Source organism: Chamaea fasciata, unplaced genomic scaffold, assembly GCF_029207755.1.
Source record: "Chamaea fasciata isolate MVZ Bird 193981 ecotype frontalis unplaced genomic scaffold, bChaFas1.0.hap1 SCAF_6, whole genome shotgun sequence".
In the NCBI taxonomy this organism is placed as follows: domain Eukaryota; kingdom Metazoa; phylum Chordata; class Aves; order Passeriformes; family Sylviidae; genus Chamaea; species Chamaea fasciata.
In genome coordinates this window covers 22,035,127-22,154,376 of record NW_027094091.1, presented here as the reverse complement: position 1 = coordinate 22,154,376, position 119,250 = coordinate 22,035,127, and the positions used below count along the sequence as shown (strand labels likewise).

General features: G+C 38.6%; 3 protein-coding genes across 8 annotated transcripts; 1 reads left to right on the top strand and 2 right to left on the bottom strand.

Moving 5' to 3' along the window:
- Nucleotides 1-1,951: 1,951 nt before the first annotated feature.
- Nucleotides 1,952-20,823, bottom strand: PGM2 (phosphoglucomutase 2). Its single transcript, XM_066185599.1, has 14 exons — nt 20,698-20,823; nt 16,159-16,326; nt 15,205-15,311; nt 14,766-14,850; nt 13,482-13,565; nt 12,733-12,926; nt 11,408-11,597; nt 10,644-10,741; nt 8,017-8,197; nt 7,805-7,898; nt 6,582-6,711; nt 3,889-4,078; nt 3,134-3,267; nt 1,952-2,354 (listed from the first exon to the last, which is right to left on the bottom strand). The coding sequence occupies exons 1-14, from the start codon at nt 20,767-20,769 to the stop codon at nt 2,252-2,254; spliced, it is 1,830 nt and encodes a 609-aa protein (XP_066041696.1). The 5' UTR covers nt 20,770-20,823; the 3' UTR covers nt 1,952-2,251.
- Nucleotides 20,824-44,114: 23,291 nt separating this feature from the next.
- Nucleotides 44,115-65,971, top strand: RELL1 (RELT like 1). 2 transcript variants are annotated; one of them, XR_010721421.1, is made up of 8 exons: nt 44,115-44,252; nt 54,621-54,860; nt 56,621-56,692; nt 57,965-58,022; nt 60,653-60,892; nt 61,550-61,736; nt 65,070-65,339; nt 65,889-65,971. XR_010721421.1 is itself a non-coding variant. In XM_066185597.1 (7 exons), exons 1-6 carry the CDS (start codon nt 44,165-44,167, stop codon nt 61,728-61,730), a joined length of 879 nt encoding a protein of 292 aa, XP_066041694.1. In that variant the 5' UTR covers nt 44,115-44,164; the 3' UTR covers nt 61,731-61,736; nt 65,070-65,971. The 2 variants fall into 2 exon arrangements, 1 of the variants encoding a protein (XP_066041694.1); XM_066185597.1 differs by having other exon boundaries at nt 65,070-65,971.
- Nucleotides 65,972-75,761: 9,790 nt separating this feature from the next.
- Nucleotides 75,762-118,115, bottom strand: CUNH4orf19 (chromosome unknown C4orf19 homolog). 5 transcript variants are annotated; one of them, XM_066185595.1, is made up of 7 exons: nt 117,242-117,370; nt 105,235-105,354; nt 97,765-97,814; nt 95,331-95,417; nt 92,568-92,622; nt 79,235-79,282; nt 75,762-78,176 (listed from the first exon to the last, which is right to left on the bottom strand). In XM_066185595.1, exons 6-7 carry the CDS (start codon nt 79,264-79,266, stop codon nt 77,234-77,236), a joined length of 975 nt encoding a protein of 324 aa, XP_066041692.1. In that variant the 5' UTR covers nt 79,267-79,282; nt 92,568-92,622; nt 95,331-95,417; nt 97,765-97,814; nt 105,235-105,354; nt 117,242-117,370; the 3' UTR covers nt 75,762-77,233. The 5 variants fall into 5 exon arrangements, with proteins under 5 accessions (XP_066041692.1, XP_066041693.1, XP_066041690.1 ...); XM_066185596.1 differs by lacking the exons at nt 105,235-105,354; nt 117,242-117,370 and adding an exon at nt 117,825-118,115; XM_066185593.1 differs by lacking the exon at nt 105,235-105,354.
- Between the last annotated feature and the right edge of the window lie 1,135 nt (nt 118,116-119,250).

Sequence of the window (119,250 nt, the reverse complement as noted above, 5' to 3'; positions counted from 1 at the left end):
TACACGAGTGCATTGCAGGTCTCACTTCCAGACTTTTAATATTAGCAAAATCCAAATCCAGGTTCGGCATATAAAGGCACATGTAAAATATGCCTCTCTAGTCTATGGAGATGTTAAGATAAATACATAAAAAACTTCTGGACCTGTAATCCTGTCTTCAGGCCTTGCCCATGAATTCAGTAAAGCATCCTTTATCATATTCTGTACCAAAAGAAATGCAACCCCTCCCAATAAAAATGAAAGTAAAAGGAATGATGGAATGGTTTTGGTCTGAAGGTCCCCTTTAAAAATCACCTAGTTCAACTTCCCTGCGTGAAGCAGGGACACCTTCCACAAGATCAGATTGCTCAAAGCTGCATCCAACCTGGCCTTGAACACTTTCAGGCATCCAACAGCTTTGCTGAGCAACTTGTTCCCATGTCTCACTCCCCTCAGTATAAAAAAATCTTTCCTTGTATCCAATTAAATCTATCCTCTTTCACTTCAAAATGGTTTCCCCTTGTCCTGTCACTACAGTCCCTGGTAAAAAGTGTGTTTTTTATAAGATCTTTATATACTGAAAGATCTCATAGCCTCTTCTACAGGTTGAGCAACCCCAGCTCTCTCAGATTTTTTTCCCAACACAGGTATTCTAACCCTCTGTTTTCATGACCTTCCTCTGGACCTACTCTAACAGGTTCATGTTGTTCTTATGCTGGGATGCAGTACTCCACGTGGGGTTTCACAAGGGCAGAGTGCAGGGAGAAAATCACCTCCCCTGTCAAAGCCCAAGGCTGCAGGCTTGTATGGACCCACTAAGCTTCTCCAGCCCTGAGTATAGCTCATCAATGCCCAGACTGAAGGCACTACCCCAGCCTGCCTCCTGGAGAACCATTCCACTGTCTGTGCCTTCAAGCAAGGAGGAAGCCAGTAAGAAGCAGATGGTGGGATAGTGCTTTTTATCCTGCCACTGTCCCCTCTTACACTAAGGCTCAGGCATGAAAACTCCTCTCCAGAAAAGGGACATTCACATGGAGGCTTGAAGGTATTCAACCCTTCTGATGGGGCATAATTCACTTAATTAGGCTAACTTGAGAGGCGGCTGTCCTGTCTTAGAAGGTGTCATAAACCACCAAAGATCCCTGAAGCATCCCCAGACTCATTTCTGAGGCCTCTCACCACAGGACTGCACATGATCTGCAGTGGTACATCAGACTGTGTAAAACTTCCTCTCCTTCCACTCCTCCCAGGGCTGCCTTCCTGTACCCAGCTGCACAACTGCTGCAATTTTCAAGTTGCACTGAAAATAACAAGCACAGAGGACTTGAATTCTGGGAGGACAGTCAAGCTTAGAAGTTTTGCATTTATAAGAAATATGTAGCTATGGTTGTGACTATTACTGCTGATATCCAAAGCAAGTACTGAAAATGCAGAAAAGCCCCATATTAAAATCAGCTGGCAACCTCCAAAAAACCCTCTCAGCCTTTGCAAGCACAGACAAGAACATGCAGTGAAATGGAAACTTCTGCTGTAAATTAGACATGCAGAGTTATGCAACAAGTCATGGCAGCAAACAGTGTGAGAGGCTCCAAAACTGAGATATACATTGAACTAATTATGCTTAGTTCAGTGAGGCAACAAAAAGGTGCTGTACGTAGATATACTATCTTCATGGGTTCATGTTATTCAAAGACAGTTTAGTACACTTTGTATCTCTAGCCTGGAATATGATATATAGTCCCACAGCAAATTTGCTGTGAGTTTCTCGTGTATTATTTCTTAGGGCTAAAATCCTTAAGAAAGATCACTACTTCTGAATCATCTGTCCCAAGTTTGTCAAAGTCTCACCACAGGCTTTAAATACTCCCTGTTAACAGAAGAACTTGCTTTGCAAATCTAAACCTAGACAAAGTTGCATAGTGTTATCAGATTATATCCACACAAAAGAAATAGGTCACCACAAAACAGGCTGTTTCAGATACCAGAATATTACTTATATTTAATTAAAACAAGTTTTGATTGAAATACATTTGCAGTCAACTTTTAGTTCATAAAGCTTTTAGTTCAACTGATTGGGGTTTTTTGGTCCATTGAGGGTAAAGGTAGTTTCCTTCCAAAATAAGATAGTGGAGCCCAGAGTACCCACAACAACTCTTAAAAGCAGAAGTCTTTATAGTCAGAGTTCTCAGATGTTTGGTCCAAAAAACCTTAACTTCTTAAATAATGCACTTCTAATGCTGCAAAAGCCAATCAAGGAAGTAATTTTGCTATTTTACTCAGTCTTTCTTTGAAGCTTATTTTTTTCTGGTTGAAAGAAGTGTTTTTCAAGAGCGTTGACCAATTCATCTAGCTCCTTCTTCAGCTGTTCAACATCACTGGAAAACAAAAATCACACAAACACAGAACAGTGAAACAATGGAAAAGCTAAAATGTGTATTTTTAGTATGAGGAATTTTAAAATCTGTTGCATTGCTTTAGACAAGCATTTTCTATTAATGCTAAAATAAAATCTATTTGATTTCTTATGGCAATGCACTGATGCTCACTTTCAACTGATAAGCATGAAGACTATGAAGAAACATAACCCCACAATATAATCTGAAGTAGAATGGCCAATCTGAGTTCAGATCTTCTATTACTAAACATAAGTGATCAGAAGTGTAATTTTTATACTTGTAACAGTATTCTTAGATGACTTTTCATCTGTGAAAAAGTTTATTTCATTATATAAGTTAATAATAATTTATCTTCAAGACTGTATGATTTCCAAGGCTACCAGTTAAGGATATAACTACTAAACATAAAAGGGTTTGAAATACATTAGAACACTTTATATTTGATTAAATAATTTTAAAGCAACTAAGTATGTTAAAAAGGGGTGAAAATATTTGCATTTATTTAAGGCGGAATATTTTTCCTGATATTGTTTTCACTGAATGCAAAACTGAGTTCAAAGAAATTTCAGTGACAAGAACGTGTCAATGAATTTTGCAGAGTTGAAGCTTTATACAAATACATTCACTAAAATTACTTTAGTAATATAATTTGACTGTGGAGAGCTCTTATTTCACTAAAACAATACCAAAACGCCACACAGACTCTATTACACCAAAGGTACTGCTGCAAGTGACCATACAGCTGTAAGTGACAATACCTGTTTCCAGGGGGTGCACAAAGTTCAGAATAGTACTTGATCTTTGGTTCTGTCCCACTGGTTCTCATTGTGGCCACTCCTCCATTAGCAAAAGTGAATGTTATCATTTGGCTGCTTTTACTAGTAGGAAGTATCTAGAAATATTAAGAATATTTGGTTTTAAACTTGAAAAGAGACTATATATAAACCCATGACTTGATGTTAGATAATATGATAAAAGCATCAGCTAAAATTATAATTTAGTTGTTTTCTTCAACACTGTGGTCTTGAGACCACAAGGACAGCCTTGCCCTCAGCCTGGAATCTGGCAGAACTGCATCACTGCCAGGTTGCTCATGTAAAATCTAGACAATTCTTTCTAAAGAATTTTTTTTTGTTAATAAAAGTTGAGCTGTCATGGCATTTCCCAGGAGGAAAGGAAATGTAAACTGTGGAAAAATATAGAATCCAAAGCCACATCTTAATAGACAGTTGAACTGGCACTCACAAGAAAACAATGCAGATTGCTATAGCAAGGCAGCAAGATCCTCCTACTGCCCTTTACAAGCTTGGAGAGAAAAATATGCCACAAAACCTAACAAAAAACCCAACACCTCCTTGGCTTCACTTCTTCTCAGCAAGGCAAAACAACTATCACCAATCTAACTTATTTTATGACTCAGTATGTAAAGATGTTTACTGCTTCTCCACAGAATGTTTCATATATGTGTATATACATCACACATGATTTACATGTAATTTAGAAAGATACTTACAGCCTTTTGATCTGGCTGGCTGCTGTCATACCCAGTAGTTAGATCCCTTATTCCAGAAACTTTAAATCTACCACAGGATTTTGGATATGTGTTTTTTCCATCAAAATTTCTAAGGTTGTCAAAAAGCTGTTGAATAACTTTAGGATCATGGCAGATGAAATACGAAGCTTTGGTAATATGGAAGCCGTATCTGTGAAGACACAATATTAGTGAATCCAGGAAGCAATGTTCTAAGAGTTATACACCAGACACGTTACACAACCTTCCAAAAAGCAACACTGTGTACTCCTGCCCACCCAACTGAAGCATCAGTTCATACCTTTACAATTTTAAAACGGTCTGAACAGCCTAATTATCCCATTTTACATACTTTAAAGAAATTTCTGTGCAGATGCCTTTTATTTTTAATGATGAAAACTGAGAAAATTTACAGCAAAACCAGAAGAAAAAAGATACCATTATTGCCTTGAAGAGCTCTAACCACCATAGGAAGAGAAGAGATTATATCTAGTAGCTTCTTTGAGTGGATTCCAGCTGACCTTTTCTAAGTAAAACAAATTCTAGACTGCTTTTTCCAATCACAATTCATTAAAGCGTTTCTACTCTCCCATTAAAGTGTTTTTACTAAACCAATCTGTTCTGAATGTTGTCTCTCTACCTCACCTGTTTGCCAGGTAATGTGATATATCAAAGACAAATGACCCAGTAACACTGACTTTTCAAAATAGCACTTTGTTGAAAAACATACAAGCCTGGACCGGTTGTTCAAAGGAGCTCTTGCTACAGATAAATACTTGATAAATATCCTTGACTGCAGTGAAAATCTGAGGGGCTGAATCTTCATTAGTACTAGGATGTGCACGCTAGAAATTTGAATGCCTTCTTAGATAGGGTCATGTTTATACCTAAAAGGACATCTTGAAGGTTAATAGTGGTTCAATCAGTCTTAAGAATTCAGTAAGAGAATTAACAAAACCCATCCTGTGTCTGAAAAAAAGTGATAAGCCTACTAAGACCATGTCCTTTTCCTGATCTGCATTTAATTCCAGACAGATTCCCCTTCTACATTTCCAAAGTACAAAATAGAGTTTCTTCTGCTTCAAGTGTAACTCACAAGGCAAATCTGACAAAAAAGTAAAGTACTACCAAGTAGAAAACTGCAACTCTATATTGGTCACAAACAAAAATGAAACACACACAACCCCCCCAAAACAAAACAAGAACCCTCCTTCCAGCTCATTATCAAACAATAGGACAGTTTAATAGGGCAGATTTGTATCCTTCTATCTGTAGCTTTGCCACAGAGTGACTATGTGCAGCAACATCTTACAGACTGCTTTTATGCTAAAGCAGCTCTGAGTCCTCTTCAGTAGCTGTATAGGCAGCAGCACTGTGGCACAGCTCAATTCCACTCAGTCAGATATTCTGATGTCAATCTAAAGCAGGTGTTATTGGTATTAAAAAAATATATATAAAAACCTCAAGCAAGAGCTTGAATATTCAATTCTGGAATATGCACTTCCAGGTAGTACCATTTAAGGGAATTCTCCCATCAGATGCTGTATTTGCCACTCTAGGTATGAATTCCTCTTTCATGCATTTATATCACACAATTTATCTATGCAGTGTAAGCAAGTCTTTGCCACTTGATTCCTTCCTAAACAGACAATGAAACAAGCATGGCTAGTGCTGCACACAAATGAGAACTCAGGATTGGCAGAACAAGCAGCACAAAGGCTGGAGTTTCCCATGAGTTTCTTTGCAGGTTCCACACTCCCTTGTTAGTGTCTGTGAGACATGAAGAGCAGGAGAGTATCAAACATCATGTGCTGCTCCCTCCTTTAAAACAAACAACCCTAAACCTCCACAAAAACAACTCTCTGCCCCATGAAATCCAATATTCATCTTTGCTATTGATTTATTTGAACCCATTAAAAAAGAATGAAAGAGAAAGTAGTGCCTTATATTAAAAGCTCTCAGAGGGATACCCAGCTGTATATAGCCAAGAGTAATGGCCAGTCACAGCACTTCTGCATAATCAGCTTAAATCTCATTAATCAGGAGCAGAAAGAGAAAAGGACAACCAAAACTCAACAACAATAATCTATCAAAAAAAAAGACAGAACAATACAATAAAAGTCTAACTTTAGAGCCAACTCGAATTAATTCAATCGTAAGTAGCCCTTCAAGGACAGAAGCAAGCTGGCTTCTATGTATAGCATAAATAAGGCTGAGCTACTTACACCCATTCTGCCACCAACATTTTTTGTGTCTGGCTCATTTAAGCAGCAAGAAGCACTATAATCTCTACAGCTCAGCAGTACTACTGGCCAAAAACCTGCCCAATCTTCTGTAAAAGGACCCAAGTGCAGTACTTCCCAAAAAGAAAAGAAACCTTTCAGACAAGTGAAGAAAAACATCACAAAGATCTCATTAACTAACAGAGAATTAGTAAGGTAGTTATTATTATACTCAAAACACCTTAAAACAACACAAAACAAAGTCATAAACATATTCATGTCCACAAGGCAGGAATGCTTTCTGAAAGATTACTATTAGCATAGAACTGTCTTAATAGTACAATAATCCACATTTTATTTCTTTATAGACTATAGGTTGCTATTGAGTCCCTATTAATCCCAGTATGTGAAATTGAGAAAATCTGAAAAATGAAAAATTAAAATTGAACTCACTCATCATAGACAGCTTTCAGCTGCTGAGACAAAGATAAATTCCTGGTTGCCAAAAAGCTGGCCATCTCTGCAGTTATAACAGCAGCACTGACACCATCTTTGTCCAGAACAGCAGGACAGCACATATACCCTAAACAAGGAACATTAGATATAAGTTGACACATTTTAAACAGGAAATAGGATGGGGAGAGAAGGTTAGCCAACATCTTTGAAAGCAGAAATGCACATTACCATAGCAAAGGCATTTTAGAGTCAAACCAAAAGTAGAAAAATTGTATCTTCTAATCAGTGTTAATTTTAATAAGCAAGGTATTTAATGAAATTTTAAGACAGAGATTTGCATCCTATCAGTGACACATGCTTCCAGGTTCTTTATGAACTTTCTAGAAAGAGAAATGCCACACAGCAGGAACAATGCAAGTACAGCATTGTCCCAAATGTGATTACCTTATATGGTTGTGTAAGGTAACACTGATAATTATCTGTGAAATTAGTCACATTTTCTCTCTTTTCCAGGTACTGAGAATTAAATAGCATTATAGCTTTACAATTTCCTCCTCATTCTTAACTTTCATTTGTGGCTTTCAACTATGACTTTCTAGTTTACAAATATAATTTGGGGTAGTTTTACTTTATTTTATTTTATTCACATTTACACTGACCTTAAACCTGTCAGGTAAAAAACTCAACTTCAAGTCTGAAAAATGTGTTTCTTTTTTTTTTCTTAATAGTTTACACAGAATGTGCAGTCCAAATCTGCATAGTCATGCTACTGTAGATACATACTCCTAGCTCACAAACTTTGTGGTAAGGAAAGATACAAAGGTTTTAACCACTAGCATCAATTAGCCAAACAGATAATTATCTGTTACTCACTGGAAATACACCCATTACATTGAGGACACCCTTATGTCGCTATTATAACTTTTTTTTTTTTTTTTACAGTTTACTTCATTACTGAGATGCTAACAGAGCACTGGCAAAGGCTGCCCAGAGAAACTGCAGAATATCCTTCCCTGGAGATATTCAAGAACCATCTGGGCCCAATCCTGTATAATGTGCCCTATGATGCCTTGCTTGAGCAGGAAGGTTGGACCAATTGACCTCCAGCAGTCCCTTCCAATCCTACCCATTCTGTGATTCTCTCCAATTCTGTCACTTTTTGCAGTAGTTCTATTTTCACTATTTTGCAAGATATAAAAACATAACATTCTGTCTCTTACCTATAGCCTCTTCAAATGCAAAAAGAACAGCCTTTCCCTGGTCCATGAGCTGTTTGGCACGGTTGCCCATCCACTTGAAACCTGTCAGTGTTTCCTACAACAGGGAGGAGAAATCAAAGGCATTAAAAAGAAAGGCGATATTTTACAAACACATGACACTTTGTAGGAAAGCGAATAAAAGAACATGGAATAATGTGTAATGTGTTGCTTACCTCAAAGTGAAAACCTTCCTTTAGTGCAATTGCTCTCAGGATTTTGGAAGAAACAGTACTGGATAACATGTAGACATCTTTAATAGCACGAGTATCCCTACTGTTATTCTTCCAGCAAGTGAAGATCCACCAGCCTAAAAGAGCTCCTAGTTCATTTCCAGAAAACACTTTCCATTCACCACTAGAGGCAAAAAAATATTAGAAAGGACATTAATTCAAAGTATAGAACAGGGGCAAAAAACCCCCTGTTGGTTCTTCTATAAATGAATATTAACAAATAAACCACTGCCAAGTAACAGTAATGAGGTATCATGTGTTCAAAATGAACAAACAGAAAAATTCCTCCCCCAAAGCATTCTGAAACCATTACCTTTCTTCTCCATCATACACATAAGTTTTGCAGTTATCCAAAGGTGAAACAATGATATTTCCAACATATTTTAAACAAAAATGATCAGCATACAAATTATAAACTCAGTGTTTAAGACAAGCACAAAGACACAAAAATACAGTTCTCAAGTGATCAGTATTTTTAGTTGACCTGGTGACAAATACTTTTAATTTAATCACAAATACATCAATTAGTCATTGGGAAGATTGGGAGAAAAATCTTAAATGGGTAAAAAAGATTAATATTGATGTGTTGCTAGAACAAGGAAAAAAAAATGAAGACAAAAAGAAAGACAAATGTCAAAATTGTCAAAAAATTCCCAGTCACAAAAGGGGAGAGAGACGTTTTCAAACTGACAAAACCAAGACCTACAGAAACAGTACCTGTTGTGAAAGAGAAGCAGACTCAGTCTCCTGCATGTATTGATGCCAACAGGCACAAAGCAATGCACAGCAGCAACTTAGTGTAAGAGTGCTGAGAGAGTGTGCTCTAGCAGGAGGTTCTGTCAAAGAAGAAGTACAGATACTGTAGAAGCCTATATTAATAACTGATTAGTGTATGAAAAGCTACAGCAGAAGCCTGAGAAGACACAGGACTGGAAGTTAGGAGACAACTAAGACTGGCTAAACAATGAGTGTAGAGGTAGCAGAAGGAGAGCACCACACTCTCACTGGTAGTGGATAAACTAACACCCCTCTTCAAGTTTCTGGTAGCCCAAAGTTTTCAGACAAAAAGCCTGAGTGATTTTGCATTCTTGTTCTAACGCATCATAACTAGAACAATCTGAAACATTTTATACCTTTTCCTCAATGCTGAATTGCCAGCTGAGGCTGGCACAGAAGAAAACCATTGAAACCTTCCAACTAACACTGTCCAAGATACAGCAGAGTGTCCACATAAAACCATTCTTCTTCCAAAAGCAGAGAAGCCTCCTTAGTTCATGCTGTGAGGCTAACGAGTTTAAAAGCACCCCAAATCCCCCCCCCCCCCCTTAAAATATTGCCACTTTTAAAGCTACTACTTTAGCTTTTTTGGTTATCTGTTGAGCAAAATGGGTATTTGCAGTGTCTCCTTTTACTGGACTTTTCCAATTTGTCTAACTGATACAGATTCAGCTATTTAATTCATCCACAACCACTGAGGACATCTAGCAGATGCCCATTTTAGCCCTTGGGTACCAAAGATTGTTACCATAATTTTACATTCCTCTTCTGGCTCTCATGCACAGGGAATTCATATAGGCTGACTCAGCAGCAGATTTTTTTTCTGCTCTTCTCTAAGCTGAAAACCTTGAAGCTTATTTTTACTAAGGACTTAGACTTTCTAACTGCTCAGATTAGTTTCTGCTTTATCAAGTTAGATAAAGGAGAAACACTACAATTTGTAGATATGATCGTAGCTGAACTTCAGCTTTCTTTTATTCATCAGATAAAACCACAATACAGAAATGTAAACAATTGTAGAAGTACAGAATATCAGAGGGCATGAAATAAGGGGACAGGCATATTGAGTCAGAACTACAGGTTACATTTCACAAATACGAACAATTTATGATAAGACCCTGACTGAGCAAGTTTACCTTTAATGATTCCCTTATTTTACTGGGTAGGCAAACATAAATAATGCACATATAGGTGGTCCTTGAAGGGGAGAGTACAAATGACTACACTGGGAAGTAACAAACTGAAAAACTTTAAGGTGAAATGCAAATATGTAACATTATGTAAAGAATTGGGAAACTGAGCAAGAGAAGCACAAATCATTTAATGATTAGTAAAATGTTTGGTTTAACAGAATTTGAGAAAGACACTCATATTAAAGAACAAGATATTATCAGGGAACTACACAGATTCTCCTGAATTCAATTTATTGTTTAATAAATTGATTGAAAAAATGTTTATCAGTCTCACATGAAAAAAAAATAACTGAAAACCTACCTTTGAAAATGTATAGCACAATAACAACAATTCACATGCTTCTGTACATGCCTAAACTACAGTAAATGTCAGCTATTTATTCAGGCTTCTGTACAACGTTTAATATTGATCATTATTTCCAATCCTGCCCCTACTGTGGTCTGGTCCATACAATCTTCTCAAATTTCTGTGTGTTTTCAATCCAAAAAATTACTGCTGTGACTATTTTTCATCTGCAACACAAGCAGCAAGAATTCCCCAAATGAGCCTAACCTTGGGAGTAAAAAATGTCAGTGGTTTTCATTACTTTATTACCATACCTCTCTTGTTTCTCTGCCACTGCCAGTCGATCAGCATCAGGATCATTTGCTAAAATGATTCTTGCCCCATCTTTTTCAGCCAAAGCAAAAGACAATGTCTGGAAAAGTGGCAAGCAGGACCAGATGAACATTAATATTCCCAAATAATCTTTTCACTTTCTTTATAGGTTTTAAGTAATTTTCCCAATTTATTTAATCTCAAACACTCAAAATCATTATGTGTCTCTCAAAAGACCCAAAAACTTCTAGCCTGGAGCAGAAGAATATAGTTAGGACATTTAACTTTACCTACATCATTCCACTTCTGTAGCCCAACTTAAAATCTACCTAGATTTAATGGGATCCTTCAATAACAGTGTAACAGAAATAGCAGCAGAAACTCTAACCACCTGTCAGGACTGCTGCCCCCTCCTGGTGTTGTGTCAGAACAAAAAAGTAGAGGCCTTCTGAAAACAACTGAGAAGATTTCTATTATTTTTTAAATTTTTTTTGAGTTCTAACACTTTGTCCCACGTGCAGATCCTGTCCTGTCCATTCTGTTAGGGCACAAAGTATTTGAAAGTTACAGCTAGTTACTACCTAACTGGTTCAAAGAGGGTTATGTCAATGAAAGGATACCAGCTAACTCTTCACTAAATGTAAGGCTATGAAACAGATTAAAAATAGACCTTCCACCAATATCTACAGCTGTGACTTCTAGCAAAAAGAAAAACACTGAAAGACATCATAACTATTAAAAAAAAAAAAAAAAAAGATCTATTTACCAGTACACCTTTGCCTTCTTCAGGATTTGGGTACTTCACTGTGGGAAAGTCTGGATCAGGATCTTTTTGCTCCGGAACAGCAAAAGGAGGGCTAAGGTCAAATGCCTTGAATGCCAACTGCACAAATTTATGTCCTACACCATGCACAGAAGTGTGAACAAATTTCAGGTTTGTTTCCTTGTTTATATTCCTGAAATAAAACAGGTTAACAGTTAACTTGGACATGGAAGATGCTCTGCACAAAACTGACTATGTTTGGAAAGAGATACAACTCAGTATTCTATATCACTGTTAAAATTATGAATTAAAGGAGGTCAGAATTCAAAAGCAACGGCTTGAAAATTGGCTTAGCCTAATTTTCAACAATATGAGTCACTCTTGGCATCTAATATCCTGGTATGTGCAAATCACTGGAGTAAGAAAGACAGTACACTCTACACATCCCAAAGAAGGCAAGTGAAAAACAAATACAACTGACTAAAGAGACTCTTCATCCCCCACTCTAGCATTTAAACCACCCCTAAAGACCGTGAACACAGTGAGTCAACAGCAGCCTGCCCCATTTCAGCACACTCATTTTTAGGAAGTAAAAAGCGTTGGGCATACCTAAAATCATGCAAACTCCTAAGGAGATATTTAATTCGAATTCTGAAAAAGCAGTTTAATAGTAACTATTAAACTTTCTAGCTTTCTGGTAACTCCTGATTGTTTTCAGCAAGAGTAAGAACATGGTTACTGGTGGTTAAAATTTTGACATAAAATAAGTAGATCTAAAAGGTTGATACTCATCTACTACATAAATCAATTCCAACTGGTAATCACCAAGAGAAACATCCACTTCATTTTGCTGAGTAAAGATTTTACTGAGCAAGTGATAGGAATAGGCTGTTGTAAGACAATCAAGGATACCAGGAGCAAAAGCAAGGCTGGAATGACGGAGCAAGAACTTCTTTGTCCAGAATTGACTCAACCACCTGGTTCACTGTCCCTTTCAGAATCTTATTTTAAGGCTGGTGGGCTGTCCATGCCAGTTCATCTCCAGCAGCCCCAGTCTTACTGTGACACTTGGCTGATGCATGGCCATGAAAATACATGGAGATGATGTCATCAGAAATTTGCTCACTTTACTGGGTTAGACATCTGCCAGGACAGCTTTATGAACTGCCGTACTAGATCACCACACAGCTGCCACTGCTACCACAAAAGATGACAAAAAGGCACAGGCAGAACTGGGTCAGTGGCCACTCACTTCCATCAATTTCAACTGCTCTGCTAACATACTACATGGAGTATTTTGTATCCTTAAAGAGATTAACACCAGTCACCTGTAAAAGCACTGTTTCTGTATGTCTTTGAAATACTCCTTATTGACGATGGCATATGGATCATGAAGTATCGGGCTGCTGTCAATCAGTTTGTCATCCCAAGCCTGAGGCCACGGTTCTTGGTTCTCCTCAATAGCCTGAGAAATTCCTTTGTCATGAGGGGAAATGATCTGAGCACCATTTTCCCAGTAAACCTAAATAAAAACAGGTAAGTGAGTATTTGATCATTAATCTTGGAAGATAGTTGTGTTAATTTTTTTGTTGGTTAAATTGCAGTACATTCACTACAGCATTACAGTAAATTAGGCTTAGGTATACCCAAAGTATTCTGTTCATATTCTCAGTGTTTCTTCTCACATCCCATTTTTATTCTATTAAAAAAGCAGTTTAATTTTATCATAATGAAACACAAAAAAAGACCCAGTCATTTACTGACAAAACTTCCATTTTTGTATTTTGGAAACAGTCTGTATATGACTGCCCAGCTACTGAATGACTGGTGCATAGGCAATTCAGTTGTGTTTTTTTCAGTGGACAGCAGATTATAAGGGCATCCTGCTTTCTAGAGCAAAGATTTTAATTATATTATTAGTTTAACATGACACTAGCTTTAAATACATAGAAGAGTTAAGAGAGGTAGAGACTAGTAATTAATTTAGTCTATACCATGATAGGAACTATATACAATTGCATTAGTTTCTCTACATGGAAAAAAAAAAAAAGCCAGAAAATAAATCACATTGGAATACCTTGTAACCATTGTCTTGTTTTGGATTATGGGAAGCAGTAACCATAATTCCAGCACAAAGCTTCAGATGAGTTACTGTGTATGGCTGTAACAAGAGAAAGTTACTTGAAGTAGAATGTGCAACATATTATATATTATTTCTTCTCATTCATATATAATACTTCCATAGTGGTCAATGAAAAGTCAGGATGTGATTCCTACACACTGACTCCCTAAAGCAAAAGCTGAATAGTACTTGCTTCACTAGACTCCATGTAGCACAAATTTAGCCCTTGTTTTATCCTGTGCATTTTTCCATTTATATGTTATTAATGTTGTTACAGATGCTTTGTGAATCTCTGGCGTAGGGTATTTCTGGAAGGAAGCCAGATGCACGTGTTGCCTACTGTAGAATGACTTGAGGTATGCAAGGCCTCAGAGGGTGCCAAGTCTGTTGGGGTAATGACAGAAGTCAGCATGAGGCAGAGAAGTGCAGCTCAAGCAGTCTTGTCCATCCTGGCTTTTGGGAGCAGCCTGGGGAGCAACTACTCCATCAGGGTTCAGAAGAGAATTGTTCTGGAGAGAGCTCCTATAAATTAGCTCAAAACAGATCGAGTCAATTAAAAATAAAGCATTATTCATGAACAGATGTCAAATTTGTGTTAACTCCTGGCTCTTTATTTAATAGTGAAATGCAATTAACTGCAGTTCTTGCAACACCATTTTAAGCTGCACTATGAAGAATTTGACCCTAAGTCTACAAAAAATTGTATCAGTGTAAGAATGCTATGTAGAAAGTCTTTATACCACTGTGTTCTGTTTGCAAGGCTCACTGGAGCGCAACTGGTATAGGAGAAATTATTGGTTTTAGTACAAGGGCCAAGAACAGGGCTTTTCTGTGTTGCTCTGGAGACATCTGGTGTTCTGATAGGGGCATTGTGGACACAATCCAACAAGCCTTCCGGCAAAACATCATTGCACTCCAACAGCCTGCTATTTCAGATTCAATGCATGCCCTTGCCCCTCCTCCCCTCAAAAAAAAAAAAAAAAAAAAAAAAAAGGAAAAAAGAAAAGAAAAAAGAAAGAAGAAAGAACAAAAAAAGAAAGAAAAGAAAAATCCATTCTTTTGCCATGAACGTTGTAAACTATACATAGCTAAATAGGTACATGACTAACTGCAGGAAGAGCTTAATAAGTAAGAATTTGTTTGTGTAGTAATCCTTAATATAAGTAATGCAAGGTATCTGACAGAATCTGTGTGTATATAAAGACATAGTACATAAAAAGATATAATAGAGAAACTTACCACAAAGGGAGTCGGTATTATATCAGAGAATAGATAAACCGGAACTCCTTGACTGATGAAGGTATTAGCAGCAAGTCTTGCAAACCTAAACAGGAAGAAAAGATACCTAGGGAATATATTCATTTTCTTACCAAGTAGTTTCCTAGAATTCACAGCTCTCCGGAAACTCCCAACCCAACTGAATTACAGAATCCTGACAGCAAACACCACAACTTATCAATATATCTCAATTATTATACAGACCCAATTTAAATGTGTTCCCTCCCAACAGACAAAGCACAACTCTAACAACTGCCTTGGCATTACCAGATGTAAGAATACTGTAAATCTCACATATTAATTCACTTTACAGAAAGAAAATACAGTTGAAGTAGATATAAATCCATCATGGATCACATGAGGCATCGACAAAATACTAAACACAAAACCTAAGAAGTACCTTTTGCTACTACCTCCACTGGAAAGATGAGCACGAGCATCAAATCCAATCACAACTCCTCTCTTTTTCAGGTCACTGAAATTCTTCTCAAGGTATCTGCAAAATCCCTAAAGACAACAACAAATCCACCTCATTAACGCAATCTTGATTTTTGATTTATCACAGAATTAAGATAATTGCTAAGATGCTGATGTCTTAGAAAGCTGAGCACACATAGCATCTCACTGAACTGCTCTGGGATTCAGCCTGTCCAGGACCAATAAACACCAAGAAATACCAGAAACCTTCAAATCAATTTTGCAAACCTGGACAGCATTTAACTACTTTTTAAAATATCAGAACCAACTCCAAAAAGGAACAGGTAACACAGTCCAAATTGCAGGTTTTGAGAAATGATTCAGATGTCTTAGGTTTCACATAAGGAAGAGAACAGCTGGCCAGCATTTCAGGTTTTTAACCAAATCTCACCCTTAATAATGACATCTCTTTTGCACATGATACATCACCACTCTGAGCTCCAGTTATTCAAGGTTGTGGGTTTTTTCCTCAAGTAGATCTACTTTAGGATCCATGTATGTATACATACCTTCACTACTTTTTTGTAAATCCGTGTCCAGCACACAAAAAACTTATCCAAATGTTGGCTACCTTGGGGGTTTTCTGCAGTTGTTACAACAGCACTAACTGTAACACTTGAGCTTAACTGCAGCTGTGTGTAAATTAAATTGTAAATCAAACACAGAAAGTAACTTCTTTTAATGGTTTAATAGCTTCTCTCTGCTTGTTTTCAGAGATCAGCACTCAGCTAATAATTATAATTTAAATTACTTCTGAAAACTGGAAGAATAGGAGACAACTTGTACTTCCATAGAATACTCATTTGCTTGCCGTAAATGAGGTCCTTCCATTCATATACACAACCAGTTAAGTGAGATAAAGTGCTGAACACAATACCTGGGTTGTCTGGATAATAGTCAAGTCATTCATGTGGGAAATCCCTGCTCCCATAGCAGCTCTGAGCCCTGCTGTGCCAAACTCCATCCTCGAGCCAAAGTATTTCTGCAGTTCTCCAGCATTTCCTTCTGCAAGCAATTGTTTCACGATTGTGTAAGTTTTTGGATTCTGTTGATACAAAATTCAGATATTCTAAATGAGGTTTTGTTTGTTTTAACAGAACTAACTTTCTGTCCCAATCTCCGGGTTTCAGCAACAAAACACAGCACACAACTTCAAGAACACCAGAACTCCTGCTGTCTTCTTAATTTTAAATCAGTACAACCTCAAATTTTACTTATTTTAGATTTATCTGCTTTAGTGAACATGCTACCTGGTCAGGAATGTGTGTCTATCTCTCTCTCAAAATTTGGGACGTTAAAAGATTTCCAAGATGTCTATTTTAATGTTTTTTATTTTAAAAAACAAAATAAAACAAACAAAAAGCAGCACTTCCATAGTTCAAAGAATTTTTCCTCATCACAACACAAGAACTACACCAAACATTTAAGAAAGTAAGTGAAGTTAATTATTAAGAAATATTTGTTATTTCTATAGCACTATATGTAGAATTTAAAACAAATTAAATAATAACCTTGTCCCAAGACTGGCTAGCACCAGAGGTAGCAGCAAAACTAAGCAGACTGGGCAAAAGATCATTTCCAACATATTTGCAGGTAATGCTTGTAAAAATAAACACACCTCCAGGATAAAAGCCTAGAAACTACAGCCAATTCTTCAAATTACACCAGAGTGGCAACAAAAAGGCCATGTCAGACCACTTGAGAACAGTGAGGAGTTTCTAACTTTCACTGCTTCTTTTGGTATTTTGCTTCCACAGAGTCTCTATTGTTAATTACTCTTTTTGTTTCCAGACTTAAGGAATTAGCAAAGTTCTGTACATTGAGCAACTCAACTTCTCAATGCAGTAACATGAGACTTGTGAAGTTCAGTATTTGATTTCTTGAGAACTGATGAGCCAAGAGGACAGATGGCAGGTGGCAGACTCCTGACAACAGTATTATCTGGAGAGGCAGCAGGTTATTCACTGCACAAGTACACACACTTTACTCTAGAGTACAAAGTTTATCATTTCCAAAAGGACACAAACTCTGATTTCTAGGCAATCAAATGACCTCGTAAAGTCACAGACTTTAGTATTTCCTGGAAGACCTAGGTATGCTTACAACAAAGGAAAGCACATCATTCCAGACAAAAAGGAAAACAAAATTTAAATGTAAAACCATATATCTTCTGCAGCTTCAGAAAATGCTGCAGAACACACAGAGTAGCAGGCATGTGAATAAGTTTGCATACAAAGGCATAAACATTCTGCACATCAAACCTAGACCAGAGTCAGGATGTCATAACCACTGACCTGTGCACCCACTGCTACAGGACAAACAACATAGTTTAAATAAATACTTAAAGAGCTAAAGAGCCTTTGGTACTAATGAGCAAACTGCATAATGCAGAATAAACTAAAGAATTAAAATAAGAAATCCAGCTTCTTGAGTGTAATAAACAATTAGGCACCCCAGAACTACTGATTTCCAGTGTGAAAATTACCAATTTACCAGTCCAAGAAGGTTGTAACTAACATTTCCTCGTAGGTGGCTTGACAAAATTATCTATCATTATTGAGTAATTACATTCTCTAGGAATAAACATGTTGTTATAGAATATATAGGGCAGCATAACTGAGTTTAGGCTGTTTACAAGTTGACGTCAAGTTCTTGCTTTAAAATCAGGCCTATGTCTCAAAGGTAAAGCCCAAATGACACCATTTGCATCCAGCTTTGTACACTGCTTCGTCACCTTTTAATTCCTCTGCCTGAGCTTTGTGCACACGAGTCATCTCTTAATATGGAAATGAGCATGTTTTTAGGTAGATACTACACACGTTTCTGCAGGTGTTTGACAGACTAGAAGCTGTAATGCCAATGCAGAAGGACATCAGGAGCATCCTGCAACTCTTAGAGTCAAGGAGTTTTTGTTTGTTGATGTTAGAGGAATTTCCCAAGTTTGGTATCTACTGTGAAACTAGAGGGATCCTGCAGTTTCTTAAGTCTGGTTAAATGTTCAGGTGGCTGCCCACTTCTTAAGCGTTTCAGTCCATATAATTTTCTAAAGAAAACTTGGTTGCATTAATTTAGTTCTTCCCCACTGCCTGCCTCCACCCCACACCAAATGACAGTAAACGCCAGGCCAACTCTGTTCAATATGGCACAAGGATTTTTCCAGAACTATTGTTATAACTGTTTTGGCTATATTCTCCTAAGAATCTGCCAATTTTTTTTTTTTTTTTTGGTGGAGAATGTTATGATGCCATTGTACACAGCTAAGTAAAAAACTAATCTTGGTTTTGGCTTTTTCTTCTGCTTAAAAAAACTCTTCACAGCATCTCTACCAAACAAGGACCAAATTGTATCAGAAGGAGGAAGCGCTGGCTTTTTCCTTTTTGATTCTCTCAAGTTACATTTTTTCTGCTCTCAAACTAAACCAGATATGAGTATGGGAGTACCATTTTCTGTGCACAGTGGCAGGTGATTTAATACCAAGTTAATATCCACTAGAGCAATTAGCTTGAACATCACCTGGTAACACTTGAGTTATTTACTTTAATCTACACTACAGGAAGGCCCAAAGAGTTATCATCAGCAGAGGAGTCCCCACAAGGTTTTAGAGAAGAGGAAAAATTTCTGAGTAAACAGGTTTTATTTTTTCTAAAACCTGAAGTTACCTTCCATTCATAATTCCATGACTGATAAGAATGAAAAATGTGCTACTACTGTAATGAACAGTGATGAAAACAGCCTGGTAACAAGCTCAGTAATTGTCATGTAGGTAGGAACTTCCAGTTATGTCAGTAGAACTGTCATCAGCCATAAGGGCTTGCTCTTGCAGATGATTATTTTGTAAGAAACATGGGGCTTACCATCATTAAATATTAACCCATCTCCATATGCCAAAAAGGAACTTTTTTTTTTCTGTATCAGAGTAAATGGACAAGGGTTATATCTGATTATTCTATTACTCAATAGAAACATGTAACAACTCCCTAAGAAATTAGAATACCTCATCATTTTTGAGCAATCAGCAATGGGTATTGCACACTAGTCAATTATTACTGAGTCAAAGATGCAAGTGGGTAACAGAGGGCTAAACTTTCAAAAGCACAGATGCTAAAAGGGATACTGCATTAGATTTCCAGAAGTTTAACAAAATAATCAGAACAACCAGTTGAAAAGCAATTACACAGACGACAGGAACATAAATAATGCTGGTCACGGAAGTTACATAAATAAGAGGCTCTAAAATCAAACTATTTTAAAATCAATTAAACTGGGGAAAAAAAGGCACAAGAGCTTATTGTAAGTTTATGTGATGCATTAGTATTTCTGAAAAGAGGACTAGTTTGGCACTGCTCCATCATTAATACAACCAGAACTGGGTAACTGGTCAGTTAAACAGCTGACTGATCTTAAATGAAGAATCACAACAAGCTAGAGGTACTTCTAATGATGTCCTTTAGAACCTGGAAAGAATACTAAAAAAAGAATTATTATATGTTTCCACTGATATTTTTTAAATAAGCAGAAGATGCCTTACCAAACAGGTAGGTGTGCTGCACAAAACTCAGACGCATTGTTGAGTGCTCAGCCCAGGAAAGTGACTTTAATGACTTGAAGGGGCGTAATGGCCAGTGTCTTCCAATACAGCCAAATGAACAAATCATATGAAGAGGGACAGAAAAAAATGCAAACCAAATGTGCCAATAGAGGCCTGCATCTCAGTGGGACCTGTAGCAGCAAGCAACTATATGACCATTTCCAGAACACCACTAGGGAAAGTTGTTTCTTTAGCGATGTGGACAACAGAAACACACAGAAGGATTTACTTCTGCATATAGTGCTGTCAAAACCAAAGACAAAGGTAGGTCTTAACAGGAAGGGAAACAACACCTGAAAAAAACAGGACCGACAGATTCTGCATTTCCAAGTGTTTTTGAAGTAAGCCCGCATGTCTTTTGGGATCAGCATTTTAGTAAACAAAAGAAATTGAAGGTACCAGGAGGTTTTTAACACTGAGAGACAAGTAACACGGCAACGTATGCTGGTCTTTAATAATTTTAGTCTATCAGCTGCCCTGCGACTGAAGCGGTTCGGAACAATACAGGCCCTTTTGAAAAAGACGTTCAGTACAGCTAAAAGCCACACTGAGAGACCAGCCGGAGGTGCTTCCAAACGAAAGCGGCGGCTGCTGGGCAGGTGATGGAGCCGCAGCAGCGGGCGGGAGGCCCCGCAGCCCCACCTGCGCCGGCCCCTTTGTCAGGGGCTCTGAAAGCAGAGTCAAAGGAGCAAACGGGTACTTTTACCGCACCCCAAACCGGCACAATGCAAGAGTCGGGCGCCACCCCGCGCCTCCTGACCCGTCTCCAGCCTGCGCCCCCATCGCCGCCCACCCAGCCTCGGCCTGGCCGGAGCCGCCGCCCCTCACCTTATCCCAAAGCAGCCACTGTTCAGCCGCGCGGCGGAGCGCAGCATCCCCCGAGTAGTCCCGCGCTGCCATCCCGCTGCCGCCCGAGCCGCCGCCGCTCCGCTCCTTCCCTCTTCCGGAGCGCGCCCGCTCCGCTCCGCCCGCCGGGCCGCCCCACCTCCGCCCCGCCCGCCTGCCCCGGCCGGGTCAGGGTCTGGGTCGGGGTCAGGGTGGGGGTCGGGGCCGGGGCCGGGGCCACGGCGGGACAGGGCGGCCCCGCTTCCGTCCTTCCCTCCAGGGGCCGAGTCGGGGTCCTCGCGTAGAGCGGGGGTTTAATAATATTTTCCTGGGGCGCTGAACGTTGTCACAGTCCCCAGCGCACAGCCCCCGTGGGGCTGCGGCTGCCGGCCCGGAGTAGCCACGGGGGAGCCCACCACAGCCCCTGGCCTCCGCGCTGCGCCCAGCGGAGGAGGAGCGTTCCCAAAAAAGCAGCGGGAAAACTGCGCTGAACGCAGCCGCCTCCTCCGCAGCATGGCTGACGGAAGAAAGGAGCGCTGTTGTTAGAAGCGCCACTTTCCACGGGCATTGGACTAAGAACACTGAGATTCCTTTTTGTAGTCAAGTTAAATGAGGGATGAGCTCGGGGGCACTCTAATTTGGGATAAAGATTATAACTAGATGATCTTTAAGGTCCTTTCTGACTCAAAACGTCCTGTGATTCTATGATAAATTTTCATAGAAATAATGACTTGTACAGATATTTGAAAACCTTTCAAAGTTCATTAGTACATTACCAGAATGCACGTGAACAACAGAAATTCTACACATCACGTGCAAGAATGTTAATGCACATCCTTCTGATATTCACTACTGATCAGTAAAATAATTGTTACGACAGCCTTATGGAAAAACTGTAAAGAAGAAACATCAGAGGAACCAAAGAATAAGAAAATCAGAAAAAATATGGTTTTATGGCCGCTTTTCTAATCGTTTATCGTTTTGGTAATGCTCATTTAACCCAGCTCTTCTGGCCTCTGCACCTCTCTGGTTGAACACAAATTTGACCTCAGCTGCAATATATTAAAGAAAAAAAGAAAAAAAAAAAAAGAAAAAAGAAAGATAACTGCATTTAGCTCAGGAAAATGGACTGTGTTCATTCTGCCAGAATTTAGGAACAGGTTAATGTGGCTATGATTGAATAATTATTATAGCTTATAGCATAGTATCTTTGAGAGAAGCCCGGCCAGCCAAGCTGCTGCTCTCTCTAAACACTTCCTATAACTTAGCATGCATTTTGACTGATAAGCTTTGATAAGCCCCTCCAGCCAGGTTGATTTCTTACAATTTTTTTTGGACAAACACTGAGAACACTGAACCCTCTTTCTTGCCTAACAAGATTTCTGGCATCAACTTCCCAAAGTACTACGGGAAACAGCAGTCTGAATGCTGTGGAGCCTCCAGACAGCTTCCAGGTGTTCTGGAGGTTCTCCCTACATTTTATCAGCCTCTGTCTGAAGCTGCGCTAGACCAGGTGATGCACATCTGCAGGGAGAGCCATAAGGAGTGACTGGGATTTCCCTGTTTAACTCTGCAGTACAGGCCAAAGTAGGGGAAGATCCTTGAGAGTGGTAGAGATGGACAGTGTGTGCTGCAGGTGTTCTGAGGCTGCTGAGAAATGTGAGGTCACTGTGAAGGTGCCATACAGGAGGAGCAGAGTAATTTGCCAGTGATGCCAAGTCCTGAATCTGAACTCTTTTAAGGAATATCCTATCCAGGTGCTTTCCAGCAGTGCTTCAATAGGACCAATCACAGCATCTCTTTTCCTCCAAGTTTAGAGGATGGGGCAAATGAGGAAGGGGCTGGCCTTTCACGCAACTTCAACATGCTGCTCAAAGGCAGGAGAGAAGTAATCACATGAAAAAAACAAGATTTGTTTATGTGAAGAATGATACAGCCACTGCAACAATGACTTTGTAAAGCACCGTAACAAAGTATTGCCACTGACTCAACTGAATGGGGTGGCAGATTCATAGAACATGCTCTTTCTCTTGAATGCCTGAGGTTGGCTATAAAATCAAGGTTTTCTTCAGGATGCACCAAAATGGTTATCAGGATCCATGACAGTGTAGGCTCAGCTGTGTCACAGAAAAACTTTTTCAAAGTTCTTGTCTAATACCTTCAGGGACTGTTCTGAACAGAGTGGCCAGAACCATGCAACTTGCATGGTCCTGAAAACTTCATGACCTAATGACACTAGAAGAGGCTGAAAAGAATAACCAACTGCTGTGATGAACAATGAAAACAATACAGTGTAATTTATTTCAAAATACCACATAACTTAACAATTAGATCCTTCCTAGTGATTCTTCGAAAATTGAATTTCCAAGAAAGAATTCAAAACCCAACAGTATTTCATGAGAAGCCCTAGATACTGAGTTGGAGAAAAGTTGGTTGACTACATGTTAAAATTCAAATAAAACTGAGACATAAAGGATGAAGGGTTTTTCCTTTTTTTTTTTTTTTTTTCTTTTCTCCAGCTGTTACCAAAGCCAGCTGATATTGACAAAATAGAAGTTGAAAGATCCATTCAATAAACCAAATAAGTTTGCTGACTGGTTTTTTGGAACTTAAAATACTGTGCCTAATTTTAATTTAATCTCCTTCAAAACAGGTGGAATCATTACTAAATTCAAATTAATGCTAGAATTTCAGAGTGGGGTACTTTGTGGGATACCTAAAGCATCTCTCTCGACCTACACTTACTGAAATGAAAAGTTTCAGATGAATATTGAATGTTATAACTTGGGCTCAGTGTGACTGCAGCTGCACAGGCTTTTCACACCAAGTATGAACTAAATGGCATTTGTCTGTTAGCTGAGTTAGGCTTTAGCCATAACACCACAGCACCAAATTGCTTTATTTAACTTGCAGATAGGAAGAGCAATGAATGCCTCAATAGTGCTGATCTTCAGTCAAGTTTTGAATTTTATGTTATCTACAACTATATGTTGTACAGAGGGATTTTACCCAAGTATATAAATACCTGAAGGGAGGATGCAAAGGGGATGGAGCCAGGCTCTTTTCAGTGGTGCTGACTGACAGGATAAGAAGCACAAACTGAAACAGAGGAGGTTCCAGGTGAACATTAGGAAATACTTTTTCACTGTGACAATGACTGAGCACTGACACAGGTTGCTTGTGGAGGTTTTGGAGTCTTCAGCCTTGGAAATATGTAAAAGCCATCTGGACATGGTTTTGGGCAAGACGGTCATAAGCAGGGAAGTTTGACCAAATGACCTCCAGAGGTCTTCTTCAACCTCAACCATTTGGTGAATCTGAGATGTTGATCCATTCTGTAATACATGAGATGTTTTATGTTCTGGCAAGAAACTTAAATTTTTCTTTGCTGACTTCTGCAATATTGTGATACAGCTGTAGAGAAAATTTGTGAAATGCTAACATAAAGTGAATGTCACAACCAGTGATATTTTCTTGTTATATGTACAGATATTACATTTAAACTCTTTTACCCAGTTCCCTCGTTTTCAGTATGCTTTTAGTGCATGATGATTCTCACTTTGCAGCCAGCTGGGACAACAATTGCCTCTTGTGTTACCTACAGAAATAAACAGACTAAGGATTATAGGATATTACTGACGACAAGTTAAAGTTAGCTTTAGGTTCTCAGAGCTTAGAGTGCATACTTATCTTAGCTCCACTACTTTAAGCAGTCAAAATTTTAAGGTATTTTATTAGTTTTCACTTTCATTGCTAGCTTGAAATACTAGTAGGGGGCAGGAGCGGAACAGGCTTTGATTCCACAGCACAGAGTGACTGGAAAGTTGTAGTGCACATTGCACATTTCAAAAATCACATATAGCCCTCAGAAGAGGATGTTGTCTTAAATGAAGCACTGTTCTTGTAATCTGATGAGAGGGGAGGGGGAAGCAGGGTAAGAAAAGGAAGGATATGGTGGGTATTGTATTCCTGGCTTGAATTTTAGTATTTGTTCTCCACTTCTAACCAAGGATGTGTCAGATTATTTTACATTTCCTCTTGGAATTTTTTTCTCCATTGTCTATTGTAAGCTCCTTGTTCACAACTGAAAGTCTTTTATAATTTCCGCTGTTTGGCCTAGACTCCTGATCTCTGGTAGTCAGGCAGATCTTGGATCCTGTGGCAGCAGAACTACTAAAACATGCTTTTTCTGTCTTGTTCTAGACTGCATTCAGTTTCTAGGTTCAAGGATAAATTAACTTACGTTCGTTCAACAGATAGGACAAAATCAGAGCTAATGCCAGTTCTTTTCAAACTGAATACATTTTGGACTGCTGCCCTTCTCTTACATGTAAAGACCAAAAATACAAGCCAAAATGAAAAATAAAATTAGTCTGACTAATGAGTACATGATCTTGAACTCACCCCTTGTGCAAATCATTCAAATTATGCTGTGACAAAAAAGAAAGATTTGATGTTATGGTTTCATGGAATTCAAAAGCAATATGCACAGTTTATTTTGACCCAATTCCTTTATGAAAGAAGTAAGAAGGGTGCATTATTTTTATGTATGTCCTTCAGTCTGATTGTGATTAAACTTTATTCCCTCCCTAGGTAATTCTCTGGATAGCCAGGTAGAACTACCAGGCCTACAACTTGATTTGAATAACACTGTGCTGTCTGTTACAGAAATGGAGTTGAGAGGGATTCTGACAGTTCTCTCAACCTAATTTAAGGAAAACTTTCCTTACCCAGGATTAGTTATCCAGAATAGAAGTAAAAAAAATCTAAACTGGTTGCAGCATACATATACTGGATAGATATTTGCCTAAACAACAGTAACTTATAAGGATTTTCATAACTTGTTATGAAAACATAACAAGTTTCCCAAAAATGTTAAGCTTCTAAATCCAACTTTAGACTTCTAAGTAAGCTGTTTCTCAAAAGTGCTGAACCTGCAGCAGTTCCCATTGAATGCTCAGGCTTGTAAATGCATGGCTGAGAGGCACGATGGCAATATCAAAGGGGAAAGGCGGTTGCTTAAAAAAAACTGGCACAGTATGCTTTTATAATATACAGCTACACTCCACAGTTTTACACCAATAAGTTGAAATATTTGCTTTACAGTCAGAAAAACTGAGCTGACATGCAAAAGATTTATCTGATGTCCTATTGATGAAGGAAATAGTATCTAAAATTTGTACAGTTAGTAGCAGCACATTTCTGTTTGAAAGCTGCTCTAAGAAGGTAATACTAAATGCCCTACTTTGTTTTTCCTGAATAAATAAAAAAATCTGCAAGTAAGGAACAGACTTAAAAGATGTAGCATGTTATTAATGCAGATCTTTTATTCTTGGTAGAGGAGATGAACATATTGTACTGAAACCATAAAAGAATTAAATAAAAGGCTGTACTGAGAAATTTGAACACCGTAGGTCTTAAAATGGCCTCAAACAACTTGGGCGTTACAGTACGGATTTGAAACAGCTTCATTTTTAATCTCCACAAAGTTTTAATTAAAATGAAGCAGAATAGTTAAAACCCAAGTTCTTCCAAAGCCGAGTTCAGGCTTCATGCAATCATTTCGTGGGCACAGGCTGCCCTCTCGCGGTCACAGCAGGAATAGCTACCGAGGTCATCTGCTGCTCTGAGTTGAGCTGGAGCTGCGTCCCCGTGTCCCGCCCTACAAAAAATGCCCCACGTTTCTGCCAGATAATAATTGTTTGATAATGTAATGCTAGTCTTCCTGTAATTTGGGGCAGGACCTTCCTCTCCTTGTCTTTAAATTTATACAATCGAAAACGAATTTCAGAGCATAAAAAATATCTGCACCCTTTCTTATGCTGCTTCAATATTTCTGTTTCCAGAGTGTTCCAGTATCAAGAAATGAAAAGAAATATTGAGAACATAACACGAGTGCCATGCATGGAGTAAAAGAACATCTTTCCCATATATAATTTTGCATAAAACTTTAAGTTGCATTCAACTACATTTTACTTTCTGAAGTCTTATTGTTAATCTATAGAAAAATTAAGTAAATTATCATAGTAATACATGTTAGTAAAGACCGTGAAACTTCACTACGGGCCTAAGGGGTTTGTTTTCTTTCTATGTTCCCCGCCCAAACTGTTGGAAGGAATTAATGTTACTACCTCTGAGAACAATTTGCTTCTGTAACCATTCCTGTATTAATAAATTTTTCTGGTGTCATGTGCTTGCTTGGTAAATGCAAATATTACTCTAGGCATTTGGCTTGATTCCCTCACTGCTTTAGAAATTGTTTTGAGATTGGCTTTCTGATTAGCATAATTATGCTAATTTTTATTCTTAGTTTACTTGCCAAATACTCAAAGTTACTCCCTGCTTGTTCATACTTTGTAGTTGATAGGTTAGTCATAACATGCTGGTTTTTCATGGCAAGATGGCAATGATACATGATTAAAAGAAGTAGTAGTGTAATGCCCTGCAATTCTACCCCATCTTCTAGAATCAAAAGGCACTGAAAAGGTTTGAACATTTGATTTCAAGTAGTTTCTTTCTTATAGTAGTAACAGCTTCATAACGCTACCAGGAGCAATCATCTCTTTGCAAACGAACAATTAATAATATTTGCCCCCTCCAGCACAATTGCCTGATACCAGTAACAGACTTTGTCCAGGGATGTATGAGAACCATATAATTAGAGCTACATTAGGAATTGATAGTTCATAGTGTAGTGCTTTGGATCATATGGCAATGAAACCTTAAAACAGAGATGAGTTTAAAAAAAAAAAAGTGAACAAAAGCTTTACTCTTGAGGAAGGAAAACCCTCAATATACAGAAAGGTTCTTGCAGATGGAGATGGATATCACACATAGGTGATATTTATTTATAAGTAAAATTTAAAGCTTTGATTAATCTCAGTTGACCCAAGCCATCTCTACCTGAGAAAGCATTTATTGCCACTTTGTTAGTCAACTAAGAGGTCAGGATGGCTTGGTGGCACTACAGCCTGTTCATTCATTACCATGGAAGAGTCCAGATCTGGTGACTTTTAGACAGACTTCAAGTGCCGTTCAAACCCTCTTGAGTGAATGACGTCTAGGTATTGTGCACCAATGACAAGAGAGCGAACAAAGTTTTGTAAATGCCAGCTAATGGAAGGACTATACTGAGTGATAAAGGTGTAACATACATTCTGAACCATGGTATTTCAGTACTCCGGGGTTGCTCATGTTGGAGACAGGCACACGACAGACCACACCAAAGGTCATGTGACAACAGCCGAAGTTGTTTGTTGGGCACTGTGCTGGTTTTGCACGGAAGTGATTTTTCCAAGAAAGTGATAGCAAAACCAATCAGTTACTAGGTTTGAATATTGACATCTGGTTAAGTCACTAGAAAGGTGACACACCTCTGTGGACACACAAGTTAAAATCAGAGAAATCCCGGGAAAAGTTCTCTTTTCTTCCAGCCTGGGAAGAGGTAACAAGCGGGCCTGGCTCCCTCCTTGCCCCGGGGGCCGGGCTGGCCGGGCTCTGCCAGAGGTCAGGGCCGGGCTCGGTGACTGCCGGGCAGGGGCAGGGAAGGAGAGAGGGCCCCAGCTTGGCCGGATCGGGCCTCCAGCCTGAACATCCTGCCGCTAAACGCCCCCCGCCATCACAGCCCCAGGACGCCTGGCAGGGCCGGACCAGCCCTGCCGCCGCCACCCTCCCAGCGGCTGCCGGGCAGAGGAACGGGGCAGCCCCAGTCGTGGGCACGCTGCTGTGAGACCCTGGCTGTCCCCCCAGCTCCAGCGCACTCCAGCCACTGCTACCAGGACCCCTTGCCGAGGGAGGGGCCCAGCTGAGCGTGAGATCATGCGGCTGAGACCAGGGGCAGCTCTGCAGCCATGCAGAGTGCCCGCAGCTGAACCACCTACAGCCACTGCCCAGGAAAGAACATCATGACCGTCTGCAGACTTGGGAGACGTTTTAACTCTTTCCTTGCACAGATGAAACTTGCAAAACACTAATCCTCTCTCTGACTGAGAGAAAGGGCAGAGGGGGGACATGCAGAGAGAGAATATGAAGGCATCAAAGTCAGTGAAGGAAGAGTTGGGTCTTAGATGGAAGGAGAATGAGAAGATGCCTAGTCCTAGGCTGAAATTCTTTGGTAAAGCCATGAAAACGGACTGTAATACACTAGAATATCCCTTCAGTTGTGGAAATATGTATTGGGGAGATGAAAAGAGTGTTCAGATTGCAGATCTAAGCAAAGGTATTTATGGTGGACTAAGTAAATACTGAAGTAACTGTGATTTTATGAGAAGAGAAAGAGAACAGAGAGAGAGAGAGATAAGATGAAGATTTGCCCCTGGAAAGAGAAAAGATCTCTGTTCCTAGAGATGAAGAAAACCTTTGCTTTTGAACCACTCATCTTTAAAATGGTACCCCATGAGTTTACACGGCCCATAATGCAGCTGTGGGAAGGTTGTGTGATATGGGAAGGACTTCACAAATGCAGATTCCCGGGTGTCTGCTTTTGTGAGAATTAAAAGCCATAAGAGAACTCTCTGTCTTGTGAAAAGTTTCCATGGCAGACCAAAAGAGACTTCTTTCTCCAAATGAACTGATGTAAGACTATTTTATAGGTGGTAAACCGATGTAGAGTTCCAAGTTCTGTCTCTATACGTTGTCCATAAGAAGGGAAAAGAATGTTTGGGGGAGAGGAAGTGTTTTAAAAGTTTTATTCTGATTCTTATTAATTTTTTCTCTCTTGTAGTTTTGTTAATAAACCTGTCTTTATACACTTTTAAATTTCGAGCCTGCTTTGTTTTTCTCTTAACACTATCTCACAGCAGAAAAAGAGTAAATAATTCTAGTGGGCGCTCAAACCACTAGACTAATTTTGGGAAATAGAAATTTGCAAACCTGAAGCCACTACAGGCACCCTCTTTTATAGGGGCTTCAAATTTCCTGTGCTTACACACCTGATTGGTTGGGATCTTAACTCTGCCCGGCTGACTGGCCAATGATATGTCTGCATTCATGATTGAATGGGATTGGCTGGGGTGCCCTGTTTGAGTTTGAATCCAACCTATCATTGTCTTACCCAGGGACTTGTTTACTTCTATTCTCTAACAAACCAGGCTGGTTGAGTTGGGGTATGTTATGGCAAATTTAGCTGTGCAGCTTACAGACAAGCTGTAGCTGTCACACTCTAGCATTACTTTATTAGTATATACTGCCTCTATATTGTAATACAATATCATTGTAAAGGAAACTGTACAATTTCCTCTGTAGATGTAAATATTTGCTGGAACAAAGTCTTCCTGAGAAAAACATCATTAAAGAATTCTCAAATAATTCAGTGTCAATAAAACAAGACAATACTTTTCTATAAAGAGTTGCTTTAGAGCAATAATCTATCTTATAAATTAAATGATTAATAAGTATGAAGTTAACTGGAAGAATAAATCCTATATATATATATATACAGCTAATACATATTGACTCATTGCCACTTTGGGCAAGCATGCTGTGCAGACACAGACAGTAGTTTACATCTTTATGTAAGATCTTTCTGTACATCTTTTTCATACTACTGACATAGTAATTTATGAGCTGGGTCATGTGCCAGATAAAATGTCAGCAAGAAGACTTACTGAATGCACTAACATATTAATTGAAAAGATTAAACAGAGCACTCAGCTCAAGCTTTATAACCAAAGCACATAAATACACATACAGACATAAGTCACTCAGTTTCCCATGCTACAAATTTTGAATCATGCAGTAGCTGAAGTTTTCACAGTGTATCTCCAGATGTGTGGGACATAAATTTTGGGACACATATGCTCTTATTTACCTCCCAGACCCTTGTATCTTATCAGGAACTTTTACTACTGTTAGTAGCATTTTATACAGCAAAAAATAGCAAAATTATACAGCACTAGAAGTGTTATACATAGCAATCTAACAGCAAAAAGACTTTGCTGTCTTTTAAAATTAGGTTTGCAATCTTCTAAACAAGAAACCTAAGGAACAGAAATTCAGCAAGTGTTGTTGAATATGTAAACACTTCTAGCCATGTGTGCAAGGGTACAGGTTATTGGAGGCTGTTCAGATAGTCAGCTGCCTTGTCCCATAGTCTGTTTGGTCTGGATGAACACCTATGGACCTCAGCTGTCAATCACCTCAGCTGTCAATCACCTCACAGACAGAAATATATTTAAGGGCAAACCCTGTTTATTCATACAGAAGGAAAGTTTCTCCCCCCTCCCCCAATTAAGTAACATAATTAGATATTGGATAGCAGCAGCTGTTCTAACTACAGCATCACTTTTCTTCCCAACTATTTCTTCCCTCCCTAGAGAGCTGCATTTTCTGATTTATTGTGCTGCCTTTTATCTCTTAAAGTCAATATATTTAAAAATAGCACTTCAAAAGGGATTCTGATTCTGAGCTAAAGCCCTCCCTCATATTACTCACTTTCATCCAGAAGCCTAAATATTGGCAGATCTGATGTACACATGTCTCTTTATTATGTCTGACGACACTTCTTGCTGAGACTTTCCTCTGTGCTACTCTGCCAGAAGCAGAAGGTTACACCTAAGCATTCTTTGGACACAGTTTTAGCAAAACCATATTGTAATTACTAGTATTATCACTTCCTCACTTCTTTCAATTTTTTAATGTTATTTTATTTTAAACAGCAAATTGCACTCTGCCTCTCCCCTTTCTCAAGAAAGACATTTTGGTACAGTGGCAATATGAAGATTCTACCTTGTTACTGACAAGAAAGATAAAGCACCATCAGGCTATACACAGGACTGAAGAGGTAAAATAAAATCACGTTATGCACTGGTAAGAACAAAGGTGTAGCGATTTTTCTTAAGGTGCTGTATGTAGTACAGGACAAACAGTAAGCTTAAAGGAGCATAGTAAGTTCGCAGCACAGCTAACACTTTGTAATGATCTGGATAGATAGGTCATAAAGATTCATGACAATGTATGTTTCATCCAGTACTCCAGGTCCAGAGTTTTGACTTCCAGGACTTCCAAGCAATTTTAAATTTTAGTATAATATTGCAAGTTATCATATTTCTCATTCTCTATGCTTTTATTTAGTGAAGAAAAGAATTATGTAACTTTTTTTGATCATGTATTTCTGGAATAAAGGTGGAGATTTTTCTTGATTGGTTAAGATTTACACTGAAAATGAAGTCCAGTCTTACATTAGCTGAGAGCCATCACACTTCTGAAGATACGTGAAATATCTTTATTTTGTTGCCTACTAATGACAGTAAAAGCGCAATTGGTGTTCTAGACAAGCTAATATAAAGTGGCAGCTCTTGGCTTAGAAGCTTATTCTGATGTGAAAGTGATACAAACACAGAAGATAGCAAAGTACATGTATATCAAGTCCTGTGAGAATTGCAATGAAAATTGTCTAAGTTTGCAGGGTAATGGATAAAAGAGAGGCTTCCAATCAAAAAGGCCTTCTTTCCTCCATGACTCAGAAGTTCTCTGGAATTAAATCTTGCCTGATGTTGCCTCTGCTTCCAGGAAATTAAAAGTTAACTAGCTAAATTCTAGTGAAGTAACTTATTTATTTGGCATGGGATCCCCAGGAAAACAATAAGCCATGTTTTGCATTTTCCATTTACTGTAAAACTTTGGAGCTATTTAGGATCCTCTCGTGTTGCTGTGATGGCTTAGAGGCTCTCAGTAGGTCAGCCAGCACTGAAGCATCAAATACAATATCAACATCATTGTTAAACACATGGAGAACTGTTAACTGTCCAATAAAAGAACATATTGACCATAAAACAAACTAGCAAACAAAGAAACTCTTCTCTATCATTATTTGGAATATTTCCAGTTACAGACATTTGACCAGACCGACATAAACCTACAAAAGTCAGAAAGTGGAAAAAGAGGTTGGGAGAAAGTGAGGACTGAATGACACAAAATCCCAGATGTCAGCTGGACAGTTCTCCACAGAATTGTTTACTATACATGGGTTTTTGGTTATTCATCCACTGGAAATATTACAGCCCTCAGAAGACAGAAACAAACAGCAATATAAGCCTTACTTATCTGTAAAACAGGGGAGGGATAACTCAGCAATGCACAAAACAGCAGAAGTAATCCCTCTTTCCACCATATTCACCATCCTAAATTAACCTGAAAATCCTACTATCTTGAACTTGAAAAGACTTGTAAGCAGCTATCTGTGTGACAGGCAAGGATCACATGCCAGTGTTTCCTTCAGATGATTAAACCACAAGCTCTTGGTGTGACTATATTGGAGCTGGTAACCTTTGCACCTGTTAAAATAGATCTGTGCTCCTATTTTAAGGTGCAGACCTCCTTGCCCTGCAATGCTCAGCTGAACTGATCTAGATACCAAGCCTTATTTATGCACTGTTTAACTCCAGAAGCAGCTGTGGATTTTGTGACTAGAAAGTAGATCAGTTAGATGTCCTCAGCTTTGGCTGACCCTTTCAAAAGTGACAAAGCTAAACCAGTTAGGGATTTAATGAAGAGACAAGCATGCAGTCAGCATGTCCCCTCCTTTGCTGAAGCAGAATATTGTGCTTCAGAAATCCCCTGATTTCAGTCAATCACTCCCAAGTTTTGTTCTCATCTATTCTCATGGGTGCCCTCAAACGCACTGTAATGTTGTTTTCACACCAGCTTTAGCAATGATGACACTGACAATGTGCTGGTTAATTAGCTTTTGCTCCTCTTCCCATTGTTCTCATCACATCTCTGTTTTTTTTCTAGCCCTATCATGGGTCCCACATGATCAGTAAAATTTATTGGCATAATTTGTCTCCTAAGAACAAACTGTTATTCAGACTACTGCTTATTCTTCTGCTAGACTTCTGTTGCTTTTCAATTATAAATTACATGAAAGGCAGAGTAAAAAGCTGCACTGTGTTTAACCACAAATGTGAATCTGTGGCAAATGCCAAACCACTAACATCTCATCGGATACAGCAGTTACTCTGAGCTGTCCAAGGGGCTGCTCTTCCTCCTGCATCCTTCTGACAACCATTCTGGCAGAAAGGCAAAAGGAACAGCTGAGAGGGAAGCAGCATGAAGTACCTACACTAAGTGTAGAGACTGTTAGTATGTGACTTTTTTCTCTCAGTGGAACTTCCAATACTATTTGAGTTGGATTTGTGTTTTGAAAAAGGGTATTTTAAAGGGGAGGAAGATGCTCTTGCCAGAGTTCCTTGCAGTAGAGGATTAAGTGAAGGATCTAATATTATACAGCAGCACTGTTTTGATATGGGTTGCACTCTGTTGTTAGAGTGGTGTAGGGACTAACACCATTGGAAAACAAACCTTTGCATTTTTTCAGTCAAAATATTTTGAACTCAAGGAATGTGAAAATATTCAGCAAGAATATCTTTATCAGAGAACCTCAATAGCTGAGACAAAGTTACATTTTATAAACATCAGGTGGAATTCCTGATTATGGCTACCATTTGTACTGTGCTATCACACCAGAAGCAAATATTTGGAGATACAAAACCTTTTGTTGACTTAACAGTCTGGAGTGATGCTATGGAATAATTTAGGTGTTTACTTTAGGAGGTTCAATAAAGGTCAAATGAATCCTTAGGAAAAAAATCTCTTGTACAGTATCCTGCCTATATATTCCCTGTGAAGAGATTGAATAATCTTTTTACCTAACATCATTCTAGTTGAAAATATCTCTCTATAATATATTATATATTATCCATATGATAGACATATATATCATACAGATAATATGTCTATCATATTATATATAATACAGAGAGATGTATTATCTCAATCTAGGCTCTAATATAACTTCAGGCAATGTCTCTCCTGAGGAAGTCTGGGTTACACACTACTCCTGGAATTATGATTATTAAGGTCATGATTATTGCAGGTTAGTATTTGGTGTACATAGTGATTCATACAAAAATATCTTTCATAAGGCTGTCCTCATCTTAATATATTAATATTATTTGCCTTATTCTGAGATAATGCTTTGCAAACCTAGGCTGGTCATAATGCAGTTCTGTTTGCACATTTTCATTCCTGCCCCCACTTCCATTAGAAAATACTCTGACAGGAAGAAACTGATTCGTTTATATCCTATATATAAATTGGGAGGCTTTTTCCTGAAAATATCAAGCAAAAACACTTCATAGGAAACATTTAACTTGGCATAAAGTTAAATATTTTATTGAAACTATTAGTAAGGAAAAATGAATGACAAAGTATGAAGGAGTTTCTTACCTTCTTTCCCAGTAGTCCAGCTTTTGCTACCTTCTCCCAGAATACTGAAACTATGTATCCTAGCAATGTGTTAAATCATCAAACCATGTGATGTTTTGAGACTTAGACACTGTTTGAAGTTTTAAAAATTTTCAGATAATCATTGTGGTAGCAGCAAAACCAAGATGATTACTCTATATCCTAGTGATTAGGACACAAGATACTGCTGACTATAATTTCTGCTGCTCGAAAGATTTGTCTGGTTGTACAAATCAGCATCCACAGTTGAGAAAAGCTCAGCTTTCACAACCGTTTGATTAAGACTCTGTTTAGTAAAGCAGGACCTATGGACTTAAGTCCTTTTAGTTCCAAAAGGACATCAAACAATTTATGAACATCTAAAAAGAAGGCTAACCTGCCTCCTCCCTCTGCAAACATGGGAGCCTGTTCCCACTTCCTGCAGAATGTTTTTTCTGTTATTATACTGCAACAAGTTTGACTGCATTTAGTGTACAGTTTGGGAATATCTGAAATCATATATTTTAATCAATTTACTATTTACTCTTGCCCTCCCCTCCTATCACCCTAGGCAAGAAAACCTAACTTGCTAAAACTTGATATATGTGGGCACATCCTAGCCAAAATAATTTATTCATCTACAGGATGACTTTAATATTAATTAAATTATCACACAAACCTATTAAAATCCTGTGAAAGATATTTGTCTCAAATCCTACAGCAAGAGTAGGTGATACAGCAGGGTAACCAGGACAATTAACTAGACCATATGCTCCACACAAAACATGGAAGATTAGCAGCTCCTTTATCTCCTGTTGTTTGAGAATACAACCTGCTTGTTTCTTTTGAAAACAGCACACTGCCTTCTGGTAACAAAATTATTGTTTAAGTGCAGTTTGTATCGAAGCTAACTATTACAGCTTTTCAAAGTATGGCACTAAAGATAGGTGAGCTCTAAAATAGTATTAATTTAACCAGGGCAGGACCAGATTTGTGAGAGATGTTCAGTGAGAAACGCCAGGATTGTTTCTTATTGCCAGATGAGCCTCTTTAAAAAAACACAGTGCTGGAGTCCATTTTGCTTGTGGAGACTTATCCTCCCCAGAGTGACGTTCAGCATTCCTGCTGGCCTTTGGCACTACTTTGTTTCTTGATTATAGTTTTTTCTATCCTCAGTGAAAACTGTAATCAATTAAAAGTAAACAAAATAGAAGATTAATCTATAGATAATACATTCATTGGAAAACTGTGACTTCTCAGAATTATATGTTACTTTTTTAAAGTTGTCCCAAACTCACAGTTAATGAGCTGCTAAAGCAAAAAGTATTCTGATTTAATCAAACTTCAGATTTCAGCTTTGTCCTGAAATGAAAAAGAAAAATCTGTCCAAATCTTGTAAGTTCCCACTATCAGGGGTTATTATTTCCTGACCAACTTTAAGAAGTTTCTCCTTTCATTGATTTTTCCCTAGACTCTCATCTACCTGCTTCTCCTACTTCCATCTATCTCTTGATTCCCTCTCAGGTTTCAAAAGTGAATCAACTCCTGAATCAACTGTATTCTCAGGTAGTCTATCCAATGAAGTATGCTCAGTACAATGAAAAGACTGCGTGTGAGAAATCAACAATGATTTCACTCTCTCTCTTCATTTCAATTCTTGTCAATAAACTATTTTCTGTCTTTCAGAGAAAAAGAGCTGCTACAAGATGCTACCTTGGTATGAAGATTACTGTACCATTAGGCTCAGAGAAGGCAAGATAAGAAGCTGAAATACCCAATACTCACATTATTTTAGGAAATTCCCAGATAGTACTTAGCATGTTACATTTAGTAAGCATCCATACAGCCATGTCCACTTTATACCTTACTGAATTCAAGCTTTTATATTTTTCTACATTTATTTGTGTACAACTGCTTTTAAGTATTCTCTGTCTCTAAACAATTGGTGACCTGACCTACCAGGGATTATCCATATAAATAGAAACACTGTGGTGAAAACAGTAAACTGGAATTCAATTCAAATAGTTGCCCTCTCCCTACAGCTTTTCAGTCAGTTTATGGCTTCTTACCTAGAGAGTTTCACATTAAAAGCAGTGGAAATAAACAGGTCTAACAAGATTTGAGGTTTATCTTGATAGATCTGTTCTTCACTGAGTTTTAAACCAAACACCTTGCATGCAAAATTGGTGAGTCATATTTGCATAAAGCAGATCGTGCTTCTGAAATCTCAGAGGAAATAAAGGCTGTCCTTACTAAGACTTTAAATTGTAATTTAGGATTATGTACTTGGCTCTGGGCTTTTACCTACATTATGTATTTTTAAGGAGATTAAACCTTGTAGGTAATAGTTGGGTCAACCAACATGAGAAGCTTAATCATATCAGGCTAACAGATCACTTTCCTGACCTTCCTTCTCTGCAAATGTATATGGAACTGTTACTGTAGTAGTGTGTCTTTAATTTTACTGTAATAGTTTCAGTCTCAGTATTATTTTCAAGCAATGAACTATTTCACCTGCACAGCCAACATGCTCAAATTAAAGCAAAGCTTGTTATGAGTAACTAAGCCTCCAACTTAATCACTGAAGCACTTAAGTCCTCTGCTAGAGGTCTCTTGGAGATCTACATACTTTTTTTTCCCCCCAGTTCATATTTCCTAGAAGTAGATTCTAAATTTTCTGGAGAATATTACTTATGAGTGATGAAGAATTAGAAAGTAGCTTCTGAACTGAGGATTGAGAAAGTGGCAGTGTAGAGCTAAATGTAAATGCTTCTGACAGACTAGGACCATAAATTCTGAGATGGGAAGGCCAAACAGATGTATTTATACCATATCTCCTTGCTAGTTTACTGTCATTGCATTCTCCCAGCCAGGTCTTTGTTATGAATATAGTCTTCAGCAGGTAATTTAATAAAGCTGGATGTGGCATAATCTTCACAAGTTACTGCTATTTTGCTATTTCACTCTTGTGTCAGACCCAGTATGGAAAAATAACCATAACGCAATTTTTTTAACATTAGCATTTTATACATTAAAAAAAAAACAAACAAACCACCTCCCAAACAGTTTCATGAAATCATAAGGGAGCAAAAGCAGTACAAAGCTAATTTTGAAAGAGTCCATAGTAAGCATATTTGCCATGACTAATCATTTCTTACAATGATTTAACTACTATCTCTCGTACGGTGCTAGAGACAGCTGGAGACAGAGGACTTCTTTATAATGTTTGATCTATAAAAAAAGCAAGAAAAGCCTGCCAAGCAGTCCATTTTTAGGAAAGAGCGAATCTCTTTTTTTGCATTTGGATAGAGTCACTCCGGAATTATTACATGGAAACTTAATTAATATTTATATTTTACAAAATACTTTGTTACTCTCCTTTTCAAATAAATTTACTATCTTCTTGCAGGATAGACAGTTTGTTATTGATCAAATTTCAGAGGCTAAGGAGATTTACTTCAAATGTTATCTGAAGTTTTGAGCATTAAAAATAATTTAACTTGAAATTCAACTTTCAATTTTTCTGTTTTCCTTAATAGGAACCAGGATAGAGAAGAGAAGGAAAATAAATATCTTCAAACTGGCTAGATAAAACAAATCAATTGGAATATCCAAGATTTTTAATTTGTACTGATCCTTTTACTAGCTCTGGTAAGTGGAAAACGTGTAATGCAACACACCCTGCCAGTCTGCTCTGGGCAGAAGATGGCGAGTACAGCCTAGAGATGTTTCTAAAAGCCTTAAAGCTCTAGTCTAAAGCTCTAGGGGCTTCATCTGCAGCCAGAAACTGCTTTTGGATGCAGGGAATGACTCCACTCAGAAGTACTTTCTGCCCTGCTTTACACAACCACACAAAGTCACTGAAGAACCAAGAAACGGTTCCAGGTTTCCCCACATCTCCATACATCACTCCTGTTTCCCTCTTAGCTGAAATACAAAGGCAATCTTCCCCAGTTACTTTCTTATTTCCATTTATGAACCTTGCCAACATTGTTAGAGTTGAATCAAAATATTAATAGAATACTTCCAGATTTCCTTTTGTATGTGCACTTACCCCTTTAGGCATGCAGAGTTGTGAATGTACTCTTTGTAATAAGGCTACAAGGCCACTAATGAAGCCAATGCCTCCATCAGATTAACTCATAATAATGTATGAATGGGGAATAGGAACTAGTGGATTTTGGTTTCATAGCTGTAGACTTTTGCTTCACTTTTAATTTACTTAAGCATCACAATATAAAATATTAATACAGTATTTACATGCTAATTTTTACTTGATAACTATTGTGTGATGGATTCCTTAACAAATGTGCCAGGAAAAAAGCTGCCCTCTGTAGGGACTGGATCTACTTTGTGCTACTTCAGTTTCTGCCTCTACTTCACCTCAAGCAAGCCGCTGTGTACATTGTTTATTAATATGGTTCTCCACAAAACCACTAGTCTTCTTTCACAACTCCTTTCAGCCTAGGATGGACTCTGTTGTTTTCCTGTGATCCCCTTGTCAAATTCAGAAGCTGCTCAAGATCCTCTCTGTCTTCTATGTTCCAAAGAACTGATCTAATGACATGCAGCTTCTTATACTCCCCTAAAGCCCAAGGCTGTTGATTAATTTAGGAGCATCTAAGCTTCCTAAGAGCCATAGCATAAAGTGTCCCAAGGCATTGAAGACATGTTTGCTTTGAACCTTAGGACCAAGTTAATCACATATCATGCCTAAACCTGGTTAGCATCCAGAATATCAACATTCTTCTTCAGTCCCCTGAGGAAAGCTCTGTCTATCAGGCATTCCTGGGGAGCACTTACTGAGTACCAGCACGAACTGGTGTCTCAGGAGATGTAATGGCAACCACAGCAGTTTTAAGAATTAAAGCTAATTGTCCCACTTCCCTTTATATACCCTACCACAACTGCTATAATGTTAAGGGGCTGGTGTCCTGGAGAGTTGTGCTAGGCTCCAGTTCTGGTTTCCAATAGTTTTTTTCAATCCACGTGCAAATTATTGTAAAGTATTGGCTCTGTCCTTGGGACAGCACCAATAACCTTACTCTCTTCTTCTCTGGCAAGTAGAACCAAGTCCATATTTTTATTCTCTCTGGACCAGAGAAACAGATTTTATCCTCATCAGTGGAACTCATTACAAACAAATGGAAAACAGTCCTTCTCAAACCAAAAATCTAGTGTTTAAACTATTTCCCTGAAAGATGGCAGCCACCTGACCTTACGCATGTACAGATAAAACTGTAACTGAATTCCTGCTTACCGAGTCCTGTAACAAAACTGATTAATGCATTAGAAGTGTCACAAAAGATACAGGGAGATAAGAGTAAGCAGGAGAGAGATTTCTTCTAGACATATACTACTCTTGTAGCTTAGTTTCTCTATTAATATTTTCTCAACCTGAAGGCTGAAATATTGTAAAATTGGGCAATTTTTTTGAGTATAAAGTTCAGAATTTTAATGAAGAACTGTATCTTCTTTACAGCTTTGTTAGATTTAGGGATTTATTTTTCTGTGTAAAGAATCGTAGAATCACAGAATGGCTTGGGCTGGAAGGGACCTTAAAGATCTCATAGTTCCAACACCCCTGCCATGGGCAGGGACCAGACACCTTTCCATAGACCAGGTTGCCCATTAGCAATGCCCATTAGCATTACCTTTCAGCAATACTTTTACTTTCATCATCAGAAACAGCTGCTTACTGGGAAAAGTGGAAAGAACAAATTAGGAATCTAGCTTTTACATAGTTTGCTGGGAGTATTCCTTACAACTTTTCCTTCACTAATGGTTTGATAATATAGCTTTGAGTCAGAGATACCAAGTGTTTCCAAGAGTTGTGGTTTAATTCCACTAGGCAGCTAAGCACCACATAGCCAAACCTGGAACACCAAGGTGGGTTATACTGTCTGGGTCTAGGAATTTTTACTTTTAATATGTAATTTTCCATAAACAAATACACAAGGTGTAAAGTTACCACTGTCAGGTGGGTTACCACTACCAAGGAATGCTTCTTTGATGTATATGTTTTAAATACTGCTGGTATTTGGATGCAGCTTTAAAACATTTTGAAGTATTTTTGCCTTGAATATATAGATAATGCATACAAAGAATGCTTGAAAAAGGATGCTCAGAAAACACAGACAGTCTTAACTGGGATTCTAGTAATAAAACTCAGCAATTACGTTATGTGGGAATATGTATAATTTGATTTTCAAAGAGAATTTCAAGTATTCACATTTTAATAGCATGAGCATTGATTAGTTTTACACTGAGGTATTTGTGCATACTTGAAGCAGATGGATTTTAATATGTAATTACATATATATGTAATTAATTATAAAATTAGCATCTTGCTAGTTCACTATAAAGTATCTCATTAAGTCACATAAAAGGGCTTGATGACATGAGATTTCCAATGTCACTTTCTTTATTTTGATGTTAAAGGCCACACTACTTAAGATGTGCAAACAATGGTTCCTGTCTTCTACTTACCTCTGCCAATGTTTATTCTTTCTGTGACTTTCACAAATGAGGACAGTTAGTTGTCTGGTTTATTCTGGCATTATTACCAATAAAAATGAAATCCAGAAAAATGTCTTCCAATAAAGAAAGTCAACACTGGATTTTAGTTTGGAGATGAAGTTTCAAGAATTAATAGTGGGTAGAGCCAAGTACTATTTAAAGAAAATTTCTTGACTACTGTGAAATAAAAAACTGCTTGCATTTTTCCCAACTGATTGCATTTTCTAGTAATAGGAACAAACCAAAGATACATTCTAGAAATCATGAGGAAATAACTGACATAGATTAGGCCAATTAAACCTCTTTGAAACTTAGTTTTGAGACTGTTAAGGAAACTTAGTAATGTTTTGAGTGAGATTTATTATTTTTCATAAAAGCTGACAGGTAGTTTTACAGATCTTCTAGTGACAAAGCTAATTTGATAGTTTCCCCATGCCCAGGGGTGTTTGTTCCAGTGGATGAAAAAGGGCAGGAAGCTACTGCCTCAGAAATTGTGCCAATTCCCTGCTTGTAAACCCAGATTAGTTCTCTAATCTTAAAAGGAAAAGAAAACAAAAAAAACCCCAAACAAACAAACAAAAAAAGAAAACCTCAGTCTTTCTTTCTGAAGTCAGAGGAAGACTGAGTTAAAGCCTACCTCTGGAGAGCTTGTTTCATGCAGGCAGATATGGTTCAGTAATCCTGCTGCACTTTGCCATTTCCTTTGAGTTAGGATCTGCAGTGCTGTACTTTACCCAAAAGCAAAGGAAGATTGTATCTCTCTCCAAGTCTGTCACCTTTGTGACACTGAGAACAGTTGACGGAGGATGACACCCTCAAAAAACAAGTAAATAAAGATTTAAGAGACAGAGCAGAGGCAACTCAGGTGAGCAGCAGTATTTTCTGCAGAAAACCAAAGAGGAAGAAAGAATTGTTTTTAAAAGTGCAAAGAACCCTGTGTCCTGCTGCTTGACTTCCTATTCTGTTGAAAAGGACAGTTCTGCTAGTTCCTTATTAGTTTGGTTAATAAACAGGTAAGTCTCACACCAAGTACTAAGAAAACATCTGAGTTTTCATGTTCTTTGTTATCTACTTGTCTGAGAAGAGGTATTTCCAACTATAAACATCTGATATACTGGATCATCCTAATCTTTTAATACTCGAATCTCTGAAAAAAAAAATAATTGCACAAAAAATAGTGGGTACAGTTAGTACCATGAATGGAGAGCTGAGAGTCAAGCCCAGAGTAAAAGGGTTAAAACTTTTTTTTATTTCCAGAGCACTTCTTTTTAGTCTATTGCAAAAATGGCACTGATATACCATAATTTTACGCTTTTTTTTTTTTACTAGAAAAGTAGACTGGGAGGTAATGAGGGGAGGATATTGGGGTGATTGTCCCAAACAGGAAGCTGGCAGTCTAGTATTCTAAATCTACCTGTGGATGGGTCTAGTTAGAGGCTGATAAGGGTGTTTCTGCACACAATATTGTTATCAAATGAAAAAAACTCATTCAAAAAATCTATCTGTTTTTATAATGATGGCAATATTGTATGTTAAATGAGTGGTTTTTACCTCAGGCATTCAAAATCAGCTATAGCAAGTAAATAAATAATTTAGAGTATTGTATTTGAAGTATTAGGAAGCTATAATTGCCTCTGCCTTGGTACAAGAGTAAGTCTTTAGTTTCATGCCATGTCAGTAGGAAAGTCCAGCTGTGGTTGCTGAAATACAAAGTGGGCCAAGCTCTAAGCATGGGAGTTAGTTTACCAGAGTATAAAACTAAGCTGGAGTTTAGCAGTGAAGATTTAAGGAATAAAGCATGAATTTAAGGCCTAGTGCATGGGGGGAGGGGGGGGGGGGGGGGGGGGAAGAGAGGTAACAAGAGTAGAGTGGAAGCAATGCCCCCACATGCTAAGGGACAGTGAACACAGGGCCATATTTAGTTTCTGAATGGTTGTGGGTCCTGGTGATAATGCTGCAGTGGTGGCAGCAACTTCCACAAGGTTCTATAAGGCTCCTCGGGGCAGGTACACTGCCCTGCCCTTACAGTAACCATCTTCCATGCAGCTCTGGTAACAGGCTCCAAGATGGTGCAGAGCAATTGCTCCTGACATACCTCCTCAGGCCTTGAGCCATGCTATGCCCTGCCAGCGAGGAAGCTGCCGGCACAGCGAGCACGGCCCCTGGGGCAGCAGTGGCAGAAAAGCCTTTCCTGGCCACAGCTGAAACCCACAGGGAGACACACCCAAACCTGCCTGGGTGAGAGGCTCCCCCGTGGGCAACTCCATGAGGGGGGCACTGCACCCCAGGCGCTCGGGAGCCATGGCGGCAGCCGAGCAGCGCTAAGCAAACGGGTCAAGGAGTCACCTCGCGCCCTTCAGGACACGATGCCCCGCGCCCACCTTGCCCCCTCGCTGTACCCCAGCGTTGCGGTTGCCGGGCTCAGGAAACCACGTCTGGGAGCTGTAATACTAAATTAATGTGTGGGTGCCTGCGGGGTAAGCCCCACAGGAGCGTACAAGAAACGGCTTGGACGCCGTTAAAGCCAGACACCACCACCCCGGCTCAACGATTCCCCACGGCAGCTTCGTCAGGGCGGGCGCCGCCGGGCAGCACCGCCCCGGGCCGGCGGCCCCGCGCAGGCGCCGTGCGGGCTGGGCGCGCCCCGCCGCCGCTGGGCCGGGCCGGGGAGGGCGGGGCGGCGGCGGTCCCGCTGCCAACGCGGAGCGGCGCGGGCAAGGCGTCGGGAATGGCTCCGGCAGCGACTGGCGGGATCCCGCCGACTGCGCCATCGCTGGGCCTGACGGCTGACTGGCTGGGCAACAGCTCCGCTCTCGGTGGGTCGCTGCGGCCTCGGTCCTTCGCCGCGGTGGGACGCTTCAATCCGCGACCCCCTCGTTCCCCCGCGGCGGCCGAGGGCTGTGACCGCCCCGCGGGCTGTAACCTCGCTGGGCGGGACGGCCTCACTCGCCGCTCTGATGCCTGGGCTGATCCCGCTGCTTCTGCTGGGGGCCGACGCGGTTTCCTCGGGGTCCCCGACTTTCTAGTCCCTGCGGGGGTCGAGGGAGGAGAGCGTCAAGGCAGGGGCGCGTCCCCGTCCGGGGGAGCGGGCTGGGAACTGGTCGAGACTCCGCAGCGGCTGAAGTTTGTCCCGCCCGTCAGCGATGCGCGGCGGGGGCGCTCGGGGCGGGCGCTGCCGGGTCCCGCTCGGGCGGGCTGCGGGTGCCCTCGGCCATCACACGGTGCTTACTGTCGCGACATCCCGGCCTCGTGATGTAGCAGCTTATGGTCAGGAGTGGCGAGGGGAAAAAAACAAACATAACAAAAACTATAATGAGCGGTACGAGCTCGTGTCTGGCAACTCCTCCGTAGTTGATTCACTTGAAGTGGAATCTGATGGCTCTTAAGAAAGAAGTGCATTAAGGAATTGTTTATATTTTACCCTGATTGTGAGGTTAAGCTTGGCTCAGCATTTGGGTTTTGGAATTTAAAAGTTGACTGTAACCCTTGAGAACTCCGAAGAGCCCTTGTACACATACAGTCACCAGGGGAAGTTAGTTTAAAATGACATTTTCTTTGTTTATGTCTAACCACAACTGTTAAGGTACTAATAATCTCAAAATGAAGCAGAATTTGTTGCTTGTGTAGTCTGAAGTGCTTTTTTTTTTTTTTTTTTTTTTTTTTTTTTTTTTTTTTTTGGTGCATTGTCTGTGATGCTCAAACACTTGTATTAAAAATTGGTACTCATTTCTACTTTCAGCTTGATCAGCTGTATTAGCTTTGGGAGGTATGACATAAGTAAGAGTATTCCAGCTTGAGTGAGAGTAAACTTTCAACTTAATGGAAAGAGTAAAGATGGCCATACTTCCTAGCAAAGAATAAATCCAGGAACATTTCTTTCTGGCGTTCCTTGTGTATATTTGTATATTACTTGGTGCAAACAAGCTTCGTCAGAAGAATTTGAGATATCTACTATATGCTGTTCATTTTCTGGAAGCAAGAGGAATGGAAGGCTTGTCATCCAGTGCTTCAGGAGAGTGGAAAGAAAGAAATACCACTAGACACCTTGAATTTCAGATTTATATTGACTGGTAGCTGCTATCTGAGAACCTGAGGTTTTATATGCAAAAGTAGTAGGAGGACAGAAATTATGCATTTTTCTTCTCTTCTTGATCATGATCATATATATATATATATATAGTAACACATAAAAACCAATTTGCTCTTTGGCTGTTACTTCAGCATATTACTACATGTTTATACACGCTGTGATTACTATGCAATTTACCTACTAGTGGTATCTTGAAGAGGCTATAAACAGATGTTTCAGAAAGTGAAAGAATGCGTATATGGAGGTTTATACAGACTTTTTACGAATGTTTATACTCAGGATTGCTTTATTGAGCTTGTAGTCGGGTGGAGAACTCTTGGTATGCTATGTGCATTTGTAGGGTTTAATAACTATGGCAGCAATTTAGTCATATATCTAGGTGAATAGGATTGTACTTACACAGGCTAAAAGTTGGCAAGTCTAGCAAGAGATGGAAAAACTATGAAAGAATTTTCTTCTCAGGGTTTTGCAAATGCTTCCTGTCAATGTATCTGCTTTGTCTCAAGATCGCAGTATGCCTCCTCACACAAGAGATACATTGGTTTGTGTTAAATTTGATTTTTAACTCTAGTAAACTAGTGAGGGTTGTTGTTAGCATGCATAAATTCATTGATATAATGTGCTTGTGGCACTGATTTCGTGCTGCTCACTAGATGCTGATTGCACTTGTAAATTTAACCAATGATCTGTAATAGTTCTAAATGGTTGATGTGTCCAGGAAGGATTTTATTTCATTGCTTTTTAATGTCCATACCGGGGAAATATGCTTTATTAAATGAACTGTAGCTGTTTACAGGGTGTGTTTAATTTGAAAACTGAAATTTGAGGAACAATTTTCCAACAGAAATGCAAATGTAAAGCACCTGTTCAGTGTATTTTTGCCGTAGCAGCTACATGCTACTCAAGGGGTGACCAAAACAATTACACCATAAGCCGTGCAATTTAGTTCTGGTAAACAGTGCACCATAAGCTTTTTGTCTCTGTATATGTTAACGCAGCGTTACCAACCACATATTGTGTTGCACAAAGAACAGACTAAATCCTACTTTCATTTATATTTAAATTTTTCCTTTTCTCAACAGGACAAAACTGCTCTATATACTGTTAAATTTTTTTTTTCTCAATGAATTTTAGATGATGTCAGAGGCCTTCGTGGTGTGGTGACTGATGATTGATTAGGTTTGGTCTTCCCTGTTGGTTCTCAAGCTCTTTCTGGCTGTGAGGGAATTGCAGTGCTTATTGCAATTACCTCAGCACTCAAAATTATTTGGTCTTATATGAACTATACAGTAATATTTTCAGGTGTGTGTTTTGTTGTTGTTGTTGTTGTTGTTTTTTTTTTTTTTTTGGTTTTTTTTTTTTTTTTTTCCTGTGAGCAGGATTTACCTTACATAGCAGGTACCTCCTTTCTGAATCCCCACCCTACCCTCAGGCTGTCAGAGAAGCCAGTCTAAAACTTCTGAAGACAATTTACTGCAGAATTGTGTTGATAGGGGGTGTAATTCAGAAAAACCTGGCATTAGTAAAGTATTTGTCAGGGTGGAGATTTACCTCTCAAGAGTAGAAAGCTTTCTTTCCAGACCTCCTGCAAAATTTGCCTCCAGTCAAAACTTTTGTACTGACTTCAGTGAGCCAGAGATTTTGCCTCTGATGTAAGGACTCCAGCCCGAGTTACTCTGAAAAACTTGGTGTTTTATGGTTATGAACACAATGTTGGGTACCATGGCTGCTGTTTGGGGTTAAGTTCGGGTGGGTCATGCCTGAGACTTACTGCCTGGATCCTTCTGTTGGTGTTCACAAAGTGGGTGCACTTAGAATGAGCTTTAAGGAAACGTGGCTGATCCTTCTGCTCACTTTTTGAAATACTGTTTTTGTCAAATCTGCTGAAGGTTTTGCGGTCTGTTCCTAACAGAAATTCTTAATTAGCCCTGCTTAACCTCTAAGGCAGTTGGCAGTGTGCTATTAGTTGTCAGTATGTTCCTTCATCATGTGGCTTCCTTTTTGTCATCTCACTTCCTGCTTATTTCACTTCTGGTTGCAGGTTCTAATTACTACAAGGAAGCTAGAAGTTAAGCGGAATTCACAAATGTGTTGAGTGTTCTTCTTCGATGATAGCTGTTTTTCCTTTGTTACTCACTGTAAGCATATTCCCCGAAGTACAATTTCCTTGAACAATAGACAAAGCAAGTGGTAGGAAATAGGTTTTCTTCACTTAAGGGTTTTTTCCCCTCTAGAAAATTAACTTTTTTTAATCTCTTCTTTACTACTTTTCTGGTTTGCCTGCTCTCTTCTGTACCTACCACCTGACTGTTGAGGCAGAGAAGCCCTAACATTTCCTAATTTTTTTTTTTGTGTGTGTGTGTTTTGGGCAGTGGTATATTTTGTCTTGTGATTGAAATTGCTAGTCATTTCATCTGTTTATTTTTGCAGAAGCAATTTGACTGTTGTGTCCACAATAGATAAATACTATTTGAAACAGATAACTTGTAAAAATTTTATTTATTTGAAGTTGCATCCAAATGTTCTTGTTAAATTTACTGTTGGTAAAATAATTAAAGATGTATATTAAATGAATACGTGATTACCATCAGAGTAAATGATTTACCTAAATGATTTCCCTGCAAAGCACCTGAATTAAGAATCTAAAAAAAATTAAATTCAGCTTGATAATAGAAACCTCTACTGCAGCTCTAATAGAGTGCTTTATCTCTGAGTAAGTTGAAGGTACTGAATGAAAGTATACAACTGATTTAGAACTTATTTTCTTTTAAGGAAATATCCAGCACTTCTAAAATGACAGGAGATACAAGCTGGTATTGAATTAACTTCACTAAAATCAATGTTTTTAAAAGTAAAGTTAGTTTCTTAAATTCTTGAGATTGATGTATTTAGTGTGTATTTAGGAAATTTAGCTAATATACAAGGAGTTCTTATTTTTATGCCTGAATTTAAAAGCATGTCATTTAATATGAAAGAAGTTTTACACTAAATAATGCTTAAAATGAACGCTATAAATGAAAGAACACATCCAGATTGAGCAATCTGATCTACTGAAGGTGTCCTCGCCAATGGTGGGGTTAGGATTACACAGTCCTTAAAGTCCTTTCCAGTCCAAGTCATTCTATGATCCGTCCACCTTTCATACCTGTCTTTGATATCTGGAGGTAGGAAGTGTCTTTAGTGTTTATTGCAGTTCAAAACACACTTCCTCTCGAGCCAGGAGAGGATGAAGCACCAAGTATCATCATCAGGTGTCTTTTCCTTGCAGGGGCAGCTGGGGTCACAGGCTGCCTGACCATTTCTCCTTGTGGCATTGCCACAAAAAGCTTAAGCAGTGCTTCTTGCAGCAGTGTGTAGGTCTGTGTGGTGATTTGAGCCACAAGTGATCCAGGTATGAAAGAAAGGAAAAGTCAAAACACCATAAAAGCCCCAAAAAGAACCAAAACCCACCCATGCAGTCGATATTCTCTAAATATTTTGAACCTTAAGTGATGGCCCTTTTTTCTGCAGATGGGTAGACTGGCACATTAATGGTGAGAAGGGAGAGAAATGCCTAAGCTGATGTTGCTACTGAGGGGTGTTTTCCAGCTGTGCTGAGATGTTTAAGCAGATCATGTGCCATACCATAGTATTTCATTTGTCTTGTACTTAAATAGATTGTATATCATCATATTTGATTTGTTTAAATATTAATTAACATTAAGGCCAACAGCAGTTTGTTTCTGTATGCTGTGAGATTGATATCTATGTTTCATTTTCATGCCTAAAAGCAGGGAATATAAGCTTGTAGCTCCTTAAACTTCATGGACGAGATAGTGAATATATATGTACTTATTTTTAGCAGGTAGATAGCTCAAATAATCACATTCGTAGCATGTAAATAAAGCTTTTTAAAAAGCATGCCATAAAAGGTAAATGGAATGGGCATAATGGGCAAAATCCAGAGTAACTAAATAGGATTCTTTACCAGTAGAGCAGAGAGAAGATTACATTGTTGTTTATGGGCCACTTTCTGTAAATTAAACAATACAAAAACAAGTGGAATGTGCTTGAAGTAATTAGATAGGTGTAGATTATACTTCAATTTATTATAGGAGATTTAGAAAAGCAATGCATTATTTTAATGCCGAGTTGTATATTGCTAATATAAGAACTAAACTGTGTTGATCTTGATTGTTAAAAGGATTTGTTTTTCATGAATCTGAGTTGTACTTTAGCAAGATAGGATTAAGATTAAATATTTCTAGGGATTTCTCATGTGCTTTATGAAAAGTTTGTCTATGCCATGTAAAAATTGCAGTTTAATGAAGCATGAAATATTTTTCCATTTATCTGCTAACTTTTTTGCTGTTACATTCTGTTTCCTGAAGGTGCTGTCAATTGTCTTGAGGAATTGCTGAGGTGGAAGAACACTACCTTTGTATCTGAATAACAGATACAAATAACAAAAAGACTTGTCTGAGGTTGACTGTCTTTATATTTTACTTCTTAGGTGAGGATTAAGTCAGGGCAGGCAATATTCAACTTTAGTACTTGGCATATATTTTTAAGCAAATGAGGACATGGGATCTGAATTAGTAGCATGAGTGTAATTTATTGTTTACAGCTTAAGCATCACTAAATGTGCTGAATATCACTCGTGAATAATTTCATTTAGATTACATCTTCAAGTAATTTTCTTGTGTAGACTGGTATACAGTGACTGGTGTATAAAAATGCCAGGACAGCAAAGCACTGAAATAAATCAGTTCTTTTATGAATTGACTCAAGGAAGGTTGCTGTGGCCTGATGAAAACTGTTGAGAAGCAGCGTCATACATCATGAGAATGAGGTAAACTATCAACAGTCTGATTTAAGCGTAATGTGCCTCTGGGGAAAGGGAATAGGGAATGTACAGTAGGGGATGATGTAGCTGTGACTTGGGACATAAAATGTGTTGCCCATTTAGGTACTCAAGGCTTGACTTTGCTTTATGGCATAATGGCTCAGGGTTTTGAGGGCAGACTGTGTAGGGTATTTGATAATGAAAGCTGAGTGCTTCGCTCTGCTTGTAAGGTTACACGGCACCAAGTATTTGATTCAGCTAAGGTGATTTCTTCTAGGATATTTTTGCTTTGCTTTTGGTAAATTTCCGTGTCTGAACAAAAAATGAGTGGCATCAAGCAGTTTCTGGACTTTGTGTAAATGAGGTGTTTTTATAGAAGTGTTATTGATATAATGTTTTACTAGTAGTGTTTGTTTTTTGTTCAATTTTAATGAGAGATTTGAATTTTTAGGTATCTAATTACAACTAAAGTAAAGTCCCATAGGCCTATGTAGATAAGCTAGTATGTTGAAGTGTACATGTTAATTTAGTGAATTTTTAAATGAAAAAAATACTTCTAACTATGTTTTCCTTCCTAGTTCAAAACCTCTGTATACCTTAATCTGATTAATAAACTAATCTATGCTACAAAGTATTCAGTTGATAAATTATGATTTTTTTCAACGTTCTTCTGTCAGTAAAAAAGTGACAGTATAGGCACAATTCTCCTTTCAAATTGCATAGGCTGTATCTATTTGAGTGTTTGTCTAGATTATCATCGCCTGTTGACTGCAGATGAGATTTTAGCTAATGCTGCAAGGAGAAGTACCAAATCATGAAGCCGATTATGTAGAAAGAAAAAGAAACAGAAAACAAAGAATTCAAACCATGGTTCTTGACATGCAGGCCTTTACAGGTGTTACATATTAGGTAGGCTGGAAATCTCAACCTGAGAGGTTCCTGGGGGTTTGCTCTTTAGGAGGGTGGTGATGATGTTAAATTGGTATCTTTGTTTTCAGTGGCTATGTCAAGCTGACAGGGTTTCAAGTTGATGATTTAAAAATAATTATGTTGGACATTATAATTTTTTTAATAGAATCATAGAATGCTGAGGGTTGGAGGGGACCTTAAGGATCCAACCCTCCTTGCACCACCACCCACTAGACCAGGTTGCTCAAGGCCTTATCCAACCTGGCCTTAAACACTGCCCTCACAGTTAAAAATTTTTTGCACATAATTAATGCTACTGCCCTTATTTTTTGAACATAGTGTGAGGCTGTGACTCCATGTTACTAAAATGACTCTGGGAAACTTTGTTCTAGATACACTTGGCTGTTCTTGCTCATTGTTTTTTCCCCTGTTCAGCATATTCAGTCAGTGGATTGTCTTAACAGAGGAGTTTGCCAGACCTCAGGCTATACTGGTTCAGTAAAATGCCTGCTTAAAAACTTTTTGTGGCATTTTTTTCTTAAAACATGATTATCTGAGTGATCCAGTTTAAAACTGTTTCCAGGGCTACAGTCTGTCAGGAGCACAGTGTGTGGAGTAGCAGAGAACTGCATGGGAAGGGATCTCCTAAAGCCACTTGGCATCTGGAGGAATTGCAGTCAACCACGACTTGGAAAGCCTGAGGCATGCACCTCTAGCCATGTGATAAGGCCCCCTTGCCCTCTAGATTTGGTGGGAATTGCCTGCCATGGTAATGAAGAAAATAGATACGTGTTTGGGCAATGTATGCCACACTTGCCACAAAGAGAGGCAGAAAACCCAAAAAGTTGAGTTGGATAAACTTTGTGACCCTTCCACAAAATAGCTTGACTAGCAAGCGGCTGTTGATAGTAGGGAGGTGTTTCCTGTTCTTTCTTGAATGGGTACAGTGCAACAGAATCCAGAGTATCTGCCTGTTGTTGTCTTATATTTGAACATGAAAGGTGCTTATTTATTAATACCCATAAGACCTTGTGATGTATACTGTTTCAGTTGGATTTCTTAGATTCTGAGATGTTGTAGTCATCCAAGTAATACTTTCCTGGTGAGATGGCTTTTCTGCTGCCTCGAAAGTAAATGAAACTACTTTGTTGATCAGCTGCCATACTTTGTGGCTGGTGCTACCTGATGAGTTAAAAAAAAAAAAAGAGAAATTATATTTTGGTATATTAAAGCATGAATTATAAAATCTTAGAATGCAAACAAACTTCATGTAAGATCAGCCTTCTCAGTTATATGATTGTATCCCTTACCCTTTCCTGTCTTTTGTTTCCTTGCAGTGTAAAACAATTGCAACCTTAAAGTGTTCAATTATAGATATTTTTCAATTATCCTACTCAGGCATACATTAGAGCTTCTGAAGGTAACGTGTTTGTAAATTCTGCATACAGTGATCTGTAGGATTGCTAGCCTCTTCAAAGTGAATAGCTTTCTCTTTTGGTTTTGGGAACAAACTTTTGGTTTTGTCCAAAGCAAAGATCCTGAGATTCTGCTTTAACATTTAGTTTTGAGATCTATTCAGGAATTTGTTTGCGCTTCTTTCCATTTTTTTGCATTTCTACTATTTTCTAGAAAATTATTTAGTGAAATGCTTAATACCTCTTTTTTTTTTTCTTGTTACCTCTTTTTTCTTGTTATTAATCGGGATTTATCGGTTATTATTTCAAATAATTTCCATTGTTTTCACTTTGAGTAAGTCTTGTGTATTGTATACTACTCAACTGACAATTCAAGACTGTTCTGAAAAATTCAGAAATATTGTAAAATGTTTACTGTTTCTAGATGAATAAACTAGGATAAATACCAGACTTCTCTTTGCTGTCTGTCACCTTGCTGATGTTTCTCAAGTGCAACTTAGTTATGCAGCCAGTGCAGGACATGTTTGTGGAATAGTGCTCTTCCTGCAAATTTGTGGAGGCTTTTTTTTTTTTTTTTTTTTTTTTTAAAGGAGAGGATTATTCTAGACATTTGTGTTGTGAAATTGTCCCTGTCATGTAAATGGTTTTCTGCTGACTCTTCTATTCTTCAATGAGTTTGATGAATGGAGCAATTGTGAATTTCCTCGTCCATGTCAATACAAGTAGATGGGAAATACCCTAAAATAGATGGATAATAAACTAACACTTTCTGGTTGTCATTATTTCCTACTCAGAAAAATTGTTTTCAGCTGGAGTGGAGGAGAAGACTAGAATGTAGAAAAGCATGTTGGGGATAGTAATGTTTAAGTCTTTATTACGTGGAGTGGGGAATGTGTATAAGCTCTAAGGGTTTGCCAAGGTTTTGAGTATGCAACATGTAATTTTGGATTTATCTGAGTTGTTGAACTTTTTATACTTTTATATTTGATATGCAAGAAAGTACTGAGTTTTTAGTCCTTTGTGTATATTGGACATAAAAGTGTATTAATATTGGAAGAGATTGTCCAGAAATGTGGAATGTTCATCATCTGGATCGAGCTTACCTGCAAAACCTGAACTAATTAGTGCTGCTTTTAGAAGCATTTGGACTGATGAGCTTCAAGTGTCCCTTCTAATGTAAATATTCTATACTTTTGATAGGTCAGAATCCCAGTTTATAACATGGAGCTTACATCTGTGAAATTCAGAACTTAAGTAAAACAAAAGTGCTTACTTGCGAATATAGTGTGTCGCAATGCTTCAACTTTTATTCTTTGCAAGAAAAAGAATTCTTTCATGTCCTGTTTCAAGTTTAAATACAAAATGATTTCCAAATCTCAGGCAAACAAAGAATAAGCCCACCTTTTTCTGATGAATAAGGGGTAGATGCTCTTTCTTTTGAGAATTCCCACTGTCAAAGGAAAAATAAAAATCATGGCTTTTTTTTCCCCACCTGATAGTTTTTCTATGCAAGGGTCAATATTAAATCCTGTATTTACTCTCATATTAGGGAAGGATCCACATTTTATTGGTGGTTTTGCATGAACTTAGGCCTGGAGGAATGGTATAGCATTTTCCTCACAGATATGAACACGGAGCAGTGGTGGTGTTACTCGGCTGTGAAATATGTGAGCCCTCTCTTTGAGATTACAAGCTTGTCAGGCTACAATGTGGTTGGTTCTTCACTGTTATATTGAAGAAATATCACACAGGCTTTTTGGATGTTAGATGTTTTGGTGAAGAGGGAATACTCGCTGTTTCTGGTGTAAGTACTCAGCCAGTAGAGTGTGTGTTGTCCTCATCATTCCAGAAGGTACTGTGGGGATTTGGTCATGCTTGTAATTTTCTAAAGTCTTTCAAGTGACTTACAGTGTATGGTGATACATGTGTTTATTGATTTACATAGATCGAGAGGTTCTGCGGGTTTTGTCAAGCCATGGCTTACAGACAACTACTTTGACAACTAAAATGGATGGCAGTGATGGCAAGGCTGAACACCTAGAGTATATTGCCTTTGCTTTGGTTCCTGTTTTCTTCATCATGGGTCTGTTGGGGATTCTTATCTGCCATATCCTTAAGAAAAAAGGATATCGTTGTACAACAGAAGCGGAAGAACTAGAAGAAGAAAAAATTGATGAAAAAATAGGTAATCAAGTCTAATAAACAAATTCCTATTTCTGTACATTGGAAGTACTGTGAAATAATTTATTGTGAGACTTCTGTCATTTTTGTGTCTATATTTGACATCAAAGCAGCATTAAGAATAATATTTTTGTTATTATATGTCATTTGGGGTTTGATCTTTGCCACTCAAATCTAGGAGTGTTCCGCTTTCCCATGCAAGTCTGCTAACATCTAGTAAGACCTTACAGAGGGATCAAAGTATCAGTGTATTTGTTTGCAACTCCACAGATGGAGTCACCAGATCATTCTCCTGCCTTCTACATGCTGTTAACAAGAAAGTATTAGTGTACGTAGTGTTAGCTGAAAAGTGGCAAAAAGCTGCCATTTAAAGCCTAAAATCTTAGTTTCTCTGTTTTGGAATCTTAATCTGTTTCTGTTGTGCTGTCATTGTTATCTACCCTCTCTTTATAAAACGCAGCCTTTGGACTGATTATCTTCATTCTGTTTTATTTAATGTTGCTTATAATTTTTCCTTAAAGATGCCTTTGTTTTTAACCTAATGTTTGTTCATTTGTGCCCTTGTTTTTCTTGTTCCTTATTCCCATCTATTCTTACCTGGGGGGAAAAACGGGTTTGTTACCATGTGGGAAAGGCTATAGTAACGTGGTATAGCATTTGTAAAATGCAAATAAAAACGAAAGTCAAGTCAGTTGTAAATACTCCTCTTCCTTTCTCCTAATTAATTTCTTTCAGTAGGTTCATAATGAGTGCAAATTACAGTGGCTCTGTGGTAAGGGTAGACCCATGTGGTGAAGTAATGATGTGTCAGTGTGTTCTTGAGCATTATCTGCCTGGGGCAGCTGTGCAGTGAGTGGATCCATCTGATCTGTTAGTTGCCCTGAGTGGAACAGGGGAGTGGTGATGAAATGGGCGCATTGCCTGTATCTCAGCGGTAGGAACAAGCTGCCTCTAAGTTACATTGCAAAGTTGCAGGTATTAAGATGAAGCCTGGGTATAGAGGCGGGGAAGCCCCTAATTTACTACTTAAGAGAAGATTTTAGAGACTAGCCTATCAAACTTGCCTCAACCCCATTTTTTTAAAATAAAGCAATATAACAATTATTAGAGAAGGGCACAGTTTTGCATCTTCATTGTTCTAGTTCCCCAACTGATCTTCTTGATCTTCTTCAGTCCTTGCAGGTTATTCTAGGGAAGCTGTTAATATTGTTAATGGGTGCATTCTATTCCAAAAGTTTTCAGTTGTTTTTCTTTTTTTTTTTTAATTAATCAATTGTTATGTCCTTGTAAATGTGCTGAAAACCTTAAATTGAATCCCCCTCATACTAAAAGCCAGTAATACCTATTTTAGAATAGTGATTTGAGACAGTTTAATATTTTGGTTTGGTTTGGTTTTTTTCCCCTTCCTGTTAGGATTCTTCCCTGCTCACTCGTTTGTCTCCTAGACACTAGACTCACTAGAGAAGGAATTTTGAAGTATGTTTGTGAAAATACTGAGCTTAATAAATTCTTAACTGAATTTGTTCGGGCTGATGAACACATGATAAACCTGTGCTCATAGTTTTTACTGAATAAGGATGATAAAGTCTTATCTAAGCTTTCCCTCCATAGTCACAACAATCTTGCCTCTTTTTTAAAATGTAGTTTCTTTTGGTGTGTGTTTGGTTTTGGTTGTGACTTTTTTAACATTATTTGTTTTTAAAATACTTCAGTTCTTGATTCATAAGGCCAAGATATTGACAACATATTTATTTCTTTGCACAGAAATGAATGAAACTATACATGAGAATAGTGACACTGTGGGACAGATTGTTAACTACATCATGAAAAATGAAGGTATAGTATTGTGACATTGAAGTTGGCAGCCCTTGTGATGGTGTTCTATAACAAATATGTTTTTTTGGATAGTCTGATATATGGTATATTCATGTGCTTTCATTTAATAACCAATTTATTCATTCTTAGCTCTTTCAAATTGTTTTTACAAGGCAGTAACTTCAAGGATAGTAGGGAAGTTTCTTCCTTACTTGAAAATTGTTTTGTATGGTAAATTTAGTTCATGCATTTCCAGATATTTTAACTGTTTGGGTGTTTGGGGTTTTTGCTTCAGCCTTTTGCTTTGTTTGTGGAGTAAAAGCTCAATGTTGCTTTCTTAGTGGCAGTTCTTAAAGCCTGTGGAAACTTTCATGTTTTGACTAGATTAAACTTCTTGTCCTGAAGTGATTTTTTCAGCTCTTGCCTGATAAGAAGCTTGTGCATAACTGAGACCATTTGGTATATAGCACTCATGTTGATTCCTGTATGTGTTATCTGCATGTGTGTGCAAAGTAAAGTATAAAGAGGAAGATGTGACTGAGAAAACAAAATCATAGTTAAGCATCCCATGGAATGCTTGGTTAGTTCAGAATGTATTTGCCCAGCAGAAGAAATGTTTTGGAGACTGGACGTTTTTTATAGGACAAGAGCCTTCAGCCTTTTAATTTTATGTTTGTAGAAATCAGAGTTTTAACCATTGAACTGGCTTTAAGTTACCTCTGAATGAAGACCAGTCCTCTGGAAAAGTGATGTTTTTTGGGTTTGCATGTGGGGATTTTTCAGTTTTGCTCTTTGGGGATTTTTTCTGTTGTTTGGGGGTTTTTTTTAGACTATCAGTGCTTTGAGTTTGTGTATTTTTCCTTGAGATTGGGATCAGGTAATTCATGTGTTTTGATAAAAAATGAGCAATTGATAGTTCTTGGCTGATAATGAATTGGCATTTTTAGAGCTCACTAAAAACTGATGTTTTTAATCTGGAGTTGGGTTAAACATGAGGTGGTTCAGAGATCTTTGTTGGAGAGTTTTATGTAGATGGCTAGGTTTCTTGGCTTGCACTGGGGTGGAGCTTTAAGTGCAATATGAACTGCAATTTTAGTAGCTCATGTTAAGACTACCCATAGAACTATATTAACATTTTTTTTCTGCAGTTTTCCCTTGTGCTTTTTTGGCAATACATAATGCAGTCATCTTTCTTTTAAATGAAATTTCTTTGGGGAACTTTAATTTTGGTTTTGTTTTTTTCTAAAGTTAGGACTGTTCACTTTTGAAGAGTTCTGTTTATTCTCATTGCAGCAAATGCTGATGTGTTAAAGGCAATGGTAGCAGATAGCAGTGTCTTTGAACCTGAAAGGTAATTACTCCTCATTTTAATGCATGTTTCCTGAGGCAACTAAAAGCATGTGCTTTCAAAGGACTTTGTTTCCTGAACACTTCTAAGACTACCTTGCTTGCTTGAGTTACCAGCTAAGAGGATAATACTTTGATTTTCTGTTGTGTGTAGGTCCTTAAATTTTAACATATATCCTGGGTTAGTGACTGGCTTTTCTGGTTATGTGTTCTAGGTGCATGATACAGTTTTACTGCATTTTGGGCTAAAGATTTACAGGTGCTGCAAATGCTGGTTTACTTAGGGGTGAAGTTACATACTAGGTGGCTTAGTCCAAAGCTACTGTGGCTTCAAAGAACAGAACAGCACTCATTTCATTTGTATAGGTACTAACTTATAAGAGACATCTTTTTCTGTGTCTTCTTTTGGTTTACTTTTTTTTTTATAATTGTGGCAATAGACATTGGTTGACCTGCACACCTGTTTGACTTGCAATAGACATTGGTTTTCACTGCACACCTGTTTAGATAATTATGTAGGGAAAACAGCTTTGCCTTAGATGCATTGAATGTGGAAAAAAACTCATTGGTGTGTAAAAGTGCTCATATGTGTACATGAGTATTTTTAGCTATATCTAGACTATTCTCAGTACTCTTCATTATAACCTTGTGTTCATATTCAAGGCAGAGGAGATGAAAGTCCAAGTATTATTGTGTTACCTATAAAAGAAGTAGGAGTATATAGTTTCAGCAAAACAAAGAATTGAGAATGCAACCGTTAAAACACCTGTTCTAACAGTGAGAGGCTTGGTTATTGAAAAAAACCCCTGAATTTACAAAGGGATTTCTTCTCAAGTGTAGATATTTTTAAACTTCTATGGTTCTGTAGAAATATTTATTTGAATTTTGTGCATAGGCATGTGTAATATTATCTTGGGCATTTTAGACTATAGTTTCAGTGGTGGATTAAAATATGAAGAGTAAGGATGAGGGAAAATGATTGCTCTTACAAAATCTGACAGATACTCCTGAAGCTTTTATAATCAGGTAGAAATATTCTGTATTTCTTTGCAAGTTCAGGGCAGTATGAAACTTTGTAATTATAGAAATAGTTATGGCTGAGTAAAATCTATACTTCTCTCACTTGCAGCCATTAGTTCTGTCTTTGCTTCAGGTATTGAACAACTTTATTTTCCTTAATAGCATTTTCTTATTTATTTGAAGACCATTAAATATTTCTTGTCAATATTTTTATTTTGAAAATGAACATCCAAGTAACTCCCAGTCTTCTCTGGCATGTTTTACTTCCTTAATTTGTTCTTTCTGTTCTCCTTTGGAGTCTCTGGAGTTTGTTTGTATTTCTCTTGAAATAACGTTTCTAAACCTGCATGGTAGGATCAGATGTGGCGTGATTAATGCTGAATAATGTAAATTTGGGTTCACAGGTTATACTTCTGTTCTTTCCACTGTTTTGTCCTTTTAAAGCAGATATGTTCTTAATGATTCATGTTCAGCTCATGATCCTCTTTTTCTGAAGAATGGTCATCTGTCTTGTTGCTTTTTAATCTAGGTTGTGTAAAGGCTTTCTGCTGAAACAGTGAGAATTTGTGTTGTACTTACTGCAATACATCCAGTACTTTTAGTAAGATTTATGTATGTGTGAGTGTCTTTCATATGCCTGTTCTCCTCTCATCATTCTAATTTCTTATCTTGACCTCTACAGTTGCTATCTGTGGGTGACCCAAAGTCTATGGGTACTTTAGCTATTCTTCTATTCTGTTACCTAGTGAACTCTTTAAAGCACTTAATATCACCAGAACCATAAAACCCACATTTAGTATGTCTTTGCAGTTTCACAGCAGATACAGATATATTACTTTCTGTGTATGTTTTTAATATTTTTGTTATAATGTGTGCTGCGTTACTCTACTGTTAACTTCACCTTTCATGAGCTGTGGCCTGCTGTGTTACAAGACAGGGTTAAAATTAATGCTAAAGTCCAAAAAAAGTATGTCTGGTTTCTATCTATGCCATCTGTTTTTCTTTAGAGGATAATCAGATTGATTAGATTAGATTAGATTAGATAATCTCCAATGCCTTTTGGAGGTTGTATGGCTTTTTCTTTCTTTCGAGGTACTTAAAATTTTATTCTTTTTTCCCTGAAACTGAATTATGTTCTCTCTTGTCATTGTGGTAAACATTTTGGTTTTGCCTCCTTTCGATATTGTGGGATTGTACTCTTCTTCTGGAAGTTCCTTGAGATTCTGTAACAATTCTGAAATACTTTCCATAGTTTTCTAAGGTAGTTATTTTGGGAGTGTAATCAGCTTATTAAATTTCTTCATCAGTATAAGTTCATGTAACCTGTTCTCTTCTACTTTAGCCTGATATTTCTCCCCCTCTTAATTTTCTTGTCTTTTGTGTTTGTTACCTTAACCACATGACTGCAGCTGAATTAATTTGTGAAAGTGATTCTAACTGCAAAAATATACTATTGGAGGGGACCGTAAGCTGGACATCTTCAGAAATAAATGTTTCCTGTAGAAACTGGTTACTCACTAGACATAACTGAAGGTTGGATTTCATACTTTTTCCTTTTAAAGAAATAGTGTTCTATAGTAAGCATTAAATTTTCTTTATTTCTTTTTCCTACAGCCCATTATCTCCTACCTCTCCTGAGAGTCCAGTGAGTCCAGGGACTCCTTTGTCACCAGGTGTTGTTCCGTTCAGACACAGCTGCAAAGCCCATCACTTCCATACTGTTGGAGGAGTGGTAGAAAAGGATGTTTGTACTCGCTGTAGTCACAAACGATGGCACCTAATAAAGCCAGCTCAAAAATCGAAAGAGAACAGAAGAAGTCGTATTGGAGAAGTTACAGTCCTTTCTGTGGGAAGGTAAGGCTTAGGTCATTTGGTTGTATATTTCTCTTAGAATGCTACAGTGGCCAGTGTTGGATCAGATATCCACTGCTTCTGCTCTAAGGTCAGTGATTTTTTTTTTTTTTAATAACCCTGTTACTAATACACTGAAGTTATTTCTGGAAGTAGTAAATGTGATTTTCTTTTTTTAAGAACTATGTAAAAAGATGGAGATTTACTGTGTGTGTAAATCTAAGGCTCTTGCTCGTTTGATACAGGCTAAAAAAACCCCAGAATTGCATACTAATAAATTTCTCTGTTTCTGGATTTGGTATTTCTCAAGTAAGTCTGAGGCTATAGAAACCACTTTATTATCTTTGTTATTTTTAATTCCTACCTTATATTGTAGTTGTCTTTGAAAATTACTGTTCTAAGAAGTGGTATGCAATCTGTGGATTCTGCTTCAAAACACAATTCTCCAAGAAAGTGTGATTCAGCAGTAGTGAGTACTAGAAATACCTGTAGGTGATAGGAAGGAAGATGCTTTAAAGTGAAGCAGGGTCCATGTGGGTGTCTGCTCTGACATCTTGTTCTTGGGACCTGGAGATTTGTTTCTGCCCATGCTGTTGCTTCTGAGAATGATCTGACTTGTCTGTGAGGAAATACAAGTGAACTTCCGTTTGCTCCCCTCAGGTTTCGAGTGACAAAAGTGGATCACAAATCAAACTCCAAAGAACGGAAAAGCTTGATGTCCGTTACTGGCGTGGAGAGTGTCAATGGTGAGATGCCGGCCACGCCCGCGAAACAGGACGTGAGCGAAGCACCTGCCACACCTGTGAAACAGGACATGCAGGAGAGGAGAAGCTCAGAGTAAATGCAGGTATCAAACACTGGAATGTTTGGAATTCATACTGAAAGTGTTGTGTTATGAAATATGTGAAAGCAATCAGTACAGTTGAAAACGCATCAGTCGTGTGTGAAAACTCATCTTTCAATTTCAAATCTCTCTACACAAGTCTGCAAAGATTATATGTGGTCACTCAGGTAATGATAAATTAGGAAAGACTTTTTTATCCACCTAATTCTTATCTAATTGTTTATTCAGCCTTCATAATCGGAGTAGGTGTTGAAATAACTTTTGTGGGTGTGGCATCACTAGTCCAACAGATAAAATGTCTGCATATTAATTTTTTGGCAATAAACAATGGCTCAGAGTTAGTGGCAATGTGCTTATTGTCCAAAACAATCAAGTGCTGCTGACAGTTGTATCACTGGAATAACTGCAGTTATTCAATAACTACAGCTGCTTCCTTATGCTTGCTGCTTTGTACTGCATGGTTGTATAAAATGATTGCTTACTAGATACTTCTCTGATAGATCTGTGGAGCTTTGACTAATAGCAGTGGAGTCACATGAACCTGCTGATCTCACAGGCATCTAACTAAGCCAGGCGGTTGGGGTTTTCTTGTGAGTCATTAAACTAAAGTGAATTGCTTGAATTACTCTGTTAAGCGTGTGAAAAACATGCCTGGCATGGTTTTGAAAAGCAATCCTCATCGTGTTTTTGGTTTTTGTTTTTGTTTTTTTTTAACAGTTTAGAATGTTGGGGGGAAGAAAAACCCTGGAGGTTAATATGGTTTGTCTCTATTTGATGACATGCTGATGGATAATGTGAAGGGGAAAGGTGATTTTACACAAATGTGGTTTAAAATTCAGACTTGACCCTTGAGGAAGAAAGGTTCTGGGGTGACATACTAATGGTACTGGACTTGAAGAAGGTGAACAAATTGCACAGTGCCAAATTCTCTGTATGATGAGAGAGAGGATAAAATTATGTTATGTCAAACTATTGGTAACCTCAAATGGAAGAGCGAAATGCAGGAGGAAATTTGGTCTGTTTAGAAAAGCAACAAGACTCAAATGCCCTTGAGTATCTTGTGGTTAGAGAGCTGGTATTCAGTCAGATACTTCCTCCTAGCCCCTACTAGCAGCACAGGTTTGACTGTTGAACTAAGCAGAGTGTATTTGTCTGTCCTCTATGCCTCGTCACTAAATTATACCCAGGTTTTTTGAACCATTGCTGTAGAGGAAGAGAGACTTGGAGATGTGATATACTTCTAAATAATAAAAAAAGTTATGGAGGGTAAGGAAGTAATTTGACTTTTTTTTTTCCTCAGTAAATAAGAAGACAGTGATAGGCTAAATTGCAAGGAGGTGGAGCTCTGGTTTCTAAAAGCAAGAAATTGGAATAAGGATCTTTGCTGCTGGACACTTACAAGACCAGACTGGACAAATGCTTGTCTACACCAGCATTTCGCTTTTTGATCTGTAGCACGTTTTGGCAAATCACAGGTGCCTAGTGGCTGCTGTTTAACTGTTGCACTGAAATCTGTGCAGGATCTACAGATGTCAGTGAAAGGCAAACAGTACTCTTATTTTCTGAATCATGATAATGTCCTTGTGCTCAAGGTTTTTGTATGTTTGTGTGCTTTCTATTTCTTCCCTTTTAAAAAATCAATATTAGCTAAATGCAGTAGGAGATAACATCTTCCTTCACTTGATTGGCATTTCCATGCCCAGCTAATTGTTTTGTTAGTTCTGTGACTATTTTTATTTCTTTTCTGTATCTCTAGTGGGAGGTATAGAAATCTCATCAGATTGTTCATAGTATGATTTTTTTCTACTTAAAGGCAAGCTAGTTATCTTCTCTTTAAGCATGAGAAATAGAAAGAATAGAGCATATTTCTTGTAAAGAAATTACAGTGCAATTTACTTAAAAAAACCCCACCATTTTGAGATCACTCAAAATATTTTGTAGTCCAGTTTCCTCTCTAATTTGTTCTTTCTGCTCCTAAATAGGAAGGCTGTTCCCTCTAATTACTTAAAAGTTCTATAAATTTAAACCATTACTACTTTAATTTAAAAATAAGCTGTTCTCTAGGGAGATATGATAGTAAAGCTATAAAAAAAATGGTCCATCTATGGCAGCTTTTTACTCTAGAACCTCCCTTAGGATTAAAGTTTTGCCCCTTCTGAAAACAGATGTTCTAATAGCAGAGAAATGGCTCAGCAGAATATTTTAATGGTCTCTCTGGTCCAACAGAGCTATTTTATAAATCATCTGGGAAACTAGCCAGGTCTGTTTGATTTGCACTACTTAAAATAAACACCTCTTGCTTGACAAAGGGTATGATACTGTTTCCTAGCATGGTTCTAGATCAGGTTTTGTGTACTGTCATGAGAAGCTGTTCAGGTGTAAACAGGTTAGAACTTTACTTCAGCTACTTATTTCAGACTTCTAATCATTTACTGTAGCCCAATTTACTGAAACTGAATAGATAAATGGCATTTAAGACTTTTGTGCCTCTAGTCAATACATTTCTGATTAAAGCTTATTGTTTGGGGAAATTTGACTCAGATCTTCAGATGCAGAGGAAGAAGGCAGACATAAATGTGTCTTTAACTGCTTCCAGAAAAGATTTTTCTGTCATTCAGAAGCAGTAGATTTGTGCCTTGTGGCTGACTTTAACCACTGTTAATGGAAAGTTCCTGTATGAGGTAGAATTCCTGAGTTGGACAGTACCTGAATGAAGTAGCATTGCTGATTTCTTGTATTCACTGCTACGCTCAAGTCCAGGGTTTTTTTTTTTCCCCTAAACTGATGTGTTCTGAAGCAACATCTGCAGTGTTTCAGCTTATCTAGTGTCTTGCTGGCTGCATCACTGGTAGCTGTAGCACGTCTTCTCTATGTCTTCAAGGTCCATGTTCTCAGCAGACTCCATTTCATCAGTTAATTTTATTTCAAATATGCTTAATGGCACATAAAAAAGAGTCGTAGATACACAGCTGATAACTGAAGTCAAAACTTTGAGTTGAGCTCTTGCACATCCATTTTAAGCTACTGGGTAAACAGAAACTGGTACTGGTACACTGGAGCTATGTAACATTTTCCATTTGTAGTGCTTTGCACTGTGGTGTGATTTGTCAGTTTGTCTGTGTGTTCGTCCATGCATTTCAAGGGTACTAGCTGAATTTTTAGTTCCTCTTTATGATTTCACATGCTAAACTTGGAATGCACGGCAAGTCCTTCATGTAATTGTGGCTTTTCTTTTTTCCATTTCAGAGCACCTGATAACTTTTTATTTGGTGTGTCCATCCTAAAACTAATTTTGCTGTTTAGGTTTGTTTTTAGAATTGTTTTCTTCTCTTACAGGTGGAACTTTTAGAAGATGTTTGTCTGCAAGCACTTTGGAGAAAACTGAAAATTCCCAGGAGATGTATACTATTTAAGGAAATGTATTTATGGCAGTGTAGCATTTTACAAGTTCTGTGATGTCATTCCTGCAAGGTTAAACACTTAATGGTTTTTGACCAGTAAAATAGTAAGGTTTAGACACTTAAATACTGTTGATCTGTGTGGACATCATAACGAATGGCTTCATCTTGGAAGGAAAACATACGTACGAGTTTTTGGACAGGAAAGGTAAAAGCTTTATCAAGTCTTAAACTCTTTTTGTACTTAGAGAAGCATTTATGAGCTCAATATTAAGAGTAATACAATTACCTCGTGGATAAACTGCATTCACCCCAGTGGTCCATCTGGATTTTTCTTCTCCTGTTCTGCCCACTCCAGAGTTGACAAGTGTTTGCTGAAGATAAAAGCCAGCCTTTGAAAGATGAAAAAATTCTTTTAATCCAACTGCTTGTAGCCAAGTAAAGCATACAAGGAACCAGCCAAATCTGCATGTATGCCTTTACTACATAAGCCCTCGAACTCTCTGCAGGGTACCTTATGGTAGAGACTGGTTCACTTTTGTGCAGATGTTAAATTGTTGTTCCCCAGATCCATACCTCTCCCTTAGTACTTAACATAGGCTGAAGAGCGTCTTTTCCTATGCAGTTGGATGAGCTCTTCGTGAGGTTACTTTCCTCAAGGCCTTGTGTTCTCCTCTTTTCTTGTAACTGCTCACTCATATTTGAAGAGTGCCTAATAGTTTTGCTTTTCTTTTTTTTTTTTTTTTCTTACCCACAGGTTCCTTATTAAGCTAAGGCAACATATTTCAACCCTTAGATAAGGATATGGAATATTGGGCATTAAAAAATTTATGGAATATATACTAAAGTGCTTCAGAGTGGCTTTATTGGACTAAGGGTATTGGTATTTACTGGCACCAAAATCTTAAGGCATTGTTACTCCTTTCATATTTTAAGTGTGATTTAATGCTAAATTACCATGGTATTGTGATTTTAATTCTCTGTATCTACTTACGATCTCAGCTTTGTCCTGTTACTTGTTTTGGGGAGGGAAATCACTGTAACACTTCAGCAAACTTTTCTGTGTAATAGAAAATCACATCACTTGTTCTGAGTGCCTAAGAATATAAGCTCTAATGTAAGGCATTTTAGTAGAGATTGCACTGTATTCTGAGAACTATAACTTAACCTGCTTTATGAATTCAATGAAAATCAGTGTATGTTTTTGAAATGGATTTATTTTAAATTGATACCTTCAATCTTTTGAATACAAGTGCTCTAAATTGTGTTTCTCCTTCATATCTGAGAATTGTGTTTCTTCATTGATTTATGTATGCAAGTGTTAACAATCAGTGTGTACAAAACTACTCTTCCTGTTTGTGTATTAGTTACTCCCATGTCTTGTCAGGAAACACCAAGTTTTTTTGCTCTTGCTGCAAGTATGTGCTGCTGATGGGCGTCCTTCTCTGTGTATCCACAAGATACTGACTGCTCCTGTCAATATGTACTTTTCATCGATGCTGTATTTACCAAAAAAATGCCACCACTACCCACCCAAACTTTGAAAATAATACCTGTTTCATTGTGCTTTTTAAAATGGATATTTTTAGAAATAATTGTCTGTCTTTGAGTACCCCAAATAACTGTTTGGCCAGCACTCTAACTTCAGTGTTTAGCACTGCTCCCATAAAGTTAAAATCAGCTTGGGAAATCCCTTCAATATTTAAGTACAGCATAAACACCAGCCTCATATTAAAGGCATACATTAAGCTTCACATGATGATTTGTGTGAAGAATATTACTAGAAGATTTAATTAGTGTTAGCTGTAGTAATGAGCTTTCAGTTTCCAAGAGATTGATAGCTATGAGTATAAAGTGTTATTGGAAAAGGAGAGCATTGGAGAAAAAAGCAGTTTTCAAATAATTTTCAGAAAGAAGATCCACAAACCTTTTTCTAAAAAAAATGGCAGTTTGTCTTGATACTGTATTTTGATATGTGATGGATTAGTAGTGCAAATAAATAGCAAAAGAATGGAAGAAAATTTAAACAGTAATATGTATTTTTTTACTTGTTTTAAAAGTAGTTTCTGTTTTGATTCCATTGATAATACATAGAATAAAAGGGATGGAAAGATGTTTGATATGTAAAACATTGTTTACCTGTATAAAGTAATTATGTAAGGTATTATAAGACCTGATATGTGCAAGAATTGAATTTATGCATTGCTACCTAAGTAAGAGAGGATTTAGAAACCGTGCCTGTTTTATTGCCTTTAACACTACACTGCTATTTTGTAGGGGTATGGATATTGCCATATTAGTCTGCTTTTCTTAAATTTGCTTATCAAATGTATTTTTAACAAAATAGTTTATATACAACTTTTATACTACCAAGCAGAAAATAAAAAAATACTGATTCTTAAGCTTGCCTCTGACTTCCTTAAGCCTTCACCCATTGAATGAAATTTATTTTTTGCACCATCTAAATGTAAAATGCAATCTTTTTACCTCTTAAATTTTTGTTTATGGAGGTAGTGAGAAGGTTTGGTTATAGTATGAGGTACTTCAGAGCAGTTTTATTTTCTTCAGAAAGGGCAGTTACAGATACTACTTTAGTTTCACATTTAAACGAGAAAGACAGAAATCTGTGCTTTCATCCAAGCTGGTATCTTAGATTAAAAGTATCAACACTTTTAACTTCTTACTATATTTGATAATGGAGCTTTTAAAAAATACTCAACAATATTCTTAATTTTTTCATATGGTAGGGAACGAAAAATCACAAATTACAGGAAGTTCTCAGCAGTTGTTTCCTCTCAGCCTGTGTCCGTCTGTGATACTACAATGCTTAATTTGTCACATCATGTTCTCACAGATGACTGATCTGTAAAAGGCATTAAAAATGGGTTTTGCTCTATGAATAGTGTGAAGGACCCTTGAACCAAGTTGTGGCTAGCTGAGATGGCATTATCAATGTACCATCCTGTTTACAGGTTTGGGATTTTTTTATTTTTTCAGTGTTCCTAGCAGCATCAGGTAGGGTCTGTTTTGATCTCTTTTTTTGAATTTCAGAGGTTGATATACAGCTGTGGTTTATATTCAGAATGTTAAAAAAAAAATAAAAGTCCTTCCAGGCCTTAATCTTCAGACAGAATTAAGACACTGCTGCTGCTGAAGCTTCTGGAAATTCAACACACTTTGTGAGTCTCATTTTCGGGATTTTTTTTTTCTTCTGCATACAAATTATGTGTATATGTGTAGTACACAGTTTTAATTAGTATGTACTTAGGTTGAAATACAAGTGGATTGATGTATTAAAGTTTGAGAAATTCTATTATAACTGGACTGACATAAACAAGTCATCAAAAGAAGCACAAAGAAATTTTTTCAAATGGATTTTGGTTTTTTCCCATGGATTAATTCATGTGTTAATTTTCCCCAATGCATGTTTTTTTTAGTAACGCATTATTTCAAAATTCAAGATCTTACCTTATGCTGCTGTAGCAAAAAAGTCCAGAGAGCTACTTCTATGTTTAATAAATTCTGATTTTACAAGTAAAGAACACAGAGCCCATGTGCAATGTATTTTTGAAGCATGGTAAGGATTAAAGCATTTCTTGCTTCTGAATATCTTTATAAAACAGTCTTAGCCACAGTGTACCTGGTTTTTCATTGCTATTTTCTTTATGAACTATATCCTTATTTTTCATGTGTACAGAAATTCTTGACAAAATTGGTACCTTATATGGTCCCTGTACTCCCACGTGTGTTAGGTGTCACTTGGTGAAAGTGTTATTTCAGCCAGCTGGTCTCATTCTGGGGGAATGCTAAAGCACAAGTGTTTTTCTATGTGCTTTAAGTCTGCAGATGTTGCAGCTCTGCACTCTGTAGAAATTACCCCAGACTCCAGTATCCCTGCAGTGTCTGTGTACAGCTTGCAGCGGGGAGCTCTTTTGAGGCTGCTGGAGTTATGGGGCTGCCAGTGTGGCTGCAGAGCTGAACGGAAAGACACACAAGAGGGAAATAGGCACTAAAAGCATGATAAGAAATTACAGCAAAGGGTGCCAGATAAATTTGTTGTCTGGTTGTTTTCTTACTGTTTTTTCCCCTACAAATGAATTGAACATGTACTTAACTGCATATAATACAAAATCATGTGGGTTAAAAAGATCCCTTTTTATGAGATTTGCCCTGTCTGGAAGAGAGGAGGACATATGGTCTGTTCTGGCTTGGTAATGCTGAAAGTGCCTACTGGGTTGGAATGTGACACTGTCTCTGCTAAGGAATTAAGTTTCCTGGCTGTTCAGTGGATGTTGAGGACTCCCACCTGTGACGTGTAGTTTGAAGTGTGAATCAATTTGTATCTATTCATTTAGGGTTTCTGGGCACTTTTTCTCTTTTCCCAGCTAAGTGACTAATGCTACTGCTAATGAGTAAACAAGAAAAGAGTGGTTAAGTCTTGGCTATCTAATATTAATGAACAGCAAGTAAGACTTGGGCAAATAAAGATGGATTTAGATTTTTTTTTTCTCTGTGTTTTGTGAAATGCTGAATTTTGGTTTTTTGTTCAAGGAAGGTTAGGCTCAAAGTACTGGCATCTGAAATTTCCATTTCTTGTTGATTTCTTTTTTAAGTTGTTTTTTTTTTTTTTTTTTTTTCCTAGTGGTAAGGGGCCTGCACTAAGGTGCTGCTGGTCTTCTTACTCAAGCCACGATTTGATGTTACCTCGTTTTGGATGCTCTCTTTTGCCTCTCTGGGGGTGCTAGCTGATTCTGGAGCTACCATTGCACAGAGCTGGAAGGCACCCTGTCAACCTTCGAGCTTCCTTCCTGGCAGGTTAAGGTCATCTGCTGAGGCAAAACTGATAAAAGGATATGTAGGGCTGGAGCAGGATAAGGAAAAGGAACCTAGACAGTTGGGCAAGGTGGGAGTCTGTTCCTCTAGCTTTCAAAAAAAAAAAAGGCAGGAGAGATGCCAGGCTTGTAATGCTGGTAGCAAGAAGGTGGCAGAAGCCTTCAAACAGAATTTAGTGGCAAGATCTGAAAGCTCCGTGCTGTTGCCGTAAGCAGCCTCCAAATTAATCTGTGGCTCCCAAATTATCTGGAGGAATAGAGTGGGTTGGTGGTGTATTTTGCTACTAAGTTTAGGTGAGTGAAGTCAAGTCCCCTGTGGCATGGACTTAGTGCTGTGCCAGTTACATGGGTAGTGCTTGGCCATCTGTTTGTGTATGACAGGCCTTGTGTGGGTCTGTGTCAGTCAAGCTTAGCACACCTGCTGTAACTGAAACGCCTCTTAAATTATATCTGGGCAGCCTCTAGCGCTGTAGAGGTGCAATGGCATCAAGTGTAGCTCTAACACAAAGGAGGATGTATTAGCAAATGCGTTTTTTACCAGCGTAACCCCTCAGTTTTATATGTGTAAACCCTCTGATGCCACCTTCCCTTGTCTATTTTCAGTCAGTCATCCCAGTCCTGTCCCTTCTGGGCTGTGGAGGTGTTGGAAGTGCAGCAGAGGCAGACGGGAGGCACTTGTGCTGGTGTGTCACAATTGTGGTGGTGGTCTTGAAATAGTCCTGGGGAATAGAGAACATTGGATTCAGTACACTTCTCATAGCTGTCAGCACGGAGCAGGACAGCAACAGCAAGACGACTAACAAACCCAGCTGGTACCTGATGCAGCGGGGCAAGTTTGGAGAGGCACTGCTGGGGAGGAGGGCAGGTTCAGAGAAGAGGCAGCAATGCGAGTGAGAAAGACTTGGGAAGATGGACTGAAAAATAGTAGGGCAGAAGCACTTTGAGATTAACTCTCATCTCTGAAGTGTCCTGAAAAATTGATTTTTGTTTCATGGGTGTCATTAGCTGTAATATGGTTTGATTTTCATATTGAATAAGACAGAATTTTGAAGTTACCTTATTAAAGTAGTATTTAACTATTGGTCTTCAATATTGATTTACAGTAAGAATAATTATCCAAATAAGAGCAGCAATCTTAGGAGAGCCTTCAAATAAAATACCCATAATATTTCTCAGATCTTCTTTTCAAAAGGCTCTACACACATATGCATAGAGTAGACAGGAATGCAATGTTTTCTGTCAGGTGCAAGCCGATTTTGTGAAGAGTAACTGAATTTCATATTTGCTGGCAGCAGAGGGAGCTATGAAGCTTTTATTGATAATTCAAAAAGGTCGGAGTGTGTCAGTGTAAAAAAAGAATTAAACCAAAAAATTTGAAAAAGTCTCAATTTAATGGGAGATCTGTGGTGCCTCATGGGGCTGGGGCAGAGCTGTGGCTAGTCAGGACGCAGCAACTCAGCCCCTCTCCTGCCCTGCAGTGGCCTGGAAGTAGCTGCTGCAGTTATTAAAAGGAACAATGTAAACTTCTCTCTGAGCCAAATTTTTAATCAAAGCAATGATGAAGAACAGGATCTGTGTGTCGTATGTCAAAACAATAGCAGCGTGCATTCCCTGGTAATTAACACTCGTGCATAAATCTGGAAAAGTAATTCCCAGTCAGGGTGGAGTGTGCGCATTCTTTTGCAAAGCTTTTGATAATTTGTCTTGATTTTGATTAATGCTGGATCTCTAGTATGGGGTTTTTTTTGGTTTTTTTTTTTTTTTTGCAGATGCTAATTGGATGAGTTTTTTATGTAAGTCTACGTAAACAGCAGATTAATGAGTAAAATGTAACCAAAAAAAGACCGGCATTGTTCTGGCAAAGTGTGATGTATACTTGTTAGATAAACCCCTGTGTCACTTTTACCTACCAAACTGAAACTGTGGCATTAAAAATCTGTAATATCTCATCTGTTCTGGACACTGATTCTGAAGAAACTTGTACCCCTTCTGGCCACAGCAAAATCTCTTTCTGTAGCTCATCTTGTATTGGTATCATGGTTTAACCCCAGGCAGCAGCCAAGCCCCAGGCAGCCACTTGCTCACTCCTGCACCAGTGGGATTGGGGAAAGAATTGCAAGGGTAAACACTGGAAAACTCGTGGGTCAGGATGAAGACACATGAAAACAGTTTAGTAGGGAACACAGGATGCACACAAGCAAAGCAAAATGGAATTATTCACTGCTTCCCATGGGCAGGCAGGTGTTCAGCCATCCCCAGGAAGGCAGGGCCCCATCATGTGTAACAGATATTTCGGAGGACAAACACCATCACCCCAAAAGTCTCTCCAGTGGGGATGATGTCCTGTGGTGTAGAATCTCCCTTTGGTCAGTTCAGGCCACCTGTCCCAGCTCTGCTCCCTCCCAGTTTCTTCTGTGCACCTTCTAACTGGCAGAGCATGAGATGGAAAAAAAAAAAAAGAAAAAAAAAAAAATATTCCTTGACTTAGGATGAACAGGACTTTCCAAAAAACTAAAATATCAATGTGTTGTCAATGCCATTCTTATTCTGAATCCAAAACACAGCACTATAACAGCTACTGAGAAGAAATTTAACTCTCTCCCCGCTGAAACCAGGACAGCTGAAATTAAAGACATTTGCATGGATTTTTTTTTCTTGAGGATTATATGAAAAAGCTAATATGAGGAGTGCCCCTAAATTATTTAATACACTATTTCTGGAAGAGGATCTCAAATAAGAAATAAAGAGATGTGAGATAGAAACAACCTGTTATGTATTATCTGCCAGATCCCTACGGTTTGTCCTCAAATACCTAAACAGAGTTTTAATCTTTCATACATTCATTTTGCTCTGTAGTTATCTTGCCTTTGTCACTTACCTTCCTTTCATTTTGCATAAGTCTAGGTAAATTACTTGATACTGGCTCCAGATATTAAGAGCAGGGAGGGGATAGAATACATGATCACAGATTATTGAAAATCTGGTCATGCTTAAGGTTAAGGGGAATAGCTGAGGGTGTTGCCTTTCTCCCCACTGCTTCTGCACCCTCATAGTAAGCAAGCTAATCTCTGGCTCAGAGTAAACAGAAGGGAGCTTAATGAGCAAATAAATGACTTAAACTGCTGTCTTCATGTGACATGGTTTTATTGTGGCATAGGTTGAGTGCTTATTTTGTCTTCAACCTGACATAATATTGGGATGCTGTATTTCCTGAAAGACTTCTGAGGTTGTTTTGTTAACGAATGAAAGGTTTCTCAGTTGTTAGTGTATAATAATTGAGCCATGAATTAAAGCAAAAACCTGTTAAATCCTGTTTATAGTAATTTCAGTCAAGATTCAGAGCAGAGAATGATGTAACCTTGATAGCTTTCATCACAATCATTGTGAAGTGCTCAGGATGTGTACTTCAACAATTGGATTAGAAGCAAAATCAAGAGAGGTGATGTTTTTCCTGCTTCCAAATACAGCATAAGGTCAAGATTAATTTTTTAAATTTTATTTCCAAGTCAGTGTTTCTAGTTTCACCCTTCAAATGATGATTAAAATGATATTTTACTGAAGCAATCAAATCTGGAATATCTTTTAGAAAATAGAATTTTCTGTTTCTGAATTTCAATTTTTAATGGGAAGTCTCCATAGCAACACTTGCCCAAACACTTACCTTTCTTCTTTAAAAGAGATGGAAAACCCTCCATCTTTGTGGAATTTATCTATTTCCAGGTTCCTGCTTACTCATTAGAACTTTTGTTTGTTGAGCTGGATTCTGCAGTGTCAAGTTTTGGGTTCTACTCTTGCTGTGTTTTCTCTAGGAAATAATTAACTTCCTTGAGGGTGGACTGGGCTGTTTTCCACTCCTGTTGTCATGTGTGAAATCTCTGCAGTGATCTGAATTTTTTTAATAATCCAGGGTTGACCTACTGCCAAATGTGAAGGTGCTAAACTTAGTCTTCCTCAACGTGTCTTTGCTTATATATGAAAGACTGCAAATTCCCTTTAAACTGTCACTGACTTTGAAGAATAACAATAAAACATGAGTTTCTAAGATGGAAAAGCTTTTATAGAAATACCAACTATTATCATAATTTTCCATCCTATTGCCTGTTCTTTATTGCTACATATGTCTTCACACTTACCTGTAAAGGATTACATCAAGTACAGAAACATTACTAATAACAGATATTGGCCAACTAGCTCCCATATTAATTTCTTTTGTATCAAAGGAAAACAGAAAGATTTAAATGATACTTCATAAGTGACCCCTCAGAATATAGGAAACATAGTTGATTGGAGGTGAAGTCACAGTGTCTGGGTGTCTTAAAAAAATGTGTAGTTTTTAAGAGAACTTTTTAAATACAGTTTGCTCTTCCTTCTAGTAGCATTTTTTTTCTCTGTGATTTTCTGTTTTCTCAAGTTACTGAATTTTACTCTCACAATTGCCTGAGCAAAATGGATTCTTCAAGCTGGCAGTGTTTGTTTGTGTTTTTTTGAATCAACATCTGATGGACTGAATAAGATTTGGTTCTCATGTAATTATTTAAAATCTAATTTTTATGGAGGAAATTGTGTGTGGTATTTAAAAACTATTTCTTAAATAAGCGACTCTTTCACATTTATTGTGAAAATTGTACTGTGGTCTGAAAAATTGCTAAGAATTCCTGACACTCGGCGGTGTCATGGTAGAGTTGAAGGTATATAAACACATGTGTAAATATAAAATGCATACAAATTTTTTTTTTTTTTTTTTTTTTTTTTTAAATTTAAAAACGACACTGGGATTTTTACTTAGCAGGTAAAAGTCTGAATGTTGGTGTTACCTCATAGGTTTATTTTATGGAAGTTTTCCATGTGATGTAGGTTTGAGATATGCAGATGCCCGACTTTTTCTTTCGTGGGTTTTTTTTTTTGTTTTTTTTTTTTTTTTTTTTTTTTTTTTTTTCTGTGAGAGAACACTGACCAATTATTCACAATGCGGTGAATAGACTTGCTTTAGGCTGGGTTTTGCCTCTTGTATTTATGACAATGAGAACTTGGGCTGCAAGACAGGCACTGTCTGTGGCTCGGCTGCTCTCACGCAGAGGTTTCAGCTGGTGGCCCATGGTTGCGGGCAGTTGCCCATGGAAGAGCTGCTTGGTTTGAGTTGTCTGGGCTGCGTCTGACTAGGGACTCTCCTCTAATTTTTTTTAGTGCTTGGGGAGGAAGGTGGAAAAACTTGCTGTGATTTGCACTTGAAATTTAAGCTGGGGCTCAGGTTAGAAAAATAAAATTGAGTGGATATTGAAAAAATCTGGTAAGTTTTCTGGGGTGTTTGTTGCATTTCTTCCTTTAACATCTTTTTAACTTGAATTGTTTTTCAAGGTTGGTGTCATGGTGCAGCAAGGGGCTGCTGGCTCCCTGGGGCTGGGATGTGGGGAGCACTAGGGGCTCCCTGGGGAGAGCAAGGCTGGATCCCACAGCCAGAGTCTGTCCCACTGCCCCAGCTGACAGCACCAGGACAGCCCCAGCACAGGCATCCCTGGCAGGTCTGCCCTCCCAGGGGGTGAATGTGGTCCTGGGCCCAAGGTAGGGCGGGGGGATCCTTGGGGTGGTGGGCAGGGACACTCAGGACTGGTGGCACTCTCAGTGTAACTTGTTACTGGCAATGTGCCAACACCTTCACCGACTTTCAGTATTGTAATCTTTGAAAGACAAATGCATATGTAAAAATTGTATGCACTTATGAGAAGGCTTAGAAGGACCTATTAAAATAGGAAAGGGGTAGAGAAATCAACAGTACTACAATACTTCAAAACCAGATAAAGCTTTTTTATTTTACAGGTACAATGTTGTGACTCTTGCCTGTAGCTGAATATAGGTCTCTGGAAGCTGAGACTTTAGGTTGTTTTAATTGCTCCTAGGAGTATCATTAACATTTTGAGAAATTGAAATCAGCATATACTGTAGGCATATACCTTGTTGGTGTTTTCATGTATCTAATGAGGGCTGTATCTTATTGAACTTATTTAATGTAACTTTTGTATTCAGAAAATGCATAAAGTACAAAACTCACCAGCTTATTTTTTATATGGTTAAAAAAATTATTAGGAGCTTATAACAAAAACTTGGAAACCACAAAATTTCAGTATAAAATGTCAAGCACTTTCTATTTCAACCATACTTTCGCTGAATTGGCAGCACCAAATTGGTCTCTACCTCCTTTTTTTTTTCTCCCATTATAAATGCAGCCCCTCCAAGAATGCAAGTATTTTCAGATCTTACGCTTAATCCAGATTGGAAGCTCGGTCCCTTTCCTGATGTAAATTTAGGGAGTACAGCTGAGCTAAGGAGGGGTCTAGTTGGGTCTTGCTGTTTTCCTATAAACAAAACACATCTTGCTGGGGATGTTTGAGACACAACATGTTTGAAAACTGTATTGCTAAAACAGGTGACGTGTACCTGGAAAATTTAGTGGAGTTCAGAGTTTTCAGGCTGTAATTTTACAACAGTTTTATTCTCTCTGAACTGGTAGGGACTGAGTTTTGATCTCTCTCTGGCCTCTCTGATAGTGTGTGTGCAATTCTTACACAAGCTACTTTACCACATTAAACCAACAGAAAGTTACCCACTCTCTTGGATTTGGCTGGGCTTCTGCTGTTTTAAGGAACTGAAGCAGCAACACTTGGGGTGTCAAACACAGTCAAGGGAGAGGTGTGTGGGGAGAAATGATGTTATTCTAATGCCAGGTGCACATGCACAGATTTAGGCTTAATCCATAATGGAACCATAGGCACAGTAAAGTTCAGTCCAAGCTGCCGTCCCTATTTCATGTTTCAGTAGATCATAGAAATTTGGCTGATTCATGTAGTTTTATTCTGCTAATGATGAAAATCTGTGGTTTCTAACTCCATGGCTTCAATAGTCCTATTTTAAATAATGGGAGCTTTGTGAACCTGGAACATGCAGTGTGCACAGACCCTCATGAGCAAAAAAAGGAAACACCTGCATGAGTCCAGACAAGGTGGGTGTACAACTGAATATTCTGTGTGAAGAAATGATGCTTTGCCCTCCTGCTTGGGCGCATAGAGAAGAGTATTACCATTAGGCAAGGGAGCACTTCCGTATCTCAGGCAGTAGAAATTAAAAGGCTGTATAAAACAGCTGAAGGGACCGAGGTTTAGTCCCAACTCCTTTTATATATGCTGTTCATAACAGCTCCCCATGTGTGCTGTATATTTGTTCATACTGATCCAGAAATAACATCTGGATCTTATCCAGTGTATTAGAAGCAAACAGTCTAGTACTCATCATCATCTTCTAGGTCTTCTCCTGCTGTTGCAGCTTCCAGTGCAGCCAGAGCTGCTGCAACTTCTGCGTCTTCCTCCTCAATTCCTCCATTGACATCTTTATGGTTGGCGTGTGTGGGTGCCTGTGTGACTTTGGTAACAGCCACTGCAGTGATACCACCAGTAAGGCTCTCACTCAAACTTGCAGAGTCAGTTTTCAAAGGTTCAATACTGCTCTCTTTCACAGGCAAAGGTGGGATTACACAAAGCTCCTGGCCCTGTATTGCTGAAGCACTAGTGTTTTGGTCTGAATGTGCAAGGTTGACTGAAAAGCCATCTTTTTCAACATAGTTCCCAGTTTGATTGCCATTTTGGGGATAATCAATATCTGGCAGTCTTATGGCATTGTTTTCTGTCTCCAGTATTGAGTTTCCTTTGAGAAAGATGCTGTCTTCTGCAGACTGGGAGTCTGGAATACTGTTAGGCACATTGCTGGCTGCCTTACTCTCACTGCCTGTCTCTAGGTCAAGTTCTTGTCCAGACCTATTTGATTTGGTGTAAAAGTCTCTATTGCTGGCTGAAGAAGCCTCTGACTGGCTGGAGGTTCCCTTTTCACTGGTTTCTTTCACTGGGCTTGTGTTGGGGTTGAGCATAGAATGCTGAGCGCAGGAGTTGCCACCATTGACTGCTACATCAAGCTTTGCAGCACATTTCATAAGGCCATCCTCTTGAGAATAATTGCTTCTATGATTACAGAGAGTTTCTGTTGTACTGTTTATTGGATTTTTATTTTCTGTTTTGTTTACCTCATCCTTCTGGAGTTCATTTTTGGGTTCTTCATTTTCACTATTCTCTTTGAATTTGGATTTATTGCTGCCTTGTTCATTGTGTTTATAGCTGTTTACTTCATTAATGCATCCAGATGATTGTACTTCTTCTGGATCAAAGATATAGCTGGAGTAAGGAAAAATTATAAAGGAAATGTTACTTATGATTTTAATCAATATAATTAGTGAAAAAGATTAAACTTCCCTTTTAAGCTGAAGGTCTTGAGGAAGGAGTGTCACTGAACTTTACTTTGGATCCCGAAAATGAGTTAAACCAAATGGAAATGCTGAATATGCTGTCGGCTGCTGTCTCCTGGGACTGATCATAACTAACCCCTGTAGTGAGATTCACCAGGAGCATAAGGAAGATGTTGGAGAACTGTGTGCTGGTCATTGTGTGTTTCCAGCCTTATTTTTTATTTTCTCTGGGGAGCTGATTAGCCAATGAGTAGTCATAACATGGATTGTTAATTAATATGTCCTCATATAGTTGCTAAAATAGCTTTCATTTTTTCCTGGTGTTCTTTCAAGTACTTTGTCCATTCCCCCCCCCATTCCTGATTCCTTTTCTTCTTCTTGCTCTATAATTTCCTTGACTTGTCTCTCCCAGGGCCTCTCTCTTTTCTTTTTCTTTTTTCTCTCATAGCACCATTTTCTCCCCGGTTCCTTACCGGTTCTGCAGAAGTGGCCAAGGGAAGTACTAACCCTGAAGTGGGGATGAAATGTGGTCTTTATAAAACTAGCTAGTCCTCCTCTCTAGGGAAACTTCTATATGGGAATTCTTCCCCCAACTAACTAGATTTAACAGCTGTGATGGAAGCAAGGAACTGTTCATTTTCATTGCTTGGGAGAGAGGGAGGATCTGACATAGTGTGGGCTCCTTGTTCTGCTGCATTAAGGGAAGCTCATGCTACCTAAATTATAAAAAAAACTGTACTAATGAAGAGTTTTCAATGCAACACAATTCCTTTTGTGGGATAGGAATTATAGAAGTGGACCTTAATTACAGTAAATTAAAAGGACTTTCATAGGAAGTCTGTATGCCTATGCTTCAAGATGCTGTAAACTTTGAGAAAACTCCAACCTTTTACAGTGGCTAATTAAAGCAACAGGTGTGGGGGAGCACAGACACATGATTTAATGTTTTTCTTTTATTCAGTCTAAGCAATTCTTGTTCTATTGTACCTTTGTATCATTTTGCAGCACCGGCACCCCATCTGGATTTTCCTTAATCTGAAAAGAGAGAAAGGGAAGGCAAGGGAGAGATAGAGTGAGTGAAGCATTATGAAATTAATATATGAGCAATTGCATTGAAAATGATGCTGGGGTTTAGAAGGGTTTTGTTAGCTAAAAAGATGTCTACACAAGAATGGATGGAGTACTGTTCAAGGTCTTTGTAGGTTGTTGTCTTGCGTTGGCAATGGTCTTTATTTGGGGAAGAATTTAAGTTAGATAGTGATGTTCTCTCAGAATAGTTTCCTAAGCAATTTTATGATTTGGAGAATTGTAAGTCAGTGTATTGGGTGTGGGTTATTGGTTTGTTGTTTGGTTGAGCTTTTTTTTTCCTTTTTTTTTTTTTTTTCCCACTTGACACCTGTTGGTAAAATTCTCTACCATGAATTTTCCCAGCTGTTTTTTGAAACAGTAAACTGCTAGCATCTACCACATCCTTTACTCAGTATTTTCACAGACCAGCATTTTGACTTGAACCTTTTTTTAACTAGTAGTTTTGTCTCATAGTTCTTGTATTAGAAGTAGTGACCATCGTGTCCAGTTGTCATCATAGTAGAGGTCCTGTACTGTTCCTCTAGTGCTCATCTATTTAAATGTTACCCATACTACATTGTTTTGTGCCTGTGAACTATCCTTGTGCTGTTCTCTGAGTCTTTTTGCATTTTAACATCCTATCCAAATCAAGTGTGGGAATTACAAGTGCAGAGAGAGTTCTCAAGGTGTTTGAAACCTGAAAGAAGCAGGTTTATTCTTTCCTAATATCTTGTTTCCAATCCCTTGACCCTGTGACAGCTACTGAGCACTGAGGTGATATTTTTGTGGAACTGTCTCTTAGTGAGGCACAGACAAATTCCTGGAATGGGCGTTTTGTTATAAGCAGTATGTTGCACCTCCATTTTCCCACAGTAAAATTCCAGAGTTTCACTAGTACTAGCAGATTGTCTGTGTTTTGCTGCACCATTGCCTGAGCCAGTGAACTGCTAAGAATTATCTAATATATGGTTCTTATGCCAAAGTCTTTTATTATGAGAAGAAATGGTTTGCTAATTTGGACCCTGGAGAACATTCCTGTTCTGAACCTAAACTGAAGTCCCAGATCTGAACATCCAAAACCTCCAAACCCTCCAGTATTCTTTATGGGTGGTTGTCGCGGTACGACATGAAAGACTCCAAATAATTCAGAGGCAAAAGGTATAGAAAAAGAAGGCTTTATTTTCTAAATTCTTACTATGTTTTATGAGGTGTTCTGATACAGACTTAACATGATTGGTGAATAGGAAGGACACCTCTCTAATCTCATTGGTTAAACTAGAGAAACAGCAAAACACCACCTGGAGAAAGATTGTTTTGAGAAAGGATAGTTGTTTACCAAGATTGTTTTGAGAAAAAGCTTTCTTGAGAAACTTTTCCTTGGGAAAATCTTAGCAGCTGCTAGGCAGGCTAAAATCTCTCAGGCCCACAGGTGGTGGCTATCTTATTTCAAGAGAATAAGTCAGGGCAGGTTGTTTAATATGTTTTGTCCATTGTTATTCAGGATCTTTCCTTTTCTCTTGAGATACTCTACAAACTCACATACTTCTGCCAATGCCTGAGGACAGTGGCTCACTTCTGTGATAAATACTGTTGGATTAATTTGTGTTTTCTTTATTATAACATGGTATAAAACCTATATAAGTGTCGTCTGAGAGTTAGTTTGTATGTTACTGTATAATGTTCTTAGGCCTAAGGAATGCAGGGTTCCGGGAAGACATTCCTCTGCCGAGAAACAGAGAATGACCCATCACCGAAAGAAAAGAGGGTGCCACCCATGGGAGATGGAGCTGAGCCCCGCCATCATCGGCCATCAGCCAAGCACTCAGCACCCCATAGCCATCATCCCAATCTCATCAAGGACACACATCTCAATACCTGGTTCCTGCAAACCCAGACATAGGTTTATATCTCCTCAGAAAAACTATTCACCAAAATCACATCCAGAAAAGAAACCAGATGAATATGAATCCAAGGCCATACACACAAAAGAACCGATGAAGTAATCGGTTGCACAAGCCCGGGAACTGCATAAAAATGGACCCTGCACTCCCCGGATTTGTGAACCAAAGGGGGCAGGATCTGCGGTTCACCCAGTGCCGATTCTCGGGATCGGAACTGCGCTTTGGTTGTGGTTTTTATAGGGGTTTTTCTATTTCCCAAATTCTTGATTTTTTAATTTGTTATTAATAAATTTGTTGTTAATATTTTCATTCACAGATTCGGCTTATCATTTAAAACACTTCCTATAAAACAGAAATTGATGAAGCAAGGTCAGGGTATTTTCTGGAGTAATTTATTTACAAAACATTCAAGGAAAGTATTATTCATTTATTTTTCTAAGGCATGGCCTGACCTGCACAGTGACAATTATGCTAGTAGAAATGTAAAACAGTTCCCCTCTAAAATCTGAGTACTTCTGGTGTTAGCATTGAACTAAATACCTGATGTCAGAGGTCTCATTCTAGGAGCCTCCAAGGGCCTACAGTCATTCAGCAGCTGGTTTTAGCCTAGGGTGTATCTGCTCATACCTATGCTTTATGTCTTTGTGTACACATGAACTGTTCTGGAGCAGAAATTTCTATCAGGAGCAGCCACCCTGATGTAGCTGAGTGCTTGTTGGGCTGGCTTGTAAGCCAGCTGCTTTGCTTCGTTTCCCTTGGTGCTGCTTCCTTCCCTGAATTGCAGTCTCCCTTCCTCATCTCTGCTGACCGTGTGCTGTGTGTTCTCACCCCACGTACCTCTGCAACATCATAGCAGGAACTCTGATACAGAGATTTTTGTCTGAATGGGATTGCCCACTGAAATGCCCACACAGCCTTTGGCTCAGCTTTAAAGTTTACAGGTTGAATGAACCCAGTTCTGATTTGTATGTAGACAAGCTCTAACACCAGATGTTGCTTCTAGGTGAGAGAGAGCACTTCAAGTCAGGGTGCTTCTGCTTAGAGTTTTATCTGACAGATTTCCTACTCAGGGATTTTATCTAAAATTTTGTGATTTTTTTAAAAGGCAAAAAATACTGCTTATAGGTTTTAAGCATTGGGAAGTCCTAATTGGTGGCCTTTATTCTGTTTTAAAGACATTTGTGATTCTCATAGAAGGCAATTATAAATTGAAATTACTGTTGTAGTTTTCACAGAGAACACTTTCCTATTTCTTGATGTGTGTGTTGTTTTTCTCGGGTTTTTTAATTACAACTGCAGTTGGAATTATCTCTGCAGCTACTGCATTATGCTTTTCCGCTGATGAGCTACATCTGGATCTGTCCTGTGGCATGAATATTACATATGGAAAACTGTATATGTTGTATTATCTTATAAATTATTTCACATCCCTGAAATAGGGATATAGTTTTACAATGTCACTGTCTGAACACCGGCTATTTTTTCCCCTTGCCCTTCCCTTCCATTTATGATAATTTTTCAAGTCAAGTTGGAAAATAATTCTGGGGAACAAATTGCTTTTATAGCATGAAAAAGCATGCTTTAATACTATTTATCTTGTTTTAGATACCAAGCTCTAAAGACTTGTGTATTGTGTGATGTTCATAGTTGCATTAATGGATAAATAATACTAATAAGCTGCTGTCTGGAGCAGTTTGAGTCAAGCAAGTGCTACAGGCTTGAAACAAAAGAGCGTTAGAAACTTCAAGCAATGGATGATGATATGCTAACTGATACTGAATTTAGAAACACTGCATCTTTATTAAATGTTTGTTCTGTCAGATATGCCGTGCTGCTAAATTGATAATTTCAGATAAACATGATACGATGTGGAGTGCTCTCTTGTAGAACAGTTTGGGGGCTATTTCCCCCTCAAAAAGGCTGCCTGTCTAAAGTGGCTTTCACATTCAGTCTCAGAATTCAGATCAAACTGCCATTAATCCTTGATATTATTCTCTCTTGACCATGAAATTTCTGAAGGCCTGTAAAAGTCTGTTATTACTAGTTACTTAATCCTGAACACTAATACATCACCTGGCATTAAAGCTCTGCAAAAATGTTAAGTAGACGTTATTCAGAAGTTTTTTTAGATGTGGACTGGACCACTTGGAGCATTTGGAGGAATGAGATGGAGCTGCTGAGGTAAAAGGAATGAAGGAGGCCAGGAATTAATTTTCTGTAGTCTCCCAAATTTTGAACTTGAATTTTTCAGCTTTTAGTAGCTGCTGAATCCCCTAAAGTGTGTCTCTGTGAATGAGCTTGTGTCAATTTCTACAAAATAATCAGATTCTTGCAGTGTGACAGTGTAGTGGTGCCTTGTGGTTTGCATATTCAGTATCTGCACGTGTCTTTTGAAGTTATGATCCTTTTCTTCAGTGGAAGAGATGGAAGAAGCCCAGCTTTGTGTGTTTACCCCAGCCACCCCAGCAGACCTTTAGCTGACTGTGTCAAAAGATAGTCTAGATATAATGTGCTTGCAATGTGTTAAATAAGTGTTCACAGAGAGACAAGGGAGACCTGATGAAAGACTGATTTTCTTCCTTTAAAGCAGTATGATTCAGGAGAGCAACTTCTTAAAAAAAAGTTGGAAAAAAATCACACAATGGAAGGAGGCAGTAATTCTTCTTAGCTTGAGCAAAGTAGGACAAAAATCCCATCTGTAAAAAAAATTCTGAAAAAGGGGAGGTGGTTAAAAACATTTATGGTAGTGCCTGCTGAGCGAATGAGGTGGGTCTTCCCTTTCAAGTTTGACACCTTGGTGTAGATAACAAGAATAATGCCTGTCCCAACCCACAACCTTGTGTTTCAAGCCACAGACTTAAGATAAGTCTGCTTTTCTGTATCAGATTTGAGAAACAAAAGGTATCTGACTTTAAATTATGTAATAACATAACTCATATTGTCTATTTAAACTGTGGCTGTGTTATGAGTAAATAAAAGGCAAACAAGAGATAATGTCATGAAAAGGGAAGAAAAATATTTTTGAGTCATAAAAATGGTTTGGCACCTTTCTCAATATTCTTGGAAGTTTACATGGAAACAGAAAAAGGTCAGTCTTATTTTTGTTCATGGTGTATTTTTTCTTCTGTCTTGAGTTTTATTTTTAAATTCCTTTTAGACACCTCCAGGAGCAGAGGCAGAAATCTGAGGGAGACAATATTAAAATAGCTTCTCTAGTAGATCTCAAACAGATAAATTCTGACTTTGAATCACTATTTTTATTCCAGTTTTTTTTTTTTTTTTTTTTTTTTTTTTTTAAATTTATTTTAGTTTGGGAGCTTTCATCCCACACACCCTGATGCTTCTGTTGTTTGGCTTTTTACTCTCCTCTATCCTTTCCCACTCTAGATTAGTTTAGCAAGTAAGGAGATTTTTCCTACATGGATATTATCTGGGCTGATAAGCCTGAATGATGTATCTCCCAGGGGCCTGAGGCACCTCCTTCCTATTACTTTTTCCAGTAGAGGCATCTTTCAGACTTGATCCTGCCAGTGTCTTCCCCATCAGTTTGCTGTGTTTTGCACTCCTCAGTGAAACCTGCCCATTCTGAGGATATTGCCCTGGGCTACCAGTCTCTTTGCAATGGACAGAAATCCTTGTTCATCAAAATTATGTCTGTCTGCCTCACTAGTAACACAAACACAATTTACTTTGTTGGTATATTTTGCTAACGTGGATGCCAAATTCTAACCAGCTAGGAGACATATGCATAGAGGCAAGTGTGGGAAGAGAAAGTATTTGCATAGAAATATGTGCAGAAGAAATATAGAGAATGTGGGGTGGGAATAACCTTAGAGAGCTCCAGCACTTGACAAGCTTCTCCTAACAGGAGGTGCAGTTTGCCGTCTGTGCTCAGTAGGCATTCACACCTCTCAGAAGATTTCAGAGACTGTCCTCAGCATGTGCTAGGTCTGACAAAGGCTCAGATGTGCCCCAGGCTGGAGGAAGGAAGTGCAATGTCCATGCTCATTGCAGGGCGGGTGGACAAGATGACCTTTAAAGTCCCTTTGAACCCAAACCATTCAATGAGTGTTTGTGTTACTGAGGCGTGGAGGCAGAGGAATAATTGATCTGGATGACAGATAATATAAAAGAGGCACAGAAGAACTGTAGGAGGAGTGGTAGAGTTGAGAGGAACTATATTTAGAAATTTAGAAAGCTAGTAAACATACAGTAGAAAACATTACCAGCCCGTGCTGGAGGGGGAGAGAGAATAACAGGGAAAGCCATGTAAGTAAAGGAAAAAAGACGAGGAACATTACTTAGCCACACGCTGTGCTGGCTAATCACTACTATTGGATGAATATAATCTGTAAGAACTGTCTTACTTAAAGAGAACACTTCAAATCCTGTGGGTTTTTCCCTGACCTTAGTCACTGTTTTGAGACCAGATGGCCTCAGAACAGGTGCAGGCTTGGGGAGCAGGAGAACTGAAAATATTCTGGGCCCACAATTATCTGAAGAACCTGATCTACTTGAAGATGTCCCTGCTCATTGCAGAGGGCATGGGCTAGGTGACCTCTTCCAACCCAAATTATTCTATTATTCTATCATGGTCTGTGAAGAGCACAGTCTGCGCTCAAATCTTCACTGAGACCAATACTTAGAGCTGGACTGAAACCTAATTTCATTTTTCCTGACTGAATCTTAATCTGGAAATTTATTTTAAATGTGCTTCAGGGAATAACTCAATTGACGTATATAATTTAAATTAAATCAACTAAACTGAGGAACTGTAATATGATCCCTTATAGGAAGCAGATCCCACCTTATGGGCTGTTTTAGTCTGGCTGTTTTTTGCTAGCTGAATTGACTTCAGTCTTTTTGTTCACACTTTCTTCAAATGAAGCACTGAGGGGTTGTTCCTGTGCTTCAGCCATCTTGCAGTCCAGCCTTAGTGAGATACCCAGCTGTGCCATCCTGCTGACAGATTATGACCTGTGGATTGACTTTGAGTCACCCTGCAGTCCTTCCTATCTGTGCTGCTCTGCAAGAAAAGAAAACTGCAAGTGCTTTTTCTGGTGCAGCTTACTCTTCTGTTTTGAGGGAGGCAGGCTCTATATTTGGGAATGAGGAGTGTCAGTGTCTGTCAGAAAGTGCCTTATGCTATCCAGCCAGCAGAAGGTTATTGCCAAAGTTATTGTTGATTGTCTTATTTTTCTTTATTTTACGGAACTGAGGAGCAGCACAGGTCTGTCAGCTACTTTTTTATCCATTGAGAATATTATTTGCCTACTGAAAAGCTTGCATGCATTTCTAGTACAGCTAACAGTGAAGACAGGAGAAGGTGACACATTGAGACTCCTCAAAAACTTGTATAAAACTTCTTGAGCCATGGCCTAAATACAGTGGTGACTTATGACTGTCAGTTTTGAATGTTTGGCTCCTGTTGCCACCCTCTACTTGTTCATTTTCAAATTGAACCCCCTGTTTTTTACAGATAAATATGATCATTGCTCGAATGCTAATAATCCATACACTGTCATCAAGTTGTTGAGACTGATAACGTATTTTTTAAGGTGATTTTTTTTCCCTTTCTCCCGGGTGAGGGTGAATCAAACGCATGGATTGTACATTGTACAAGGTGGCCTGATACCTTGCATTTTCATGATGAATGTGTCAAACTTCTGGGTGATACTACACATAGACACTGTGTACAGACAATGGCTATTCATTTCAGTGAGGGAAGAATTTGATGTGTTCTGTGTGGTGTTCAAGACATGAAAGTTGATGCTGGTTTTGCACATGGGATCTAGTGATATAATTTAGGCTTCTTCTCAGTAAAGCCATGAAACTGATTTAGACTTGTGATTTTTTTCAAGGGAAAAAAGCGGTTTTAATCAGTCCAGTTATCAGAATATGGGTCTCATTGATCAGAAGCATCAAATCAAATCAAATACTATACTTGCCAGATTGTCCTGGGGTGACTTTATGATGCTTCTATCTCCAATTGTCTGTTCTGTTCTGTTTACACTGGATATTAAGTTCTGCACCTTTCAGACTGGTTCTGAGACCGAAGGGGGAGAAAAAGCAACATGCAGTTTGTTTGCAGAGACTGCATGTGCTCCCTTGCAACCCTCACATAGACAGTGTTGTCTGCAGTGGACAGCAGGAGAGAGTTCTCCTTTGCTTTTAGTTAGGTTTTTGGCTAGCTGAGGTAGAGAAGTTTCCCCAGGACTTTGGTTTTTCTTTTCCTTGGAGCTGTTTGAACCTGCTCTGGACTGAGGGCCCAGAAGAGCACTGGGAGCTGAAGCCTGCAGCCCACCTGGGCCTGGGACGTGGCATTCCAGTGCCAGAGGGACTGGTAAGAGACAGCTGAGCTACACCTCAGGAGGGGGACTTTCTGAGTTTGTCATCTCTTCAGAACGGCAAAAGGTTTTTGTTGTTTAATATTGTTAACTTCTGTGCTGGTGAATGCTTTGCCTGTTAAACAAACATGTTTTTTCCACTTTTCTCCAAGGAAACCTTTCCCCAAACTGTTTGGGGGAGGGGCCACTTGAATCTGCTTTCTAGAGTGACCCCATTCAGAGGTTTCTTCCCAAATTTGCCCTAAACCAGGACACATCAGTATGGCATAGCTAATCACCAAACTATGGCCTACTCACCAAAGAAGTAGTGGGAATATGCTATCGCGGTTTTAACCTTTATTTGTGTACATGAAATAGTACCATAATGGTATAAATTGTGTATTATATCTTTGGATCGTTCATAACAGCATCCAAGCTAGAGTAAATTCTCCTAGCTGAGAAGTGTGTCTACTGTGTCTACTGTGCAGGGCTCAGTTATGCCCCCTAATTGTGGGTGCATGCTGTGACATAGGGGAGGAGCTTCCTGCCAACCTGGTGCCTAGCTGCGATCTGATGGGAAGCTACTTTGGCAGTCGGGATGGTCAGAGTAATGGAAATACCTGCCTACATTTGTTTTCTCAAAATCCAGAGAAAAGGTTAGATTTAGTGTGCTCTGCTTATACTGGAAAAATGTGTGCTAATTATCTTACAAATGTGTAGTTGTAGATACCAGTATAATTGGCAATGGCAGTACCTGCTAATTGTTATGTGCCAGTGTAAACACTTCAGCTGGAACGGGGAGAACCTGGATTGATGCAAATGCAACATTAGAAGCTGCTCCACTTCTTTACAGCTGCTCTCTTCCCATACCTCCAGGCATCTAGCTGTGTTTTTATCACATCCTGATGGGTTTTCTGCTCCCACATTGCCCCTTCACATTCTTGCTTTTTCATGCAGCTGTTTTGCACCACACTAAGAGGCAGCAGTGGGCAGGTCCCAAGGCAGGGAAGTTTGGGTGTTACCAGTACTGCCTGAGCACACCTGCTCTTGTTGTTTTCGGGTGTGTTGGCAGAAGGGAAAGGTAATGAGAAGTAGATGCTATCAGTTTTCCAAAAGGTGTTCTGTTTTGATTTGTGACTGCTGGTCATTGCCTAAGCTGATATTAGTATGCATAGCTGTGTTAAGTCCTGCTAGGCTCCTCCTCAAAATGTCCTTCTTTTCAAGCCAGTAAGGTCAGCCAGATCTTCCACTTACTCCTGGTGGCTTCCTGACCGTATTAGTCAGCATATGAAGTGCCATGTTTTGTTGTCATCATAGGTTCCTATTTCTACATTGACAGTTTCGGGTTTGTTTGTGTTACTGTTGTTGTTGCTTTTGTTTTGTTTTTAGTTAGTTTTTGTTTTGTTTTGTTTTTAAGAAGTCATTCTTGTACTGTTTTCATTCACTGCTATCTCTGGTAGCTGTCAGCTGTTTCCTAAACAGTTGAGAGAGTAAAGCCAGCTCACACGGAAGGTGGACCTTTTTGTGAGGTGTTATTGCTGCAGCTGAGTGCCCTAGAGGGCACAAGGGCTCCAACTTGGAGGTGATCTGTACATATCATTTTTTTCCTGTTACACTCTTTGCAATTCATTTTCATATTTATAAGATACTTCAAAGGAAATACATTTTCTCTGACTAGTTCCTCGTCATTCACAGCACTAGGTCACAGAACATTTCCCCACCCACATTATTTACCATACAAAATGATTGTTTTACTTTTAAAGAGTAAAAGGAAGAGTGGGAAAAAGGGTAAAACTCTCACAATCATTAGCCAGTTTGCATAAAGGAAAACCCAATATAACTGGTAGCATAAACTCATTCATTTCCTCTTCAGCTAAGCTTGTTTTCTACATTTGGTTTTACCAAACTTACATAGTCTAGTGTTTAAATTACTGAAGTTTACGTTTCCTGTCTTTTAAAATTATCAATCCCACAAAATATAATAGCTTGTTTAATAGCAGGGCCTAAAACACTGAGTCCTGTTTAGTCCAATATTGTATTAAGGCAAATAGAAATGTGCTCCTTCCCAAGGGATTAATGGTCTAAATGTGTGACAAGGCAAAAGCTGGGGAAGCAGATGGTCATGTACATGTCAAAGAAACAATCAGCAGAGAAACTATATTTGAGTCAGTAATTGTGTTAGTCTTACCTGAGTGGGGATCTGTGTTTGGCAACACAAGCAGGGCCTCAAATTAGTTATAGCCAATTTTTATGTGACAGAGGGGCTGGGTCTGAAAGGTCATTTCTCCTGAGAGGCCAAAGTGTCTCTATGTGATCTTGTGCAACTGTGTGCTTTGGAGGATGGATTCTTGTGTTCCAGCACTTCACCTGAAAATCCTTGGTTGTATTCAATGTCTTTTAAAAACACTTAACATAGAAACATCTCTAGAATCTGATCTTGAGATGGTGCTGCCATGGGTCTACAATTCACAAAGTTCCCTTGCTTATACTTTGCTTCTTTCTGAATGGCAGGCTTGAGCAGCCTCAGACCATGCCATCAAGGATGTGATTTTGGTAGCTTTGAGATGTGTCTTAGAGACTGAGGGTCAAACTGAGCTAGGGATCCTAAATTATGTTGGAATTCTCTAACTCTTTGAATACTGTGTAAAACAATCACTGCCTCCCCTGTGGTTTGATTCAGAGTTGATGTGGGTGCTGTCTTCTGGCCTAGAAGTCACTTTTTCTTAGATTTCCATTTACAGAATCAACTGATTTAAGGCTGCTTAAATATAAAAGTGTTTGCCAGATGTGGATTGTTTCTCAATTGCATATATATATATATATATATATATATATACACATATACATACATATATACATACATATATATATATATATATATATATATATGCTAATTTTTTTTAACATCCTGGAATAATTCCATTTTTATTGTATCAGTTTTATGGATGCTGTTATCAATGAGAAATCCTACTTAGGACATTAGAAAAATCAAAAATGTCAGATGGTGAGCATGAAAGATACAGCATACTGCTGTAGGATTTAGTCTGTGAGAAAAACTTGACAAGCCAGAATGCTTCCTTAAGTATATTCTGAGATCATCTGTTCTGTTCAGCCTGGAGGAGACTGAGGGGAGACCTTATTGCAGTCTACAACTTTCTTGTGAGGGGAAGAAGAGGAGCAGACACTGATTTTTTCTCTGTGGTGACTAGTTACAGGACCTGTGGGAATGGTCTGAAGTTGTTTCGGGGGAGGTTTAGGTTGGATGTCAGGAAAAAATTTTTCACCCAGAGGGCAGTGGGTCTCTGGAATGGGCTCCCCAGGGAAGTGGTCACAGCACCAAGCCTGCCAGAGTCCAAGAAGCTTTTGGACAATGCTCTCAGGTACAGGGTGTGACTCTTGGGGATGGTGCTGTGCAGGGTCAGGAGCTGGACTCGATGATCCTTGTGAGGCTCTTCCTACTCAGCTTATTCTGTGGTTTTGTGGTTGTGCCATGTCTGTTGTCAGAAAGTGCCACTCACTTGCAGCATAGTAACACCCTGTACACCATGAAATCAAGCTCTTTGTTGGCCCATCTGCTGGAAGCTGTTGCCTCTTGTTTTTACCTGTGAGTTCTGTGCAAAAATAATTTATTGGCCTTTTGCAGAAATTTGGAGCCAAAGATCACAGAACCTTTAAAATATGCTGTTGAAAGACTTCAAATCTTTAGCTGACCTTGGTGAACAGGAAAAGGAGAGAGAGAGAGAGGTGGAGATGTCATATGTTTTAGATATTGTGAAATTCTTGTAAATTAAAATAAGAAAATAAAACCTAGGAAAGCAGCAATGAAGTCTAAGCAGATTAACTCCTGTAATTCTGTCATTTTAGCTTATTGAAAACTCTTAGTTGCACATCAGTTCTATGGAAAGGCTCAGTGCTTCTTTGATTGTTTTTCCCCTGTTGAGTCTTTGGAAGTGAGTATGAAGAGATACTGCTGGAGTTTAGCAGGCCTTTATCCTTTAAGTATGCAATACATTTTTACTTCAGGGAGCAATATTCTGAAAATAGACTTGGATGTCCATGGAGATTGCTTCAAATACAGGATTGGAGTGTTTTGTGTATATGCTCTTGGGCAGGATTTAGACCAGGCAGGATATGTGATCTCAGCTCTGGTATTCAACTGAAGCTCAGTGTGCCCAAACACCATCTTGTCCTGAATATTTCAGATGCTTCTGATTTGTTTATATCATATGAAATATTGCTAGTGGCAGGTATTGTGGTGGTATTGTTGTAGTGCTCAGAACATCAGCATCTCTTAATACCAAGAAAATTGGATAAAGCCATAAGCACTTAGAATGAGTCAATGATTCTCTTTTGTAAAAACAAAAGCAAAAACCTAATCCAGCAAAACCTTGCCCTCCACAAAAAAAAAAAAAAAGGTGCACCAAAAGACCCCCAAACAAAATAAAGTACCCCCTCCCCCCCCGACCAACACATTGACCAAGGAAATTTCTTTAAATTATCAGGATGTTGTGCTTTTGTGTTTGACCATTTAATGGCATAACCTGCAGCTTTTTATAGGGAAACTGTTAGAAGTCAGTGTGTTCTCCCTCTCAAACCAAATTAATCCTTACATTTTCCAATTGGTTCTCTTTTTCCAAATCCCCCTCTTTCCCCTGCTTGCCTTCCATTCCTCTTGTTCTTCCCATACCATTTGCCTGCATTTTCACATTTTCTCATGCCATTTTTCACCTGTGTTAGCTGTCTTAAATTGATTCAGTTTTGTATTCCTGTATTTCTTCTGTACAGTGACTTTTTCTAAACTTCAGAGTGGAAATTGGAAAGCTTTTATTTGCTACACCAGGGAACTTACGGGTTGGAAAGAAAGTTCTGTTCTGTCACTGGTGCTTATCACAGCTGAGCATTGTCATTAGAAAATATTGTGGAGTAATGTAGAGAGAGATGGTTTATGTAGTGGAATGCTGAAGTTACAATAGTGAATGGCCAGTAACTTTTAAATCTACACAAGGAGAAAAAAAATAATCCTACCTTTCTGATTGTACTCCATCGACTGCTTGAAAGATTTGTTTTAAATGTCTTGGTCCTGCAATAATAAAACACCTTGCAAGTGGTTTCTTCATGAGCACAGATAAGTAAGAAGGATACTCTGAGGCATTAACTGTCTACAGAAAACAGTGTGGAAATAGAACAACCTCCTCTTGGTACCATTGTGAATTTTAAATTTAGACAGTGATCAAATAAATCACTTGAGTAGTATGCTCATCCCCTTGAGCTGAACTGGAATGCTAACCTGCTTAAAGTGAGCATAAGCTTTGCTACAGTGGATTAGGACTGTAATGAAGTGAAGTGTTTAAACAAGAACAGTAAAATTAGAAAACTTTCAAATATGCAGTATTATGGGACTTTTTTTCCTATGTGTTTTCTTTTTTTCTTTTTCTTTCTGGGAGCCAGGATATTTATAGTATCAGTTAAAACTTCATGTGTGCTTGCCCGAACTTCACCCTTCAGATCTTCACATACTTGGAAACTTAAGAAATGCCTCTGGCATTGCAATAATATTCTAGATACTGCTATAGCTGTTGTTCTTTCAAACATGTGCTCTAGCTAAATGGAAAGCTCAGCAAAATATTTTGTATTAAGAATTTCTAAAGAGACAAATAAAATAATGAGATCATTGTAGAATTACAGTACAACAATACTGCAATGCAGATGCTTTTCCTCCTATAAAAAAATGCAAATATATTTTCAGTGTTTCTTGAAATGTGAGCCCATGCAGATTTGTGTGTACAGCAAACCTGTAATGACCATTAATCACCAAGTTGAGCTCATTTCTATGAAATGGGCAATGTATTTTGCTGTGGGTTTTAGAAACTGGGCCATGTGCTTTCTTTCATTCTCAGCATCTCTCTGTGTGTGAGTGTTAACTTCAAAAATCTCAGTGTAGCTTATATTACAAACCACAAATCCACGCTGAGTTATGCTTGCACCATTCTTGAAACCTGCAAGGCTTTTCTTGTAAGAAAGTGAAGTTTTTATTGTCCTTGAAATCCCTTTCAGCAGAACACTCCTAGGATCTAAGCCAGGGTAGTTCATTCCTGGATTCAGCATCCATAGGCAATGGGGCTGGGGGGGGAAGTGCAAGGCAACAAGGACAGTACATGCAACATGGTCATTGCTGCTTCTGCTCTTTTTGCTCTCATTTGCTCTCATTGCATACATATTCTTTGCAGTTATAATTTTCAGAATTTATGTATAAACTCTGACAAGTTCTTACAAAATTTCACTATCTAGCTTCCAGGTTTGAAAGTACCAATGCCATATATGTAGTTTCATAATTGCTGTTTGCCTACAGATTCAAGAGGACAACACTGCATAGTGTCTGACCCATGAGTGACATTTAGAAGACATTCTATTGAGAGCCTGAAATATGATTGAAAACTAAATGCAAATTTAAGTGGCCTGGATATCTGATGTGACTCATTGCTAAGGAGAATCTGGGATTCATTAAGTCTTGATTCACTGTGTTGCTCTGTTGCCCTTAGAGCAAGTCACTTAAGTTGTGCTGCTGTATGTCACCATTTCATATCCTTCTCAGAGCTTAATGTTTGTGCTGCACTTTGAAGATTTATAGCCCTATTCAATCTTACTATACTATTGCAAAGGGCTGAATGTTTTTGTGCATCTGTTAAAGATGTGATCAGTACTTTACGTGAAATGAATAATAAAACTTATGAAGAATGAGTCATGGTGTGTTCCTGTTTTTATGCAACCTTTTACTGGGGTCATTTTATGTCCTCTTTGCATACTTTTTTTTTTTTTTTTTTTTTTTTTTTTTTTTTTTTTAGTATAGCTGCCATTATTTGTATAGTTAGAAGATTCCTCCTTTTAATTTTTGTTCAGATCTCTAATAATCTTACTTGCAGTATAATTCTGTCTTGGTGTCCTTATTTGTTTTCTGTAAGCCATGGCCTAAACATTTCTGCGTACATAATAAGTGAAAATAAAGTGAAAAGTAAAATCCATGGTCCAGTTATGAAAGGATGCAGATTTCATTTTACAAATTCAAGAGGTAGCTTATTTAACTAAACTTTCAAGTGCATTCTTAACTGCTGTAAATTCCTTTTGTCTGTTTAACAAATTCTGAAGTAGTAAGTTAGCTATAGGGTTTTCCTTTAATTTATTATCGGGTTTTGTTTGTTTATTTTGTTTATTGTAGGAAATTCCTGTAATTCTGTAGAAATGTAAAATGAAAATGCCAGAAAGGAGAGCTGCTGGGAGTCACAGCTGTTGGTAGGTTGTCTGCATACTCATTATATTATATCCAGTGATAACTGGTTTGATTGTCAACTTCTGTCTGATGTGTGTAATTGGCTTTTGACCCCAAGGTAGACAAACCATTCTATATTTGTTCTTAAACTTGTGTTAAAAGTGTCCTTTTTTTCATTGTATTTGGACCTTTTCCCTTTTCTGCTTGCTGATAGTTTGGAGCATGGCTGTTAGTCCTATAAATTGCATTCAGACATCTTAATTAAATACTCTTTATAACATCATCTTTGCTTAGCAACATCGTTTCTGAGATATTCTGGGAAACTTAATACTTGTCTGGTGTGTAAAACAGTGTTCCTAAATCAAGGTATGTTGCCATACCCTGCTTGCTTCTTGCTTATGTTGTTTAATAGTTTTTATATTACTTTCTTTGAGACAGAAACATGAAGCCTTATACACCTGGTCACTCCAGCTTATTGCACAACACAATTACCAGTGAGACTCAGTCTTTGGAATATGGCTTACCATGCTGGTGCAGATTGTTAGAGTGAATAGTGTCTACATGGTTGTCATGGATCCAAGCAGCAAGTAGCTTTCACATTCCAAAATAACCTGGAATTTAAACAAAATCTTTAGGCTCTCAGAAGCTCATATAAGAAATTTCCATTTCATTTGCTGAAAACATGCTATCTCAAAGTCATAAAACCAAAATGAAAATTAAATCATCTAAACCTGCTTTGGCATAGACCATAGGTATGCTTCAGATCCTGGGTGTGTTTCCTGCTGAACAAAATTAACCTATTTGACACAGTTGTTTGAGCAGTTATTTCCCTAGTTACCTTTGTGTGCTGCTCTTGAATGTCTTTCTAGGCTTTTGGTTTTAAAAGTTGTGTTTGTCCACCACTGGGAAGGTGCATGGGGTGCTGCATTCTCTGAGCAGGCTGGACAATTGTCACTCTGATCCAGCTGTGGTCCTGCTCCATGAGGACCTCCCACCCTGACACTTTCAAGCACCAGAAACAGCCTCTCTTTGTATAATATGTGAAGTATGAGGGCTTTTCATAAGAAACATCTCCCTTACCCTAAGGATCAAAGAGAGCTAACATTTTTTACTCAAATAATGCAGGGCTTAACTCCTTCTTTCTGGAAATCATAACTTGGTCTTCCAAGCTGAGCTGAAGATCAGTTGTTTGTAGACACTAGGTGTTTTCCTTTGTTAATAAAAAGTGTTAGAATTCTGTGCTGTCCCTTAGAGTTTCTCCAAATGCTTTGTTATCAATAGTGGTTTAATTGCTCATTTAATTCAAATTCCCTGAGGTTTGTATTCCCCTCATAGTTTCTTTCCTTTCTCTAATAACCTTGGCCCTTGTGCTTTTGTGGTACTATTCAAATATTTTCTCTGCTGCAAAGTCTGTTGTCCAATAGCTTTTTGGGGGGTCCTTTAGATGACTTCAATTATTCCTTGCAATTTAGTTTTCAGTGGAACAAACCTCTGATTTCCATACATTCTTTGTGATTGTGCCCATGTGTTTCACTATGATTGTTTACATATGGTTGTATTAATGAGCTCTCACTGCATTTTGATGGTAAAACTATGATTAACCTTGCTAGGTGTGGTTTCAAAGCCTTTAAGATTCTGTTCTAAGTTCAAGGAACAGTTTTGTGAAATCCAAGCGGAATTTGAAAATCATGAATTGTTTCTATGAATGCTTGGAGTGAGGAAATAATCTTCCAACTGTCAAATGTTCCAACTGCACACTTCTCTCTTTGACTCTATAGGGATGAGAAGAAGGAAATGTAAGTAACTAGAGTTGTCTTGGGTCTTGGTTCACTGAAGGAATTGAGGAGGAAGATAAATGAATAGTCAGTTTTCTTTACAAAAGGTACATAAGAATTATAATCATGTTGAGGTTATTTATTCTAGTAAACTTTCTTGAATTTAAATTTTTTAAATATATCAGTATGTCAGCTCTTGAATTCTGTCATCACATTGCTCCTTGTAAATATCAAACTTGTCACCAACAGCATGAAAAATGTAAGCAGGTAAGATGCCATGCACCAGTTTAATGAAGATTGTTTAACAGTTCTTTGAAATCTGACCAATCTCCCTGATTCATGGAGCACCTCATCAGTAACTGAAATGGCTCAGGTTATTTTTTGAGTGGTAAAAATCAGCTGACTAAAGGAGAGATCTTGATTCACGGCTGAAAATAAGCTTTTTGAAAGAGCTCTGTGGTCTTGCCAGTTGTACAAGAGTTTTCTGGAGAATTACTATCTTTCTATTAGCTAAGGCACCTTGGGATAATGTTGTCTGTTTAGTTGATTCTGCAACCCATTATCACGTGCCCATTCATGCTTAGACAGAGGTTCTTAGTCATAGTCATCTGTTAGTGAGGCCCCTTTGGGTCGCTGGTAGAAAGAGTTCTATGTTCTGTTTGCTCCACCACTTTTGTAGACCATGCTGGATACTTTTTATTTCTTCCTGGTAACTAGTGATCATGAGCTCTTTTAGATGGCAGTATCCTTGTTCCTGGCAGGCTTTCTGCTGTCTGGGCTATGAATCACAGCAAAATAAATTTGCTTTATGTTTTACAAAGTGTTGTACAGAATCATAAAATGATTGATTGAAAAGGAGATCCAGAGTTCTTCTGGCCCAGCCTTTCATTTTGTTAATATAGATCAATATAGGTCTACAGCATGATATGAAACATATAACACCCGGGCTTAGCTCATTAATGCATGGAAAGCATTGATCTTTTTTGGCCATGTCTGCAGAAGCAGCATATGGTTCTGCTGGGCAGGTAATGTAATGTCAATATAATCTGTCTATGTTTATATAGTTCTTTATTAGTAAAAATCTCGCAGGAGTCCAGGGTGAAAGTTCAGTACCCAAAATTTTCCACTTCTGTAACAATTTCCTGTTCCTAGCCTGTGTATTAAATGCCTTTTGATCACTTACCTCCAGCTTTCAGCCCCAAATGCTACCAATCTGCCTCCTGTTTAAAGAACCTAGAAAAAGAAATAAACACACTGGTGTATTGCTGTATATTTATATTTGTATATATCATTATGTGCAATATAGAGACATTGATATTCCCTCTAGAAGGAAGTGTTTGTGCAATTTCCCTAGGTCTGTTATTAGAGAATTTTTTTTTTTTTTACTGTAGATTACACTGTTCTACAGGTGCCACTTTCTCACTTAGAGTTTTTGTTGTTAGGACAAGTAAAATAATGATTGGGTAAGAAATGTTTTATGACTGGAACCTCTTGCAGCTTTATCCTATAAGTTGCCTGGGCAGGCACAGGGATGTTGAGTACACAATTTCAGTATAAACTATTCAGCCAGCACTGAGAAACCGTGACAGACATTCTCTTAATGGAACAGGTTTTTCTTCCTTTGTAGAAACTGAGGATGTGCAGCCTTTTGTATGTTTAGAATCGGAGAAATCAACCTATCCAGATGCTTTAAAATTAATTAACGAGAGAGAGTGAGCAAAACCGGTTCCTGCAGCTGTCAGTGCCCATAAATCATCTCTGTTTTTACTTTTGAAGCAGGACAAGAGCATGAATTTAATTAATGGGTTTGACTTGCTCTGGAAACACACAGTAGAGAAATCGCCCTACCCACACTTTTCACAGATGCTGTAAACATACAAATGTTATTGTGTATTTACTCCTGAATGCTTTCCCACATCGTTGTGCTAGATACAGTTGAATGCCTCAGGCAGGTGGCAAAGCAATGACTGCAACAAATCCTTGTTCTTTGGACACCCAGATCAGAGCAGCAGCAGGTTAGCTCCTGTTTTCTTGGTTCCAGCCGACTTCTGCTTAACAAAGGCATTAGTAATGACTGCTACAGAAAACTCCAAGGGTAAACAAAAGGAGTGGATTTGTCTGTTTTCCATGATTGGGAATTTAATTATAATATGAAAAAAATACCAAGTAGATTTTTTCTGCCGCTCTGGTTAAAAAAAAAATAGGAAAATCTCTTTTTTTAAAAAAAACTGTCTTTGTAATAGATAACCAGGAAAGCCTCTGCATTGTCTCATTTTTATTGTGTTTTTAGTTCTACCTTATTAAGTGCAAAGAGACACAGAAGGCTGGATCAGACCCCCGTTCAGTGATGTAGTCAGCACCAGCTACCTCAGAAGGAATTGTACAAACACTCTTGGTATTATCGGGAGCTGAAATTACATAACATTTACATCACGTCAATAATGGCTTTAAGTCTCTTGTATCTGAAGACTTACATTCTCCTAGAACGTTTAACTTGTTAAAAGTTAAATTTGATTTTGTCATGTTCACTGTTGTGAGGCTGGATAGTGTTTAGGTTTTTTCTATGGAAACTCATTATACTCTTTCCTTTGTTAACAAATTTATAGATGGCAATTGCCCAGACTTGTTATGCTGGAGGAGGAATTTTGTTTGCTTCTGGGCTAGTTCCTTTTTTGACCTCACTGAATGTTCCCCCATATTTATGTTGTTATGTTACAAGATGGCTACACTTTCCCTTTAGTCTGCAAAGTGTACGATTTCACTGTCTAGACAGCTAGAGGACTTGAAAAAATGTGTACTAAGAAATGTGTTTTTTTTTTTTTTTTTTTTTTTTTTTTTTTTTTTTTTTTTTTTTTTACAAGAGGGAGTTATTCAGAACAACGTTATTTGAGCTCGTCTATATGGATGGGACTTTTGATTAGTGTGGATGTCTGAGATGTGGAGATAATCTCCAAGTAAATTGGAGGATAGTGGTTCTTTATTCAAATACTGAAAAATAAGCTTGAAAATACTGAAAAATGGTTGAATGTTGCTTTATATGCCCCATGTTGCCTACAAGTGAGAAAGCATTCTGAAAAATATAGATGCAGAATGGCATTCACCCTCCTATAATTGCTTGAACCATGTGATGTACTAAAAGTATCAGTTCTTGCTATTTTCTTGTTTTTGTTGTTGTTTAGAGTCTTCTAGGAAAGGATGTTTCTGGGGCTTCAAAGAGAACTAAGCCATTAAAATTCAGAACAACCTTGCCAGGCCTGTGGTGAATACATTTATCATTATTTACCTGGAAGTTAAGATTTGGAGTAAGTGTTAGGAGTGCAAGCTACTGAACATTTGAATCCTCAAATCTCTCTTCCTTTCCCTGTGATGCTCACATCCTGACAAGAGCCATGATCCTTGTTTTTTAAAAATTCATGCCAAAAATATCATGACTAATTTAAGTTAAAAAATGCTTCTTCTTTTCTACATTTAAGTATTGAAACACACCTATAGCTGCACTGGGCAGACACTGGCACCAGTAATTCCAGGAAATATTCCAGGCAAAGAATGGCAGGCACTAGTCTTTGTGTTTGCTATAAGAAAACATTTTTTCATTCAACTATAGAGTAAATATTTTACATTTCTCTTCTCATATATAACATGGTCAGTTGACGATTTTGATATTTTAAAAAATTGTTACAGCTATATCTGACAGTATTTTATAAGGTTAAAAAAAATTCTTCATCCTGATTTCATCAAACACAACTCTGTGGAAAGGCCATTTTGCATACCTTGAGGTCTTATGTAGGGGTGATTGGAAAAGTTAGTCATCATCCCATCTGCATTACTGGATAAGGCTGTTTTCAGTATAGGGGATATAGAAGAGGCTGCATTTCTTCTACTCTTTTTTACCTAGGTTTGCAGCAGGTATTAATATGAACTGTAATTTACTGCTCTTTAGCCATCATTACTCCATGTCCTACTATGCCTCCTCCATGGCAGTGATTTTTCCTTCAAAGGGAAGAAACTTGTTTGGTCCTTAAGCTTGGTGAAGTTTGACTGTGAATCAATTGTACTTGAGTGTTAAACTTGGCTCTGTATTTTTGTATTACTTGATTGCTGAAGCCTCTGACAGATTGAAGATAAGGCCTTATCCACAATCATAGCCTGAGTTTAACTGTTCACAGAATCATGGAATATTCTGAGTTGAAAGGGATCCACAAGGTTCATTGAGTCCGACTTGTAAGTGAATGGTCCATAAGGGATTGAACACAGAACCTCAGCAGAATTAGCACCATGCTCTATCCACCTGAGCCTGTCTCACCTGTCTCTGCATCATGCCAGGAGCTTTGTGGGGATGCACTGGGGGAAAGGCTTTTCAGCCTTTGTGCTGTAGGGGAAAACACTGAGGATCAGTGCCAGACTTTAATGCTGGGAGGTCACCAAGCAGTAAGAGATGACTTAGAGCTGGGCAGAGCCAAGGATGTGCTGTAAGCCTGACCTCATGTTTCCCTGGTACTCTGCTCCCTGCAGGCCCTCTCTGTAGACCTGCTGTGATTCTTCTCTTTGCTTGCCCTTACTGAGAAGCTTGTGTTGTCTATATTCTTACAACAAATCATGTATTTACTGGTGGAGGGGAAGGGGAGATGTGTGTGCTGTAGATGTCTCTTTCCACTGCCTTTTTCATTAAAACTGTCTGATGTGGCATGTACTACCCGATGCTAATATATCCATATAATTAGCTAGTCTTGCCAGCTAATCTGAGTTGCAGGTATCTTGCTTAGGGCCTATTTCTGTAAACAGTATTCCCAGACACCCAGGCATCTCCCAGCCTCTGACTGTTTTCAGGCAGTGGTGCCAAACAACATCTAATTTAGCTACAAAAATTAGTAAGGTTTCTGAAGAGTGTAATGCACTGTCAAAAGCACTTTTGTTGGCTGGCAAGAGCCATGGGGAGCCATCTCTAGAAATAGGGTCTCCCTCTTGTGTTTTTGAAGATGTGGAAATGGGTGACATTAAATCATGGGCTATAGACAGTGAGACGTTTGCAGACTAATTCTGTAAGTAGAAAAATCCCTTGAGGAAATACATTATGTCTATAATCCTGCCAGTCAGAAGATCAGAGAGTCAGTCAAAAACTAACTTACACAAATGGCTTAATAGTAAAGATTGTGCTAATAGAGGTAAGAAATTTAGCTGAAGTCTTTTGCTTAAGGCTTTGAAAATTGGGTGACTTTGAAAAATGGTATTTCTTTTCCAGAAGGTGTAGTAGAAAAATGTTCTGAGCTATAATTAGTTGAACATGATACTTATATTGCTACATTAGAAATAATTGTAATTAAATTTGTGGTTGAAAGAATCCCGGTGTGCTTAGCATTTGGTTATATATTTGGATAACATATGTAGCCTTTAGGGCTCAGATTTCAGAGTGGGACTTGTTCATTATAATTTGTAATTGTGTGAATATTATATTGACACAATTAAAGAATGAGCCAATGTGAAACAGAGGTGCTTCAGATGACATTTTGAATCCTCAGAGCTAGGAAACACAGACTTGGGAGCAGGTTCTCCTCATCAGTTTTGTTATATGCATGTATATATATATAATCCTACTCCCTGCAGTTTGTGTGGGAAGTCCTACACTACCAAATTCAGTTTTTAGTAATGTACATTCTTCTAGAAAGATAAGTGAATTGCAGTGGTCGCTGCTTCTTCCTCCTGTTTCTGGTAGGGTGCATCCTTCTTTTGAGAATGAGTTTTTCTTGAGGGGGGGAACCAGGTTTTGTCTTGCTTCAGAATTATGTAGAGTGAAACAAATGGATGGGCCTTTATTCTATAGCTGACGTGCATTTAGGTAGCTCATCATACATCAGTAATTGGTGTAATCAACCCTTGCTAAAAATGACACATCTATTTGCTTTACTATTTGTTATGAAATAGTTGCACCCACAGTGTGAACCCTCCTTTCTTATCTGTGGGGTGGGTTTTGCAATCCAGGAGAGTTTGGCTGACAACTTTCTGGTGTCTTCATCATAGCAGCAGTAGCACTTACTCCTGGAGAGCCAGGACTCTGGAGCAGGTGTGACTGGAGCACCTCAGTGAGGTGAAGTGTTCATATGAGTCTTACTCAATGCTTACTGCTTTTCCTGAAGTTCTCCAACTTCGGTGTGGGAGGTGTAAAACTGTACCCAGAAAAGGCCAGAAAACCCCACTGCCAAGGTAGTCAATAGCTCTACCCTTTCTCCTGCTTTCTGTGCATGTGGAGACCAGACTGTGATGGGGCACCTCCTCTGAGTGAGAAACACAGGAGATTTTTGTTAAAATTTAATGTTCACATAAGGGCCTAAAAGGTACATAAAATCCTGCTGAAGCAAGCTTATCCTTGTCCATTTGAAATTTCTGGCTTTAATGTTGGCATTATTGTCATCCTCCAAACAAAATAAAGCTCAGGAGGAGGCATCAGCAGTGAGTCCTCTAAGCAAAGCAGGAGTAGCAAAGATGAAGACTTTGAAAGTCATTTCAGCAAGCAGGCAGTAATGAAGAAGATTTTGAAAATGAAAACAGTTCCCTAATGTGGTCTCTAATGCCTTTTCAAAGTGGGTAGCAAAGGTGTTTTTCAGACAAGCTACTACAATTCAATTAGACTGACCTAATTTTTATTTCTTCTCTATCTCCTACAGATTTCCACACTGGTACAATTTAGCTTTCTTAAGATCATGTTATGGCTTGGAAGGGATTTGGGTACAGCACTGTTAATTGACAGAGTTTAAATACAGGAAATGTTCCCTAAAGCTTGCCTACTCTGTATGCTCATTTGAACTAAAAAAACTTGAAAAGAACTTTTTTGATTTGGGCAGATGAAACTTTTTATAAGGAAAGTAAGCTTTGTTGCAGCCCAGAGCAATTGCTACTGGGTATGACTTATGCAATATATATATAGTTTTTCAATTAGGAATACAGATTATAGGCCCACTCTTCTATATTTATACCATTCTCTTTGTGCTGACTGCTCACAGTGACGCACTAAGTGGCACAAACTCTCACTAAACACCTATAAACTCAGTTGTGTGCATCTCATCTCACAGTTAGCAGAATTGGTTATGCATTTAAAGCAGCTTTATCTAGAAATAGAAATTCTTACTGGGCTTTCTTCAGCAGCTTCTGTTTTCTTTATTTAACCTAATTAAATGCTGATTTAAAATGCATTGATGACGTTGAATAAGATTATGGAGTGATGGTTCTAGGTTCCAAGCCTTTCAAAGAAATAAAAGTTCTCTTCAAAGCATGAAATTATTTTTTCTTGCAACCCATCCCTTAATTTAAAATCACTAATCCTATGAGGCTGACAATCCGAGCAACTGTTTAAACCTGAAACCTATTTTGGCCATAGAAATGGTGCTGGGGTGAAGCAAAAATAAACTAATAAATAATTCACATTTAGATGGGTGCATCATTCTTTTGTACAGAATTGCTTCAGTTTAATTATGCTAGTGCAACATCACCCTTTTCTTTTAGAGCTGTGAGTAGTACACACTGGTCTTTCCACAAGGTGCTTTGGCAATGGTTCTGCAGCTGAAGCAGTGCAACTGTGGCATTTAATACAGGCTGGGTTGTCACATTTCCAGTGCCAAGAGACCCCTGCCTGTGCTGGTGTGAGACTGCATTCCTTGTCAGGTGTTGGTATGTACTTGCAATGTGCATATGCAGGATTGAAACCAAAAGGATGGTTTAAATGGTGAGAGACATTCTCCCTGTTTGCAGTCTTTGTTCACTTCATATGTAAAGAAGGTCTGAAATTCAGGCATTTATTTCTCTGTTGTAGTTTGAACTTACTAACTGGTGTGATTTGTATGTAGTCCAGGGATTTTAAGCAGACAACGCAATGCAAAAGTTATTATTACTCAGTATTTCTTTTGATTTTGCATTCAAAAATGCTATGTATCACATCTTGAATGAGCTTTATCGAAATTTTGAAGTTGCTGAGGATAGATAAGTCTTGCAAAGACTTCCTTTTTCTGCACTGCAGTTACAAATAAGTGATGCCAGTCCTTCAGTCATGTGATTTCATTCTTTCAATGGATGTTTCCTCAGCTTTGACCAAACCTATTTTTTAATGTTAAAATCAGTTAAAATCCTGGAGTTCAGTTATGCATTGCAAAGCAAATAATGATGCAGTGCTTTTCTTTTAGAAATCACATTTAACTGATGGCCTAAGTGATTTATGGGAACTAAGAATAAATAATATCTCCAGTAATAATAAATAAATATTACCAATATTCCAATAAATAATACCTCCACTTTTTTTCCCTCTCAGCTGTTTAAACTCTTTCTCAGGTTCTATTGACAGGGATGCTTTTGTGCACCAGGGTCTGGAGCCTGTAATGGTCTGTGCTGTCCCTTGCAGTTTTCTATGTCTTTTATTGAGGTGATTTACCATATACACTTCCCAGATTTTGACATCTAGAGGCATTCCTATTTATTATATATATATTTTTTCAAATGGCATGTGTTAATAAGGAGTAGGGAAAGGTAAGTCTGATTTACAGAAGCCACAAAAATGTAGCTTTGTTCTGGCTGAGCAAATGCAATTTTTTTGTGGTTTCTTTTTAAAATTCTTTGTGAAAAGCCAATTTCCCCTTTAACGATATAGCATGATTCTTGTAATGGTCTTTACCTATTTGAGAGAGCCTTGAGGTTCTTGGGCCTCTGGAAAAAATATTAGGGCCTAGTTTTTTTGCTCCTTCCCAGTCTGATATTCAAAGAACCGGGCTGCTGTCTCAGTTTGGATCACAGTCTGGAAAAGATGAGATAGTGAAGAGACAGGAAAGTAGTTGAGTTAGTAATGAAGACCCAGGTAGCTGCTAGATTCTATCAAATCCTGTCTTTTTCATATCAAATAGGCATCAGAATTCATTTCAGCTAGGATGGACAGGAAAATCTGCATAAAAATCCAGTCAGTGCTCTCCTAAACCTTCTACTGTCTGATCAAGTTCCAGTCTACACATCTCATTGTGATGAGGTGAGGAAGGGGTCTGAAGGAATAAGATATTTTTGTCCTTTACAGGAAAGAAGGGCTTTTCCCACTGTGCTGTCTGGCATATTACTTCCTGAAATCCTTAAATTGTATCAAGCTTTATGTTTTTTATTTTCTCTGTAGCAAAATGTTCTTGCAGAAGTGACTTACGGGTGACTTGCTGTGAAGTTTCCTGTCACAATTAAATTTCAGTGATGCTGAACTGCTGCTAAGAGTCGGTACTCTTTGCATCTGTTCCTTGTGCTCTATGTATTCAACAGGAAAAAGTGAATTTAAAGCTTCACAATGAACAAAAGTGCTGAAAAAACCACCAGTCTGCTGTGGCTAGAGTTTAACCCAAGTTCATAAGGTGAGAGCCTGTGGTCAGAGGCCTTGACAGTTGCAGAAGCCATTGCATTGCCCTAAGACAGCTGGAGCTGAGGGTTTCTCTGAGGTGTCCCCTTGGCTCTGAGCACAGCACTGAAGTGGCCCCTGGCAACAGGGAGGAGTGGTTTTCCCCAGAGGTGAGACAGAGACACAGCTCTCTGCTGGTTTCCTCCTTTCTTTCTGTAACCAAAGTTGTGTTTGTTAGTCAATTCCTTAGCCAGGTGGTGTGTAATAGCCAAAAACCAACATGGGAGTTTGCAAAACAAGCCTGTGGCTTTATCTGCAATACCTGTACTTGTGATATGATGTTAAACCACCAGCACTGCTAAAGCCTGAGAGGAGAGAGAAAACCCTTCACTATTGTTACCTCTGGAAAGCAGCACTCTGCATGTGATGCTGTACAAAAGGAACAAAGCTTGGCTAGGTCAAACTATATTGATAGTTTTTTATTTTTCCTTTTTTTTTTTTTTTTTCGTTTATTACCTTTTCAGATAGTAGAAAGATTTTCTAATGTGAATGAAGTGTGGAAACTTGAGAAATGATGTCTCCATAGGCAAAGCCTAAGAAGAAAGAAGCAGGTGGAAAACATTAATATGAGGGCAATTAGCTGTGTGTTTTGGGTGGAGCAATGACTGGGGAGAACAGCTTTGTGATGAACAGGCCTGACCAACTCCCAACACGCTGGCTGTGCTTCCTGCTGGCACTGACTGCCTGTGCGCTCTGTTGTTCTAGATGTGGGTGCACTGCAGGAGTGGTCCATGGGACACAGCTCTGGTCCAGCTCCAGCTGCAGTCAAATGACATTCCATAGCAGAACAATTCACAATTCCCTACCTAGCTGTATGGGATGTTACTTTTTTAATGCATGAGACACTGTCTAGCAAAATCTGTTTTGTTGTCTTAAGTCCTGTTACTGGGCTTGATAGCAGCATGCTACTAGTACATCCCTTCTGTCTAAGCAAGGCAGCTTGACAGCTACATTATCCAAAGCAACTTAAAGTTCACAAACCTAGTGTTTCCTTGACTTTGGAGAGTCCCTGCTGCCCTGGGTGAGCTCTGAGCTGCCTCCTGACCAGTGTAGACACTGGAACCCAGTGCTGCTGAAGCCACATGAGGCAGTGGTCACCACAGGTTGTGCAGTAACCACCTGATGAGACCCATAATTTGGAATTTCAGGTACCTGCAATTGTGTGCCTCCTAAATCCAAAGGGATTAAACCCCAGAGCATTTATTTCTCAGGGATAATGTATTTAGTAATAAGCAAGATGGGACTGGGTTCCAGTTCTTATTCTCCCTAAAGTAAGAATGTGCTGGAAGCCTGGATCCAGTCTGGAACAGCCTCGGTAATCTAGAAGTGTTTAAATATGTTATGTGTTATTGGGTGTCTCTGGGAAAGCCAAGGCAGCGAGACCTTTATCCCTTTTGGTGCTTGTAGATGCTGCTGTAACACAAACAAGGAAATGCTGCAAACCCCTGATGGTAGCTCAGAGACATGGCACCTATAACCTCCTTGCATGGGGAAATCCTACAGGAAGGGAGGGGGCCAAACCCTGAAGTATAATGGGAGCTGAGTAATTGTATGCTGTGAGTAACAAACACCTCAGAGTCTTCCAGCTGTCTCACCTGGATGCTTCAAAAAGGCCATTCATGGAAAGCTTTGTGGCAATCAATTGCAACCTTGCCTCCATACGGGAATCTTCAGGCCTCCTGGAAAGCAAAGGAAGTGCCTGGAAAAACTGGGGTAGAGCTCAGGCTCTGTTTCTTTCAGGCAAGACTTTCTTACCAGGTCTTTTAAAAAGGTTTATTGACATGAAGGCTAAATTGTATTTGTGTTGTGTTCTGCTGGACTAGAAATACATTGTTTCTCAGTGGGAGAAAAGTGAATTGGCTCAGTAAGTAGAAGATTTTCTCAAAAGGCATTTCTAGCCTTTGTTATCCACACAGGTGTGTTATTTTTCCCATGGGAGGAAAGTACCAAAAGATCTCTCTGTGTGGGAAGGTGGCATGGGAGGAGGGTGAAGCTAGTTCTGCAAACATGCTTATTTCGAATACCACCCTAGACAGAGGCTGCAGATTTTTGGAGACTGGGCTCCATGTGGTAGGTAGGAGGGGGTTTTTGTGCTATTGATTAATTTCAAATTGTGTGGGATTTTCCTGGCATAAATGCATAGGGTCTTTGCCAATTTAAATTTAATTTTCCTTCTGTCAAAGGAGCTGCAAGAGCTGTGTGAGGAGGATATTTTGGGGACTCCAATATCTGCAGGCCTTGTTGGAGTTAACCTTTCCATTTTGTTTCGGAGAAGGAGCATGACTTTTCCTGGGCAGTAGTGTATTTACTCACATAGTTTCTTTTGAAAGAAACTTTCTTTTCTAGAGCCTTACTCAGGAAACTCTGTACAGAGCACAAAAGGCTTTTTTTTTTTTTTTTTTTTAATGTATCTTTGAATGTTATCCTCCTTACTGGGAATGCGATGGAGATGAGAAAAACCAAAACAACCTGAATAAAGAACAAATCCTCCAGGGTAGCAATAGACTTGTACAGGTTGGGAAACAGAAGGCCAAATCTAGAAAATAGGAGGCTCTGGATGGTCTCACGTGGGTTAGAGAATCTGTGCCACAATCTAGGTAAGCTGTTCAACCATGTTAGCACTGCACTGCACTCTCAGTTCCGTGGACAGAGCAATATTGCAGGCTGTAGGAATGTGAAATAAACTAGACTTATACTGGCCAAAAAAAAAGTATTTGATACTGAACAAAGAGATCTCAGTCTATGATTAATTTTATTTCATGTCAAGAGCAGAACATACAAATCTAGGCTCTTTCATGGCATGATACTGAACAATACAAGCCCTGTAGCACGAGCATACCACTGTTGGGTTATTTGTCCTAAACGTACTTTAGAGAAATTCTGTCAGGTTTAGTTTATGCTAACAAATACTCATTTAATGCAGCTGTTACAGCAGTGCAAACCACAGGTTTGCAATAAGCCATGCTCCTGCGGCTCATCTCAAATACTGGCCTTATGAAACAATTTGTTTGCACATTTGTGTTTTTTGCATCAAGCTAGAATGATATAGAGAATGGAAAGGAATTTCAGAAAATAAGAAGAATCAGTGGTTTACAAACATCATAATTGTTTGATAAAAGCAATTTTAATGTATGTGGCAACCTAACAGGCTAAAGAATCAACAGATTTGGGGGGAAATATGAAACTTTAACTTCTTGAAGGGCAGATAGAACTCACAGGGAAAAAAGACAATGTTGGTTTCACTATTTCAAAGAAAATTTATACAATAATAGAGGATAGAGGAAAAAATTGTATTTTCTGTAAATGTGGCTGTAAGATTTCCAGTTATAACTGGATTTTCAAATTGGAATGCAAACAGAAGGAAAAGATCCTGAAATCTGTTTATAAATAGCTTTAATTTGCAGAGTTACACCCTTGGCTTGTTACTGCTAGCTCAAAGTGAGTCCTACATAAAGGAGTAGGTATGACCTACAAAGCACATGCTATAAATTCATTGTTCAGACAAAACCTATATTTTCCTGGCAAGACTGAAACAGAAGATGATGAATTAACATCTTGGCCACTTGCCCGAATTCATAGCTCCTAGAAGGTCTGAGAATCAGTCAGCTGTGCACAGGGCACAATGTTTGGGCTAAGGCATACACAGAAGAATGGATTTTGAGAAGTGAAAGTAAAACCTGGAGAACAGTATACTTGGTGCAGAAGAGTCAGGTTTGAAAGAAAAATTTGATTTTGCTGATTTTAAAAAACAAACCTTTCCAAGTTTTTCTGTATGGAAACAGTGATAAAAATAATTCTACCACTTTCTTTATTATTTCTTATCCTTGTTGCTTTTTAATTGTATTATAACATGAAATCCAGATAAGTAATATAGCTAGCATTGTGACACCTGGAGAAGATACTTTTCCCATCAGAAGAATTTTACATGTTGTGGGAACAGATTTATTTTATTCTGTGAGCAAAATAATGATATTTTTAATTATGTCAGGTATTGGTGGTCCAGAGTTCACATAAATGCCTGGCATGTTAGGGGCACCAGTTGTTTATAATTAGGTATTTCAGTGAATGGTAAGGCTGGGATGTGCCTGGCTCAGGCAGTTATTTCTGAGACTATCTTGCAGCCTGTAATCTAGAACTGCTTAGGCCTAGACACCTGTGGGGATGTTTGAGAAGGATCAAATATGTGCACTAAAATTAGGAATCCTTCTAAAACAGTATAAGCCATATAAATCAGCTTCCTTATCAGATTTTATCTGTGTTTTCTCTCATATCAGGCATAACCTGAAAGATACTAAAACACCTGATGCATTTATTTTTCCTTCACCTTTTTTGGGGGGGGGTGGTGGTGGAGTGGGGTGTGTCTTTTCCCCCAGTTTCACTGCTCAAGATGCTTCTCCTACACAATGCTGTTTTTACATAACAAGTGTGGGAAACATACCAGGATGCTTTTTTAAACCTTGTTGTTCCTAAACACATCACATAAAGATTGGTCAGGAGAGAGTAGAAAAGCATAGTTACAGAAATGGAAAACAAACCTTTTAAAACTGAAAAATACTCAAAAACAATTATAAGTCACACTCAAAAATTTTCAAGCAACGACTCTGATACAATACTTTAATAAAGGCCCTTTTATGTAATATGGCTTTTTCTCTTACATGAGTTCTTTTTGATTCAAAGGGGTTTTCTTTCTTTTAAATACAGCACTTTGATTAAAGTGTAAGGCATAGAGATAATTTAATCTAATGCTCTTTAGAGTGCAGGCGAACTTTTCCATTTGGTTATTTTAAACCAATTTCCTTCACAGACATTGAGTGATGATGGGTGGCTAAGGGGATGATTAGACACAACAATTTCATGAACGAGAGCAAAGAGCTTTTATATTATCAATACAAGAACAAGGCAGATCAAAAGTATTGACCACTGCGTCAAAAAGGTCCAAATGTTGCTAAAATGTGATAATGGTGAGATAGCAGTGAAATACAGCTGCATTTCTGTAGTATTATTGAATTGCTGGTCTTGATTGCATTTGCAACCTTTTTTAGTCTCTTAATAAAACAATACTTGAAAACTATAGGAAAGGATTCATTGCCTTAAAAGACTTAGTCTGTCTGGCATCAAGACAGCTTAGTAACTTTTTTTCTTCCTTTAGTCCTGTGCAAAAGAATGGGCCATATTCACCAAAAGTATCAATGAAGATTGCACTATCAGGTCTAATTTTCTGGAGTGTGTTTTGCCTGTGGATTTGTTCATGATGCTATAATGCTGTATGCTAACACCAGGCTGACAATTCCAGCAGAACTCCTTGTTCCAGGGACTATAAATGGTGTGCTTCAGGTCACACTGTCATAAAGCAAATATCTGCAGCTTGTGTTGGAACTTTATTTATTGGCCAATCTGACATATTGCCCTGTGATGAGAAAGTCACTGGGTTGGATTTCTAAAGAGTCTCTAGAGGCAGATTTGGCTCTTAGGGAATTTGGGAGACTTGGATTCAAATTCTGCCTCTACCCAGAGATGGGAGCTGATTTACCTCCTTGCTTCTCAAACCTGGCTTTCCCCCACATGGAAAATCTGGGTAGCTATGTGCTCTGGAACAAATAGTTTCTCTCTCATTCTCCAGGAGGGAAGTCCAGCCACACTGATATCTGTGGTGCCACTGTAACGCTTTATTGTGGAAGGATGGAAGGGAACTGAAAAAAGCTGAGGCTGTAGTTTGATGGATACTGGGTGCTGGTAATTGGCTGTGAAAGCAGCAAGCTGACCTTTCCTTAGCATCTTCCTTTTGGCCTTGGCTTTCCTCTGTTTTCTTAAACTGTCTTTGAGGTTTTTTGATCATCTGTACCCTAGAAAATCCCTATGTTTTTCCTCCATATAAACAAAAAGTGAATGGAAGTGTTTTTATAGAAACTAATTAATGGGATAATTGCACTGAGCATTAGTTTTTAATGTATATTGGTGAATATGAACTAGCCTTTTAGCAATCTGTGCATTCATCCAAAGCAATGGAAAATACTCCCAAGTGATTTTAATTTTAAAAGAGATGTTAAAGACAAAAATTGGACATGGTGCATGGTGGTAGCTCCTCAGGCCCCTGGTAGCCTTCCATTCTTCCATTCTGATGGCTGTAGTTTTTATTTCATTTACACTGAAAATGAAATCTTATGGTATTCTTGGTGTTTATCCCTTTATCTACATTTGCCCCTGAAATGGTGCCTGGCAGCTGAATCTGTATTATCTTTTCTGTGCAGACATTGCCTATTGACTACTGATGTTCAGTGGGGACCTGCACATACTCTGACAACAAAGTTCAAGGCTGATACCAAGCCATGCAACATCTGCTAAATTCACATGGGGAAAGGGAATATAAAAACAAATACACAAAGGGCACACATACTGAGATGGTAAATATTGTTTTTTCCATGCCACACCCAAACCAGAAATAGAGACAGAGGAGGCCTTAACAAAGCTTGATTGAGGTTCCTGACAGCTGACAGTAACTGCTTGTTTTCCACTGAGCTGTATGTGAACAAGAGTGCCAGCTTACTTCAAAAACATGAATTAGCCTGAGACTTAGGCTTCTTTTACTATGGTAGATCAGAAGCCCATGAGAAGAATAGCTCCATGGAAATGTGTAGTGTTAAAGTCATGTTAATGTGATTGCTATCAAGAAATGCCATAAGAGAGGGAGAGTGGATAACACTTTTTTTTGAAGGTAATAGAGTGCCTGTACTGTAGTGGGACAGCATGGATTCACTGGCTGGGCAGGTGGAGCAGCTGGCAAGGGAGCACTCCCAGGACTGGGAGCTGCCCCAGCACAGTGGGCCTGGGTCCTGGTAGGGGGGGTTCTGCCCCAACCTGGCTGTGGGAAGGAGCACAGCCCAGGGCGAGAGGAGGAAATTGCTGGGTGGCTGTGCCAGGGCATAGGTGGTGCTTCTGCATCCTAGGCTATTGCACAAAGCTCAGGTGTTTAATAAGGCAGATAAAACTGGGCACTCCCAAATCTACTGCTGATAAAACAGGGTTTCAAAGTGGCTGTGGGTTGAAGGGGGAAGTAAGTGTAAGAAATACAGTCCAGTCAACACATACAGTCATTGCAATAAATTTCATGGGGAGGGTAGGTAATCAGGGGAGGAACAGACCTGCAGGACTGTGGACGTGTGGCTCCACATGGCTCACTCCCTGCCTCTCCTGCCTGAAAGCTGCTGTCAGATACTCTGCATCAGAGTGTATTATAAGAGGACATCAATGCTAACCTGCCTGGAAAAGTGCCTTAACATCAAGATGCACCTGCTCTGAGCATGGCAGATTGGGCAGATGTGAAATAATCTGTTTTGTTATGGTCTGGAGAGCTTCTGTTCAGCACAGGCAAACCTGTGCTGCTGCCATGCTGTTTCTGCTGGCAGCACTGTGCTGGGTAGCACCAGCACCACTTGCATCAGGTTATTTCTTTTCTGCTGTCCTCTGTTGGCAGCATGAGGATTTGATACTGTTCCCACTGGAACCAGTGAGAAGAGTTCCCAGGGTGGACTTCATATTAAAAGGGTTCTCAGTTATTGGGTGTGTGTTATTCTTGACATGGGAGTACACGTGTGCTTATTATTCAGCTCCTTCAGAAAAGCAGATTGCCTGCAATGGCAAGGCATTGGACCTTGTATACATAAAATCATACAACTAACTGCTCTTCAATACAAAAACATAACTATATTAAGAATCTGGAAGCTGTGCAAAGTTGAGCCAGGTCAAGCTGGTAACATTAAAAGAGTAAGCCCCAAGGAGAAGTCTTACTCTTCCTTGCTATCCTAAATGGAAAAGTAACTTGTGTGAATTAATAATAGAATATTCAATCAGAAATACTTTTCTAACCAGAAACCATCTGTGCCTTTGCAGCAAACATCTGTGATAAAAGTGAAAGAAAGGGAGTTAAATAAACTTGTATAAAAATGGCAGAAAAAGTCACACTGGAAAAAAAAACAACTTGGGCCTTTTTTCTTTCCCCCTGCCTCCTGCTGTAAGTGATTAAATGTTTGGTCTCCATGCAACATATTCAGTTCTTAATAAAATTTAAAGTTTCTCTGTATGTCTAAGTGAAAGTGACCTAGAGGAGAACGCACAGGAAAATTGCTGCCTTTTTTTTTTTTCCCCTTTCCAAAAATCCCTTTTGACCTTCCTATCGTAACTCATTTATTGTTATTAATATATTATTACTATATCATAACTCATATATTATTACATTGTGTTTTATACCTTATTCTCTTTAGCAATACATCCTGCTTGCCAGCACTCATTTGTAGGACAGCAAAAAACAACAATTTTCCTGAATCATTGCTTGGGCATGAAGTTTTGACATTGGTTCTCCAGCATGATCAGGTGTGAAAGGAGGTGCTCCTGGTTAAAGAGCAGTGGGATTTGGCCACCTCCTCTGGTTAGCCATACCCTCCCCACCATGAGTGTTGTGTGGAAGGCATGGGCATACTCTGCTGACAGGTGATTATATATAATCCTTAGAAAGAGAGTGTCTGAAGGAGAAATTATAAGTTCCAAAAAAATATTTATTGCCTGACTACATTTCATCATGTTTCAGTGGGTTGAGTGTTTCCCCCACCCCTGTCCTTTGTGAAACAGTATCAGTGAAAGATGTAGACAATGCTGAGGCCATGTTTAACTGGATATAGTGCAAACACAGCAAACAACCATCCCTTCCTGAAATATGTGAAGAAAGGCTTTCCTTAGCTTTCATTCAGTGAAGTTTGAGAGCAAATACTTTTAGCAAGTTTGTTTCCTTGAGGTCAGGTACAAACAATAGTGTGGTTAGAGCAGGGCCTCAATGCTCAAAAAATGTTTGCCATGCACAGCGAACCACTTTTAACCAGGCTTTTCAAGGAAGAAAGTCATGATTCCCTTCACTTGAAGATTTGCTCTGTCTTCCCACATACCTAGAGCTGTGCAAAAATCATCGGGTCAACTTTCAGTATTAGCCTTGAATGTGGTACAGGTTCCGTGAGATCTGCAAACTGGAAGATCTGGATTGCCTTTTGATCAATGCTTGTCTTAGCTTTGGGGTAAAGAGAAAACTATTCTAAATTTCTGATAGTGTTTTGATGTTGATATTTGCTTGGCTTTCCCCAAAATTCTAGAGAAAAAAAATCTCCCTTGGGTTTCCAATTATCTCATTTTCTAAGAACCTCTCTCTTCTTTTGGTTATGAGCAGGAAGTATTTGATTTGTGTTTCTTCCCTGTGAAACAGCATTACATTTGGTTCTATATTGATGTGACAAAGTAAGAAAATAGGGTTTTTTATCAGAAAAAAATTAAAAGGTAATAATTAGAGCAGTACAATTTTCTGCACTAAGAGTAAAACTGTGGGCATAAAAAAATATCTGAACTACTAGAGTGCTTGACAGCAAGTGCCTCATTTGTATTCCTTTCTTTAGGAAAGGAGTTAAGGAAGGCTCCCTCTCATTCAATGGCCATTCTGTCTTTTTGGTTACAGAGTTAACAGTGCATTGTACCTTCCACCCTACAAAGACACTTTGTGTAATTAATATTCAACATATTTAACTACTGAGCTACTAAACTGGTTTGCCACGACACACACAACTTGTACAAACATTTCTTAGCAGAGACTGGCCATGGCAGGCTGTTTTTCATGTTTCAGGTGCAATGTTCCTCTCAGTGAAACCTGTGGTTGGCTGTTTATTTGGGAGCTGTGGTGATCCTCTCACTCTCCTGAGATATGAATGTAGCTTAGCAAATAAGTCCCTTACCTACAACAGTTTCTAAATAGATTTTTGTAAATAATATAGGCTCAGAAGTCAGTTATATTAAACGTGGAGCAATTCTTTTAAAGTGCAGTTGTTTATTGCTACACTCTCATCGATGCAGTTGGGAGCTACTCTGTCAGGACATTGATAACAGTGAGTTTGATAAAGAGATACTTCATGGCTCAGGCTGATCTAGTATGTGCTCTGGTCAGCCCTCCTCAACATGAGACCTACTATGTTTCAAGATGAGCACCCTGAAAGTGAATGACAATTTTTTGAAGTGCCACTGGTAAACTTGTTTGGACTAAAATTTATTTTAAATACTGGTAATGACAACCCCATTTTTCCCCCCAAAGAAAGTTGAGAGCTTATCTGAAGCAAATTGCTTCAGGTATTATTATTCTCCACTTCTTTTAGTATCTCCTAGCATTATGTGGAAACAAGTAAAAGAGATGTATTTTATAGAATGAACTATGGAAAAATTACATTGCTGGAAATCAACACTCAACCATTGTAGGAGCAAAACAATAAACACTGCTTGCTTCTTTTGAGCAGTGGGAATCCTCAGGATGTGGCAATCCTACGATGCACTAGAGATTTGTTAGTGAATTTGGATTCTGTAACCTTCTAGAATGTAGTCTTTAACTAAATTCCTATAAAGGTATTAAAAACCTGAGTGTTTAGGACACTTTCTGAAAACTATTACAGTTTAACAAAAATTTTGATGAGAAAGAGATCTCAGTGATAAAAATTGCTAATGCTGTAGCCTGGAAAACTCCTTCAGCACAAGTAAAAAAAAAAAAATTAACTCCTGCAATATTTCCAGTAATTGTCAGTGAAACTTTATCGCTCCATGTGAAAACTGATATCCTCTAATGCAATTTAAATTCTCAATTTAAATAAACTGGTTTTAACTGACTTTCCTCTTACTCTATATTTTGCAATTTTATTCTTCTTTAATGGAGAACTGTAGTACTCTCCATCTGTATTTCATTTGCTTTTGTGAGATTTTATTTTTAAAAGTACCAAATTCTAGGAGGGGAATTTAGAAATCATGTAAGTTCATTGAGGAAGCCAAATCCGTTAAAACACACTTAGATTAGTGACTGAAACAATGTGCAATTCACTATGTAAGGAAGTTAGAAGAGTTCTAAATCCCTTCATTTCAGACATCAAAGACATATTAACTCCTCCTTCACCCCACATACTCCAACTCAACCATTTCAATACCTAAGAGATCTTTAAAAACATTGCTTTTTAAATAGCTTTGGCTTAAAAAATTGTTTTCTTTGGATTTCCACTGAGCCAACTGTATTTCTGAGTGTAAAAACAATCCTTTCTCTACAACAGGTGGAATAAGTGAGATCAGATATTTTCAGGATAATGTTCTTAGAGCGTTTGGAAAGGTAGAAAAGAAAGAGAGTACAAAATATGCCCTGTAAACAGTTTCTCTAGAAAGCACAATGTTACAAGTTTAAAAGAACTTTTCCTACCTGTCGCTTTTGTGTGGATCAGGAAGTGTAGCTTTTCCTGATTACAATCTTCCATGGCTTAGCTTGGCTTCTGCATTTGAATGTTAAATATGTAAGAATGCCTTGTTTAGCTTGGGAGTTTGCATGACCTCTTAATGAGACACTGTAGTTAGTGTCATTGGGTATTAAGGCATCATGTGACTCTAGATGAAAATAAAATCCTTTAAAGTTTGCATTTAATACTTCCTAGAATCTGTAACCCTTTACCTGCAAGCTGGATAAAAACCTGAAAGAACTCACCGTTTTCTGGCCAGGGTTAGAAAAAGGAGAAACGGAAGAACACGTGCCAAATAATTCCTTTCCTCCGGGACAGTCACAACGACCACAACAAAGCCTGAGCATGTCAGTGTATTCACACTGCCATTTGCATATTCTTAAAATTAAATCTCCCCATATCACAAACAGTGCTGGAGGGATTTGGCAAAAAGTCCTTCTGTTGCATGTTGCCTGGCAATGACATTTATTCCCCACTGTTTTGTGCGATTCCCTAAAGAGAAATTCAGCTCTGAGTTACATTTGCAGGCAGGCGTTGCGTCACATTTACCTGTGAAAGCTGCCGGCTTTTCTGGAGTCATTTTGATTTGAGTGTGATGTTTCCAGAAGTAATATGAAAGATGTTCTGTTGCCACAACGACTTGAGAGAGTTTTCCCTGTGCAGGAGGAGAGCTTTAACTAAGGCAAACGCCTGGGTCATGTGTGATCTTTAACAAATGTCGATATACCTAGAAACTGTAAAACAAACCTGGAAAGAACTGGCACTAAGATTGCATGACCTAATCGCATGTGTTGGAGCTGGGGGGTGCAAAGCAAGACTAACAAAGCCTTCTCGATAGTACAACTAATTTTTTTTTTTTTTTTTTTTTTTTTTTTTTTTTTTTTTTTTTTTTTTTTTTTTTGTGCTGTAAAGCCTCACTGAAGCACTAACATGAAGTTTGGCTGCTGTATCTCACTCTAAATAATGCCGGATTTACAGTTGCCTCCCTGCCTTGCAGGGATTGCACCCTCACCTTCCCTGTGGAAGGAGGGTGCTGGATTAAAATCCAGGGATTTGGTTTGTCCTGTTGCACTTCCCCTGCAGTGAGCTGAAGTTGAGACTGTCAAACTCACGTCAGCAGTGGGCTGGGGCAGGCAGGTCCCGTGCCCGGGAGCAGGGACTCGGATGCGCCTCCCGCCGCAGGATCCAGCACAACTAGGGGGCGAAACGTCATGTGCCAGCAAAGAAATTAATAAAAGCTGCTTTAGATATTCTTATTTTAAGCAGACAACTATGTCATAACGTGAAGACAAAGCATCACTTTCAGGCTATGAGCTAGCGTGCTGCAAAGCTCTGCAACAGGTCTTTGGCACATTTTAAATATTTTTCTCCTGCAAATGATTAGTTTTAGCTGAAAATGGACTTCAAGAACCAGGAAGTTTCTTAGTACAAGACCTTCGCTAAACTCTCCAAAGGCTCTCTGGTCAGTAAATAAAGAATTGCCAGCCTAACCTATCCCCAAGATGTGAGAGAAGGTGAGGGAGGTGGGAGATGACAGTTTAGGGCTACCTCTGCAGCATGGATCTGCAGCTGTGAGCAGCCCTGTGCACAGGACCGGGCTTATGGCCCTGCCCAGCCGGAGGTCACCCCATGGCCAGCTCTGCGGTATTTTGCCTGTGGTATTTTGCCATTGTAATTGCGGCTACTGGGCGAATGAGGTGGTCTAACAGAAAATGGGCCGAGAAATGTCCCGGTCCAAAAGCTGCGTTTTAAGCCGGGAGGCCACTCAAAGCTAACAGTGAGGCTGCCTTCCCCCTTCTCCTGATGCTTGGCATCCTTTTCAGACACCCTCCATAGCTGCTGTACTTTTTGTTATTCCACAGTCTGTTCATTCTTGAGATTTCTCCAACTAACACCCGGTATTTCTGTTGTAGTAGAGAAGTTCTGCCCCAGCCCCTGCAATCCCAGCCGTGCTGTGCTTCATAAAAACCTTTTC

Excerpts from the sequence above, each read along its gene's own strand:
- PGM2 (XM_066185599.1), bottom strand. The coding sequence starts at position 20,769 with ATGGCAGCGCGGGACTACTCGGGGGATGCTGCGCTCCGCCGCGCGGCT. Across the intron at positions 14,851-15,204 it reads AGTGGAGGTAGTAGCAAAAG|GTTTGCAAGACTTGCTGCTA; the intron begins GTACTTCTTAGG and ends CTTCCTGTTTAG. Across the intron at positions 11,598-12,732 it reads CAGAAACAGTGCTTTTACAG|GAATATAAACAAGGAAACAA; the intron begins GTGACTGGTGTT and ends GTTTTATTTCAG.
- CUNH4orf19 (XM_066185596.1), bottom strand. The coding sequence starts at position 79,266 with ATGGGGTGCCGGTGCTGCAAAATGATACAAAG. Across the intron at positions 78,177-79,234 it reads TGCTGCAAAATGATACAAAG|CTATATCTTTGATCCAGAAG; the intron begins GTACAATAGAAC and ends TCCTTACTCCAG.
- RELL1 (XM_066185597.1), top strand. The coding sequence starts at position 44,165 with ATGGCTCCGGCAGCGACTGGCGGGATCCCGCCGACTGCGCCATCGCTG. Across the intron at positions 44,253-54,620 it reads GGGCAACAGCTCCGCTCTCG|ATCGAGAGGTTCTGCGGGTT; the intron begins GTGGGTCGCTGC and ends TGATTTACATAG. Across the intron at positions 58,023-60,652 it reads AGTGTCTTTGAACCTGAAAG|CCCATTATCTCCTACCTCTC; the intron begins GTAATTACTCCT and ends TTTTTCCTACAG.